Source organism: Poecilia mexicana, unplaced genomic scaffold, assembly GCF_051168715.1.
Source record: "Poecilia mexicana isolate PSO_F unplaced genomic scaffold, ASM5116871v1 scaffold_13, whole genome shotgun sequence".
Taxonomy (NCBI): Eukaryota; Metazoa; Chordata; class Actinopteri; order Cyprinodontiformes; family Poeciliidae; genus Poecilia; species Poecilia mexicana.
The window spans coordinates 3,157,738-3,301,916 of record NW_028263382.1 but is presented as its reverse complement, the minus strand read 5'-3'; the positions used below and the strand labels follow the sequence as shown (position 1 = coordinate 3,301,916).

The following is a 144,179-nucleotide window of genomic DNA, read 5'->3' as shown; positions in this document are numbered from 1 at the left end:
AATGAATGTCTATGACTGTTGTCATGAAGTTTCATTCGGTAAATAATGACACTTTTAATGCAAAGTTGCTCTAAAAGTTGCATTAAAAGTCCATTAAAAGTGTCATCATTTACCGAATGACACTTTATGACAACAGTAATAAACCGAATAATCTTCCAAAAAGTTCATATAAACTTACGGCTCGGCCGATATTGGGGCGACCAATGTCCCACAAAAGAAGACCCACAGCGTCCATGTCCACATCTGGCTCCCAGAAAGACCCATGACTGACTGTGACGACTCTGTCAATCACTACCTCATAAATAGCTGCAGATAACAGAGACTCCACCCATCTTCACTCTCACATCACAACACTCCTACACAACAAACACACTTGCTTTGATCAGAGTTAACACTGAATAAAGGCTTGAGAAGAAGCTTCCTGACTTCTTATCAAAGTCTTTTAGTAACTTTATTGTCTGTAGACTCTGTTGTTCTCTATGCCCTCTAATCCCAACTGCACTGTTTCACTAAAATAACATTTTTTCTTTTATTTTTATAGTGTCTTTGAATGATATGTCTCTTCTTAGGTTCATTGATTGAAGCTGACCTTGAGTGCAAAGAAAGAAGCCTAAAAATAAAATGTGTTAATATTAATATTAACAGTTTAACATAATTTATTCACAAAATTACAGAAAACTTCGATTTTCTTGTTCACAAGTCAAGTATAAGGATTGAGTTATGAAAGCTGTAGATATAATTTTAGCCTTTGAAATGTAAAATCAGAGAGTTGAGCTCAGAGTAAAGGGAGAACCGATCGTCTGCTCGTCTCTGTTTACCGTGGTCAGATTACAAAGGTCACTGCAGCTCAGACTTTGCAGAAAAGTCATGAGACAAAAAACAAGCAATTGGCTGTTTATCAAACCTTATTGAGATGTTCGGAGTGAATATAACATGATGCGTGACAGAAATACTTTCACTAAGCTTTTCAACCTCACTGTATCAAGTCAATCACCAAAATATTTTTGTGACTGAAAGGTCTCTTCACTTAGGCCTCTTAGTGAAGAGGCCTTTCCACCTTGTCCTGAAAAGTGCTTGCTATGTTTCCCTGACAGGCCAACAGGAGTCACTCCAGGACCTGGATGATTGGGGATGTAATGCAGCAGGTCTACAGTCATTCTTTGGTTTTGAACCAAGGCAGGATGATGTCTTCCACAGTTCTAGAAATGTTGGCTGAAGAGCTCAGCTTGGTTGGACAATTGCACCAAAAATTGGTTCTCACTGTCGCAATTGCATAACAGAAAATTTATAATTTTGTTCTCAGCCTCATGTCATCCAACCACCTTGAGGAATTTTCTTACCCCTCTGAATGTGAAACTAATGCGTGATTGTTCTGAACGACTCAACTCATTTTTCAGCCAGAGAGCAGGATGGATCAGCCTGGCCATTGCCTTCCTAAGCAACTCTGCTCAAAAAAAAATTATGGCTTTCAGCACAGCCGGAGTTTTCTCCCCTTGACTTGGATAGTCTTCAGTGGATTTTTTTTAAACCGGATTGATCAGCAAACAGAAGAACAAGTTGTGAATGTTGACTTTCTGCACTGTTGTAGGACTGAAGTCTGTCTGTAGTTTCAGCAATGGCAGCAGAGGAAGTGAACAAATCTGTTCAGTCCGTGTTGGCCACACTTCCAAAAATGTTATTATTAACAGTCGCTTCATTCGGATCAGTACTTCTCCCTCTTTTTAATTGAGGATGGCTGTTTACAATGCAGGCAATTTCTGGTAAGCTTCGTAGCAGGCAAACTTTAGGGATTGGGTAAAATTTAAAACTTCAACACAGTTCACACTTCCGGGAAGCAATCAGTTCTCAACAGCCGAGACGCAAAGTATAGAACAAGGGTCCAAATCTTTGAGGAAGAATGAAGGACCAAAACAATTGCACTTTCTTGGCTCAGTCCTGGTTTGGTGCAGCAGCTGAACGTCTCACTGATGCCTTCTGTTCTTTTTGTTTGTTGTTTTTCAATAACATGGACAATAAAATGAGATGTTGGGCCCAACATAAGAATAAAAGCTGTCATCTAACATCAAAGGTTCAATCCCATTTTCTTAGCAAAAGGCAAGACCATCTGTGCCGAGCTTCACAAAAATATGGATAACAGTTCATAACTTTACATCTACAGCTCAATCAATCACTTTGTTGGAAAACACCCACAAACAGGAACCTGCTGTAACAAGATCTAGTGGGAAGAACCTATAAAAGACACCTAGAATGAACTGTAAGAAAAAGTAGACTTGACAGATTCTTTTGTCTTTTTAAAAAATATTTTACTTCTCATTTGGACTTATTGAGGATTTGAAAGGTGGCTATACTCTTAAACAGGGGTGGTCAATCCTGGTCCTGGAGGGCCGGGGTCCTGCAACTCTTAGACGTCTCCCTGGTCCAACACACTTGAATCCAACAGCTGAATCACCTCCTCAGTGCAGTCAGGTTCTCCAGTCCTGCTAACGACCTCATTATTTGACTCAGGTGTGTTGAAGTTGAGACACATCTAAAAGTTGCAGGAGACCGGCCCTAGAGGCCTGTGGTTGCCCACCCCTGCTCTTAAATATCTAAGTAAAAGGAATAACGCACAGAGACGTAGTTCTTGCTGCTAGGCCATAGACGAGCCGGAGATTTATTACACTACCACAGATACCTCGTTACAGTTTCTTCAGTTCAATACAAAAATCTTCATCATCATTGTCTTGTCACAAAAATCTCCTCGAAGTCTTAATCCCGACCTGTTTTATACTTTTCCATCTTCATCAGTGTGTGTTGGAAAGTTTCAACCAATGGCGTGCTACTGTTGTTTTGCACGCTTTATACTGAGTGTGTATTGGACGACCTTTAAAATATTTTGGACCTCACGAACTCAACATCTGCTCCATTTCAGAATTGCTGAATAGAACAATTTATCTCCAATTGTTGATTTTATCTTGCACAAACAGACATCCTTTCCAGTAAATTCTGGCTCCATTTGCGCTTTGCACGCAAATGGAAGGAAAGAATTCGGTCAGGTTGACCTAGTGCGAAGCCAAAGTCTTCGCCGAGGTGCCAGGGTCTTTTTTCGCCAAACAACTCCCTTAAATAGTATTTCCGCTCTTACAGACTCTTGTTAACCTGTCTGTCACTAGAGGACCCAAATTTGGGTCCTCTCGTGACAGGGGTGTCAAACTCCAGTCCTCAAGGGCCTCTGTCCTGCAACTTTTAGATGTGCCTCTGCTGCACCACACCTGAAAAGAATAATTAGGTCATTAGCAAGGCTCAGGAGAACCGATCTACACAGGGAGGAGGTAATTAAGCCATTTCATTCCACTGTTTTTTACCTGTGGCACATTTAAGCACTGCAGGACAGCAGAGGACTGGAGTTTGACACCCCTGTCATTGTGAATGACAACCTGAGACCAACAGGTTAAAGTCATTTTTTCCCAGACAAAAAGCAGTAGTGTTTATGGCTGTGGTGGAAGAAAGCTGTAATTCAAGGGAGGATGGAAGTGCAGCAGAAAAGATGATGGGCTGCAGAAGCCTGTTCTTTTAAGTCAGAAGCTTGGAAGCAACATGGAGGATAGAGATACTTGAGGACCAGGCTTGGGAGCCACTGTTTTAAAGATCCCATGCTCAAACAACCAACTGGAATGTGTTTAATGTTTTTAATAAAAAAAAAAGAGAGAGAGAGAAGAAAAAATGGACAGGAACTTGAAGGAGACAACAGTAGGAGCTGAGAGATGAGACCAGACTGACAGACTGAAGAAAGAGAGAGAGAAGTCAGAAGTCGGGCAAATAATGTAACAAGGAATGACCAACCATAAGCAAATAAACAACAGCTGAAGAAGAATCTAAATAAAAGCAAGGGAGACAGAAAAAGCAGAACAACCAAAGCCAAACGCAAATAACCAATGATCAAATTTTAAGTTACAAAAAACTCAAATAACCCAAGATCCTGACAGAACATAAAGGAGCATCACGGCGAGGACAAATAGACTTTTCCCTTCTATGTCTTGATTAATTGTCAAAATGCTAAACAGAGTTGCACTAATAACTTCATTCTATGGCTATAATGCTATTCAATGACAAATTTAATCTAATATAGAAACCTTCATGAATTGAGTTTTGATGGATAATCGTTAGCATCCAAACATTTTGTCACTTGCTTCAACTTGAAGTGGAATAAAGCCCTGGACTCCAGAGCAGCGAAGTCATGTTATCTGATTGGAGAACAGGACCTGTTGTACTGCACTGTGTCAAGTGTAAAGGTTGAGAGCGTGGGCTGGTTTTCCCAGCTCGCCCCCTGATACACTAAAGTGCCGAGTTCTGGTAAAGGAACTCAGCACTTCTGCATATCAAGAATTTTTGGATAGAAGGTGGAGGCAATGGCTTATATTGATGGAGGGAGGGGGGCACAGTACAGACTTTTATTTTTAAAATAAATACATAAATAAACGTCTATGTAACCTATCAAATAAAATAAAAATAACCATGTTTATTAATACAAAGATAAAACAGTAATGATGTAAACAGTGACATGTAGAAAATGTTAATTACACTCAGATTAGTTTTAACATGAGCTCATATGTTGCAGAAATCTAAGAATCCAATGTTTCCAATCTCTTCAGTATATTTCTTCAAATGAAATAATAGCAATAGTTCACAATATTACTCAAGAAGAAGCTAAAAAGTAGTGTGAAAAGAAATGCTCCTATAACTACTGGCTGTCGTGAAAACTGGCATAAGGTGGTGAGATCTTTCCAGGTACAAGCAGAAAACGGAGTAAAGGCCTGAGAAATAACAGTAATCTTGCATATTGATTTAATGATGATTAAGGAAGATAAATACAAAATACAAACATATGTAATGGTTGGAATGTCTGTAATGTATACTTAAAATATATGTTCTGTATTTTTGATTTGTAGTAACAATAACAACTTGATTGTCGTATGTTGATTATTGATGATTAGAAATGGTAACAGCTTGAGTTACAGACTAGATAAGTGATGGAGAATCATACTGAGAGTATAAGTTGATAAAATGACAAATTTATTATGTTTTGTGATAGATTACAGAAATGAAATGACTAAAGATTTGAGTTCGTGAGAAATGAAGTAGACTGTGTTGCAATTAGTACACTGAGCTAGGCGGGGGTGCTGGGAAAACTCGAAAAGGGAAGTAAGTTACGAGAAATGGTCTCAATGGCCAGATGGCCAGTAGAAAAAGGGAAGTACCGAAGAGAGTTACTGCAATGAGTCATGAAGAAGATGGTGGTTGGGAAAGGTTGGGGCTTTCCACAGACTCATTGGAATGTTTCAGAAGTCACGTAGACCTCTCCCATACACAACCATGGGCTGAGAGGGTTTAAAAACCAGCAGCCAAGGGAGGAGATTGTTCTTTGTCCGCGGCGCTGAAGGAGAGTCAATAAGAGGACTGCACCCTGGGACCAAGGGGAAGTTGAGACTTCACGCCGCTAATAAGGGACAAGATCCATCTGCCCCCAGCCCTGGTTCCTGATTCGACCAACCCCTCTGCCTCAACCCAACGATCCCTACTCTACTACAGCAGACTTGGAGAAAAGACAAAGGTCACTGATTGACGAAGATTCTGTGCGTTTGAAGGATAACGGACAGTTCTGCTTTGCTTCTACTCTGAAAGAGGACTTTGCTCCGCCAGGACAGAGACTCTGAATATGTGACAGTAAGCTAATGAAACAGACTGAAGAACAGCAGCTCCAGCTCTGATCCTGACTGATCTTTCCTCACTAAATCCTCTGGTTTCTAATGAACTTCTCCTCTAACAGTGGTTTTTCATCACCTCTCTCTCATTAGAAAACAGTGTGAAAACATTAGCTGCTATGCTAACAATCAGCGGTTATTTCGGGCCAATTTAACTATATAGGAAATATTTCTCGGTTGTTTAGAAGGGAATTTCTGGCTGCAAAGTCAAGTAATTCTGATCTTTCATCCTTACCTGTGAAAGGTAATGCCAACAACTATCCAGACTATTTTATAGATAACGAACAGAATATTACTGATTTGAAAAGTGTCGTCAATAATTTCAATAGATTTTTTGTTAATATAGGACCTCAATTAGCAGAAAAAATACCGACTACAAAAACTGCAACTCAGCAATATCAAATTGAGAATAATCCCAGCTCCTTATATCTCAACCCTGTACTAGAAGAAGAAATCATAAACATTGTGAATAACTGTAAAAATAAGACTTCCACTGACTGTGATGATCTGGACATGAAAACTATTAAAATAGTAATTAAAGGAATCTCTAAACCACTAACTTATATTTGCAATTTATCATTTCAAACAGGATCATTTCCCAACAAAATGAAAATAGCTAAGGTCAAACCAATGTATAAAACTGGCAACAAACACCTCTTCACTAACTACAGGCCTGTCTCTCTTCTCCCACAATTTTCTAAAATCCTGGAAAAACTCTTTAAGAAAAGACTGGAACAATTCATAGAAAAACATTCGCTACTTATTAGCAGTCAATATGGATTCAGAGCAAACCGGTCAACATCGCTGGCCGTAACTGACTTAATAGAAGAAATAACCAACGCAACAGATAGTAAGAAACTGGCAGTAGGGATATTTATAGATCTAAAGAAAGCTTTTGATACAATAAATCATGAAATCCTACTTAAAAAATTAGAACGCTATGGAATTAGGGGAGTAGTTTCTGACTGGATGAGGAGTTATTTAAAGAGCCGGAAACAATTTGTGAAATTGGGAGATGTGGAATCTGACTGGCAGGAGACGGTCTGTGGAGTACCACAAGGATCAGTATTGGGACCAGTTTTATTTAATCTTTACATAAATGATATCAGTAAAGTGTCCAATGTATTAAAACTTATCTTATTCGCTGATGACACAAATATTCTAGCCTCTGGCGACAATTTAGAGCATCTTCTCTCAACAGTCACTTCAGAGATTAGTAAGTTAAAGATATGGTTTGACCATAACAAATTATCCCTAAATTTGGACAAGACGAAAATCATGGTCTTTGGGAACTGTTATAAAAATACTGAAATCCAAGTTCAAATAGAGGACGTAACTCTAGAAAGGGTTTTTGCTAATAAGTTCCTCGGTTTAATAATAGATGACAAAATCAGTTGGAAACCTCATATTAAACATTTACAGAGTAAACTCAGTAGAAGTATATCCATATTGGCTAGAGCTAGACGTGTATTGAATGCTAAATCACTTCATATTCTATATAACTCTCTGATTTTACCATATCTATCATATTGCTGTGAAGTGTGGGGAGTTAATTACAAGAGCTCTTTACATCCGGTAACCGTCCTACAGAAACGAGCCATTAGAATCATCCATAATGTCGGTTATTATGAGCATACAAACCCGCTCTTCATAATATCCAGAATTCTCAAATTTGACGAGCTTGTAGAATTTAAAATGGCTCAATTTATGTTCAAAGTATCTAAAAAGTTGTTACCTGAGCACATACAGAGCACGTTTTCTGAAAGAGAAGGGGGGTATAACTTAAGGGGTCACTCAAACTTCAAGATCCGCAATTTTAGAACAACAAGAAAAAGCTTCTGTATTTCAATTACAGGTGTAAAGTTATGGAACAAGTTACATGAAGATTTAAAACAAAGCAATAGTTTAACACAATTCAAAAGAAAGTACAAAGAGGTAATTTTCAATAGATACACATACGGGTGATGGAAAGCAATAAGGTGTGTATTGCAGATAACAACTTGGTGTAAGGGTTTAGAAAGACAAACCAGCATAAAATGGGAAAATGTATAGGTAAATATTAGTAACTGTTACTTCTGACTGCCACTTTGATTTTGATTTTTTTAATGACAGTAGGACTCTAAAGTCTCAAGTGTTTAGGGGTAGGAGTTTATAAGTTCTCACTTCTTCCTACCCCATTTTGAGCATATGTTAACTGAAACAAAAAATCTGTATTTTCTCTTCTTTCTTATGCACTCCTTGTTACTGTGCACTATTTTATTTTTATATTTGTATCATGTTCGAATAAAATTTCATTTCATTTCATTTCATTGAATCCAGTTTGTTTCGTAAAACAGTTGAAACAAGTTCACACAGCACAGGACTGAAGGAGCTCCGATCGCCCTGCTGCCACATAGAAGATGGTGGACGCTGTTACATACGACTCGTATTCATATCTATGGGCAGAACACTGAGAACGCTGACGTTATTGAGCCCTCTACTGCGCATGCGGGGCACTTTCAGATCGTTCACACTGCAGAACACATACAGGTCATTTATTTGGAAGTGTGAACAGTCACAGCAAAAAAATCTGATTTGACAAAAAAGGGAAATGGGTCACTTTGTTGTGATCTGTGCTTTTCTGTGTAGTTATTTTGAGAAGTCCTGTTTCCCTGTGAGTCTCTGTCCTGTCCTCCCCGTTGATTGCTTCCCAGCTGTGTCTCATTCCTTGATTATACCCTCCCTGTGTATTTAAGTTCACCTGCTGTCTTTGCCTCTTGTCGGATCCTCGTCGTGCGTAACCAGTCTGTTTCCCTGTGCCGTCATGTGTTCGTTGTGCTCTCTGTTGTTTTGTCCCGTGGAGTATTATCATTAAATTCATCGTTTTTCATCACATCCTGGTTCTGCCTGCGTCCTCATCCTCACCTCAACCATCAAATCATGACACACTTCAAGCAGTGTGAACGCAGTCAAAGTGCCACGAAGTAAACATCTGGCTTTTACTTTTGCAAAAGTAAAAATCAAAAGGCAGTGCATTAACATTAGCACAAACATTAGCAATGCATTCCCCCCACTAGCAGTCTACTAGTAGCCTTTTGAGCTATTACTTCATTTATTATTATTATTAGCCATGTTTAGCACACTGAACGGAGGAAGTAAATGTAAGACAACATCCGAGTGATACCCCACATGCCACTAATAGCATTTAGGGTAACATTAGCATTTTGTCTAATTTTAGCTTATACACTAATTTTAAACTTACCAAATGGAGGAATAGAGTAAGTCCATGTTACTCAACATGCTTGTGACTTTCCATAAGCTATTAAGTACATTGTAGCTTACTTTAGCTAATTTTTAGCATCAGAATGATGGGTTCCAACCATAGACATAATATAAGAGTAGACCCCGCATTGGCCGCTCCGGCGCAGGAAATATGGCGGCCATCTTGGAGCGGTATACCCTCCTACTTTGCTCAACCAAAACAGCAGAAGATGCCTCAGCACTGAGGGATATTGTTGTTCTGGTCGATGGATTATTGATGTGAGGGCTCCACAGACAACATTTCACAAGTAAGATGGACATATTATTGTGTATATATTGTGATTAGAATATTACTTTACTGTATTTATGTCCACCGGCGAGATACCAGCTAATATTAGCTACAGTGCTTGGTGTAATACGGGTTCAGCCCCGCTATGAAGACTAACTGAGATTCAGTAAATCTAAAAAAATTAATTATTCTCTAACATTGACTTAGATTATCTGACACAAAGGCCTATATTAGAAATGAAACAATATAACACATATTATAAACCTTATATTATGTGTTATAACATTCACCAGCAAACTTTACACAGGTGGTAAAGACTATTATTTATATTCTTTCACTCTGTCAAAAGTAAGATACATCCTAAATCTTCCGTTTTTGTTTTGAAAATTTCCTAAAGACACGATGTGAGGAAGAAGGGAGAAATCTATAAAGAGAGACGGATTCACTGCAGCACGGATGAATCTCACATCGGATTTTGGACTCAAATCTCAGCTGCTGAATCTCTGAAGCTGCAAATCCTCGGCTGGAAAACATATGCATATAAATACATATAAACATGTATCCAATATATATTATTCAGTATTAATCATTATTTGTGTCATTATTAATCATTTTTTGTATAGTTATATAAATATGTATTGATATTACTAAATAATTTATTAAATAAATTATGAACGGCTGTGTGCTTTGTAATATGCTCTTCATACATCGATGTCAGAATATTCCATTCCTATTCTATTATAGCCACTAAGCATATTTAAATATGATGAACTATGTATTAAAAACATAAGTAAAACTCACCTTCGTATCAGTGAATGTATAACGAGGCATACATCTAAAACCTTTCTCCAGCTGACTTGTTGGGGCTTCGGATCGATGTACAAACCTTGGCCAAGCCCTGCAAGCACCTAATGTAAAAGGCCATTTTCAATAGATCGGAAACAATCGATCCGCTTTTCCCCAAACGCGGAAGCTGAGGTGCAAAAAGCCCATTGGTGAGAGCGGTCCATGAGGGTCTATTCCAGTGGTCCCCAAACTTTTTCCTGTGAGGGCCACATAACTTTTCCCTTCTCTGGTGGGGGGCCGGAGATTGTTGAGGGGGGGTGCGTTTCTCGATTGATTTTTACCCAGAAAGCACATGGGCAAAAACCGTGAGTGAAACGGTCACTGGGACTGATTAGTATATATTCCATTGAGGGAATGTAACTATAATATATTAATTTCTCATATGTTAACATTAAGGCTCGTTTTGAAGTATAAGCTGCTACTTACAGGCATTGCGGCGTTCATAACAGACACATGTGTTCATCTGTTCTACCGCTAGCAAACAACAGTACTGATTAAATAACATAAAAGTCAAGCAGTTCCTTAAAAGTCCAACAGATGGCAGCAATGCGCCATACAAAACACCCACAGTTTACAGCAGTGTTGTTCAACCTTTTTGAGCCAAGGTACATTGTTTTAATTGAAAAAATCTCGAGGCACACCACCAACCAAAAATGTAAACAAAGATACTCTGTAGCCGCCTATATTATATATATAGTCATTCTTATCAAAGTGTCTTGAATAGGAATCAAATAAACACAAAGATGTATTTCCCTCCTGTAGTGGCAGATCGACAGTCCTCAACTTAAAAGCTGCATCATATGAGTTTGAAAACATTTTCTCTGTCGTGCCTGCTGCTAGCATGTGGTTGTTCTAAATGAAAATTAACGCCTTCTTCTTTAATTTACAATTTTGACTTCTAATGATTCACTTCCTGCCAGAGAGCCCCCTGGTGGTTGAAGAAAAATACACAGAAAAGCCGCACCGGGCTACAATCTGCATGGTTCAAAATTTAGGAAAAAAGTAGCAGCTTATAGTCTGGAAAATACGGTACCATAGGTGAAATTGCATAATTTCCACGGCACACCTGACGATCACCCACGGCACACTAGTGTGCCGCGGAACAGTGGTTGAAAAACAATGGTTTACAGGACACACTTCCTGCTAAAGAGCCCCCTGGTGGTTGAAGAAAAATCCATATATAAACCGGAAAATACAATAAATGAAAACAAAATCTGAATGCTTTCTGGTATTGTTCAGGGGGCCGAACCAAATGTGGAGGCGGGCCGGATCCGGCCCGCGGGCCGTAGTTTGGGGACCCCTGGTCGATTCCATAGACATCAACAGACCCTTTTCACAGTGACGTCAGACAATGGCCACCATAACTCAAAACTGGGTATCTTTACTTCCGGTGTGATTTTGCCTTGGGAACCAAGCTGAAAAATTCCCGGATTCTCATAATCTTATGGATATAATAAAAGGTAAGTTTAATGATAACAGCATTTAAGTGTTAGATAGCTGTTATTAATCATTGTAAAATCACCATTCTCTAACTGTGTATAAAATAAACAGCCTCCGATCGGAGAGTAAACCACCTAGCAGCAGCTTTAGCCACATTTAGGAAAAAATATACTCTCTGTCAGTGCTGTAACGTTTAGAGGTTCACTTTCTGTATTTTATAAAACAGTGTTTACGTGTTAGATAACCGTTATTAGTGTGAGAAAATGTGTCAATAACAGGAATTAATTTAAAATACTTTGTAGAACGGCACTTTGTGACTTTCGGTCCATTTACTGTCACATATTCCACATTCAATATGGCGGACGCTGTTACGTATCGCAGCAACAGGCCGACCCGCTCCATGAGGGATCTACGCATTTATGTCTGTGGTCTATTCTTATATCATGTCTATGCTTCCCACCGCCTGGCACACTTTGGCAGGCCCGTTTAAATTTCTTCAGAAATTTTCTAGTTTAGATTGCAATATTATTTTCAAACATCTTTTTGTTGCCACTAAGATCACAGTCAAGGTTTTCAAACACACATGTGGTCAAAATCTATTGTGCATATGTTCAAATGTATTTTTAATTCTATGATGTATTTGTAGATATTGGATTGTTTCTGTTCAATTAAGTTTTTTTTCCCGACTATCTCTCAGTGAAAGCCTTACAGTGAGCAAAGTGGTGAAATGGTGCCCTTTAAACAGTGTGGGATGTTTGAGTTTCTTACGCAAACAGGTCCTACCCACTTTACGGGAAACTGAGTCGATTTTGTTCATCAATAAACAAATCAGATGTGCTAATATCCTCCAGAGTGGAAAAAAAAATGCTGTGTATTTTAGGAAAGCATGCCGTTACTGAGAAAAATGAATGAAACAATAATTAGTTAAACTGCATGTCAGAATCAGGGGCACAGGACTGATAAAAATGTTGAGGCATATTTTTTAGACGATCGTAACTTTGATCAAAGCACTTTTCCAGGATTGTGTCAGTGTTGTGTTTTACAGTCATATTCACTTCAGTTAATTATATTCAGCTAGTGTAACATATATTGACTAAATAACGGATGCTCTCAAGCCTTTACCTTTTAATTACTAATGAAAATACATTTAAGATTAGAAAATCACTTCAGACCAATAAAAACATCTTTAATAGAGAAATGAGGCTTAATGGAAAGAATGTTTGATACCTTCTTTATGTTTGACATTTTCAAAAGGTACTTTTAACCTCATCTGGACGCTTGATCTATTTTTTTGAATATGACTGTAAATGTCTTTTTATCCATCTCTAAAAAAAAATTCGTTCTTGTGCGCTCTTTTCCAGCAACAAGTATTTCAACATAAGAAAGTACAAAGGTGTGTGTACAATGAGAGAACCTCAGGTCAGACGATTGGGACAAGTTTTGTTTGACCCTTGTTTCAACACGCATTGTAGTCTGAACTTTTGTTTAGTTAGTGGTGATAAATCAATAGGCAGAAACGGCTGTTAAAACAGTCACTGAACATTTACTCATTGCCCTTTAATTCAGTTAAATCTACACCAGAAGCATTTTATGAAGTTGGTTCATCAATTTCCTGGGTAAGAACAGTATCCATCAAGATATATTTAAAGCTGCAGTATGTAACTTTTGCAAAAACATGTTTTCCGTATTTATTGATTGAAACTGTCACCATGTCGTCACAGCACGGTGAGACAGACAATCTGTGAAAAAATATCAAGCTCCTCCACCTCCTCTCTAAGATACTATAGGATCTCCAAAAAATGCACTGATTGGTGGTTGGTGAAACCAATTACCAGTCAGAGCCAGGAGGCGGGGCTTAGAGCTGTCAACCAACCTCCTGTATACTGTTCAATGTGCTAATGGTGGGAAAGCAACTGACTGTTTCAGGAGAACTGTTTATCCACCGTCATCAGTAGCCATGCAAACTCGCAGAAGCTTTAGTCTATGTTGTGGGAAACCAGCTGCAACTTAGCCAAGAGCAAAAAGGAGGAAGTGGGCATGAGAGACCATTGATACAATGAGGTTGACTGAGCAGTGTATTTCTACAGTTAGTACTGGGAGCACTGGGAGAAAGCAGTGGTGATTATTTTTTCACAGAATACCTGTTTTATTTTATACTGTCACAGCATAATGATAATTTTAACCAATATATAAAAAACCTTCTTTTTTTTTACATAAAAGTTGGAACTTTAAAGACAAGATGGATATCTGTGTAGAGCCTCTCCCATAACAGAGAGGCTGTTATGGGAGGGCGAGTTGAGTCCTGAAAACATCTCCTTTTGTGTTGTGTTTGTGAAATCTGGTCCATTGTCTGCTTTTGTTGCCTGTTCAAGGTATATTTTTCTGGCAGTTTTGTATGAGAATATTTTATAGGTGACAACTGACTACAAAAATCATTGTGGTTTACGTGCCTGGTGTACTGTTTTGCTGTTTTCTGCTGTTTTGATATCCTACCCATATAAAGGTCTTTGCCTGTGAGTGCGTCTGATCTGAGTCAAGTAGTAAATTCATCAGATGTTTTCCCCTAAGGTTAAAAAATGGCAGTCACTGAACACCACAAATAAAACAAGAACGATCTGAAAAATTCACTACCTCAAAGACAGGCCAATCTTCAACCTTCCATTCATCAGAAAAATCTATTTTAAAAAAGCAGTCAACCGTGACTAACCGCTTTGACGTCTTTCAGTCCAGTTTCTTTGGTCACCACAGTACTGAGACTAGACATAATCAAAGGGTTCGGTGATAAACACATAAATACAGAATGTGGAAGGACCACATAATTGGTTCTGTTGGACCTCAGTGCAGCATTTTATACATTTGACTCCAACATAAAGCTGGGTCAGACTTTCTGGTACTTGACCCTTTTAGGTTTTATATGAAGAACAGGGACTTATTTGTAGGTAACTTCTCATCAGAGCGGACAAGTTACATGTGAGGCAGCCTGAGGTTCCAACCTAGGATTCCTGTTTAATATCTGCATGGTCTCTCTAGCTCAGATTATAACAAGAAATAGGAATAGTTGCTTTAACTGTGCTAATGATGCACAGATTTTAAGCGGCTCTATGATGTCACCAGGTGACTCTGAACCCATCCAAGCCCTGAACCGATGTTTAGAACAAATCAATGTGTGGATGTGGTGTAACTTTCTCCACCTGAACTGAAGCAAAACTCAAGTTATTATCTTCCTCTTTGGACCCAAAGAGGAAGGATTTAGAGTCAGTCAGCACACAGCTTCAGCTATTACAGCTGAAAACTGGAGAACTTGATGAAAATCTGGGTGTAGAGATTCATTCTGACCTGATCCAGAGACGGATAAAGACCGTTCTTCAGTCCACCACCTGAAGAACATTTCTAGTTTAAAAGACTAATGTCCCAACGAGATCTAGAGTAACTCATCCATGTGTTTATCTTTAGTTGCATTTATTACTGTGACACTCTTCTCATAGATCTGTTTAAAAAAAACTAAGTAAATCAAAAATTCTCCAGCTCCAGTTAACACTGCTACTGCTGGCGTTCTCATTAAAACCAGGAAGATAGAGCACATCACCCAGCTCCAAAGTCCTTATAGTGGATCAATAACTGATTATTATGTTCTTATTATACAAGCGCTTTGAAATGCTTTGTTGCTGGTGTGAAAATGTATTTGACCCCTCCTTATTTCCTATTTTAAAGCATCTTTATTGCACGTCTGTGTTTCAGAACAGAAAAACTAGTCAAAGACAACACAAGTAAACACAAAATACAGTTTCTAAATGGTGTTTATTACAGAAAAGAACTCATCCATGTATTTATCTTTAGTTGCATTGAGTGCAACTAAAGATAAACAGTGAGATGACAATTAGAATTTTTCTTGTGGCACAAAGTTAAAGCTCCACTGGCATTTCTCTTTTACAATACTATTGGACAGTGACTCTTAATTAACTACTCACTCCTAATCAATGACGATATCACGTTAGATTCTACATGCTTAAAAATAAATTCACTGAGTGCAAGGACACTGCACTTTATTAAAATGTACAAATGTTGTGTGCTTTTCTGCTGCTCAGTGGCAACTATCTTTGAATTTTCCAATGAACACTTTCTAAAAACCCACCAAATGTTTTGAAAATCAGTCCAAGTTTTAACAACCTGCCCAAAGTTTTTTTTTTTACCAGCTAAACTCATTGGAAAAAAGCCTGATGAAACTCCCCTTTCCCCTGAGCAGGGGTTTTGTGTGTATTCAGATATAGACGTGGATGATTCTGAGTCCATTCACAAACTTCAAAACTCAGTTATCTTCAGATTAAATCCAAGCCAAAGGGCCAAATGTGTCAATTTCCTCTGACAACTGTCAAAATGCCTAAACTGACTAAACAATATTTATATTTGCATGAATTAAGTTATATAAGTCTAAATTCATTTGGATTGACGTCAGTGTATTCATGTGATCCTCACTTTTCATGCTGCAAATAGAAGAAAAACAATCTGTTAAAATCTCTACTACTTCCATTTTGTATAAAACAAAATGGCTTTTAGACATTTTTTTATTTCACTGATTGCCCAGTGATATGGTCGATGGAAATGCAGCTAGTGAGAGTGTCTTTACCGCTGAATCTCGTAAATGAAGCAATATGCATGCTGCTATTTTTCCATGAGAGTGAGACAATGTTACCTGCACCACAAGGGTAGTTGTACTCGGTCTCAGCTTGGTCACCTGTCAGAAAGGAAAAATAATAAATTAAAGGAGAATCACATCAGACTAGGCTGTGTAAAGAAATCAGGCTTTACTTGGCTGGTAGTAGTCATAGATCTTGATCACAGCTGGCTTCAGGTTCTGTACTGGGAGCTCCTGTTGGAGCTCTAAGCTGTGGTTGATGGCTACTCCTCTCTGTAGCTGTTGGAAGAAGAACTGATGAGTCCCTGGTTTAGAAATGTGCAGACCGCCACCCTCTGTTACTGCTGGGAACTCCTCTTACCTCCCGAAGATACATCACAACATGATCATCCTTCTGTTCCACACGGTCCACCAGCTGAGCAGCTCTGAGCTGTAATAAAGACACCATCCAGCTAGCTGTTTGTTAACGTTACCATGGCAACGCCTGAGACAAACTTTGACAGTCTGGTAGTAAACATTACCTTCTTCAGTGGCTCTGAGACTGGAGCGAATCCAGTCAGAACTTTGATGTCCACAATCACCATGTTCGTAGTGTTCTCCTTTCCACTGTACCTGATACAGCCAACAAACCACCTTCAGTCTAAAACTGTTTGATTTCTAAAATTAGACACTTTTTGATGGAGGGGTGTCAAACTCGTTTTCGTTTTGGGCCCAATCAAGATCATATATGCTCTTAAAGGGCCGGTTGTGCCAGAATGTATTGATGAAACCTTTTCACAAACTTTAAAATATCAATGAATTCTTAAAATTAAGTAATATTATTGAACATCTTTTCAGTCCTTCTATGATTTTGTGTGTGTTTGTGGTACCAATTTGGAAATATTTGCAATATTTTCACTTAAATGCAACATTTTATTACTCACTGTATAGCTTATGGACTATAATCTGATATCAATTAAAGCTGAGGCAGATGTTTAGTATAAATAGGAAAGTTTTAGACAATTTTTTGAGAAAAATCTGCAATAAACTCCCAATTAGCGCAAAAAAAGTGAGGATTTGTTGATTTTGCATGAATTTCAACAATAATTCTCAAACAACTGGAGAGACTGATTGATATAATTTGGCAGTAAGCATATAAAAACTGCATTGATTTTATTGACAACATAATATGTAAGCACAACATAATATTTATAAAAAGGTATGCGGGGCTGGATTTGGCCCCTGGGCCTGGAGTTTCACACATGTGACTCACAGGGACTGCAGATGAATTTTCAGTCTGGGTTTGTGAGGTGTGTCGCTGCAGTCGGCCTCTGGTTCAACCTTCACTCTCAATGTGGTGGCATCGGTAAAGGTTGGGATGTTGAACTGATGAGAAATCTGAGAAACATAAATATGGTTCTGTTTATTTATTTAAGCAGAAGCACCAGTTACCCTGAAAGCAGCAGCTGATGAGTCAAAAGTGTATTTGTGATTTTACTAATGAAAGTATTCATACATATTTGAAACATCAAAATCAATCATTTACAAACGTGTCCTCTAAAGTTGTGTGAACGTTTCATTTGTAATACCACTTTGCAGGGCCTGGTGAATCTGAGCAGGAAGTGAACAACACCGACCTGAACTGAGACACATCCAGTCCCCTTCACCTCCAGGCTGTACTTTCCTGCCTCGCCCTGCAGCATCTTCTCCTGGTAGAGCAGCTTGTTGTCTGGGGTCACATCAAAGGTCAGCGGACCACTGGGAGACTGAACTGTCACTGTGCTGGAACCTTCAGGACTGAACACCAGACTGGAGTAGAAGGACAGAGCCTGAAGAGCCACCACCGTGTCCTAGAAAGGTTCAACGTAGGAAAATCTAATATAGTCAGTTTACATGATAACTGAAATATCGACAGTAAATTGGCAATAAATAAGACATTTTATTACCACTGTTCAGTTTCATCAGTGTTTCCTCAAAAAGCGAGTTATACTGATTCATAGAGCTTAACACCAAGCTCTATTCTGATCACTAAGGTGATCAGAATCTGAAGCTTTCTCACAATTATTTCCTGACAATCAAATGGTGCCCAGACTTTATTATTGTCTTTTATTAGCAGTCACTCTTAGCCAAACCAAATCTTCTCAGTGATTCTTGGGAATAGGGACAAAACAGGTCCTATGGATAAAGAACAAAATTTGAACAAAATATACACAAAATATAATTTTTTCACTCAACTAACCTGGGTCATGTGAGCACAACAATGTATATTTTCCAGGTATTTGCTGAATATTTTTTTATTTTAAACATTGTAGTCGGTGGATGATGCCTGTAAAATCCCTTGTCCAGGAGCAGAACTCAATACATTATAATAGTTTAAAACAATTAAAGGAATACTAAGATAATATATTATGACAAATAAGTATAAGTAGTCATATAAATAATTAGAAAAGTATCAATAAACTGAATTAAAAATCATTTTTATATATTTTCCAACTCCGTTGAAATTTGTCCTTAGTTTTTGTCAACACCGTCAGAAATGAAAAGAATGTAAAAAAAAATCAGGCATTATTGGGGGGCACCAGAACTTTTGAGGACCCCATGACCACTTCCTTTCTTTTCCTTTGCTAGGAGGGCTAGTTAGCTCTGGTTAGCTTATGTTATTCTTTAGTTTTTCTTCTGTTTTATTCCTAAGTTGCTTGTCACAACCATGATGTGTCATCACCATAACTGACAATTTTCAAAACTGTGATGAAATTTTGTGAAATAAAAGCTTAATTTTAGTATAATGTAAAGATTTCATGGACCTGACGAGCTACAATATGGCCTCCTTCAGAATAACATCATATAAATTGAGGTAGTTTGGCTTTTCGTCAACTCTGTCAGTTTTTGTGACTCTTTCAGTGAAATTGTTGTCAAATCTCACTTAAATGTGCAATTAATTCATTTTAATGTATTTTACATAAATTGCATTACTTCACATGTATCAAGTTTTTCATTTTACTCACTAGTTTGTCACCACCTTCAGTTCTGGGTCAACTCCGTCAGATGGACTTTTTGTTTTAAATAATATTTCTTTTGTTTCTTGAGAAGCATGTGTCTGTAAAATGAGTACAAATATCACTAATAGAGTATTTTAAAAATTATTTAATATTTATTTTTGTCATATGGTGATGACAAAGTTCTGGGTCAGGTCGATTAAAAATGTAATTTTTAAAAATTGTTGCAACTGGGAGTCTGCATCTTTATATTTCCAAAACATTATTTGTCATATTTGCATACATAAGGTTGAGAAATAATAAAAACATTTTTTGGGAAAATTATAACCCATTTTATCCCTATTCTTAAGAATCACTGTACTGTTACACAACACAGATCAAACTAGATATGACCAAAAAGAGTATCAGCTATAAAAACTATTCCCTGTCCAACGTAAGACTATCCAGACAAATAGATCCTGCAGTAGCTTTCAGGGCTTCAGTACCTGAGTGGAGGAGAATCCTCCGTAGTAGTTCTGCTGAGTCGTCAACCACTGAACGATCCCTGAGGCGTACCCCAGGTCTTCAGCAGTGTGGGAAGCAGAGAGTTTGGCCAGCAGCACATAGGAGCTGATCTCCACAGACAGAGAGGCTGATGTTTCTGCTGCTCTCTGAGACCAGTGGATGGAGCTGCCTAAAAAAATAATAAATAAAAAAAACAAAAAATATTCATTCATTCATTCGTTAAAACTGTCACCATCTTGTCAGCTGTAGTAAAGCAGAGAGTAAGAGGAGGAGGGAGAGCGGGGGAAGAGTAGTGCTACACGGAGGGTGATTGACAGTGCTAAAACCCTCCTCCTGCCATGTTATTTTATTTTCAATAAATGTCGGATTTTATTTTTATTTTTTAATTAAAGTTACATACTGCAGCATTAATGAAGTCATGATAATGAACTCTGATGATTTCCACCAGGAACACGACTCACCGTCTTTGATGGCCACTGAGTCGAGGTGCTGCAGGAGGTGAGCTCTGGTCTCCATGTCTCCAGCCAGTGTGAAGACGTACGCCAGCAGAGCTGTGGTGTAGGTGTTGCTGAAATCATTGATGGACTCTTTGAGGCACAACAGGCTCTGTGCCACCACACGATCCTTTGACAGAATGAAGTCGTCATCACTCTGACAGGTACTTTATGCCAGAATGACACTGTTGTACACAGATGTGCTTCAATAATCATCATTGGTGCTGCTGAGGCTGCACTTTAGCTGATGAATTGAATTGTGTGCATTTGACAAAAGCACCAATGGTGAGAAATTGACAACAAAGTGTTCCCAAACACACAGTGTCTGTTTGTCGGCTGTGTGGACACTACAGGGTCAAACTGTTGAGATATTTCATGGTTTGGAAACAAATGGAAACATGTTTGAGTCTTGGCTCACGAGCAATCAAAACATTTACGGAGTAGGAAGAATTTTGCCAAAGTACTAATCAGCAAAATAGTTTTCAAAGTTCAGTTTTATGATATGTTATTTGAATTTACTTACATTCACAGAGATATTCATCTCCAAAAAGGCAGCGGTGATGTAGGCACTAAGAGTCACTTCATCCGACACGCCACCCTGTGGAGATCAATTTACCATCTGTTTCACCTGTGCTTAAAAAATAAGTTTAACCAAATTCAAAGCAAAAATCTTTTACAGCATTTTAGTTATTCTGTTAGTATTTTATTGGACCATGTAGACCAGGAGCTCTTCCAAAGTGTACACATTTGCCTAAGATATTCCCACAAACAACATGTCTTGTCTGTTTCCTGACTTGCTGTAAAAATTCAGTTTTGTGTGTCTAAATGTGATGAAATGAAGGGGACTATGTGGAACATCAAGTCTTGTCACATCTGTTCTCCATAAGCAAAGCACTCGTGTTGATTTTTAGGAGCATTGTATGTAGACCCGTCATGACAACAAATTTTGCTGTATGATAAATTGTCCTACAAATTACTGTGATAAGTGAGAATATTGTTGTTTTGAGACCATTTTCAAGTAATACACTGGAAATGCCGTAATGTAAGAAAACATCATCAAAGATAAATAAACTTTAATTTCTGATGAACATTTAACACTTGAGCTAGAATATATTTTAAATATGGAAAATACATAAACAAAAACAGAAACAACAAATGAAACAGACACTCAGAAAGGCTAGTTGAGACCAAAGATGGAAGACTTTTGTCAGTTTTTGGAAGAAAAAGAGAGAAAAAGGAAAAGTGATGAGTCATGGTCATTCACTTTAATTTCTTATTTAAAGAAGGTCATTTTTTGGTAAAGTTTTTAAGTAAAAACTAAAAGAACACTGACCATTACCATTATTAGGATAAACCTTTTTTAATACAAATATTGAATACATATTATTCAATATTTGAATACTGAATATTGGATATATTCAATATGTTAGCTGAACATTTTAAAATGTTAGCTGACAATCGCTTTAACTTTATCTCACCACCACTGAAGTAGAATTTACTTCTTGATATAAAAAAAAACAAACTTTTTACTGAAAAATTATTTGTCAGGCATTTTTAGAACATAAAATTGTCTGACTATCTACAGTGCATCTAACTGGTCAGATAACTAATGAACTAATCAGAAAGTAGATCAGCTTGCATCAGTTCAAACATTCGGAATGCTGAGGTGAGTAAATCTTCAGCACAGGTGTTGTGTCTGCAAAGCATCAGATGAAGGAAACAGTTCTAATTCTATATAGAACAAACTCTAAATTGACTACTGAGTGAACTTACTTTCATTCTGTTGTTGAAGAGTTTCCCTGATTTTTTGAAACATCCATTTTGCTTTTGTTGATGATTCAACCAAGTCTTGGACTTCTCTATGTTTACCGGATCAATGTAGATGAAAGACTGAGCTTGGAAAAAAGATCTCAGTACAAAAGATGTCAGCCTGAGGAACATCAATATATTTAGCACATAATTGACCAATGACAAGATACTACAATGAGAAACAATTGCAGTTATTTTTTTTTCTTGGCCCAAGGATTGACTTGTGTGATTATTTAAAATGTGACAGCAATGAAAGTTGTCTGTAAAAAAAATTCTTTTTTTTTAACAATATAGAATGTTTCTGTTCCATGAACGGGGCCAGTTCAGTCATATGTATCTTTTGAAGTGGAATCTTTCATCAAAATTTTTAACAAAGAAAATGAGCATAGGCCTGGTGTCTTGAGAAATACTCTAATGATTAGCTAGTCTGTTAATCCACACAGACACAAAGAAATGTAGAGGAATATCCTCACCAGGTATTTCCTGGTCCGCTGCCGAATGTGCTGTATGCCCCGTCATAGTCCTTGTAGTTCAGCTGTCTCTGGTAACCTTAGAAAAAAAGAAGAGCAAAGGTAATTATTAGACACGTTTCTTTGTGTTTGTTTCAACTGCACCATATTCTGGACAGCCACAGACACACAGAAAGGTCAGATTATAACAGTCATTAAAACTGAATGACCCACCACTGGATAGGAAGTTGAAGGCCTTCTCTTTGGTGGCTGGGGTCAGCTGCTGAGTGTTTTTAAGATAATGGAGGATGTAGATGTTGGGGGCCAGAAGAGCCATGTTCTGCTCCCCACATCCATACGGCATCTTCAGCAGACCCTCAAGGTTCTTAAGAGCGCGGCCGAGGATGTCTCCTACATAAAAACACAAGGTTAAATTACACCAAATGTACCATTATCAGCAAAGCAACTTTCATCAGTGTGAATTAGTCAACAGGTATGTGTTTTACATAAAGAACAATTAACACTCTGCTAACGCTGTGGGAGAACAAGCCAACATTAAAAGGCAGTTTGCAGCAGTAGCTGCGTTTCCATTGACCTAAAAATGCATGCATTGTTTTTAGACTGTTCCAGTAAGGTAAGGTAATTTTATTTATGTAGCACATTTTCAGCAACACGGTAATTCAAAGTGGTTTACATGAATTAAAAGGAAATACAAACAAAATAACAAACCAAAGGAAAGAAAAAAGAGGAAAGAAAACTAATCTAATGTTGTTCTAAAGTGTGTAAACTAAGTGCTCCTGTTCAGGGTTGCTAAAATACCCTATTTCTAATCTAATTCCATTGCTAAATAGTGAGTACTCTACAGTTTCTGATAAAATAAGCTAAAGAATGACTGATCTAATTCATTTTCTGGGTTAAAAGTAATATAAACTAAGCAGTGACTGTTCCTGTTAAGTATTTCTGGATTCCAAGTTCATAGTTATTCTAATTCTAATTCCATTTCTGGGCTGTATATTATTGATCTAAATAGTGCGTACTCCACAATTTCTGATATTACTAAAAAACTAAAATAAGGGCCAACGGGTCAGCTGGAGAACACAAAAACTACACGAAACAGCTAAGGAAGGGTAAAACAATCTTAAAGGGACAGTATTATGTATTTCCAGGCACATAACACAATTTAGTCATTATGTTACCTTCAGTTGTTATAAACATCCTGTATATATCAAATATGACAAGAGAAATTGACATTGTAATTGAATGCCTTGGGTCTCTGTCTCTTTAAAAACTCCTGCTCTTTCTGAAACTCTGCCTTCAATGAGTCATCATATCATCGCTCCTCTATTGGCAACATTTTTACCAGCGCTGCACTGAGAGTTTGTTCACACAATGAGCTCAGCAGATGCAGTTCCACCAGGTGGCTGCTGGCTAGTCTGAAGGAGCTGAGTTGGGGAGTCCTGTTGGGGAGCCAGGGGTTAGGGGCATGGTGCTGCTCTGCGAGGAGCAGTTCTGAGGAGGAGCTGCACCTTGAGGGCGGGGCTAAATCCATTCTAGCGTTCTGCACAGCTGAGTGGTTGCCATGGAGATTAAAGGATTTCTCAAACATGCATGAAAGAATCAAAGTAATACTCCAGGTTTGTTTTTGATGCGGAAAAACATTATGACACAATGTAGTGATCAATAAAGTACATTTTTACAAAATACTGCCCCAACAACAATAATGTTGAACCTTAGTTTAGGCTTTTTGGAGGCAGGGTCTGTTTCGGTTGACAGAACATGTTTGACCATTGACCTATCAGTAGAATTTGTAGCATGTGTTTACCCAGGACCGACACTGTGACACGGGCTGATCCATCAATCACATTTTCAGGCAGCTGCACCTCTGTTTCCTCTGTCAATGTTTCTCCTGAGTACAAACAATAAAAAAATAAATTTATAGATATTATGAGGTCATTGGATGCGGGTTCAACAGGAACACACAATTGTTAATGTTGCAAATTAAATGTATTTTCTTGCTTATTCCTACTTTATAAAGTGAATCACACAAGAATAACTTTGAAGTGCTTGCTTGTTGATTTTAAATTGCACATCAGTCTGTTTGGTTTGAAACACACGGACCTGTGGGGCAGAGCAGCCAGTTCTGTGTCTTTATTATCTCAGATCCTTCAGCCTGTGGAGGAAATGAAATCAGACAAAATATTTGATGTCAATTGCTTTGATAAAATGGCGTTGAATTGATTCAAATAATAAAAAAATATCATGCTTCTTTAATGTTTTTTTTTTTACATTCAGAAAACCAACCTCTACTCTGAGAGAGCGTGTCACTGTATCGATGCGTCCTCTTTCTGGAACCTCCACGATCTCGTTCTCACAGGAGGCGTGAGACGGAACAGCTTCGGCAGACACAGTCACATTCACAACGCCTGAGAAACACCAACACACACTTCACCAGGCAGCAGGAGATTCTGTTACTGGCCATTAGTTCCTTCCTCAGCCTCTCAACCTTTAACATTCCCAACAGTGACCGCTCATTCTGATCCTCACCCAAGGCTGTGGGATTCATGGTCCAGCTCAGGGTCTTCCGCTCATTGGCACACAGACAGGAAGTGTACTGATCCCCAGAGAGGGGGCTGAGGGTGTAATCTGAGGAGGGGGCTGCAGACACTTTCATCTGTTGGAGAGATATGCAGCTTAAGGTGTTGACACTGGGCTACACTTAATGAGGACGACATAATTCCATAATTCCCAGATGCAAGCGGTGACTGTGATTGGTTCCCGTTGTGAGAAGCAATGTGTGGCCAAAAGCATGTCAGTACAGAAAAGCAGCTACAGCGGACTACAAAGCTACGCTGAGCCAAAAGAAACAAGTAACAAACTTTCTAGAGATGCAGTGGAGTTGAAAGTTAGAAGTTCCTCAAAAAATAAATACTCAAGTAAAGCAAAGATATTCAAGAAGTGTACTTAAGTAGAGTACTTCAGTCATTGTACTCCTGTACTGTTCACCACTGATCATATTTACTATGTTAATTGGAGATATAATCACTTAGTTGATTTAAAGTTGGCCCTTACCATGATGCATTTGGTCAGGTAGTTGAAGACAGTCGCCTTCAGCTCAAAGTTCTCCCCCCGGATGATGGAGTAGGGCAGGGTGAGCTCCAGGAAGAAAGGCTGGAAGACGGTGAGCTTCTGACGAGGAGCCAAACCAAAACCCTGAGGGGACAAACAGAAAGTCTCCGTCTCCCAGGTGGTGATGGTGTCTGGGACAGACAGGGACATGTCCTTGGTCCCAGAAGGCCTGCATCAACAGATACACAAACACCAAACTCAATACTTTGAGATTTCACAATGTTATCGTCATGTTGACATTATCAGCCAATAAATGCTTTATATTCATGTTTGCCATTGGTCAACACATAAAAAGGTTCTTACATGACCTGACTCTGGACACTTTAGATATTTTAGTAATCTGAAGATCCATATCTGTTCTAGTGGGATGAAGCATGCTGTATTGTAACATAAAATGAGTGAATGTAGAGTAACTCTGTGCCAGGACAGTTTTGATCTACAAAAAGAATGGCTCAAATAGAATCCTAATTGACTTTAAATCAAGATTGCAAATAGTATCAAAGTAGGGAGGTTATATTGACTTTATAACCTTTTCTTAGAGGTTTTATTGGCTCTAGATCAGTAGTTCTTAACCTGGGTTCGGTCGAACCCCAGGGGTTCGGCGGAGCCTCTGCCGCGGAGGTAAAGACACACTGTGTAAAGTCGTGATGACGCCCCGCTTTGCCATGCAGAGGATCACGTTACATTGCTGAGCCAATCAGAGCTGCGGAGGAGCCCTGATTGAAGGAGCTCCACTCTCAGCAGGGATTTGAACTTGTGTCTTTAATTACTTCAGCAAAACTCAGTTTTTACCAAATTCTGTAGCTTTGGTGTACTTCTAAATCTGCTCCTTAGTCGCATCTTTTCGGGCCTGCTACTGCCTCTAGTGGCGTGGGGGTGGTAACACAACTAATATAATTACATTACTAAATCAGAATACCGCAAAGTCTTTATTATTTATTATTAATTTTTCATTCTCTTAAGAATGTAGAGCTAATTAAAGTATATAAACAAGACCTTAAAGTGGTTCCAGTTTCTCTCGAAACTGTTTCTGTTGAAACTGTGGCAGATTTGGGTCGTTCCCCTGAGACCGACTCATTAAACCCCTGGCGTTTGATCGAACCCAGGTTAAGAACTACTGCTCTAGTGGCTTTTATTTGATAGTGAATTGAAGGAAGGTGGGTAATGAGAGAAGGGGGAAGACATGCAGCAAGGTTCACCAGGCCGGGAATCAAACCTTTGATGGCCATGTCAATGCCTAAGGCCTCCATATGCGAGTTGTGCTCAACCCCTGCTCCACCACAGCACACCCTCTGACTGTATAACCTTTAACCATCTGGAGTATATGTATGTGTGGCCTGGCATTTGATAGAGTGTAAGAGCCATTTTTCCAACAAATACTACATTGTGAGGACTGACTGCTCCTTATGGGGCCCAAAGGCCAGGCCTCATACGAAGAAATGGTGTTTTGGGGTGAGGGGTAGGTTTAAAACCCAGTCCTCCACTGTCCTGCAGTTTTTAGATGTGCCACAGGCACAAAACACTGGAATTAAATTGCTTAATTACCTTTTCCTTGTGTAGATCAGTTCTCCAGAGCCTTGCTACTGATGTAGTTATTCTATTCAGGTGGTGCAGCAGAGGCACATCTAAAAGGTGCAGGGCAGTGGCCCTCCAGGACACCTGTGGTTTAGGACTAAGGTGTGAATTTAGTTTAGGTTAGGTTTATGTACTTTTAGAAATAAATAATTCTGTGTTTCCTCTATCTCTTTTAGCTATTTGCATGTCCATGTCCGTATACACACACACACACACACACAGAGCACATGCACACAAAGCTAAGGTCAAAGTAAATGACAAGCTAGGGGTCGCCCTCTTTTGAGGCCAGCAAAAGGAATTAGAAACTATTGTTAGATGCCATTTTGCTCTGTTAGCCAATAAGGGTAGCATGACAATAGACCAGTGCTGTATTTTGGTATTAATAAATGGAATCCATGAATTCAACTCGCTGACTCTTCTTCAACCTCATACATTAAGAATCTAGCTGGAGAAAGGATAATTCTCCAACAGTACATACAGGTAATGGTTAGGTTAAGGTATAGTCAGTGTTGGACTATAGAAATGAATGAAATCCAGGAAATTCAGTGCTCTGTGAAGATAGAAAGACATATTATATATGTTTGCGTTATCTGCCCAGGGATGTCTAAATCAAACCTTGCAGCCGTATATTCTCTGCATGTATGCTTTCAGACAGCAAAATGGCTCCATGTACACAAAATCTTAGACATCACATCAGGACTCCTTCTGGGTATCTTATCTAGGGGTTTTTAGAATAGTCCTTTATTAGTCCCAAAGTAGGAAAATGTATTTATTACAGCAGCACCATAACAAAAGTACACAGAGTTTGGGAAGAAACCACAGGGCATCTCCCAGAAACCCCTGGGGAACAACATCTCCCTTCTGGCACGGCGGACACCTTGAAATTCCACAGAATGAGCTTAAGAGTGTTGTAGGGTAGCATGACTTTTGGGTTTATTATCTAGATGTGTCACTCCTGGTCTTAGATAAGTGGAGGACAGATATGCTTTATTTCAGTTAGGAAATTATTTTATTGTATTCAAAACAGAAACTCACCCAACTTCCACCAGATCCCAAATCCATGTCTCAGGGAAGAATGCGCGAGCGGTCTGTGCTGGAGGAGGGATGGCAAAACCACCTCGTGCACGGGATTTCAGTCCATATCTCCAAGAGGAACCCAGTGGTATCCGTAAAGGTGGCATTATGGAAATACCCTCTTTAGAATACAAAACAAACAAAAAACAGAAAACATTACAATGGCAAAGAAGCTTAATTTAATTAAATATTCATGTGTTACTTGACAAAAAGAAGAAAAACAACCATCTCGCCTGTATGTCTCTGTCTGGAATAGTAGGCATGAAGGACGTTTAATAATCAAATTTGTTGCCATTTTCAGTCCCATGTTCTGTATAATGCAGACAAAAACAAAGTAGTGTCAGTTATATAGCCTTAATTTTTCTGTTTAAAAGGCAGATAATTACAGAATCCTATGAAAATTTGACCCAGACAGATTTGTTCAGTTTTCTGTTCCTTTTTGTCAAACTTAAATGTTTAACATCACCAAAAAGAGTTTCATGTGACAATAACCTGAATAAATTCAAAATGCAGTTTTTAAATGATGATTTATGTTCCTTAAAGAAAAAGGCTGGTCAGTTCAACTTAGTTCATTGACATTAAAAGGAAATAAACAGATCTTTCTCTAAAAAGCTCTTTAAACCACAAACCTGAGAGGTTGGGCCTAAAATAGTTTTCACTGTAAAAACTATTAACTAGATAAAATGTACAAAACATAAGGCAAATTCTTTTTTTTTCATTGTTCAGAGAACAAACTGGCAATTTAGGTACTGCATACATAATAGATTTTGTTTTACTGCAAGCTAAAAAAAAAAAGTTATTTCCATTACAAGTTAAAGCAAATAGATTCAGCAAACCCAAAATAAAATATGTCAGCATCTCAAACAAAAAGTAGCTAATAAATAACTTTTCACTGCAAACTGCAATGAAAACACTTTTTGCGTCACACGCGTCAGCAGCCGGATGTTACTACTGGCAGAAAAGACAAAAAAGACAACAGGAAGTGGTAGGAGGAGGATGGCATGGCATGTTTTTTAGTGACATTGTGTGAACAAACTTATTCACCTGATTTCAGTTGTATTTCTGTTTTAATGGAAACACTGCAATTGTACAAAAAATTGTATTTTTAACATTAGCGAAATTTTGTAAAAGTTTTGCGCACATATTTGCGATGACTTGCATGAATTTAAAATAAATAAATAAAATAGAAATATTTTAAACTGAGATTTAATAGTAAGCCCAGATTTGATAGACAATTTATTTTCTTAATATAATTTCATTTGAAAACTACATTTTGTAAAAATTACTTTAAAAAAAAAAAAAAGCAAAATACAGAAGAAATCTGAAGTGGGGTAAACATTTTATAGCCATTTTGGTGTCATTTTACTAATGTTCAGTACATAAAATAATAATAAAAAATAATACCAGAAAAACTGTGTCGGCATCTTGTCTCTCTTGTCCTTGTGGAGCTCTTCTCTTTGGTCTCACAATCAGACAGTCTGTTGGGTCTTCCACGCTAGATGGTACAGTCAGTACGTTCTTGACTGGGAGCAAGTTAAATATCTGAAAAAGAAAAACATGGTTGAAAACCTGCTGACAAATAGAACTGTGTGTCTTTATATCATGACGTTTTTGTTAAGGATCCAATAACAGTCAGCAAACATTAAGGATCAAAGCAATCAAAATAGAAACTTAAAATGAAACCCAAAAATTCAGCATTGACAGTCAGGGGCGTGGTATAGCAGGGAAAAGTGATGACAATTCTATGGGCCCTGACTGACAGAGGGCCCTCTACAATTTTTTTTTTTTCATAGAAATGAAAACAAAAATTGGGACCCTGTCAATTACAAAATTAATCATATTGTATTTTCAAAGATTGATTTTAGCAGTAAAAATTTAATGTTCCCACTCCCAGATCAAAAAACACACATCCATATTTACCCTGAACCCCCCTATCTGCATTAAATGGTTCGTTCCTGCTTGGAGTCTTCAGAGTGACGCTGTTAGCAGCAGACAGTAGGAAACACAAACTATAGTGGCAGCTACTATGCTGCTAAGAAAAGTTATAAAATCAGGTTTTCAAAAAAAGAGAGAGAGAAAAAGGCAAGAGTGTTAATTTATAACCCAGTTTTTCTCCAAGAGAGGTGAGTAGACTGTGAGATTATCAACTATTTAGCATAATTAGCTTAGCTACAAACTACTGTTTGGCTACAATTCACTAGCATTTAATGAAATAAGGAAAGAAATTACCAACATATTCATATATTGAACTTGTCCTTTGTATGTTTTACTACACTTAACAGGTGAGTCAGTCAGCAGCAGCTCTAACCCACGTCCCTCCTGACCCGTCCTCTCCAGGGTGAAATTAAAGTTGCAGTATGCCACTTTTATGTAAATATTTTTTTCACATATTTGTTAAAACTGTCATTATGTTGTGACAGTATGGTATGAGAGGTAATCTGTGAAAAATTTATTTCCTCTGCCTTCTCCCAGTGCTAGCAACAACCAATCAGTGGCAGGAGAGTTTTAGTGCTGTCAATCACAATCTCATGTGGTGCTGCTCATCCTTCCTCCCCTTCGATTTGTGCCGTGCTGCAGCTAGCATAGCACAGATCTGTGCAGATTCAAACTGTGAATGCTCAGTTTAGTTAGCATAGCTACAAATGACGGCAGATAAACGGTTTCTTGTAATGATAAGTTGTTTCTCCACCACTGGCACATGTAACAGTGAGTGAATGAGGATAATTGACAGTGCAAATTCTTTGTCATGGGGCCCACGATTCCTGGCGGCGCCCCTGTTGACAGTTACTGAGAGTAAGTATCTCAGTAACTTTATATACTGAGATACTAAAAATAAAAACAAGTGATAGACGTACTCGTACCTAAGGTTTGATCTTTTTAGGAGTCAGTTGTTGACACGTTACCTTGTCTGCATCCAGAGTGTGTTCAGTCTCCTTGATGAGGACACTCTGATCGATGGCGCTGATGCCACACAGAGAGTTAGGCAGAGCCGTCAGCTGCAGCTTGATTTCTTCTGCTGGAATGGCTGGAGACGGAGAAAACTCCAGAGAGACCTGGTGCAAACAGAGAACACATCATACTTCTAAACTTAGTGGTATTCCACAGCAATTTACTATGAGTTGTAAAAGTTTTTATTGGAATCTACTTTTTTTTTTTAAACGAAAAGGTTGTCCCCATCTTTCAGGAACATGTCATAGGAAGACTGCACTCATTGGCTTCAATCTACTTCGACAAAACTCTTTCAAGAACACAACCTGGTGCCTTTATTACCTTAGCTTTTTTTTTTTTTTTTAAGTTGCGGCGTCTGATGTTGTTACCCCAAAATATAAAACTACAAAAGATTGCTCTCTGGAACAAACGTATAGAAGATTGATTCCACCAAGTCGTTTTCTTGAACTGACCTTGTTGCTGAAGCATTTCTCGGTTGTGAAGACAGAACTGTGAGCAATCACAGCTTCACTGGGTAGAGCAGCGTACGCCACCACCTGGACTTCTGGAGCCATGTCTGCAGACACCGTCAGGCTGAAGGACACTTCACCATCATTCACTGAAAAGTCAAACCAGTTATCAGAACCTTTGGCCAGCCATACATCACTATGACAAAAATAAAACACTAAAAATGGAATGCTTAAAGCAACTTTAAGCGTACAGTAATAATTAAAATATCTAAACATGTCATTACAAACCTGACTTATCTTGCAAAACAATTTGTTTTTCCCCTTGCATGATGATGGCTCCTCTGGATAAGACCTGCCCAGTTGGAGAGGAAACAGCATAAAGATGCCATACAGTTTTTTGGGTTTTGTTTTTTTTTTTAGAAATTTTGATATGGTACAAAAATGTTTAGTGTGTTTAAAATCACTTAGCGACTTGCTTTAGTGAGAAATGATCTACTATTACAACCATGAGTTGGCATAACTAAAACACCCACTGTTCCTGCATTGCCACCAAGTTCAGCCTAAATTGAATTGACATTGGGTGTAACAAGTTGCTAAAGGTCCAGTATTATGCAAATTGTTTTTGCATGTTTCTGTACTTTCATATTGGCATCTCATGTTTCTAGAAACCGTCCAAACAACAACAAAAATAACCCAAAGAAAAAAATAACCTGCCATTTTCTTGATGAAAAGTAAATGTTCTGCTGGTTTCTGCAAGAGAGCCTGTTTCAAAAACCTCCAAATAGTTATGTCACAAGTTGTTTTACTTAGCAACCCCAAGCCAAGCCCAGTGCCTCACTTGGCATCCCAAGTGGAGCTCCACCCACGTCATTACAAGCTACCACTGCAATGGCTGCTGGAAAAGGAAAACATTTTGCCGTTGGTTGCAATACAGAAAATGCGTCCATGTGCCCATACATTTTCTCCCAGAGCTGCGTGGCTTCATCTAGTCTTTGCTTGCAATGTCCCTGCAATGTTGCCAAAGAAAGTTGCTGTTTGTGGAGATCAGTTTAGAATGGACACTCAGGATTCGCCAAAAGATTTGGACCAAAGGAATGTTATGTTCCTGCTGTTCCTCACAAATATACAGACGATGGCAATGTAAGTTGTGTTTTGTATTGTTGTTAGCCATGAGCCTGATTGGTCATTTAGCACAAGCTAACACTGACAGATAGCCTCTTACGGTTTACTGTCAGAATAGTTTACATGGAGAAGACGTGGTGTTTGTGAAAACGTGCTGGACACTTGGACAATACTGGCATTGTAAGATCTTAATTTTTTTTTTTACATGTTGAGAAAAGTGCTTTTCCTCTAACCTTGCAAATATATATATAAAAAAGATCATAAAAAAATCAGTCTTTGTACTGAATTATTGTGCTGATGTCACATCATGGCATATCGCCCCAAAGCAAAGCAGAATCATCAGGGAATTAATCACAATATAAATGTGCGTCGGATCTGCAGCGATTCATTCAGTGGTTTGTGGCTTGGTGGTCGTTCAGGAGGCTCCACTTATTCTGCTTCTGGCTCAAAGACGTACGGTTGTACCACTGTGCATCTGCCTGCAGCCATTTTCTTGTTTCATGAGGTGTTCATAATGTAAACACTGAGTTGGGAGGGTGTGGCCAGTAGCAGCTCATTTGCATAATCATGACATAGACCTATAATAGCGCATTCCTTCATGCAGAACAGGTAAAATCTCAATATCTGAGAATGATTTGTGTATTAAATGTAATGAACATGTTTTGTATAACCCACAGACATGTCCTGTTGCCTGTTCAAGGAAGCAAAATAGTGAACCTTTAATACTAGAGCTTGTGATTTTTTTATTGATTTCACATGATGATTTAGTACTGTTTTCACTTCAAGTGACTTTATTCCATGATACTTTCATAAAACACAACGATGGCCTGCAGGGAACTTACCAGGTAGATCACAACCACTGTTCCCTGGGCTTCCTTTACTATAGTGTACTTCACAGTGACTTCACTCTCTTGGTCACATGGGAGAGACACGTTCTTCTTTAGTTCCAGAGAGCTGCTTGTTCCGGTGTCAGGAGAAGGAGGTAGTAACTCGGACAAAGTCAGTCCTTCTTTCACAAGGGAAGGAATTTCATCCTCAGATGACTCCACTGCATAACCTAACTAGTTTTTTTAAAGATGAACATAATACAACATGAATACAATCAACATAAACTTTGGCTCCGAAGTGCAACTTCTAGAAAAATCAATGCATCAGTGCTGATTAAGCGACCACTGGGAGATGTGAGGGAGATTTGGCTTACCGCCCAAAGCTTCGCCATCGCAAGTGTTTATTTACAAACTAGTAATAAGTTTTATTCATCGAGATTCTTTAACAGATAAAAATCAAAAGTGCTTCACAAAGAGAGTACCAAAATTCATTCACCCATTGTCCATACTCCCTCATTTTTGCAAAAATGGAAGGAATATAGTTCATATATTCAAGAACAAAATTCTTTGCAGTACTGAAAATTATTAAAGCAACCAGACTCTGGGTTGGACTCTGTGGTAAGGAACTTTGAATTATCTTGTTTCTGAAATAAGCTGATCAAATAAGCTGACCATGCCCTGTTAGGATAGATATGTTAAAGATGTGGTACTTTATACTACTCAGTATTGTTTCTTCTGCCAGTTTTGAACTACAGTACAAAAAAGGCACACAGGCCTGTTAAAATAACAGGGATCCATGATGTCAAGTATTAAGCGTGTGCAGTCTTATACATCCAGGGTATTAGTTCTTTATTTTTTTAATTATTCCACCTCTCCCAGATACAAACTCAAGTTGATGTAACTGTCAATAAATGTCACATTAAAGGATAATAAGGTTCAGAAGTGTTTAATCTTAGTCTCATTGTTAAGCATCATTGTTTGAACTGAGATTTGGAGTCTTTCTATATCCACTGTATGCTAAGTGCAATATCAGGACTGCTTTGCTACGAAACATTAAAAAGAGGACTGCACCGCTTCGCTATCATGTGATGAACTGGAAGGTGGGCAGCTCAACAAGAGGCTAGAGCAGGACATCCTTCATCTCACAGCCATCAAGAGTCAAACAAATGTCTTCCTATCAACAGTTTGAGAGATTATATGTTTTACTTACTGTAAGTTTGATTTCCCCATTAAATGTATCAGTGCTTATTGAGAATGCAGCGACACCATTAGTGTCAGTGGTGAGGTTCTGCAGCAACCATTGACTATGTCTACCCTCCTTAAACAGAAGCAGTTTCATGTGAGGAATGGGTCTGTCATCATAATCAACTGCTTTCACCTGTTGGTATAGAAAATAATAGAAATGTAGCACATTTGATAATACTCATTACGTAAACTGCTTTGGCACATGTTGAAAAACTAAACAGCATTTGTTCCACTTACTTTTCCTTCCACATTCGACCCTTTTTCATACAACTTTGGAGCATCCAAAAAAGACAACTTTCCATAAAACTTTACAAGATTTATCCTCTTTCCCTGAGTACGAGAAATACCTGAGGAGAAAAAGTCCCCCCCATTTACTGACTCCACTTTATAAAGCAATTTAAAATTTAACTATGACATTTTTTTTTAGCAAAAACATATTAAAATGACCTGTCCCCTCCTCTTCCACTGCAGCATTGAGATCCAGAACATTCTTCAGTAAATGTTGATTGTGGTTGAAGACGAGTATATTAAAGTTAAATGTACCGCAGCCCTTCATATCTGTCTGGAAAGTGAACAGAATGTAAGTGAATATGCAGTAAAAGAAAGCAAACAAATATCTCTCATTGTAGATTTGGCACATGTTGTTCTTCCATCTGGGTCTGATGGATTACCAATCAAATAATCAGTTAATGGTTAACTGATTATTTGAAAAACGGCAATCTCTCATCCAACTGGTATCAAAGCAGTTTAAGTGAACACAATAACTCTACATTGTTGTGCTGTATAAGTTGGAAGAGTCTGTTTTTTGTGATTGTGTCCTCACAGGATCATTTTATTTACCACTGTACCTGCTTTGTCTTTGTTTCGCAGGGGGGACTTAGTGAACTTCTATAAAATCGTTCTTCCTGAGGTCGGCACACCTTCAGTGTAATACTTCCTGGGACAGGCTGTCTGTATGTGTACCTTCATTCAAAGTAGAAAAAACTAATTAAAGACTGAAATCTGCTGTTTGTTAAGAAAACCTTGGTAACACTTTATTTGACGGGGTGTGCATAAAACTGATGGCTAAAAATATGACATAACACCCGTCATGAACATGAAGGAGTTTTTATGAACGTCTGACTATGTTGTTATGAAGTGTCATTCAGCAAATAATGACACTTTTAATGCAAAGTTGCTCTCAAAGTTGCATTGAAAGTCCGGTAAAAGTGCCAACTTTGCATTAAAGTATCATTATTTACAGAATAATGTTTAAAGCAACTTCTAGAGCAACTTTGCAATAAAAGTATCAAATAAAGTGTTACGAAAAACCTTTACTCACTGCGCACAAACTTGAGCATCAAATTCTCCTTTCCAGATATTTACTTCCTCCTTCACATGTATCGTTACATCGAATTTGGGTAAAACTAGAAACAATAAAATAACTCATTTCTATCTTGCTTAATTTTCGATACACAAGTATATAACTGACCTATAAAAGCAGGGCTAACTTACCGTATTTCTCCACCTTGAAGCTATGAGATTTCCTGTCTTCACCCGTTTGCACAGTGATCTTGTAGGATCCTTCAGGGGCCTCAGAGTTCAGGGAGTAGGACAGCTGCAATATTCTGTTACTGGATGTTTCATTCAGCCACTGTCCAATCCTGTTGCTCCTAGAATCCTGTTCAGTAAAGCAAATCAGAAACATGCAGTCAAAAGAAGAAATTGTTTCTGCTATGGATAAAATTTTAATGTGCAAAAAAATAAATCAAATTATAATAGATATGATTACTCTGGCACTCTTAAGTTTTAAATCACACTGTAGCACTGTGATTACTCACGATTAATCACTATGCTCAACTTTGTAAACTTGAGAGGTAAATATGCACGTTTTCAAAACATGTATAAAAAACATTTTATTGTCTCTAATCAAACATGTCCTGAAAAAAAAATTGGTGTTTCCATTAAGAAAATTGATTTTCTTAATTTCAATTAGTGCAATTTTATGGTTAATGGAAATGCAGCTTATAAAGCAACCAGACCCACAATTTTAGCTGCAATTAGAGTACAATCCAAAAAAATAAATAAAAAAACATGTTATAAATAATTTGTTTTTGTTTTCATCAAAGAAAGTCTTTGAAAAGCTGTTTAGTACAAATATGTTTAGCTGCCTGTGGCTCAGAAAAATTTAACATTGCTTACTAACTATAAAATATGAATATATGAGTCATTGTGAGATTTCCTCAAATATTTGCGCTTCTTAATTTACATTGTTTCATGTGAAAATTAACTCAGAATGCGATGCTAAAATGAACAAGACATGCAAATAGGATTGCTCATATTTTCTTACCTCCAGTTGAATGACATTGTACTGCAAAAGAAAGGAAAGGTGATTTGACAACAGACGAATTGTTTCTGTTTGTTTTCTTTTGTATTAAACAGCCATTTAATAATTAAGCAAATGTTTAAATAGTCAAATAATTGTGTCAGTGTGTGGAAGATTAAACTTCCAATTTCCAATTAGAAATAAAAGTGTGACAAACCAATCAGATTCCATGGCAGAAGACAAGAAAAGCACCTAAATATGAAATGTCTGTCTGTGTGATCTAATCAGGTATTACTGTGGTTACTTTAGTTGGTTTTTAATTTGCCATTATTTTACAGATGTATATAACAAATAAGAATAGATGTCCTTGTCCGGGGGACCATCAATAATGTAACATGAAGAATATTTAAGATGAATCAGTTTCAATCTGCAACAGGTCAAACATTTTTCATGCAAAGCTTCCATTGTTTTCCTTTTGGGTAAATCCAAGCATAAAGGCTCATATTGTAGAAATCTTACTGAGATCTTGAAATATAATGAGACGCATGGTTCTATGAGATACCACAACATTAAGACAATGGGAAAGAGAATTCAGTCTGACCACATATTTTTCTATTCTCTTATTTTTTTGTACCTATTCAGACTTGGGGGGGGAGCACTGAATTAAAATCCCAAACTTGTTTTAGACTGCTGGTGACTTCTAAAAAGGAAAGGCCTGCTGACCATGGTCTGATGTTGGTCAAAGATCACCAGCTGGTGTGTGGAAGACGTTAGTGAACTGGAGCACATAATACATTCACCACCAGTAAGGAGAACTCACCAACATGCTGGCAGATCTCAGCTTGGAGTCCAGTGACACAACTCTGAAATGCACTGAAGGAAAACTGATGAGTGTTTCGGCTAACACAATCCTAAATGCTCTCATAAGATACAACCCAACATTTTTCTTCCACTCAGAAAACATGCTCACTGCCTCACATGTGGACTCTAATCTCCTGGGTTTCCATCAGAACAACAGTATTAAGATATTCAGAGATCCATGTCTAACAACACGTTCAGGGCTGAAATCCAAACATTATATGAATCTAACCGTATGCAGATGACATTTGACTTCATCTGAGCAAACCTCAGAGTACATAGGAGTTGAAAAGAATTTTATGTTTTCAGATATTTTGTTTTGTACTTTGGATTCTGGAGGTGGAACAATTTTTTTCCCACTAGCTTTTCTGTTTTGGCTTGGTCTTTGTTGAATAAATGACAAGTTGGAATTTGTTGTGCGTGGTTTTGATCACTGAGCACTCCATAATATTACTGCAGAAGAAATCTGACTTTAGAGCACCAATCAGCAGTTTATTGTTACCTGTTTGTCCGGGAAGGTAGATTGGTTTGTCTGTCTGGATGAAGGTTCTTAGTTTATAGGCTTTGATCATGACTTTCCTGGCTTGTTTCGAGGAAAACGTAGCACCTCGCACTTGCACCTCAAACATTTGCACATCTTCATTTTGCACTAAGGGAACCTGTAGCAGAAGAATCTTTAGTAAAATTAAAACCAGACACTTACATACAGATAATAAAAAAACATGGTTTTCTTTCTGTCTGAAGTTAGCTCAGATAAAACTTTTTTTAGGTGAGTTAGAGTTATCAAAGTCATTTTGGTTTGCTAAACTCTAGGAAATGGACCAGAACTCCAGCAAACTATTTTCAGAAGCTTGTGGAAGGAAACCTATTATGTGCTGGGTAAATTAAATTGCAATATTGTATGAATTTCAATTATGCTTTATGGTTTTTTTGTTGTTAAACAATTTTATTGAGGAATCAGACATGAAAATTGAAACATCAACAATACAAATTTGTCCTCTTTTTGACGTCAACATAAAACAAAAAGACAATACAAAAACAAAAGAGAAGTGACATAAATAAACAGGGACCCACCCACCTCCCCTTTCCCTAGGACTTGCATCTTATCACACCGAGAATCAAATCAATCCTCTTCAAATAGAGTTATCAATATATTGTCGAAGGGGTTGTCAAGTTCTATTGAATCACTTTAATTTATTTGCAAATGAGAACTGTATTCTTTCCAGATGAGAGAGCCTTACCAGTTCCTCCAGCCACAATTTAACCGATGGAACCTCTGATTTTTTCCAGAGCATCAACACTAACTTTTTTCCTATGATAAAGGCGTAAGATAATAATTGTTGTTGGTATTTATTAAATTGAGAAAGCTGAACAGAAGCTCCAAGTATAATCAGAAGTGGGTCCAGCCTCAGCTCTGTATGGAGTATATCTGATAAAGTTTTGAGTATGCCGGACCAAAATGGGGTTAATTAGTACACAAAGAGTGATAATGGAGAATTGTGGCCTCTTCAATATGACATTTGTCACACAGTGGGGATGTGTTAGGAAAAAAATTATGTGACTTCACCTTACAGTAATGAAGCATGTGTATGATTTTAAATTGAATAAGACAGTGTCTAGAATTAGCAGAGCACTTGTGAATATTCTCTAGTGCAGCCTTCCAGAATTCGTCACTTATCTCTATTCCCAATTCCTGCTCCCAGCTTGTTCTAAGAGCCGCATGGATGGCGAGGATCTGGATAACAACAAATTGTAAATCTGGGAGATTAGATGCCCTTCCCCACCACCCAACTTAAACAGTTCGTCAAATTCATTAGGTATTATATTCTATAAAGTCCGCATGTGTTTTTAGCATATACCCTGACCTGTAGGTATCTAAAATGATTGTGTTTATGGACACTAAATTTGGCCTGAAGTTGAGAAAAAGAGGCAAAATTAGACCTCACCAACAGGTCACCAATAGTCCTGATGCCTAAATCTTTCCATTGTGTATAACCTGAATCTAAAGTGGAAAGGAAAAATGAGGGGTTCTTTGCTATTAGTAATAAGGTAGATATAGATTCAATACCAAATTGGGATTTTATCTGTTTCCAAATACGTATAGTACTGTGAATGATACAGTTATTGTTATATGCCGAGGTATTTTTACTTGTTGGTGACAAAATAAGAGCAACAATTTTACGAGGGCTGCAGTCTTCCTTTTCCATTGCAACCCACTTGGGTTGTGTAAAATTGTGACCTAGCCAAATTGTAATAATGCAAAGCGCACAAGAGTAATAGCAAAATGAAAAATTTGGGAGGGCCAGTCCACCCTCCAATTTTGCCTTGCAAAGGTGAGCTTTGCTAATTCGGTGCATTTTATAGTCCCATAGAAATGGAACGATTATAGAATCAAGTTTCTTAAAAAATCTCTTAGGTAAAAAGATGGGAATATTTTGAAACAGATAAAGGATCTGAGGGAAAAAAAATTTTTATTGCATTAATTCTTCCCACCAAGGAAATGGGGAGAGATCTCCAAAACTGAATGTTATTTTGTAGTTTTACTATAAGGGGGGGATAAATTAGCTTCATAAAGTGAGTTAAAATACCTAGTAATCTCTATTCCAAGGTAGGTGTACTTATTATTAGCAATTTTAAATGGCATACTTTCCAAGACTGAAGAGTCTTTGAGCTTAATTGGCATCAGTTCACTCTTAGACCAGTTGATCCTAAACCTCGAAAACCTGCCAAACTGGAGCATTGGTATAGTACACGGAAGATTGGTTATGAACAGTAGGATATCATCTGCATATAAGGAAGTTTTATTTATAGTCCCTTTAGGACTATAAATAAAACTTTATAGTCCTATAAAGTTTTAGGACTTTATAGGACTAAAGGATGCAGGGGGTTTGTGCAAGTGGCTCTAGGGCTAAGGCAAAAAGTAAGTGTGACAGCGAGCAGCCTTGTCTGGTGCTCCTATGTAATTGAATTGCAGGAGATAGTGTCTTATTAGTGACGATTCTAGCACAAGGTTTACGTTAAAGGACTTTTAACCATTTTTCAAAATGTTCACCAAGATCATATCTTCTCAGGGTCACAAAAAGGTAGGGCCATTCTATTTGGTCAAAGGCCTTTTCCGCGACGAGGGAAAGAACGGCTAAATCAGAAGTTTCCTCCCTCTGAGAGTAGATCACATTATAAAGATGTTGCAAATTAAAGAAAGAATATCTGTTTGGTATAAAACCAGTCTGATCGGGATGAAATAATTTATCCATTAATAAAGTCAACCTATTAGCTAGAATTGTGGCAAGTATCTTTTGATCATAGGTTAACAGTGATATTGGCCTGTAATTACCTACTTCTTCAGGATCCTTACCCTTTTTTGGTGTTAGTATTATAGTGGCTTCTCTCATAGTAGGAGGTAGGATATTATCTGAGTTTGCTTGGGTGTACAATTTTAACAAATACGGATGTGGGTCTAGTTTCCATGTCCTTTCAGTTTGGTTCAAATTATCTAAATGTTAATCTAGAGAAAGGGGGGCATGGTCTGAAATTGATGTATTGTGATATTTTACTTCACTAATATAGGGCGATAATTTTGCATCCATCATTAAATAATCAATACATGTGTACAAATTGTGAACATTTGAGTGAAATGAATAGTCTCTCCCCTGTGGGTTAAAAATCCTCCAGCTATCGAACAAATTAGAGTTATTTAGGTATTCCTTAAAGAAAATACTAGCTTAAGAGGCCGCTGCTCTACGTGTTGATGAACGGTCTAAGTATGGATCTAATACAAGATTTTACGGTGGCCGCGTTTCTCTTTTTGTTTGCTGCATTTCATTCGGGGGTGTCTTCTTTTTTGTTTGCTGCATTTTATTTGCTTTTTGTTTGCCACATTTAATTTGTGCGCGTCTTTTCTTTTGTTTGCATGTTTTCTCTTTTGCTGCGCATTTGCACCTGTCAGCCACCGTAAGATTTAGGTCCCCTCCAATGATTAGATTAGTCAGGTATTTGGAGAGTCTATGCTGGGGCCTTATATATTAACCAGAGTTATAGGAACAGAGTATAATTCTCCAACTAATATTAAATATCTGCCTTCCTTGTCAGATTTGGTTGGTTTGTGGGTAAAAGGTGTACCTTTCTTGAATAACATTGCCACGCCTCTAGCTCTCACTGCACAAGTAGAATGACAAGCTTGCCCTGTTCATCTGCATCTCACTTTTATGTGCTCATTCTTGTTAAGGTCGGTTTCCTGAAGGAAAATTACACCGCTAGACAATGTCTTTAGGTGTGCTAATATATCACCCCTCTTAACAGGATTATTCAAACCTTTAACATTCATGTGACCAAAGTAACTTGTCCCCCCTTCTTTGTTTGTGTTGTATTAACCTGCATAACTCACATTAGAATGAAAAATAGTATAGAGGTCCTCATAATTGTGAAAGAGATGATTATACGTCATATATAAGTCCCAGCCCACCCCTTCAAGCAAAATGCTTACCGTCTTGCCTATACTAAGAAGAACCTGCAAAGTAAGGTGCGACCCCTCTAAGGAAGTTATAAAGAAAAGGACAAACAGAAGAATAAAGTTAAGAGTAACACTCAAAAAACAACCTACTCAACCAACAGCTTCCCTTACTACTAACTACTAATTAGAAGTTGAAAAGAGCTCTGCAAAAATATAAAATTCAAGCACCGAACTAACACCTGACCAGGTGAAAAGAAATGATCTGAAAAACATGTCAGGTTATATAAGCTGCCTATTTATAAATATCAGCCCATCTCAGATTGTCAACGAAACTTAAGGCAGCTAATTATGTAACCAAAATGAAGATTCTAAACATTATATAAACTTAGCTGGCTAAACATCACAGAACAGTCCAGGCATTGAGTACCACCAGAACCCGGTCACTCCACGCCTGCAGGTGTCCTCCGTGGGGCCGTCTGCATCATCTCCACCGGTGCCAAAGTGGAGCTCCGCGAACCTCTGGGCTTCCTTCGCGTCTGTGAACATTGTTTCTGTTCCTCTGAAAGTCACTCTCAGCTTTTCAGGATATAAAAGTCCATACCAAACTCCAGGCTTGTCCTGAAGAAGTGCTCTGACACCGTTAAATGCAGCTCTGCGTTTTGCGATCTCGGGGGTGAAGTCAGGAAATGCGGATCTTCTGCCCGCGGTCGGCGAGGTCCCTCTGAGTGATGGCCTTCCGGAGGGTCATTGTAACGTCGCGGTAATAATGGGGTCTCACCACCCGCCCGAGGGGGTCCTGTGTCGTCTGGGCGCCTTCGTAGAGCTCTATGAGCGCGATCCACCAGCAGTAAGCCATCCAGAGTCAGCACTTCTTTCAGGAGCTGCGAGACGAATCCGTTCAATTCTGCACCGTTCTCTGCCGCTTCTCTTAATGTAATCCGTATATTTTGTCATCTGGACCTTCCTTCAAGGTCTATGTGTTTTTCTGTTAGCTGATTCGTCTCTGTGTGTAGACGTTTTATCTCCGACTGTTGCGCGGTTACGGCGTCTGCTGTGTTACCGCTCGTTCTAGTTCAGCGATGGATGCGCCATGTTGGTTGTTGGACGTTTTCAGAAGGTGAATGGCATTTTGAGTCTCGGTCTTGAGGGTGAGGAGTTCTCTGATAGTGGCGGACATCTCCTCGATGCGAGTATCTATTGTCTGACAAATTTCGAACTTAGTGACTTGTAGTTCTGTGCGGAGAGTTTATAGCCTCTAGGATGGTAGCATTAGCCATCGAATAGCTACCTTCAGGAGAGTCCTTGTTGGAGGCATACATCCTCAAATTTGCTTTCATCATGTCCTGTTGCAGTTAAATGAAATCTAGACTATTCTTTCTCCCAGCCTATTGTAGAATAACTGTCCAAATGTCAAGCTAGTGCTAAATATTGTGGCGGATACAATATATATTTCACACCAGAATGTATGCTTTTATTGTGAAGGGGAGAAGGTAAGGTGTGAAGACACCAACTGTTGTTATTCATTCGATTTTTGGTTTTGTTGGAAGACATTGACAATTAAACAAGACTCAAATCACTATTTCGTCTTTTTCTGCAGACTTCCACAATACATTATTAAATTTGCATGAGCTCTAGGGAAACGCTGCCTACTTCGCCATTGCTCACTAGCGCCCCCTTATGTTTTTTTTTATGTCTATCCACACTGGGTATACACAAAAAGTACAATGTACTGGCCCTTTAAAAAAGAGGAAAAAGAAGATTGGATTGTTGTGTTTAGCACCAAGGTGATTTTAATTTTTTTTTTTTTAAAGATCTTGTAAAAAATTAAGAAAGATATGTTTCTTGACAGTTTGCTGTGAGGATTCAAGACACTGACACGTTTAAATATAAACAGATGAATAAAAAGTGTTGCTGGGAGCTGACCTGAAACTGAAAGCACTCATTAAATTCTGTGCTGGATGTTTTCTCCAGCAGAGTTATGCTGCTGTGCTGTGACACCAAAGTGACCATCATGAGCAGAGACTCAGTGGGCTGCAGGAGACTGGCACAGAATTTAGTCTCTGCTCCAGACTCAAGAACAGCAGGAATGGCCACCATGTAATGTCTGCAGACAGATTCACACACACAACCGTTGCATTAAGTAATCAGACTTTGATGGAATCTGAAAAATGGCTTAATAATATCAATGCATAATTGTTTAAAAATTCAAGAAGACTCACGGTGTAGCTGATCCTCGGCCCACAGACGTCCCATACAAGAGGATGCACAGAGTCCATTTCCACATCTGGGTCCATGGATGATCCATGGCTGTCAGTGAATGTCCTCAGATTCAGTCTGCAGAGAACAGAGGCCCCCCACTCTCCCTCACCGTGTTTCACCCACTCAGGCTCCACCTACACCCTTTTCTGTGTTTACCCACCACTGAGAGGTCAAACTTCAACAGTGAAATAAATAATCAGAATCATGTCCATACTTCTCCGTGGTCTGGTGTCAGAGTCATGGGTGATTTTACACAACTGCACTATAAACTGTGTAGGTGTAAAATGTTTGACTTTGTCATGCAAACAGACCCTGACCTCTTCACAACAAACAGAGACTTTTCCCCCTTGTGTGTTTATGTAGTAACTCTAATGGATCACAAAAACATGGGAAAAGAAAACACATAAAACACTAACTGGTATTTTTGCTCATTTTCTACTCATATCCTGAAGATTTTGAGACTGTTGCTTGGCAAGTCAAAGCGACACTCCATAAGAAATCTATGGAGCATTCAACTCCTTGAATTTCCTATGCAAGATGAGTGGCAGAGATACGAGTGCATCAAATCTCCTAAAGTGATTGTGGTGAATGTAATCTCCCTGAAATTGTTCAGCATGTTTTTATGGAATGTTCTGCTTATGAATAAAAAATAAGTCATTTCCAAAAAGAAATTACTAAAATGAATATTCAACTTAAAATTGATGACATTTTTAGTAGTGATGCCACTAAAGTAAAATATCAAATTGAGTTTTTTTTAATACAAACTTAATAGAGAGAATTTAGTTGAATTATCAAGTAGGCCTGTCACGATAACAAATTTTGCTGAGCGATTAATTGTCTAAAAAAATATTGTGATAAACGATAATATTGTTTCAAGACCAGTTGACACTGATTTAATGGAAATGACTAATAATGCATGTGATTTCCTGCCATATATATATATATATATATATATATATATATATATATATATATATATATATATATATATATATATATATATATATATATATATATATATATATATATACATACACACACACACTTTATTTTCAAAAGAACACATAACACTGGAACTGATAAACCAAATTAACAAAACAACCAAAAACAAAAATAAAATGGATTCTCGGTCTCCATTAACAAAAAACGTACTTGAATAAAAACTAAACAATATAAAGCCAAAGTGGAAATAAATACGGCATTCAATCAAAAGAGTGCAGATTATGAAGTCTGTATACTATATTGGCCTTCAGTAATCACTAGATTTAAATAGAGAAGATGGGCACATCCTGACGCAATAGTTCACACTACACGATGTTTTGCCCCTATTTTCTTAGTACATTGGCCGATCCAAGATTGTTGCTGGTGATTTCTTAACTGATCATCCTGCAGTGTGGATCGTCGTGGCCGCTCCGATCTAAATCAGGGGTTTTCCCTGATTGGGAGCTGAACGCTGAATGTGACAGGTAGCCAATCAGAAAGCGCGGATTCTCCTCCTGCTTTCTGAGGGGAAATTACGGAGGGGAATCCCAAACAGCTGACACGGCGCAACCCGAAGTCCAGCGGACATTGGAGATGATATGTGGAAACAACATTAATATTTATTCAACATTTCGAGAAAGAATATAGAAATGACAAGGGGAGGAGTTGGAGCCAAATTGCTACCGCAGTTGATAAACCTGGTAGGTTTTCAGCTGTTCTTCATTAACGTGACATAAATAGGTTATAATGATTTTCATTCAGTCAGAACTTAACGCTGACTCTAGCCACATGCATCACAGGTTGATTCTAGTAAAGCATTGATTAATGCCCGATTTTAAAATTAGTTAACTGGACTTGTAGCCATAATTTTGTGCCCAGGTGGCTGGACACCACATGGCATGACGAACCCGTTTGAACCGATATACCTAGGATTTCTGTCGGCCAATGTGTCTCTCAGGTTTTGAAAATGGGCCGACGACTCGGACATTACCTGGACATTACACTAAGGAAATAAGGAAGGGAGGGTCAGTGGAGAGTGAGTCTTTTTTCATTCAGTGTCATCAAGAGGAAGAAAAAAGGCAGGAGGAGAGATAAAGCCGATAATTAAAATGAGGTCGATATGTTTAATTTATCGTGCGCGACAGGCCTATTATCAGGGCCCTGCAGAGACCACTGAAGGGGCAGGTGCTCAACAACAAAAAAGGGCACATCTAACCGCATTCTAGGTTAGAATATTAACAAAGCCCATCAGCTTTCAGAGTTTAATAAACAATGATAAATTACAAAATTGTGAAATATACAATCAAAGCTAACGAACATCTCTATATAGAGCATACAACTATGCATATGTAAGATATTTTATTAATAATTTCTTCCTGCAGGTCTACTTTGTTATAGGAAAGTATTGCAATATTCAAACCCGCAATTTAACAAGATCTGTAAATCAGAGCGAGACCACCAGACATATTTTGTCTTTACAGAATAACACTATTAAAAATATAAATAAGGGCACAATGCGACCTTTTAGTGTACTGTAATATATAAAAAAGAGCTGCCTGTTTGCTACACTTGCAGTGGAGATGAAGAAAGCAGAGCTGCATCAAACTTTAATGTGGAACTGCAGAAAAAAGAAAAAAACAAAAGCAAAAATTGAATTGTTAATGCATGTCACCATGAGAAAAGCCTACTGAGTTTTGCTTAAACTTTTTTTTTTAATTTTAAATCACACATTTTTGACTCATGAAGTTAACTTTCTTTTTTGCAAAACAAACTTATTTGCGCTTGTCATAAATCTTTTCTTGCTATTCTAAGTTTTTGTTTGTGACTCAAAGTTTTGCTTGTGATTCTCACATGATATCGTGGGCAGAGCCCAAAATCGCAACAAAAGATGTATGATGTGTGCAAATAAAAGTTTATGTTTGGTAAAAATGAGTTATTTAATTTAAAAAAGTCTTTTAAAATAAATCATTACAATTCCAAAAGTTTTGATTACAATTTTATTTACTTAACTGAGGTTAGTTTTTTTTTTTTTCATTGAATAATTGGGGAAAAAATTTAACTTCATACTCTGCGAACCAGACCCTAAACTTAAAGTCTGGGTTGAGTTTTTTCCCCTTCATTAATGACATACATTTTATCTATCATGGTAATTCAGGGTGAGTTATTTTTAATTCTAAATGAATATCCTTGTTGGACTTTTATTTAAGTGTTATTCTCTTTCAAGACATGTTTACCTAAAGCTAGAATAAATGCAATGTACATTATGCAGCAAAGGAAATTAGAAGATCCGACATTTATCCATTATGGAAATGATAAGTTTTGGACGGGCGATGTGCTTCGTACACAGGAAAGAAGCTTTTCAGTTATCTAGCTTTGTTAGCAAAGTCGTTAGCTAGCAGCTAGCTAATAGCATTACAGCAGCCTAATGTCTGTATGATAAAAATACTGAATGATAGATCAGAACAGTTTCTCCTCACCTGGCTGTCTCCTCCCCTCAGTAGTTCTTCAGAGTAAACCAGACTAGAGGCCTGTCAGTGTCTGTTGTATTTCATTACCTCTCTGCTTAAACCGCTGAAGCAGAAACGAGACTTCAACGTTTTCCGTCATCTGACAAGTAGCAGGTCTACTCCACTTTATTCACCAAAAATGTTTTTTTTAATTCACCAAAAACTGATCTGTAGTCTGGAACGTTCACTATGCTGAGCTCCAGTTAGCCGCCTTATCTCACTGCACGAGACGCAACTGGGTCATGCGTCACGGGCAAAAGGTCAAAGGTAACAAGGTGACCGGAAGGCTTATTATGTTGTACAAAAAAGAAACAAAAAAGCAAATAATTTTAGTACATGTTTTTATGTGTCAGAAGAGGGCTTAGGAAATAATAATACCAAAAAAATAAAAAAAATAAATTGACCAAAAGGGCACTTTGGAGGCAAGGAGCAAAAAGGGCAGGTGTTCAAGCACCCCCAGACCCCCTCTGCACGTGCCTGCCTATTATCAAGTTGATTTCACATGATTAGTTATTCTGTTTATCTCCTCTCCACACTCCAGTTCAGCAGCTGGTGGCAATGTCACAGCTGGTTTGCTAAATACCATGAAACATAACAAAAAGAGGAAAAAGAAGTTGTCAGTGTGTGAGTATGATTTGACATGATTTCAATAAAACTTAAAGCTTTATTTTCGATACTACAATTGTTTAATCTGCAAAAACATGTGGGTGACTATTTCACTTAACTGTTGAATTATTTGTATTTGCACTGACTCCAGGTGTGCTTTTATGAGGGGTTTTTGTGTGTGCGTGTGTGTGTGTGTGTGTGTGTGTGTGTGTGTGTGGTTTCGCCCTCCCCGCTGTCCCACCGTGACATCACCATCCTTGTTTAAATGTCTGTTAGAGGTTAGGTAGTTAAAGCCTTTCTTCTACCTACCTACATTTCCCAGAATGCAGTGAATTTTTTGATTCTGAGTTCAATGAAGTTATTGAATATTTTATATGATGTATTATGATATTGATCATGTGTTTATCAACATATACAGCATTACTGGTTTATTCTCCAGGCCTATTTAGGGTGGAAATCATGTGACATGAAAAACTCAGATAAAGATGCAATAAATCTTTTTTTTTAAGGTTTCACATACTTTCTTCCAACTGAAAATAATCTCTTTTAAATTTTATATAGAAATAACATAAATCTCAGTCATACTAAATATAAATAAATGATCAAGTCAGCTAATTAAATTTACTGCCAATGGATCAATAACATTAGCAAGAACATTTGAGAGAGAGAGTATTCAGCAGTGGAGAGTCGGGGTGAGCCACAGAACTGATCTGGTCTGTCTGGAATCAATGCTGCATTAGAGTTTATAACATGTTCTCATTAGTGAGGGAACCACTGATAACAAAAATGAAGCGTAAACAACATATTACTACATTATGAGAGAATGTGGAATATGAACTCTTCCTAAGGCTCTGAAACCAATAATTCAAATCTATTTTACTGGAGCAGTTGGTTTACATTTTGAGGAGGAAGTTTAGTCGCATCGATATGTTGATTAGTACAAAAAAATCTTGTCAGTTTTCCAATCAGACACAAGCCTGTACTTATAGCTTGGATGCTAGCGTCTGGATGCTAAATGAGATGTTCAAAACTGTTGAAGAAGGGAAAAAAATAAATAATCTGTTACCATTTGATGCTGGATTATCATTACTAATTATTAATTTCCCTTGATCGTAATTGTAGATTTCTGTCTAAAGTGCTACATTGCAGTTTACTCTTGCAGCACAGATAAAACTGTCATCTCCACACTCACCATGATCAGACCAGAGGAGCAGGCGAAGCTTAAAGCTGTGCTGTGAATTCAACACTTTACATCATGCTAATTGGTTTCAGCCTCACCTTTAGGCTGTGGAGGTTATGCCCTCCCAGGGGGTCTTCACTTCCCTTCCACACAAACAGGATGTGCACCGATTACCAGAGAGCTGTGTGAGAGAGTCATCTGCAGAGGGAGCTGGAATCAGATTTTGAACATATTATTTTTCTTCTTTGGAAATGAGGATGAGAGCTTTTATAAATCTAGTCTCAGGTTCTATAATTTAGTCTAGACTTTACCATTCTAACACAATTCATGAACTTGCTTTTGGTCTAAAAACATTCTGTTGTACGCTGACTTTCTGTTTACACTAATTGTCCTGCTGGAAGGTGTTGTGATCCGTGTTTTTCTGTGTAGTTATTTTGAGGTTTTCTGTGTTTAGTCCTGTTTCCTTGTTGATTCTTCCCAGCTGTGTCTAGTTCCCTGATTACCCTCTGGCCTACCTGTTGTCTTTGTCCTTGTTGGATCCTTGTCGTGTGTCGCAAGTCAGATTGCCGTCGTTGAGTTTATGCTCAGTCATCTCAGTAGAACTGTGTAGTCCTGAGTGTCTGTTCGTTAGTCTTCACAGTAGAACTGGCTGAAGTCCTGTGTTGGTGTCAGCTCTCGTTTTCAGTCGTTGCTACCAGTGTTAGCTTTGCTACCTTCCACTGTGCTGCCTGCTTCTTTGGACTGTCTGAGCTGAGATATCTTCATTAAATCATTGTTTTCATCCATAACCTGGGCCGTCAGCGTTCTGCCTCACCACCACACCACCATTTCATGACAGAAAGTTGGCCTCTTCCTTAGTTTCAAGCCTTTTGTAAACTTCAGCAGGTTCCATCTTCCCGTCAGCACGCAAATATAACATTTTTAAACAATTTTGGCTTAATTATTGCTCTGAATAGATTATGTTTTTCAGCAAATGGCTTTTGCATACCCCAGCTATTTCAATAATTGAAAATCATTTGATTAATTGTGATTAATCAAGTTATGATATATCAACTACGTTGACATAGGAAAACCAAAATAAATAGAGGTACAGATTTTAATGAAGGGTAACTTACATTATTGCTTTAGAATTATTTTTTCTTTCTCAGCAGCTAAACTTTGAATGGTTTGTGTTGCAAATTGAAAAGTTGCAAAACCAAAACTCTCAAATATACGTCTTACATTTGAAATCTCCAAATGCACTCAGATGCAGACAGTATGTGATGTACAGTACAGCACTCAGAGTCATTTTTATTCCACAGACCTCCCATCTGGCTCCAATCCAGCTGTTTATCTCATCATGTCCAGCCCCACCCTTTACACTGATTCTTGTATTTCCTCCATAGCTGTAACCCTCAGGACAAAAAAAGAAGAAAAGGAACCATGGTAAGACTGAAAATCGGCTACATTTCTCATTTGTACTCGATCAATACCACGGGCGCTCCATGACACCTGTTGCTCCACAGTGAGAAGTGTTGTACAAAACTAATTGTTTTTACAGATTCCCCAGTTGGGATGCAGGAAAGGTGCATGTTTTCTCTTATCCAGTGCTTTCATAGGTTTTCACAGGCTTCTAAAACTGTTCTTGAAGTGTGTCTGAGTATTTTCTGTGCTTTACCAGGTTACACTGTGAATGAGACCCAAATATTTGTATATTAGAAAAGCATGGAGCATCTTTCTAAATGTCTTAGATATGTCAATATGCCATCTATTTGGGTTTCTGTCTGTGACATCACTGGGCTTGTTGTCGTTCTGTCAAATGTTACAGATCAGGCGAATGGTCAACTCTCTGTTTCTGCTTTTCCTCCTCATCGGTAAGTCTGCTTCGGTCACACTAAAACAAACAGGAACTATCAGTTATGTGCTTGAATTCTGTCTTTATATGTTTTTTTTATTTCAAAATGCTTGTCCGCTAGGCTAAAAATCACAGGAGCCTCAGTTTCTTCTTTTGGGAATCATGACAATTCTAATAAGATTTTTATGGCTGCTGTTGTTGTGTATACCCAACTCATCATTCACCACAACCAGCTCTAATCAGTTTATCCCCAGATTTGATTATATCTATGTTAGTCCGTGGCTCTATTCCAGTGTTTCTCAAATTCTGGTCTGCAGGGACCATTACCCTGTGTATTTTAGATGTGCTCTCTGTTCGAGAACACCTGATCCAAATGACTGCATGACCTCCTCTGTAGCTGTCAAGTGCTGCACGAGGCTGTTAATTACCCTCTTGTTCAAGTCCGACGTGTGGCAGAAGAGAAACGGCTAAAACATGTGACAGTTGCTCCTGAGGACCAGAAATGAGAAACACTGATCTGTTCCCTGTGTTCATGGTTACTTTTCTGCTTAGTTTTCTGGTTGGTTATAATGCATTTTATCTGATGTGATTAAATTAAACATGGCATATGATACGGTATATCATATGCCGTACACTAATGGCAATACAAAGTTAAAAAAAAAAATCGACTTATTTATAAAACTAATCAATTAAATGGATAAAAACATCATGGATGTTGTGGGAAACATCCATGATTTTGTGCTTTTCAATAAGGAAAAAAGATAAATAAAAAAATAAAATAAAAATAATTCTCTTTTAATAAGAGAAATATCCATGTGCAACTTAAAGGAAGAAAAAAGATAAATGTACCAAGTACGACAAAAGCTCTTACCCTGTTCTTTATGTATGTACACACCTGAAATAACAATTTGTGATAAAATGTCAGCATTCAGACAACTTCAGTAAAGATCTGTCAGCATCTTTGCCGTTTTGTTCATTCTCCTTGTAAAACTTCTTCAAATCTTTCAGATGTGGAGAATCGTTTTGATTTTTTCAGGTGAGCTAACAGACTTCCTTTCAGTTTGTTTTTGGTCAGCTCATAGGGGTCCAAACCTTTTAAATTTAAAGCATTTATAGGCTACAAAAATATGATTTTTTTTCTGTTAAAATAAAAGCACCCACCCTCCCCCCCAAATAATATTTATATCATCATACTCTGGGCTGGTTGGATTTTTCTTCTGTCAGTCTAACAAAACAAATACTCAGGTTTCTGATAATCAAAATGATTTATTTTGGCTCACAGAAACCTTCTCTCTAAATTATATATTTATATCTAATCATGCTTTCCTTTCTAAAATTCATTATTTTTTAGTTGCTACTTAAGTATGTGAGCATACTTATTTATGTCATCAGGACAAACAGCTCGTAGTGATCTGTTTTTCGTGATATAAAGCACTTTGACCTGCCTTGTGGCTGAAATATGCTACACAAACAAACTTGATTGATTGATTTAAAGCTCAAGAGCACTGATGAAAGTCACTAATGACATTCTCTTGGTCTCAGATAATGGACTTGTGTTTGTTCTTGTCTTGCTCGATCTAAGTGCTGCTTTTTGCACAGCTGACCACAATATTCTCTGAGAAAGGCTTGAGAACAGCACCAGGCCTGTTTAAGTCCAGTCCTTCCAACAGATTCCACTTTGTTCATGTCAACAATAAATCTGCACACTCCAGGGTTACATGTGGAGTACCACAGGGCTCTGTGACTGGAACAATTCTCTTGGCTATAAATGTTTCCTGTTGGTATAATTATTGAACAGCATATGATAAATTTCCATTGATATGCTGATATCTAATCATAAAAACAGATTAACTCATTCAGTTAAGCAGACTGACAGGCGTGTTTTGACAATATAACTAAGTTTTCTCTTTCTTTAATTTACACAAAAAGAAATTACCTCTGAACAAGAGACAAATAAACTGCTTAGTTCAGGACTATTCACCTACAGAATACTGCCAAAATTAGAAAATATCCTGTTTGGAAGGGATGCTGAAAAACTAGTTCATGCGTTTGATTTGTCAAGGCTGGACTGCTGTAATTCTTTATAATCAGGAAAATGAAGCTAAAAGCCTTCAGCTGATCCAAAATCCTGCAGCAGGAGTTCTGATAAAACTTGCAAACAGAGCTCATATTTCCCCAATCTTAGCTTCCATTCACTGGTTTCCTGTTATAATCAGAATATAATTATTTTTTATCAAAAGGTATTCATTGGCTCCATTATTCTCTTTTGAAGACCGGTGTCTTTTAAAAATGTCTCGACGAGCTTTCATATCAATCACTGTTTTATTAAAGCAAAGATGTTAAGAGAGTGAAAGGGGCAGTATTCTGTAAAATGGACTTTTTTTTTTAGCTTTGCATCATGTCATACTGTTATCCCCTCATCAAAACATACATGGAGTCTTGCCTTGATGCTTTCATGCATGTTTCAGGAATCCTGTAATCTCCCATGGCAACCATTCAGCCATGCAAAACACACATAATACCGCCCCTTTACCCACTACCAATAGGATTTTGACTGCTCATGGTCTCTTATCTGAACCCAATTTCAACAAAAAACAACTTTCCCTATAACTTGTGGTCTAAAAATGCTTTTGACAAAGCAATTAGGAGTGAGCATGTTGTGAATCTAGCTCTATTGGCTGAAATTGGTTGATATTTCTGACATCATGGCAACTAACTGTCTGACTCTAGCCTCAGTCTCTTCCCAAAAGCAAGGGGATTTTGGCATCTTCTCTGTCTGCCTCATGAACAACACCTTAAGGTTTGAATACGTTATTGACACTTAATGACATTTAATTATAAATATTCTCAAATGATTCATATTTTTTTAATTATTCTTTTGAAGGTTGAAGTGTTACTATCCTAAATGCGAGGGATCTCCATCCTTCAGCTGTGATTTCTACTCAAACGGGTCTCACCTGGGAAAGTTAAATGACAGTTCATGCCAGGAGTTCACCCACACGCCGCTCCCAACCACTGCCATGAACTACACCTGCATACTGAAGAGAAAGAAGAGAACGGAAAATAAAACAGTGCTGATAGACTGCAATGCAACGGAAATGAAATGTTAGTATTTGACATTAATTCCATCTCATAGTTCTGCATAAAATGATGAGCTTTTTAAGCAAATATAACACCGGGTTACAAACAACATTTTTGGAACTTGACGATGTTTTTTCAACTGAATTAGGACTATTTTTCACCACTGAATCCAAAAATGACATCCATTTTTCTCAATCAGGTCAGGTTTTTATTCTAATTTGATTTAGAAAAATCTGGTCTTCTGACTAAATTGATGACATTTTTGTGACATCATCAGTTCATTTCTGTTAATATTTCTCATCCAAAAAGGTTTAAGGAGAAAAATTTTTGTTATCAAAACAAAGTGGATCAATTAAATGTTACAAACTTGGATTTCTGTAAATTGAATAATAATCAAATACATGTGACTTGAACATTACGTCTTCATTGTGTAAAATTCTCCGTCTCTTTTCTGTCCTGATGGAATCTCTCCTCCTGCTCATCACTCATTGATCCAGATGTGAGAACAAGTCATGCATTTTGATGCTCATGTTGCTCCATAGTTCAGAAAGTTTACCTGATGGAGCAAAACCAATTTGACTTTTGGATTCAGCTCATCATAACTGTGCAGCTGAAAAACCTTAGACAACTTTCTGGCTGTTGATCAGTGTTGTGAATCAACAAAGTAAAATGCCATGTTTTCTTGCTTAGCCTTGGTGAGGATGACTTGCATTAAAGCTGCAGTATGTAACTTTTTTGAAGCTATATTATTTTCATATATGTGGAAAATATAGCAGGAAGTGAATCATTGGAAGTCATAACTGGAAATAAAAGAAGAAAGCGTCCATTAAAATGGAATTAGGTTTTAATAGGGAATTGAAATTTGAGAATGTTGTTGATCAGTTAAATAGCATTGAGGGGAAAAAGAAGATTTTTAGTTTGTTTTAAATAATACTGGGATCATTATGAGAATTTGAGGTATAGATATTAGGATCCTGGAGATGGCAGTAGTGCAACAATAATGGATGCAAGCTGCTGTTGAAATCTAAAGTAGAAGAAGAAGAAGAAGAAGAAGAAGAAGAAGACATCTATTTTTATTTAGCTCATGCTAGTAGCAGACACGAAGGATCAGCACTTTTACTGTTACAGTTACCGTTCAGAAACTACCCAGTGACGTGCGGTCAGGGAGGCAGGTGAGGCAGAGCCTCACCTGTCATCATGGAAAAATAATATAAAATCATTTATATTGCTATTTTCACCCTGTGATTTGTACTATAAAGTATCTATTTTTTACTTAGATTAACCAATTCTGATTATTTTTGTCTTCAAAATCGCTGGATTTTCGCATTTTCCCATTCAGATGCTCAGAAGCGAAGCCGGTGAGGCAGCAGGAAGCTGAGCCTCACCTGGGATTGCGCAATCTCTCGCTAATTGCACTGGCTGCCATTCTATGGAAGCATATTCATCCTGTTTGTACGCCGGCCATGAAATGGCTAAAAAACATTTAATATATGGACTGATTTTCCATAATCTCGCTTATGTATATAATGTACAGTGTTTTTTTTTTTTTGTCACCAACTGTGTGTGTATCGTGTTTTGTGTGCGGAGGAGCGATCAGAAACGGCAGAGAACAGACTCGAGGTGAGGCAGGCAGTTCGCTTAGGGTTAGAGACCCTAAGTCTCAGTGAACAGTGATGGTTCCTCTTTTGTCCACATGGTTGTACAGTGCAGTCATCTGTAATTTGTAACCTCTGTAGAACTGATCAGACGTACATAACCTGGGTCTTCTTTACTTTCTGTCTCTCCCCTCAGACAAACTGAAGATCTGTTCTGGAACCCCAGGCCCGCAGCTCTACCAGACTCCGACCTTCCTGTGGCTGCTGATAGTTCTGCCTCTGTGGGGAGTCCTTGAGACAGACAAACATATGACATGAAGGACAGACTATGGCAGATTTTATGTATTTTTCTTCACCTGCTTTCAATTTGGCTGTGTTCTTTATATTCCTTATCTTCATATGTTATCATACTGGGGAAAGATTTAACTTCTTCTGGGTGTGGCAGTGGCGCAGAAGTGAAGCATGTGATCCATGTACAGACCCAGAGGCCTCAGTCCTCTATGTGGCTGTCACAGGTTGGGACGAGCTGTTGACCTTTGCTGAATGTCTTCCCTCTCTCTCTCTCTTTCACAACCTACTTTCCTGTCCACTCACTAGAGCCAGAAAATCCCTTAAAGAGGCAGTATTATGTATTTTCCAGGCACATAGTGAGATTATATAGCACAGTCAAGGAACTATGTTACCTTCAGTTATAAAATAAATTAATCAAATATGACTTAAAAGAAATTTTGCTTCCTAATTTAACGCCTTGAAATCGGAACTGTCTCTTTAAAAGCTCCTGCTCTTTCTGAAACAGATCAGAGTTGATGGATCTAAATACAGAGGAATTTAAGGAGAAAATGCATTAGAACCTGGACAAACTAGAGACTAGTGTAGTTCATCTTGCCATATGATGACAACCCTCAACCAGAGCTACAATGGAACAGCTTAGTTGAGTATTCATAAGTTATAATGCCCTAGTCAAAGGCCAGACCTAATTTCAGCAGAAAATATGTGGCCAGAATTTAAATGCACTCCAACCTGACTGTGCCTGAAATAGCAGAGTGCTAAAAACTTATTGCTGTTAAAAAAACAGTTAGTTCTACAAAGTAGTAATAGCTTTATGGAAAGAGTCAGCAGAGGTTATCTGCACCACACTTGCACTATCCATCTTTTTCCCTCCAGTTCAAAATGAACCATTTTGTGTTTGGCCATAAAATCCCAATATTTTCTTTCTTTTCTAACCTTCCCGTATAAACATTTGTGTCTCAACTTTCCAATGAAAAACTTTTTAAATCAATAAAAGCACAAAACATAACTTGACAAAATACCCGTATGTGTCCCTGTAGTTCAATAGATTGAAACATTTATACCTTTGTTTTTAGGCAGATAAATTAGGAATGCATCATGTTCTGAATAAATTAATTTTAGAGCTGTCCAGGTGAATTTGCTGACATCCATGTTGATTTTGACAATGTTGGCAACCATTTTCCTGCTGAAACCTAGACTAGTAAAGTTAATCCTGCAGAACTAAACCTATAGTGGCATGTTCTCATAACTTCAAAACTGATTGTTCAGTCATTGTTAAATTATACAATGATGTCACTTGGCAAGACAAATGAAAAGGAGGAAGAGAAGACAGAGCAGGTGTCTGGGCTAGCGATGATGTCCAGACCTGCACTCTACAGAATGAAATTTTGATGTTGCTGGTTATATGCAACTGTTTTTGTCATGTTGGGAGCCAAGTGTGTGACTCACATACAGAACACATTCAGGAGACTGAGGGGAGGGGAAAAAAGTTTATTTTGAACAGATGATAATCTGAATAAATGTGTGTTTCTTGTCCTGAGGCTGGTGGACTGGGTTTATTGAAGCATTGGAAGCAGGTAAAAAGAGTTGTCAGCTTGAAATTTATGTTTACTGAGAATCCACGGGTGGGCCAGAACACTGCAGTCAGTGGGGCTTGGTACCTTTGTGGGTAGAGCACGAAGTGGTCCAGGCTCATATGATCGATGGAGCAGCGTGATCACTGGGAGCAGACAGCAGAGGCTTGCGTAGGAGGGCAGACAGGTAATGGCACGGTTAGTGGAAGAAGGAGCGGTTCATCGGCAGCAGTGGTTGGAGAGACCAGACAATCTTCTTGAGGAACTTGCAGTCGTGAATAGGCCTGTCCCGATAAACGATAAATCAATTAATCGCAAGATAAATTAAACCTATCGACTTCATTTTAATTATCGGCTTTATCTCTCTTCCTGCCTTTTTTCTTCCTCTTGATGACACTGAATGAAAAAAGACTCACTCTCCACTGACCCTCCCTTCCTTATTTCCTTAGTGTAATGTCCAGCTCACACTACACCAGCTGTCGGCCCATTTTCAAAACCTGAGAGACACATTGGCCGACAGAAATCCTAGGTATATCGGTTCAAACGGGTTCGTCATGCCATGTGGTGTCCAGCCACCTGGGCACAAAATTATGGCTACAAGTCCAGTTAACTAATTTTAAAATCGGGCATTAATCAATGCTTTACTAGAATCAACCTGTGATGCATGTGGCTAGAGTCAGCGTTAAGTTCTGACTGAATGAAAATCATTATAACCTATTTATGTCACGTTAATGAAGAACAGCTGAAAACCTACCAGGTTTATCAACTGCGGTAGCAATTTGGCTCCAACTCCTCCCCTTGTCATTTCTATATTCTTTCTCAAAATGTTGAATAAATATTAATGTTGTTTCCACATATCATCTCCAATGTCCGCTGGACTTCGGGTTGCGCCGTGTCAGCTGTTTGGGATTCCCCTCCGTAATTTCCCCTCAGAAAGCAGGAGGAGAATCCGCGCTTTCTGATTGGCTACCTGTCACATTCAGCGTTCAGCTCCCAATCAGGGAAAACCCCTGATTTAGATCGGAGCGGCCACGACGATCCACACTGCAGGATGATCAGTTAAGAAATCACCAGCAACAATCTTGGATCGGCCAATGTACTAAGAAAATAGGGACAAAACATCGTGTAGTGTGAACTATTGCGTCAGGATGTGCCCATCTTCTCTATTTAAATCTAGTGATTACTGAAGGCCAATATAGTATACAGACTTCATAATCTGCACTCTTTTGATTGAATGCAGTATTTATTTCCACTTTGGCTTTATATTGTTTAGTTTTTATTCAACTAAGTTTTTTGTTAATGGAGACTGAGAATCCATTTTATTTTTGTTTTTGGTTGTTTTGTTTATTTAGTTTATCAGTTCCAGTGTTATGTGTTCTTTTGAAAATAAAGTGTATCTATCTATGGCAGGAAATCACATGCATTATTAGTCATTTTCATTAAATCTGTGTCAAAAGGTCTTGAAACAATATTATCGTTTATCGCAATAATTTTTTAGACAATTAATCGCTCAGCAAAATTTGTTATCATGACAGGTCTAGTTGTGAAGATGAAGGACTCAGGCAGCACAATGGGTAAAATCCAAGGCGCCATGAGGGGAAAACCGCGACGAGATCAACAGGTAAATGCAACTTGAAACAATCTGGGAAACCACAGAGCCTAATCTCAGAGAGGCACAGAGTACCATAAAAAGGAAACACTCAGGCGATGAAGTGCTGGCAACTCACTCTTCTTATATTCCAAGTTGATGAAGCAGATTCCTTGCAAGTCCATGGAATCCAAACACCTGGACCGCCCTCCAGGTGAACAATCTCCTGGCTCTATCTGGTGGTAGACTATGAGAAGACAGCAGACAGAAAAGAACTCCCCACAAAGGCCAAAACCCCAGTTCCCAAGTGTTTTATGCTCAAATTACTCTTTAAAACTAAGTTTTTATGCAGAGCATAAGCGAGTTTCATTGTATTTACATAACAACAAGATATGTTCAAACAGAATCTCAGAATCTCGGTTCTCCTGGAAAGAATGGCAATACATTAAAAAAAATATTTTAAAATATAGTGCAGTAAGTCTGCTCTTAGAAGTACATGTTGTTCAAACCATTCCTCCAATAATTGTAAATGAATAAATGTGACTAATTATCGCTCACATGTAGCGACATATATTATAAAGCTTTCCTTCATAAACGAAATTTCCTACTGTGATGACCGCGCTGGTTTAGCTCAGTGGTTACTTCGTTCAACTCTTCTAAGCAGAAATGTTGTCCCTCCCCTAACCGGGATCAAACCACGGGCGCTGTCCAGCGTTTTGAACTTCTTTATTCCAGCCGATATGTTTCGAAACTGTAACAAAATCATAAATGTTTCTTTTAATAAATGCACTTATTAAGTTGTTTATTTTAACTGCCTCAAATATTTGCTGTAGAAGTAAAACCAGCTTGTCCGTGGAGGGTTCAATGTCAATTTCTTCTAGTGGTAAACAGGGCTAGAATGTGGGAACAACTGTTGGAAGCATCTATATTGATATTTTTACTAGCATTTTCTTGTGTTGTAGGCTTATTCAGTAATGTAAATAGCAATTTTGGCGAAAAGTTACCAAAATAAGTTTCTTTATATCTGAGCTCAACAGTGACTCCTCTCGGCTTTGACGATTTTATTTAACATGCGTCATGTTAGCTGTTATTACCTTGAACTTCCGCCGAATGTCTTCACACTTTTCCATTTTACTATTACAAATATATCTTTTCATAATGTATAATAGCTTTTATCATGTTAAACGAGGGGCTAAACAACTTCAAAATTATTTTAAAACAATTTCTGACTATTTCATGTCTCGAAACACCAATCAGAAACCGACCATTGTGCTTTATTTTGATAAGCAAAAATCTACTTTTTATCACCGGACATAAAATTTTGGAAATTTTTCACCCAAAAAAGTATCAGAACGCAACTGCCATTTACTGGCGGGATTCTTATGCATTGATGTACCTCCTTTCGATGAGTTAGATGACACCAGATGTCATCCCGTATTTATTAAATTAATCTGGAACTTTCTTGTCGCGCATGCGTGCCTCCAATGACGGAACTGTGTTGACAAATTTCGCAGGAGGGTCTACGGCAGCGTAAGTACGCCTTGTGCAGTCTGTCTTACAATCGCCACATTTAGCAACGTCTTCATAATTTAGACCAAATGTTGTTTATTGTGGTTAGCAATGCCGCCCAGCAAAGCAAAGGAAAGCTAACGTTCTTTCTGAAACATCTGGAAAAAAAATCCTCTGGGCCGAGTAGTTAAGTGTGAACTGTGTCTCGGTTCTCCTCGGTGAAACCTTTTACTTCCTGTGAAACGTCCAAATTAAAACTTTAGCTTAGTCACATCGAACAAAACTTTGTGAAGTCAATAAAATAAATAAACGAAGCAGCTCGCTTATTCTGATACGTAGCACAAACTAAAACCCATTTATTTTAATATCTTATATTCGTCGCATCTCTGACGCATCCGCATTTATAATCTAGCATTAAATGTAATTCCTTGCTTTATTTTGAAAGCCCAGTCGTTGTGTTTCCGTCATCTCCCATGGAAACGGTCGCTGCGGCTCGCCTATCGTTTCCAGCCATAGCTAACGCTAACAGTCGTTTCAGGTTCAGTCTCCCGGAGATGAGCCATTTATCCTGGTCATCAGTGTTCCAAGTTTTAAAGGAAGTTCCTCTATGGTTTTGTTAATCGTCATTTGATCACTACAGCCTGGCTGTCGGAGCGAGTGAGACGGTCTGCCCGTCCAAAACCCTCGGCTGAAATGAAGAGGTGAGTGGGATGGTAGTCCATTCGTGCTGTTTTGTACCACATAACAATAACAAAAGAAGTGAACAGTCTAACATTTTAAATATAGTTTTACTTAATATAGCCACAAAATAACCTTCGTTCTTGTGTTTTTGGGGCGTGCAGCCAACAGAAGAGCCCGGAGCCCGAGGGGAGTGTCACTGTTAACGAGGAAGGTAAATTCAGACTTTCTGAGACACCTTCACTTTTTATAGAAATAATAACATTAATGTATGTATAGTGGTTGTTAGATCAATTGGCTTTAATGTGAGGGGATACATTAGACATGTACTTGTGTTTTGATTAGTCAACATGTACTGTTTGCTGCTTTGTGCTATATTCCAATTGTCATCAGAACATTTCCCTTTAGTCTTTCTAGACTATTCATGACCAAAACAACTGGCAGTGACAAATGTGGAATAGCGTTTTTTCCCTATAAAGGTACTAAATCCATATTCATTATAAGTAGTTTATTACCTTTAAAAAAGGAATTCTCACAGTATTTTCTACTGCCCTGATGCAAAAATACAGCTCCAGGGCAGTACTGAAGAAAAAACATGTCTTCATACAGACATGTTTTTTTTTGTTGTTGTTGCTGATAGAAATTACACTGATTCAGTTTTATAGTGACATATGAAGTTCTCTAAAATCCTACTTAAAACCTAACTGTTGGATTCAGATGTGAGTTGCCAGTGTAGAGCTTACTCAAGAACAGCAGCAGGCAGGTTTCTGTGTTTCAACACACACAAACAGACAGTGAGAAGGGGACTTATGCAGTGACAGGACAGACAGAAAGTCTGCAGGATGTATGTGGACTGAACGATGTGGAGTGAGCTACAAAACAGTGTTACCAGCAGAGGAGAGTAAAGAGCACAACAAAAATTCTGTACAAAGCCAGCGAGAATGGAAAAAAGGGTTCCTTTGCTCCAAGAACAACATTCTTACTGTGAAATAAGAATGTTACTTCTTACTTTTGCTCAGTAATATATCTCACAAGAACGAAGGTGCAGATCCCCCAGGTAGTCTTCATATGTCTCTGCCACTGCAGCACCTCTACTTCATGTTTCACGAACACAAGAAAAGAATATGTGTCAACAACAAACTACAAGATCTCCCAAACCAGGGCTTAAAAAACAGAATGATGGCATTTTGTTCTTGCATCCCTGAGAGAAAATAGAGAGAGAACCCATTTTTCTGTTCTCGAGGGTGTATGCACAATTATGCACAATTATTTGGAAATGATTATTTTGCCAACTACAGTGCTCTCACACAGTGTTCGTCCACCTCAAACATGAATACTTAAGAAAGTATACTTAGGACAATATGGATACTGTGCAGAATTATTACGCAACAGAATGAAAACACATTTTCTCATCTTTCTTCTTTTTCCTCCGTCGTCTTAACCCTTTAATTGGTGGGATGTTTAGGCTCTGTAGCTACAGCAGAAGATCCAGCCGCCATCGCTGCCATCCAGTCTGCCGCCACCTTCACAGACCCACAGATCAAGTATCAAGTCTTCAAGACAGAAGGAGCTGGTGGGCAGGTACGATGGAGTCGGGAATATCTGTTGGAAAGTAACACCTTTCACATAATACTTACTCACTTATATTTGCAGGCCATTTCATGACCTCACCTGACATGTTGGATAAGTGTGGCTGATGTGTGTAGCTGGACATTCATAATGTGAAGCGGTAGTAAAGAGAGCGTGGGCTCTGACGGCTCCCCGTTGGGTTGCAGGTGACCTACAGGGTGATCCAGGTGTCAGATGGCCAGCTGGAGGCCCAGACAGACGGAGCCGCGGCTGTCAGTCTGGTCGCTGGTTTCCCAGCAACCACGCAGACTGTCACACAGGTGGGAATAGCGCCCTCTGGCTGTAGAGCAATATCAGCAGCACATTGAGCAATAAATTAACACCCTAAAATATACACTAGCTGTAAAAACTAAACAAATTCAGGTGTAAATTTTTTGCATCTTCACTGGTATTAAGATGCGCGTCGTCCATTCAGTGACCGCTGGTCTTTAATATGTGGTTTTAGGCAGTCATCTCTCAGCCAGAAGGGCTGGAAGGAGATGGCAGCGCTGAGGCCCAGTACGCCTATTACCCGGCCACGATTGCAGAAGCCACTGCTGGCACCATGGTAACTACAGTGCAAGCTACTGACACTCTGCTGGGCCAGACCACCCCAGCAGGTAAGCTGTGCACAATTAAAGTGGCAGTATTATGTAAAATCAACTTTTTTGAGCTGTACATCGTGTTATAATGTTGTTCCCTCATCAAAAACATACCTGAAGTGTTGCTTTGATTCTTTCATGCATGTTTGAGAAATCCTTTAATCTCCCATTCAGCCTTGCTAAACGCCTGGGTGGATCTAGCTCCGCCTTCAAGATGCAACTCTTCCTCAGAGCTGCAGTTTCCAAGCAGCTCTGAGAGGGAGCAGCCCTCCCCTGTAAACCCCCACTCTGCTCCTTCAGACTAGCCAGCAGCAATTGGCAAACACCTGAGAACACACCTGAGTTCATTATAGGAGCTACTTCTCAGCGCAAAGCTGGGAAAAACGTTGTATAGAGGTTAATAGAGGAGCCATGTTGAGACGACTTTGAGAAGGCAGAGTTTCATGAGGAAGAGTTTTTAAAGAGACAGGCCCAATTTTAAGGCCTTAAATTACAATGTCAACTTCTTTAAAGTCATATTTGATTTTTATAACAACTGAATATAACTGAATATTGATTGTGCTGTAAAATGGCACTATGTTCCTGGAAAACACATGATACTGCCTCCTTAAACACTGAGTCCAAAGCTGTGGAAAGAGGAGGACGAAAAATTAGCAGTAGCATAAGAGATGTCGCTTTCTGCAGTTGACTGTAAGGTTTTATTTCAAAGGTCAGCTTTATGTGATGATGTCACCCCAAGAAGTTTTAACCGGATCCAGTCAGAGGACGATAGCACCGCGCACCCAGCCATACGTAGCGTGAGTACATCCAGACTCATCAGAATGCTGTTTGGTTCAAATCAGCAAGCCTCAGTTCATAAATGTCTTCTCTACTCCCCAAAATAAAGCATCTAAATCTATTTATTGTTTGCGTAGAAAGCAGGAAGCTCCTCGGGGCTCCAGGGATGAAAAACGGCGAGCGCAGCACAACGAAGGTTGGCATGCATGCTTAACGCGCTCTGATTTTGTTGGGTTTTCATCTAGTTGTTGGTCAGAGATGCAGCTCTTTAGTGGCTATTATTTCTTTAATTCCAGTTTTTGCAAACCTCTGTCCTGCAGATGCTAACTTCAGCTGATTCCAAGTTCACTTTAAGAACAATAAGAACAGAGTTTTCTCTATCTTTCCAGCTGTGACAAGCAGTGAAATACTCATATTAGGCTCTGAGGCATTCATTGTAAAACAGGGTTTTACTAACAGTTTGATATTATCAGCTCTATTTTCTGCCGGGTATTTTTTAAAACAGCTTTCTAAGAAATCTCCGTTTTCAAAAATAATATTCCAACAGTCGAGCGGAGGCGCAGGGACAAGATCAACAACTGGATTGTTCAGCTGTCAAAGACCATCCCAGAGTGTAACATCGACTACACCAAGACAGGCCAGGTAACTTTTGACCCTGGGCAAAACTGACCAACTACCGTTTGGTCTGCCTCGACCTTTTACATCATTTCTGGGCGTTTTTCCAGAGTAAAGGGGGGATCCTGTCAAAAGCCTGCGATTACATCAAAGAGCTGAGACAAAGCAACATGAAGCTGGGAGAAGATATCAGCGTTCTGGAACGACTGCGGGTCGACAACCAACTACTAAGACAGGAAGTACGTCGGCGTGCGGTGTGTGTAACATTAACAGGTGTCTTCTAATCATGCCGTTTGGACGCGATTCAACAGCATGATTAGGAGAAAAAAAATGTGAATGTATAGAAAGGGTTGTTATGTTCAGATTGGAAGGCAATTTAAATCCAGTACTTTATTGTGTTGTGGACAGACATCCCGTCTTTGGCAAGATGGAAAAGTGGTTCTTAGGAAGTTTGTGTGCAATTATGGAAGTCTCCAAACTATGACGATGTGTTAGGGCCATTGTAGACGGCAAAAATATGGAGTAGATTTCTGAGAAAACAACCTCAGAATTTCAGTTTTTTTCTCAGAAATGTACTCCTCCCTTTTTCTTTTTTCTTTTTTTTTTATCTACAATGCCCCTAATACGCCGTCGTACAAAACATTCCTGAAAAACTTTGATCAGTATTTGATTCTGACTGCATTACTTTGAACTCTGGCGAACTCTTGTGGCCAATCACAACTACATGCAGTCCAAATAGAATAGAAATAACTTTTTCTGTAGGGAAATTCAGCAACAAAGTGACACGTAAGTTGAAACAAGTAGATTTATGCAAAAAATACAAAAATCGAAGCAATAAGGGTGGAATTTAGAGTGTAGAAAAATACTGTAGAGTTACTGAAAAATAACATACTGAATAAAAAAAACTGAAAAAAGGTACATGTATTATTTGTGCATAAAAAAACATCAACTAACAAGAGGGATGTAAACACGTATTCCTTCTGACTCCCACCACCTGCACCAGGTCAAGAGGTCATCCTAAGATGGAACTTATCCCTTCTGCTTACGTCATTAAAGTTTTTTACCTCAAATTCTAGCTTATAGTCAGCGTGTTTCTAATACTATCTTAAGGAATTAGATAATTTATTCGTGTGTTTTCATAGGTGGAAAACTGGGAATCCAAGAATCAGATCCTGAGGAACCTTTTGCGACAGCATGGCATTGTTGGGTCATCGAGCTCGGACCCTCAGTGAGCCTGTTGCCAGTGAAGTATTTGAAGATGGATACAAATGGGCCAAAAGAGTACTTGAAATGCTTATAAAATATGTATCTTGTCATTGAGCATGCACAATATGGGTTAATTATTAGAATATTGTTTTGAATATTCACATCCACCCTTTGTGAAATTTTCCAGATTTTTTTAAGCTCTTAACAATTATGTAATTTACCTAGGAATTATAACATTATTTTTTAACTTAATGGACCTGCAGCGTGTTTTTTTTTTTTTTTTTTATCAGATTCAGGAAAGCTCTTCTTGATGCCTTTTACTATGAGCATGTATGAACGATCATTCAACTCCAGTACAGGAAGCTCTTATGCTTAAACTCTGTTGTACTTAGTATAAACGCACTCATTTTAATGTCTCTAGACATTACATTCTTGTGTTGATGTATTTTATCATTGTCACTTTAAGCAGTCTATACCAAGTTTATCATCCAGATTAAAGTCTGGGTTTGCTTTTGTTTCTCTGCTTGTTGGGGACTGTGGTTACATTGCAACAATGTAACCACTAAGTAAAGAATGAAATGGGTTTGGAAGTCAAACATTGGATGATAACTGTCTGTCTTTATAATAAAAATGTAAATAGTAAAATGCTGTTTGTTTTTTTAAATTTATCTATGAATTTGTTAGCTTGAGTTGTAAACGGTGGTGTTTTAATTTGAAGGGTCCACCTGGAAGTATACTCTCTCTGTAAGGTTAGAGTTTTGGCGATCCTCGGTGGAATCTGCATTTTTAAAGCCTCACCAGAACGACCCGACCTGCATCCATGATCTGCATCCTGCTAGTAGCCGGCCACGGCACTGTCCTACAGACACAGATTAAGGTAAACTACCTCTGTGGTTTGTTGCAGAATAAGCAGTGCAAAGTTCACGTCCTTCACGAAAGTGCGAGCACTCTGCGAAGAACCGCGTTACAGAAAGTGGCGTTTAAACATCACCTACCGCCCTGGCTCCTATCGGTGTCTATTGATTCCTTCTTTTTGATACTTTCACGTTCGTACCCTCACAGCGGGACGTTCGGCTCTAAGTGATTTGGGAGTTGTGTAAGTTCTGGGAAGTGAAGCCATGTCCAGCGTCCCCTCTCTGCACTGCGCGGTTCTGCAGATCTCCGTAACAATGTAACGGGTGCAGGTCTTTTAAAAGTCGTAGTTCCGTTCGAGGAACAGCGTTTGTTACCTTTTCATTGTGCCGAATTTATGAGCTCAACCTCCCATTGAAATTAATATCAAGAACAATGTGACAGAAGTGTTGCTTTACCATAGTAAATGGGACAAACATAAAATGGGCCAGCTGAGTTAGGGGATTTGGCACGGAGATGGGGCAGCACTTCTGAGTACTTGTGCGAATTTAAACCAAGCTCCTCTGTGGCTTATGGAGAAAATCACACCGTAGGCAGTCAAAAGTGTTATTTATTCCCTTTATTATTCCTCTTTTGCACGTTGCCTGGGTTTTCTGTGTCAAACCTAAACCACTCAACTTTGATTGGCTTCTTGAAAAGTCTAAATTCTAACCACTGCTGGAGGCTGACCCATCAACCGGTCCAATAAGATAGTCAATCACAACATCACGAGTAGATAAATAATAAAAAGAAGATAAAATAATTTTTGGGGGGTAAAATATAAATAAATAAATAAATAATAATAATAATAATAATAACGAGACAATTATGAAATTGGCAGAAAATACCAAAAACTAATAATATAAATAACATACTAATTTCATCTGCAGCGATTTTCTTCTCCCCTGTTCCTTTTCTCTTTAATTGGTGTTGAAGGTCGGGGAGAATAAATGTGTTTTCAGTCTGGATTTAAACTGATCTACTAACTGAGAAAGCTTAACAGACTGGTTCCACAGAGAAGGCTCTGTCCTCTCTAGTCTTTAACCTGGCTTTAGGAACAGCCAGTAAAAGCTGGTCAGTTGACCTCAGGGCTCTGGATGGAGTATAGGGCTGCAAGAGTAGGACTCATTGAGTTTAGGCACTTAAAAACAATCAATAAACCTTATATTTTACCCCAAAAACAACAGGGAGCCAGTGAAGGGTGCATAAAACAGGGGTAATAGAGTCACGTCTGTTTGTTTGGTCAGCAAGACGGTCTGCAGCATGTTCTCCAGTTGCTCCAGGGAGTTCTGGTCCAACCCTAAATACAAAGAATTACAATAATCTAAACGCAGTGTATTTACACAAAATCACAAATGGGTGCATATTAGACACCCCTGTTCTAGTTTTTGAGCCTACAACTATTTTGGAATTTAAATGTTGATTCAAAAATGTTTTTAATTTCCTATGTCACTATTTTCTGATTGAACCAAAGCAATGGGAACCAGAACAAATAAAGAGTATTTGATGCCTGAATGGATTTATTCAAAAATAAAACCACAGTGAAGCAAAACCTGGACCATGAATGAGCTGGAAAGAAGACGAGATTGAGAGTAAAGCTTTGGGGAATCTTTGTTTCTTTGCCCAGAATGACGACACAGGTTTATACAGCCATCTGACCGGTGTACCCAAGGCTTTGCTTCCTGGGACTGGAGGGAAGAAGATTCTTGACTTCTGGTGGGAAACTGTCAACGTGTAAGTTTGACCGGCACCAAACATGAATTGTTCTAACACTATCAGATGTGGAATGTCCCAGTTAAGAGTTCAGAACCTTCTGTTGTCACCTGTTGCTTCTTTCTAGGCGGCAGCTCTTCACGGAGGTCTACCTGGTCACCAACGCAGACAAGTGAGTCGCAGAACCAAGCTGCTGTTGATCTGGACTTACTGCCTGAGTTTGCTGCTGCAAATCCTTTACCTCTCCTTTGATCAGGTACAAGCACTACGAGCGCTGGGCCACAGCTAACGACTTCCCAGTGGAGAACATAGTGAACGATGGCAGCACGACCCTGAAGGACCAGCTTGGGGCCGTGGCTGACCTGGAGCTCGTCATAAGGAGTCGCAAGCTGGATGATGACGTTGTTGTGGTACGAGGCAGACAGAATGTCGGTCATTCGGGTAGCACGGCGATGAACATTCAGCCTTTTCTTTCTCTGTGTTTGAGCAGATTGCTGGAGACATGCTGTGTGCTGATCAGAACTTTGATATCGCTCAAGTTATCCGCTTCTTCAGGTCCAAGGTGAGCTTCTATGAAGTGACTGGATATAAGAATTATTATGCTCTGCCTCAAATGAGCAGCTGCTCTCAAACCTGACAAGTTTAAACTAATGCTGCGTTCCAGTTACCGGGGAAGTCGGAACTCAGAGCTGGGTTTGACGTCAGTTCAACAGCGTTTAAGTTAAGAAGTCAGAATTGTCAAGTTGATTCTGACTATAATAGATTAATTTTGTAACTGTCCTCTTTCTTCTGGGATTTGGAGGGACATGAAGGACAAGATTAAATATAATATACCATCAGTTATCAGCTATGAAATAAAACGGTTCTGAAAGTTGTTGGAAAGTAATATTATGTTGTTTAGATCATTTTTACGTTACATAAGTCGAATCTGTTTAGCTATATTGTGTCTTTCTGTGAACATGTTGGTGTACAGATAAAAAAAATACTAGTATATATAACAAATGGGGGTTATTCTGAGACTTAAGTGTGTGACATAAGCTGTACCTTTGTATTAAAGGATCTAAAACTGTTTATTACAGGAATAAGTATATTGTCTAGAATGACAATGAAAATAACATGCACACAATGATTATTTTGAAGAAAGATCATATCTGGTGCTGTTTGGAAATGTTTAATAAATGTTTAAACAGAACAGATTCCAGGAGGATTAGTGAAGAACAGATTTGTTTCTGCCTCATCACTCCTACCTGCTCTATACTTTTTACAGGAAAATCAGCATCTGTTACACTGACACCAGTCCTGATGTGTGTAACACATGCTACAGTCACAATCTGTTCTGTGGAGATGTTGGCATCAGGGCTGCTGGCCCAAGCCTCCATGGAGACAAAGCAAAATTTTATTTTGGGGCCCTCTATATCTGCTATTAACGTGGATTGCTGCAAATCAACAGACGACTAGATCATTCGAACAACTGCTATAAACTCATTGCATCTCTGAATAGTGCTGTTTATGTTATGTCTTATATGCATATCATCTAGTGGTGGCAAAATCAACAAAAAAACTAGTATGCTCTGGACTTAAGATGGAGTACATGAACACATATTCATGATATGCTTTGATTTAAACTAATTTATCTTTGGTGAATTCCAGTACCGAAAAATTTATTTTATACCAGATGAGCCTCTCTCACCTGAGAATGTGAACCTGTACTGGGCTGATTCTGTGCCTTCAAATAATTTTAACAATGCTCCTGTAGAAGATTCATAACTTATAACTTATAAGTCTGAAACAGGAACAGGTCTGAAAAAACAGTCTGTGTGCTACATTCAAGAGACCGATTAATTTGATGCATCAAAGAGTGATGTCATCACTGCTGATGTCATTGTTACCATAAGAACTGAACATTCTAATGGTGCATTCACACCAAACACGTTTTGAGCGTCGGGTGAGTCTGGTTTATATTCAAAGTCTATGTGGAGTGTTGGATGCGCTAGATGTGTCAAACACTCCAAAAGGTTCAAGTTGCACCGTGCTAGACACTCGAAGCGCGCCGCAATGGCCTCCACATAGATTTTGAATGCAAACCAGATGCACCTGATGCTCGAAACGTGTTTGGTGTGAACGCACCAATACATGTCCAGTGTCACATTAGGTCCATCATATTAGGACCAAAGCCCAGTCCTAATATGATGGACTTTGGGTCAGGGTTAATGTTTAGAGGTAAGGTGCAAATTAAGTTTTAGTTAATGTTAGGGTTAGGAATAGACTAGTATTGGTTAGGGTTAGGGAAAATGTGTGGGTTAGGCAAAATCGCAACCACTAAAATTTTTATACAAGTGGCATACTGCAGCTTTAATTTCACTTAGGAGAGGGCAGGTCAGGAGGGACATGGGTAAGAGCTGCTGCTGACTTACTCATCTGTTAAGTGGTAAAAGGTACAAGGGACAAGTTAAATATATGAATATGTTGATAATTTTTTCCTTAATTCATTAAATGCTAGTGAAATGGAGGTAATCAGTAGTCTGTAGCTAAGCTAACTATGCTAAATGGTTGTTAATCTTACACAGTCTACCCACTTCTCGGAGAAAAACTGAGCTATAAATTGAGACTCTTGCCTTTTTCTCTCTATTTTATTTTATTTTTTTGCAAACTTGACTTTATTACTTTTCTTAGCAGCATAGTAACTGCCACAGTTGTTCATGTTTTCCACTATCTGCAGTGGAACAGCATCATGGTGAAGCGCTCCAAGCAGGAACAACCATTTCATGCAGGGGAAGCGGGGGTTCAGGGCATTTATGGATGTGTATTTTTTGATCTGGGAGAGGGAACATTAAATTTTTACTGCTAAAAACAATCTTTGAAAATACAATATGATTAATTTTGTAATTGACAGGGTCCCAATTTTTTTTTCAATTTCTATGAACAATAAATAAATAAATTAAATGTGGAGGGCACCCTGTTGGTCAGGGTCCCCAGAACTGTCATCACTATTCCCCCCTATACTTTGCCCGGGGTGATGACATCACTGCTGATGTCATTGACACAATTGGAACTGAACATTATGACCTCAGATATTGGTGCTGAGCAGGCAATTAAAAACTACAGTGATGGTGAAATATTGAGTTACTACAGAAGGCTGATCTGACATTTAGAAATATAGAAATGGCACCTTGACGGAATACTTAATACAGACAATATGGCAGATCAGCAAAAGAAGTAAGTACCAAATGACTCATGAAACTTGATACCTCTTAACTGACAATTACAATGGACTGTTGAAATGAGAGCATCACATACCCTACATAATAAAAGCCTTCATATTTTTTCACAAGTAATTGCTGTTTCGGGCATTATATGACAGGTTTAACCCAACCACTATTACACATGGGATTATTGTGCCCCTTTAAAATGAAGTTTACTGAAAATTTCAAAATAAAAGCCTCAATATTGCTCTCAAGTTAATGCACTGTCTTAGGCAGTGCACTAATATTAGTCTTTTCCATAAAATAAAAATCTCCCAGGCTGGTGCACTGCCTTGCGCAATATTCCTCCACTAGAGTGAGAAACGGAGTGGATTTCTGACCCCAAAACAGTTTTTAACTCGCCCTCACGCCCACAAATATCGCTCTGTTGGTATGAAAGTCGGTCATGATGACACCATCTCTCTCTCTCATTGCTGCTATATTACCGTGAATGAGGTACAGATATGAATTGCAGTACTATCAAAGATGAGGAATAGCCCTCTCGCACCCTTCAAACAGTTTTCGAATACGTCTCACGGTTCCTGAATGGGAAGGAGTTGTTCGGACTGCTTTTTCAGAGAAACTGACTGGGTGTCTCACAAAGATTGAATTCTTTCTCCACCTTTCTGTCTCACACACATGACAGTTGGCTGAGGGCAGAGCTGCGCTTTAGAACTACAATGATGGCTGAAGGTTAGAACTACATTAATGGCGGAACAATCAGTTACTAGAGAGGAGGGCTGGCAGTTTAGAACTACAATGATGGTGGAACTCTGAGTTACTACAGAAGGAGGCTGAGCAGAATGTTAGAACTACAGACATGGCAGAATGTTTTGGGCATTATTTATAACTGATTTAATCCAACCACTGTTAGTGAGAGGATTAGTGTAAGAGCCAAAAATGTCAGTTTGTAACATTGTTTATTATTGTGTATGTTGTTTGCATATTTAGATATTTTGTTAATAAGATTCCATTTCATTATGTTTTTGCAGAAAAGCGCCATCTAATGGACGTAATTGAAATTTTGTGAAAAGTGCTGTGTGTGTGTGCACTTTAGTTTACGAAAGGAAGTTGAATGTGGCGCATTCAACTGAGCTCTACACAGTTTTTGACTGTTGGGTTACTTTACATGTGGAATGCTGTGCAAGATTAAAGAATCATCTGTAACATCTGCTCAAAGAAAAGTAAAGTTCGTCAGACTTTGTATGGATGTTTTAAGTACTTCTTTAATTCACTGAAAGATGCACAAAGGCATATTGTGGGACAGAAACGCGTCAACTGAGAGCTAAGCTAATGAAGGTCAACGAAAGAAAACGGAAGCTTGTTAAACAATATAGTGGCTTACACTGAACCGTTTAAGCAGTCACTACAATTAGTGTAGACATTTAAAAATAAAGTTTACTGGAAATTTCAAAATAAAAGCCTAAATACTCCTCCTAAATATTCCGCCTTAGGCGGTGCTATTAGTCGGTGCACTACCCGCCTTTACTATCCTGCCGTTAATATCTTTGTCTCTCAGGTTAGTGCACTGCCTTGATGTGCAAGGCAGTGAATTACCATTAGCACAAACTTTAGCACAAATATTAGCACAAGCATTAGCATTTCACTGTCCCCCATTAGCATTAGCCTTTTCCCTAAAAAAAAAAAAAAGCTTTTAGCTATTTTTCTTATTTATTAGCCATGCTTAGTACACTGAATGGAGTATTGCCCCACATGCTACTGACAGCTTTTAGGCTAATGTTAGCAATTTGGCTCATTTTAACCTGTACACTAATTTCAACATCCTGAATGGCATAAGCCCGTCTTACTCAACATGCTTGTGACTCTCCACATGCTATTGAGTACATTGCAGCTTACTTTAGCATTGATGCTAATTTGTAACATCAGAACACTGGGTTCCAACCGACGGGCACACTTTGGCAGGCCCCGTTTAAATTTCTTCAGAAATTTTCTAGTTTTAAGCTTTACTTTTCATAATTAGCAAGCACCACTTTTAATTTGTTCAGTTTATAGTTGAAGTAGCTACACGGAAATGATTTTAGACGCACTTATACATCTGTGTCTGGTAAAATGTTTTTCTCCACATCTTATACTGTTGATGCGGGGAACAAGCGGCCATATTGAAACACAAAGTTGATCATAACTAGGGATGTCGGAGTCGCTCCCGCTGCAACCTCATCTTGTTTAATGTTAAACTGAAAACACAAAAAAGGAAAACGTAAAGAACGTGAATGAGTTCATTGGAAAACACCAAGTACACCCTTGCACATTCATTAGTATGGTAAATAGTTCGATACTTATTTGATTTATGAATCATCAGCAAGCTTAGCCTCTTCTTTAAAACATAGTTGTTGCTCTGCAGCAGATAGGTGTGTGTTGAAACAAGGCCATTGTGGTGAAAATCATCAGCAATGACCCTTTAGAAGCAGTTGTTGCTGTGCATCAGTCTCAGAAGTTCCAAATAGTCCATAATTCCACTGAGAGTTTATTCACGACTCAGCCAAACATATTTTAGACAAGTGTCAGTCTTCCCATTAGTTGATGTTCCAACAAATTGACCCCAAGGTTGGATCGTGCAATGCCAAGAGAAATCACAAAAAACCCAAGTGTTCCATCTCAGCCTGGACAGTTAAACAACCGGACAAGTTGAAAAAGACTAACAGGTGTGGCTTGTTTATAAAGGTTGTTTTATGGTGTTTTTTTTCTCTGAAGAATATGGCAGCATTACCTATGAAGTTGCTTTTTAAAGGACCACAAGACTTTTGCAAACGCATCCGTTGGACACAAGAGACCAGTGTGGGGACGTTTGACCATAGTGCAAAACCAAACCCAACATCTCAGCACAAGCTCCACAAACCAGTTGTGGTGGAGGGTAGTGATGTGGGTTTGGCAGTCAAAGGTCCTCCATTTTGGAGCAGTTGTTTATGTTCTGTTTGATTGTTGGTTTTTATTCATTCTCTTGTGTGTGTTTCAGCCTGGAGAGCTGATCATCTACTATGAGCTGGAGGAAGGTGAGCGGAGCAGCTCCAGGGGGATTGTGGAGGTCTGTCCAAAGACCCACAGGTGAGGATTGTTCTATGGACCTCAGCTTCCAGCTTCTTCCTGTTTTTAACCCATTCGGCTTCTGAACCAGGATAACTCGCTTCTTGGAGAAACCCGAGGAAGGACGGACAGTGTCCCGACTGGCCAGCGTGGTGTTCTACTGCGTCCGCAGAGACACGCTGTCCTACATGTCCGACTTTCTCAGCCTGCAGACTCGAACCACGGAGCGGACCTTTGGACTATTCTGGGTTCGTAGGTGATGTTCATTTGGTTGGTTTGTAGTTTTATTATGACTTCCTATTTTCACAGCATAAAAAGTTAAGTTCACTTCCTGTTGCACCACTTAGAACAAAACACCAACGTCTAAGTTCATTTATTCAATGTAAAAGGAACCACATGCTAAGAAATAATTAATTTAACAAAACACGAGTACCACAGTTGCTGCCATCCTGCTGTTAACATATTGAGCAAACCATTGTTTGCTCAATATGCAAACAATGGTTTGCATATTGAGCAAACCATTGCTCAATATGGTTTGAGCAATGGTTCAAACCATATTCTATCATGCTATCATGCTTCTATCATGCTTCTATCATGATAGAAGCATGATAGAAGCATGCTTCTATCATGCTTCATGATAGAAGCATGATAGAATGCTTCTATCATTAGAAGCATTCTAATGATAGAATGCTTCTATCATTATAGAATGATAGAAGCATTCTATCTTCTATAATAGTTGCTAGAAATTTTTTTTAACTCTATAGGGATATGTTTTTGGTTATTTAAAATATCCCTTTATTTAAGTAGACATGAAAAAACAAACATCACAAACAGGAAATAAAAACTTTTCTTCTGCATAAGCTATAAAAGAGGTTTAAACCAAGTGTTGCAGGACTCTTCCTGTTCTAACCAGGTCAACTCTTTAACTCTCAGTTCCTATAACTCGAATCTTATCAAGAACTGTTGGAGCTGCTTTTGTATTCAAACAGACCAAAAAGCTGTCCACACACACAGCAGCAGAAAGGGAAGTCATGTCCTCTGTGCGTGTGACTGCGTATGTATGTGTGCGTGTGTGTGCCTGTGCCTGCGTGTGTGTGTGTGCATGTGTGTGTGTTACCACATCTTCTCTGCACTGGTCACACGCCGGCTGCTGTGGGAAGAAACTTCTAGAGAAGTGTCACTTCAACCTGAGCCGCACTGTTTTCTGACTTCAGCTGTTTGTCGTGAAGTTAGGAAGAAGTGTTGACATGCTGTCCTGTCCCGCCTTTGTTCCCAGGAGTGGCTCATCAATGAGAAGCAGCTGGACGTGTTTGGAATGAAGCTTCCTACCGGCTTCCAGCTCATTGGACAAGTGGTTTGTATCTGTTCCTGGGATCTGAAACAGGTTTAACGTTGCGTCTCCCCACCTAACCCTCAGAACTGGAAAGCTCAAACTGCTGCATCCTAGGTGCACAAAGAAGCATAATCCCAGATCCTTCCTCTGAGCAGCTGTTAGACTTTATAACCATCACTTCTCCCAACAAACTTAAATTCAAAAACTTAAGGAAAAATTCTTGTAAATAGTCTGTTGCTTTTTTCTATGTAGAAATATACACATTTTGTATATCAATACATTTGTTTTGACTGAAGTATGCTTTAATATTATAATCTGTAAAAAAAAAAAATTGAGCTCCTTTGCTTATGTCACTTGCAAAAATACGCCACTTCCAGTCAGAAACAACCAATCAGAGCCTGGAGGAAGGTCTTAGCGCTGTCAATCACTCTTGTGTATGCGTTGCAAATGTTCCAGGAAGACTGTTTATCCGCCGTCATCGATGGCAAATCTAACTAGCCTGAGCATTTGAGCGTTCACCACAGGCTGGTGAACTAGCTGTAGCATAGCAACAAGCAAAGAAGAGGGTGCGAGCAGCGCTTACAAGAGAAAGATTGACGGCGCTTAAACCCTCCTCCTGGCTCTGATTGGTTGTTTCTGACTTGTATTTCTGCAGGTGGCAGTAGGAACAGAGAGGAGGCAGAGGAGCTTGATTTTTCTTTTTTATTCTTTTTTTCACGTTATCTGCCTTATATTAATCTGTGACGACATAGTGACAGTTTTAACAGATATGTTAATAAAACTATTTTTATAAATGCTACCTCAGTAATAGTAATTGATTTTTCTTTCTGTGCTAATGAACTCTGGGAAGATATCTAAGTAACGCTTAAACATTAAGAATTCAGTTATGATAAAGTTCCCAAAGCATCTGAGAAACTTCTTTATTTTGATAGGGCTTGTCAGACTACACAAAGTGGCTGACTCACTACTCCACCAAGAAACAGGACAACCCCGCTCAACCAATCACATGCCGCTCATATGCCAGGTAGGACAGCCAGGTGTGAAACGTCACTCTTTTCTTAGAATGTTAAAACTCATCAAGATGAAGTTCTTAATACAGATTTCCTCATCTTGAATCACAGGGTTGGATTAATGGGAAATCCCTCAGATGGTTTCAATGGGAAAACCATCGCCATGACCATCTCTAACTTTTGGGCTGAGGTTACTCTGGTGGAGAGTCAGATTCTGGTAACACGCCGTTTTCCATAGACCACCTTCACTGGCGGCACGTTGAATTGAAATGCTAACTCTTTGTGGTTTCCAGGCTTTAGTCCCTCACCCACTGAATGATCCCACAGAGTTTGGCAGTCTGCAGGATCTGTTCTGCATCAGCAGGAGGGAGGGGTGAGGGACCCTAGATATGGGCCAAGCTACAGGATGGCGTTGATCCCGTTCATACAAACAGTTCTGCTTCTGTTGTGAATTTTGCAGGTACCTGGGAGGTCTGCGGCTGCTGCAGGCTACGTGTAAGAAGTTCTACCAGTTCTGCTCCAAACGAGGGTGAGGCTGTTAGCTCCCTTATTCTGGTGGCGTTGTAAAGTTTGTCTAGTCTGGATTGCTTCAAATTCTGTTCGTTTTATATGTCTGTGTACTTATTTTCACTACATTCACCATTATTGGCACTTCCATGGAAGGACAAATATCTGATTTATTTAATTTCCCTTTGGAATCAATAAAATATTTTAAATTTAGTTTTGTTTTGAATTTCAAGTAGTAAAAAGTCCATTTTTAAACATAGTTGAAATAAGAATCACACTTCACTTTGGATTAAACTATTTCTGTGTCACCGATTAATTCACAAATAATTAAAATCAACAGCTCAGAACGTTTCTTTCCATTTATCAATTTTTATTATTAATGTTTTCTCACGTAACCATTTCATAATTTTCTTGTTTTTTTAATTTACATAAAGTATAAATAAACAAAATGATCAGCACTACATTTAACAAGAAAACTCAGCTCTGCATCCATCATGCTTTTTCTTAAGCTAGCAGCCAAGCTAAGCTAACTGCTAAGCTTTGCTGTGCTAACCTGTCCCAGACTGTTGTTGCTATACAGCATCTGCTGTTAAAGCATAAAACAGCTTGTCAAATTCATAAAATAATGTAATCCAACCAAAGCACAGAAACTTCATATTTGTTTTACAGAGTTCTGAAAACGACATAAAACATGTTTGCTGCTCAGACCTCCTGGAAGAAAATTCTCAAAATTACTGATAACATTTTCCTCTTATTCATTGAACTTCTTTTTTAGCATTGCTACACTCAGTTCTTATTTGACTTTCTTTTGCTGCAGCATTGCTTTAACGAAGCAGAACTTCACCCTGAAGTATGACACCAACATTCCTCGGCAAGTGGTGAGGATCGGTACAGACAGACGGAACAACTGGTGCTTCACTGCATGATTAGCACCGGTTATGTAGCAACATGTTCAGTTGTTCTGATGAAACCCTTTCTCTTTCTGTTTAGGGCCTAGCTGGAAGCAGGTATATAGTTTGTTTCCCACATATTCCTATTTAATCATTTTCATTCTGAGCAGAATAAATACTTTCTACTATCATTCTACCATCTCAGTGCCATAGTTTCAGCTACTCTGAAGTGTCTCATGGAGTTCTACAACATCACTGACGATGTAAGAGCATAAAACCACGACCGCTCTTATCCTGCTTATCAGATGGATTAGAGCAGACTGCTGAGTTTTACTCTACTTTCTTTTTTTGTTGTTTTGAAGGATCTTCCCAAACCGATCCGAGCCAACTTCATCCTGAGTGTGGAGACCGATGAGCTGTTCATCACGGCTGGCCTGCAGGACAGAGTGGTGCAGGTCAGTGAACCCCCGGTGAAATTTTTGAAATCAGTTATTTACAAGAGAAGGATTAGGGAATTTTCGACAGTAATGGTGAAAAGAATGTAAACCCTCTGTCAATTCTGATATTGATCTGATAAAATTTTCCTAAATATATTTTAACTCAAGTGAAAAAAACCCACCACACCAATATCATCTTGTCATTATTTATTAAGCCCACAGATGAAGCCAAAATGGAGAATCATACATGTGTACAAAATATATAAAAATCTAAAACTTTAGGTTTTTATGTAGATGAATAGGCTGATCTTGACTTCAAACAGAAGATACTCAGTGATCTGCTGCGGACAGCGTTCAGGAAGTGAAGTGGTCAACAGTAAACTGGGAGCAGGCTTCTGTTTTCTCCAGATTCTCCATTTCATTTACTCCTGAAGATGGATCTCAAATCTGGGAATAACATTGCTTCCAAGTTTTTCTATATTCCAATAGCAGCTTGGGAAAAGCAATAGGATTCACTAATTATGTGGCCAGGCTAACAGTTAACAAGACTAGCTAATAACAATGTGTTTCTCTGGATATTAGATGCATTCAAACACTAAAGAAACATCTTGTGTGGATTTTATGCCAAAGTGTGTGTTTTTTAATAATCCAAATGGTTGCGGATATAGCTCGAACTTTATCTACCTGGAATTCCAATTTTTTTTTTTTTCCTGCTTATTTTTCCAATTTTGAACTTAGAAGCTGTGCTCAGTGCAGCTAAGCTACTTCTTTTCATCAAAGCAGCAGTACCACTTATTTAAAATGTTTTTGTTTCATACGAACTGAAAGGTACTGCCGTTTCTAAGTGTCTGCCAGTATGGTAGTTGTTATATAATGAAGTGGGACTTGTTCTAAGAGGTTTGAGAACCTGTTTGGAACAACACTGACAGGAAACATGGTCCCTCTGTCCTTGCAGGTGTATGAAGGTTTGGTCTACATGGATTTCAGCAAGAAGCTCATGGATGAGCAAGGCTACGGTACTAATGTCAATAAGTAAACAGATGAAATGTGGTAGTTTCATAAAACGGTTTTAGACACAGAATATAACTTTGAATATAATTTACTTTTAACTACTGCATTATGTAATGTATCCTTATGTCATGTTGTAAGAGTTGCTGTTGCCGTTGCTGTTTGGCTCGTTGTCAGGTGGATCTTGAAGGAACAAGGTGCTGCAGTGGATAATTCTTCCTGTGGGGTTTGTCCTCTCTCAGGGAACTACGCTTCTATGGACATGAGTGACCTTCCACGGTTCTGGCTGGCCTACCTGAGTGACCCCAGCGACTCTGGACGTATCCATAGCAACATCCGGCAGCGTTGGCTCAGCGGTGCGTCTTCCAGTCCAACAGCTTGTGTGTGGTTGTTTGGAGTAGGAGGGGAATGACTCTCGTCTCTTAAGGCGCTTTTTGAATACTGATTTATAAAAGACCAGTAAAGTTTGGCATGCTTGTATTTCCTACAGAAAGTAAGCTGCCAAACTGAATGTTTTTTTTTAACCATTCCTTGACTTTATTGTTTTAAGTTCAAACAATACTACTTTGAGAACCTTTAAACTGAAAACCCCTTTGCTGCTCTTCTTGAACTGCTTTCATATTGGTTGTCTACCTGCAGGGGAACCAGTGGTTGTCGAGGCCATGAAGACCTTTGCTGAGCTCACAGACCAGGCGAGGTAGGTCCTCACCAAAAAATCCTAAGTATTGGAAGAAGTGTTTGCCACTCAAAATCTAAAGATTATTATTTTCTGTCCTGTAAATAACTTATGATATGGTATAGGGCATTACATTATTTCTTTATGAAATCAAAATTTTTAAGCTCCGATTGGGGGAAGAAGTTTCAGCTAGGATGTCACATAAAGTTACAGTAATGACTCAGACTGGTGCCTCACTATACTTTATCTTAAACTCCAATCTGGTACTGATATTAGAAATGATGAATGATAGCTGCAGTAATAAGCTGCTGATTTGCATTTTTTTGGTATATTGAATCACATAAGTCACACACCATGAATTCAGCTGTACTGTACTCTTGCTCTCGATGAAGGCGAACGCTTCTTTCCTCTGCTTCCTCCCTGCCCATGCCTGCCCTGGTTTCTCTGTTTTTGTCCCGTCTTTTTCTATATTTTTGGAGCCTTTCTTTGCACATCCTCCAAATCTACAAATTATGGATCTGGTCAACTGATCTCTCAGGAGAGCCCTCTTGTCCTGCGGGGACACAACCGGCAGGATTCACCCTGGATTTATTCATAACAGGATTTCTGTTGTTTGGAGCTTGTGGATTCCTGGCTTGTCGACAAATTTGTGACTGACTTGGCCAAACTAGTGAACACTCAGACTGTTGGTGTGGACAGAGACGAGGACTCTAAAACTCACCAACAGGATGGAATCCATCTTGGAGAAGTTGCTAGTTTCGGTTCAGTGGAACGACCAAACTAATTTGGATGATTGGGAACTGAGATGTATCGGAGAGACTTTTGGGAAGATTGAAATTTATAATCTTGCCGACCTAAGACATTCTGTTTCTGAATTGGCTTTCCCCATGTGGCCTTGGAAGGGCTGCATATTTCTAATCTCCTTAAAGATATGTAAACACAACGCTCTTCCCTCCTCACCCCCTCCTGTATCCATGGAGTTGCGAAGCTGAACGCTCCTAAGGACATCATGTCTTGATTACAACATCTTTATCGGACTTTGCCAGGGGCTCACTAACGTGGTTTCATGGCTCTTTGACGTCATCGCCTTCACTCGTGTCTTTGTTTTGCCAATTGTTTTGTCTGAATGTTGCCATTTGCCCTAATGTGTCCTTTCCTCTTTTTTGTTTTAGGTGAAGTACCCCCTATTTAACCCAGAAAAGGATTATTTTAGTTTATTAGTAATATCAGAAATTGTGGAGTACGCACTATTTAGGTCAATATTATACAGCCCAGAAATAGAATCAGAATCAGAATTAGAATTAGAATAACTACGAACTTGGAATCCAGAAATACTTAACAGGAACAGTCACTGCTTAGTTTATATTACTTTTAACCCAGAAAAGGATTTAGAACGAACTTAGAATTGTGGAGTACTCACTTTAACCCAGAAAAGAAATTAGATCAGTCATTCTTTAGCCTATTTTTATCAGAAACTGTAGAGTACTCACTATTTAGAAATGGAATTAGGTACTTAGCAACCCTGAACAGGAGCACTTAGTTTACACACTTTAGAACAACATTAGATTAGTTTTCTTTCCTCTTTTTTCTTTCCTTTGGTTTGTTATTTTGTTTGTATTTCCCTTTAATTCATGTAAAGCACTTTGAATTACCGTGTTGCTGAAAATGTGCTACATAAATACAATTACCTTACCTTACTGGAACAACACATAATTAAGATTAAGTTTCCAATATACTTTCTTGGAATCACATGATATCAATGAGTTGACATGACACATTGGTAAACGATCAGCAAGACGATAATAATGTCAAATGTTTACTTTTTAACAATGGATCAGAAAAAAATTGTTTAGAAATTCTGTTTAGATTTTTGAATTTGGTAAATTTTCTTTGGATAATTTTTGAGTGCTGTGTGGGTAAGAACGCTAACCTAATTTCAAACAACATATTTTTAGTAATTTGGTCCAGGGTGTCTTCAGGTAACTTTATACAGCTTCTTTTTGACTATTTGGGACAGAATATTTAAGGTGTTTTAAACGCTGTGCTTCAAATAACATGGAACTGAATATTTAAGGTAAAATGGGGCAGAGTTTTTATGGTTATTAATAACAGTGTATTCTAGGCTTTAAGGAATGGTGTGGTTTAAGTAAAGTGGGACTAAATTTTAAGGTAAGTTAGCATAGCATGTTTCAGATCATTTGAACATCTCACTTAAGGTAATTTGGGACAGAATATTTATGATAATTCAGCATATTTTAGTTTTTTGGGAACAGGGTGTTTCTATTAAAGTGGGGCTGAGTATGTGAAGTAATTCAGGAGTATTTATGGTAATTCTTGACAGTATATTTTAGTTTTTTTAAAAACAAAATTAATGTAGGACTGAATATTTCACAGTGAAGAAAAGTCATCCTCATTGTGATAATAACTACATCCGATCATGTTTATGCACATGACGTATGACAAACATGTAGAGAGAAATGTGTTGTTCCTGGATTCTGTTGGTGATGGTATGTTAGCAGTTTGCTCAGTGAGAAGCAATAAACAAATCTCACTTGTTTTCTGACTTTTAGCTTCAGCGTGGATAAGTCGGGTCTGAGCTCATTTATAGATCCAAACTCAGACCTGAGGACTTTTTTTTGTTGATGTTTTTCTTTCATCAGGTCAGCGATTAAAGAGAGAGACTGGACTCGTCTGGCCCAACTGATGGACCAGAACTTTGAGCTGCGCAGGTAACCCGGGTTCTCTGGCCTCCTATACAGTGTTTGTCACATCTGCAGGAGACTCTTAGCATGCTGTTACTATGCAAAGATGCAATAGGCAGCGTTCTTTATAAGAAACTGATTCTATTGGGATTTTATGTGCTTGACCAACATAAAGTAGCTCATATCTGTAAAATGGGAGAAAAACAATATTCACATTTTTGCTACAATAAACATATGAATATGTGTGCTTTTGTATTCACCCAGTTTAATACTCCTAAATAAAATCAAATTCTACCATTTCTATTTGGAGCTAATGGGAAGAGTCCACCTGTGTGATGTAAAGTGTGTGTAACTGCAGCTGGTGTGTGAGGACCTGAGGTTCACCAGAGAACTGAAGCAAACAGGATTATGAAGCAACAAACTTTAAACGTAGCCATGGAGTTCAGTTTAATCCGTCTCCTGAAAACGGAAAGTCAATATTTGTAAAACTGATATTGAAGTATAACTTCACAAGATGCTCAATATTCCTCATTTTTTTAAATTATTTTCATATAGGAATGATCATGAAATTGTTACTTCATTCTATTAGTATTAAAACTATCATGGTGTTACTACTTTTTTCTTGTATTATTACGACTTTATTCATGTAGTATGACATTATTCTCTTATTATTATGGCTTACTATCATATTACTTTTTTCTCTCAATATTATGACTTTATCTTTGTAATTTAATTTCTTTTTTCTTAGCCTGGCTCTTGTACTAATCCGTTGTAGTGTTATTTCATTATGATAGATGATCTTCTACATCATATCAAAGTGAATATTTGTTACTTTCTAATATTTGTTGTTTTCTAAATAAATGCTTAGATTCTACAGCTGCCTGATCTGATAGTAATGTGGTTTCCAGGTCTATCTACACTGATGACTGTCTGGGTCCTGGGAACCTCAGGATGGTTCAGCTGGCGAGGCAGGTGGGTGTTAGGAGGTGAAAACTGAACTCCCTCAAGAGCACCCACCGTACATTTATTAATGAACACTTTGTCTGATCTGACAGTTTGGCTCAGCAGTGAAGCTCCCCGGCAGTGGGGGGGCCGTGGTGGGCCTGTGTCTGGACCAGGTCAGGCTGGTAAGGCTGTTCTCCTTTACTCTGAGGACTGAAGCTCATTTTTTAATTGTTGAACAGAAAATGGTTCAAGTTGACGAAGGCAACAAATAATTCACACAAGGACCAAATCCTCCCATCCATTGTCTATACCCACTTATCCTACATGGAAAGAACCCTCAGCTAAAGGAGGGACGTCCATTTCTCCACAATTACAGCTGAGGATGATTGAACTGTTTGACTTTGTCACATTGTAGCAATATTAAAAAGCTTTTAGATGTGCCTCAGCTGCACCACCTGAATAGATTAATTAGGTCATTAGCAGGCCTCTACACAAGAAGGAGGTAATTAACCATTTCATTCCAGTGTTTTGTACCTGTGGCACATCTAAAAACTGCAGGATAGTGGCCCTTGAGGACTGGAGTTTCACACCCCTGCAATAGTGTTAGCTCTGTAGCCCAGCTAGTTGCTTACAGAAGCTAGAAAAGTAAAATGATGTTGTTTGCCATGAAGCTAATTATTGTTAAGTAATTTTAAAAGCCGTCTTCACTGTGGGTGCGACTTTAGTACTGCTAGTTAATAATCACCATTTTCGTCAATTTGGTAAAAACTCAGGCGATGATGTGTCATGAAGGAAGGACGGGCGAGATATCAGTAAGAGACGTCTAGACGTCTGGTTCCTCCAGTTTCAAAATGCCTGAAGGTTCTGAGGTCATCTGGTCAAAGAGTTATATTAGAAACATGAGAATGTCCAGACGCCACGCTGTCCAGGAACTGGAGGGAGACGTGTCCCAGAGATGAGCATGTTAAGAGTATGAAAAGAGCAGAACAACAGCAAAAGATCTTGTGAAGATGCTGCTGATGCTGGTAACAGACTGGTTATCCACAGTGAAGTGTCCTGCACAAACATGGGCTGAAGGGCCGCTCAGACAGGAAGAAGTCATTGCTCCTAAAGTGGCATAAAAAACACAGATTGCACTTTGCAAAAGCACTCAGGGACAGAAACCGTAACTTATGGAGACGTGCCAAATTGAAGTGGCCTAAATGGCCATCATCACATTTGGAGGAGAAATGGAGAAGCTTACAGCCTGAGGACGGGGCTGGCAGCGTCATTTTGTGTAAGTGTTTTATTGCAGGAGGAAGTCATAAAGAAAGAACATCTTGTGGTAACATGGAAGCAAAATCTCAATAAATTAAGAAGGAAGTTAAAATTTGGGCACAAATGAATTTTCCAAATGCACGATGACCCTGACATAGGAAGTCAAAGGTTGAAAGCCATGTGCAAGCAATTGAGCATACAAACCTGACTCAGGTACAGCCGCTCTGTCAGGAGGAATGTGCTGAAATACCAGCTAACTATTATCTGAAGCTTCTAAAGGAAAAACAAACCAAAACATTTGACCCAGTTCTTATAATTTATTAGTAAATTCTACCAAATACTTGGGAACGTATGAAAAGTTTTTATTAAATTCTCTTATTCTTCTGATTTATATGACCTAAAACAGGAACAGGTATAGTCTGATTTAATATCAGACAGAGAGAGGTTTAATGTCTGTGTCAACCTTGCATCCCATTGTGATATTCAAATGTGATTCATCAAACCCAACAACGAATGCAACGTTTAAAGACCCTGTCATAGTCTGGAAGAGAAACACTGACAATTATGACTCCTTGATATATTTTATATCCGTAAAACAACAACACAGCCTTGTGTGATGGGCTGTGTGTCCTGGGTTCTATGTTGATGTGTGAGGCCACTGCGCCTCTGTGTCTGATGCAGTCTCTTTTTTTGCCACTAGGTGGAGATGAGGCAGGCTTTCCAGGAGGCAGGCTGCGTCTTCTGTGTCATCTCACCGTACATCCCATCTGCCAGCTCCGTTGGAGGCCTTCACTAACCTGACCCAGCTCACTGCTGATCAGTACAAGAAATGTTCCACTGCACAACACCATTTAGCAGAGTAGCAGTCCCGTTGTTAGGCCCAGCACACTCTGGTTGGCCGTATTGTAACAATGAGCAGCAGATCATGATCCACGCTTGGAAATGAATTAAACTAATAGTTAATGAGGCTCCCAGTGTCTCTGCATCTAGAATAAAAAACAAGTTGCACAGCTAGGGGGGGGAAATTAGGTGGAGTTGGTGAAATTATCAGCAGCAACAATGTAAAATTATGTAATTATTTTCTATAATGTGAGATATATTTTTAGAAGTTATAATTTTATACTGAAATTAAAAATACATAATACCATGCTGTGTTTTCTTGTGTCCTTTCTAAAGATGGCTGGATGTAGCTGCAATCTTTCTCTTGGTTCTGTTGTACCAGTGTAGTTTTGTGTGTCCACTCCGCCGGATTCTATAGGCTCGGTTATCGGATCTCATTCGCAGTTTCCTCCAGTGGGCGGAGAAGCAGCCGCACAGCGCTGCTCGCAGCTCCGCTCCCCTCAGTGCTTCCCGCTGCCTCAGCTCTCCAGCTCATGCGGACCAGCTGCCGAGGCTCATGGACTAACCGCGGGTCTGACCGTGAGCTGTAACGGACTCGGGGTAGGACTGCTTGACGCCGGTGGAGGACTGGACTATGGCGGCCAAGGAGGACCTGTACAGCAAAATTCTCCCCCGGAGGCTTCGCCAGAGCCGACCGGGCTCGATGAAATCCAGCTCCAACCTGGACGTGCTGTTGTCCATGGGTTTCTCCAGACACAGGGCGTAAGTAGCAGGACCCGAACAACGTATGGCTCTTGTGTGTGTGTGTGTGTGTGTGTGTGTGTGTGTGTGTGTGTGTGTGTGTGTGTGTGTGTGTGTGTGTGTGTGTGTGTGTGTGTGTGTGTAAAGGCAAAGGGGGGGACGGTGCAGCTGGGGACACGGCCGCTGGGAGAGCTCTATCGCTGGGAGGAGTGGCGGACCGGTCAGACGCGGCATCTCTCCGGTTAGCTGCTCATCCTTAAATAGTGCTCGACACAACACTAGAGTGGAACAGAGGAGGGAAATAAATAATTATACTCATAAAAATGTTTGCAAAAATTAAAAAGACCGAAAAAAGTGTCGGAATTAGTCAGTTGTCTATGGTTATAAGAGATGTAAATGTTAGCTTCATATTTTACCAAGAAATTTTCTCATGCTTTTTGAGCAGCAAGAATTACTGTTTTATATCTAAGTGTTAAAATTTAATTGTAAATACTTATTTCTAAACCCATGTGGGACGTCAGGACCCTTGTGTTAGTTACTGACATGTTAAAGAGCAGCTGTCATGCCGGTTAGTCAGGAGGCATGAAGTCATGACTCCCTGCCTGAATGTGAGGCTTCCAGGGCGGGTTTAGAGGATGTTCAGCTTCTTTTTATTGATAAAAGTTACAAATAAATGATAGTTGTGTACTTTCTTCTCTAAACGGTTCCATATAACACCATTTCTAGAAATGTCTGCATCCATATATATAAAAAAGTTAGAATAATTAGTTGATTAGTTATAATTATATTAGAGGTAGGTTGAGACAATGATTTTAATTGCATATTTTTTGACTTCATGAAAATATAATAAATTAGAACAGCTCAATGCAAGGTATTTTATAAGCTTTCAAAAATGCAGTATGCAAATGTCCTGCTGTCCTGGAGACTCTTAAAAATCCCAGCCTATAGTATGTGCAACATATCCATTTAATGCCCTGACAGTATGATGACAAGTAAAGTGTAGCAGTATAAAGAAAAGGCTGCTAACTTATTAAAATAAGAAGCAAACAGATATCCTTGCATTTGTGAACATTTTCACAATCAGTCATTTCAGAATCGGCTTTATTGGCTAACATTGCGAGCACAATCAAGGAATTTGACTAGACACTCAGCATACAGACATTAAGTATAAATATATGAACTTTAGAAGTAAAGCAAAAATATCGCCATGTTAGAATCACATTGCACCAATTAGAAACTACTTAGAAATGACTTTTTTTTGTTCAAATATACTCCTCATTATATTTTATTTCTTCATTAATACATTCTACAAGAGAACGTTAAAGATAGCAAAAAGATATCTATATAAAATAATATCACTTCATCAATGAATTAGTTGCAATGAAAACCTGATTAATTTCATGGCTGTGTATATTTTCTTTGGGGCCACATGGCTCTAAAGGTTTAAGAAATTGTTTAATTTTCTCTCATAGCATGCCTAGTTATATGTTCATCCAGTTTAATCAAAGAAAGGTATGTTTGTTCCTTATTCCAGTCACCCTGACTGTGGTACCGGCCTCTTCTGGGTGAACGATTTAAATCTAAAGCCGAAGTTAGAGATTGTGTCAGAGGTTAAGAGAGATGATCTATGGTGCCGAGGAAATGAGTAGGACTTTACCTACACTAAAACTTATGTTGGGGTTTACATACACAGTTAGTGATGCCTGTTTGTTTCTGAGTGTCTTTGGTGTTGTGCAAGATCCTTATTACCAAGAATTAGTTCCAAGTTTAGTGGAGTTTACTGACGTTCATAGTTTTGCTTACGTTCTCACATTTTATTTTAGTAAAATTCTGATTCTGTTTAACAAGAAAATCAGCTAAGAAAAAAAACCAATATATAAACATGAAATTATCAGTTATTGCTTCAGCTATGCTTACCTGTAGGACGGTCTAAGAGGAGAATTGGAGGTGTCGAAGTGCTTTGAGCTCTCTGTTGTAGGTGGGAGACGTATATACGGTGACAGGACAGCACATTCCTGTTAAAATGTCAGGTTTCTCATAGAAATGAGAATTTGATTAAACCTTTCATTTTCTTACTTCCACTGTGATTTTAGGTGAAAAACCACCACATTTATAGTAGAAAAAACAACATAAAAAGTCACTGATTTATACATAGGAACACCCTTAAATTAATACTTTAGTAAAGCACCTATTTCCTTTTTTTTCTCTTTTTGTGGTACTAGTGACCCTAATTGACAGTAATCAGACAGAAAATGGATGCAGAACAACATCCAACACCCTTAAACCTCCTAGAACATTGTTGGATAGAAACAAACTGAATGTTTGGGCCATAAGTCCAAATGGTATGTCTGCACATGACTGAAAAAAACCTCTATACCCAGGTTGAAACTCTGGTGGTCCCATCATGTTGGGAGGTTAATTTTCTTCAAATGAAACTAGAATTTTTGTGAAGATGAATTCAGTTTAAGCTAGTTTGAAATGTCAGTTCTGGTCCAAAAACCTTTTGGATGTTTGCTAGGATGGTGAAACTGGAGAGAGATTCTGTGTCTCTTGCAATGATAATTACGCTGAATGTGGCATTTGAAAAAGTTGGCGTACTTTAACATGTATGCATAGCAGGCTGAACCGAGCGCAGGACACACGGCAGTCACCTCGCTCTCGCCTTGGAGGGAAAATGCTGTTTCTCTTTCTCAGCTGACAGCAGTTTAATGACACAGGACGTTCTGAGCTCCGTTTGTGTTTGTCATGTAAAAACAGCAGTCAGTCGCAAATTCCTTTAATTAGGTTAGAGCTCCTTGTGAACGTACCATTAAATGCATTTGTGCCTAACACTGACAGCTATGTACATTAAGGGAGGAATAATTTGCAAAATCAATCCATTTTTGGTTCAGTTCTTTATTCTTCTGTATTATGGATATCATACAGTGATGTAGAATCTGAGGAAAAGAAGATAGTTTGGCATCAGGCCCGTCACTGTGACTGTTCCAAACAGCAGCAGTTCTGTTTTCAGCTGTATATTCTAGTTTGTCACCTCAACATGAGGCAACACAGCCCACGCATTTTAACTTTTAAAGTCAGCACGAAAAGCTCCGTTGTGGCAAGCATGACATGTGAAATGTACGCAAAAATTGAACATCTAAAATGAACTTGGCTATCCCGAACAGAACGAAAATGTAATTCTGAAGAGCGTGCATGATTAACTCCTTTATTCTTGAAGATGTGCTTGAGGAAGGACTGATGCAGCCTGAGATGAGGAGGTGAGATTATGTGGTTAGAGGAGCAAATGTGAAAAAGAGCTGAGCTGAACAATACGGTATGCTTCTCTGAGAGGATTTGCTTCATGCTAAATAGGATGCAACAAAACAGGCTAAAGTTTTTCTGGGCTGCATAATAGTGTAAAAAACATCATAAAGAGATAAAAACACAATTAGTGCAACAATATCAAATTCATATTCTCAACAGCAGTTCAGTACTTTCACATCTTAAAGCTGAAGCAGCCTCTTGGTTCTGTTTTTGATCTTGCTGTACTGTTTACCTGACGGCAGCAGAATCAGCAGAATGTTTTCAGTTGTCATGCCAATTGTGAGCAAACTTTTGAAATGCCGTAACAAAGATAAAACAAAAATGTGAATAAGACGTGTTTCCTAGTTTGTAATTTCATCAGATGTTGGAGCTCGGGATGGCTGCAGTAAACAGGAAGTAGAAGTTGCAAACTAGCATGGAGGACAAATCTCATAAAACTGGACAGACTCCCCACTGTGCAAGCTGAAGATTTGGACTTTCTCTGAGTTCTGTGCTACTATCAACTTTTTCTAATGTGATACTTCAGAATGTGCATAATAAACTGTTGATGATCCAACATCTGTTCCTGATCCTGGACACTCCAATAAACCCTTCAGCTCTTCCTCACTATCCTCTGCAGGGCCCACTTGATTGCTGATTTATAATCATAGTGTAACTTGAATATATTGTAAAAAATCTTTCATAAGATTATCTGACAAAGTAAATAAATAAACGCCCCTTGTTCCCATCAGATCACAGCTGTAGAAAATCAGTAATGAAAGCTTGTACTTATCCTCCATATCTGCAGACTTCCCTTTTTTCCATTCATTCGGCCATCATTGGGAGTCTTCTGACCTCTCACAGTCAGACATATGCTCCACATTGTGTGTGGTTTGCTGAATGGACACAGAAGATGATGGCAGGCCCCCAGGCAGGTCTGCAGTGGCCCTATGCAGACTCCCTGAGGGAAGCCACAACCTCTTTTATCATCACTACAGGCTCTGACATGACGTCTGGCCTCCCTTTACGACCTGAGCTCCCCGACCCACTAACTATCCTGAGCATTTTCAGCTCCTTCTTTTGTTGCTATAAAATTCTCAAACATCTCCCTGTTACCAGGAGACTACTTTTGGTCTGGAGAACAAGAACATTTTGAATTGGTTGAGGTTGGAAACTTATCCTTACTTCTGCTTGCTATTACTTTTTTAGCTTACGAATTAATAAAAATTAGAAGAACTCCGCCTGTTGAAATTTTGTTTGCAATTTTTATAAAGCATTGACTTATAGACACCAATAAAATAAACCCAAAAATAAAATTCTGGTGCTGTTAGCAGTCCCCAATTGTTTGCAACAGGAACAGAAGCGATGTGTTTGAGCGAGAGAGCAGTTGCTGTAAAACAAAACAAAGATTGACTGATTATGGTGATTAGCACCTTATATTAGCAATCGTACTCTTAGCATGACTAAAACAACAGCCTCCATTTGTATTCCTGGAGTATGTAGATTCTTACCTTGAATGTGAGACTTTCCAAAAGGTTGGCACCATTTTCAAATCCCTAACTTCTCGTTACAGAGGCTGAAACTTAAAATGAGTGGTAGCACCTCGCAACGTCAGACTGGTGCTAAATGCTGTTCTACCCATTCAGTTTACCAGTGTTTCAGGAACCCCTGATCATTCATGGAACTTCTTTTCAAAAAATTTTCTTTAGAAATGTGGACGTTAACAATAGCGCCGGAGACATCTTTGCTGCTGCAACATGTTTAGCATTGAGATGCCATTTAGCTGATAGGCTTCAAGTTTAGTACAACTTGAAGAAAAGCATAGTTTTTACCAGCATCCCTTCAGATTGTTTTTTTAAGCTAAAATTTGCCCCAAGTAGGAAAAAGACGAGCTGCTTTGTCATCCATCACTGCTGATTGCAGATATCAGCTGTGCATCAGTACAGGTGTACCAGAAACTGTATATAAATACTTAACTGATCCTAAATTTGAGTGTTCTTCATTCGGTTTTTACATTCAACAGTGTAGTTGCTAGCAAAACCCAATGGCTATTATTATTCATGATGCATTCACTGACCAGAAAAAGGATCAGATGTTTCTGTGTCCAGCTGATCATCAGCCCGGACTAACTGAAAAACTAATTCCGGTACGCAGCCAATTTCCTACTGCATTTCTAAAACTGAATTGTTACGACTAACAACACATAGATGGAAACTGGAGAAGAAGTGTATCATCCTGGAACCAGGAAGCGGTCGTGAGTCGCCTGCACACGCTCGTGAAGATAAATCACTTGAAAACAGAATTGATTTTTTTTTTCACATCAGTCCTCTTCCCAGAGAGCAAAGGCTTCCAGGAAGTCACAAGGTGCTTCTCGTTTACGTGGTAAATGTCAGCCACGTGCATGTCGGCCAACTCTTAATGTAATGATCAATTATACATGAAGCAGAGTCATGCTTGTTGTTTTAGGAGCTCTGTAAATGTCTGACTGGATGAGGGGACAAACGATTTGTTTAGGATTGATGGTCTTTGCATGAATCCTCGTGGTGCTGCGATGTGACAAACTGTTCACATCTCTGATGTGAACAGTTTTTGTTGGATGATTAAGACGTGTTTTGTGCATGTAAAATGTTCTTAAGAGTGTTGTATTTTATAAGTCTCTGCCTTTTGGGGTTTTGCAAAGGAGCAGCAGCAGCATAGATTTTTTTAAAACAGCAATACATTTGAGCAGACGGGAAGAAATTCAAGAAGATGAAATGTATGTTTTGAGTGTTGCTGAAACCAAGATACTGACTATAGAACCAGTTATTCTAAAGCATTTGTTAATACAATATAGGGTGTTTTCACACCTGATAGTAGAGTCGTCTTGGTTTGATTGGGAACCAAAATTGCAATATTTGTTACAGCTGGTGCGATTTGCTTTCACAGTGCACTGTGCCAAATGAACCAAACGTTTTGAAAAACCTGTTCCCCCTCCTCACCTGTGGTGGCGCTGCACCAGGAACCACTGAAGGAAACGAAAAAGACACTGAGTGCAACTTCCTTCGTCAGGAAATGTAAACAAAGCCAGCTATATTTTCATCTGATCTCCTTTTCATTCCACTTCTGACCATAAACCATTTCTCTCGCTATCGCCAGACTTGCATATTTGTTTTGGTTGTATTTACCCAGAATGCCGTGTGCTATAGTCCATTTTCTGCTTTTGAAGTATTCTCTGGTCTGCTGGGCATTCACATACGCATTCAAACCACACCAGAGTTCACTTCAGTCGAACCGAGACCGAGATTTGTGGGCGGGCCAGAGTTTGTTTTTTTGTTCTGCATCAGAATTCGGTGACACATTCACACCTCCACAAACCAACCGGACTTTCTACACAAACACACTACAGGTGGATTAAAGCAGACTAAATACCTACAAAAAACGTCTGTAAGTATTTACTTTAAAGCAAATTCTTGCACATTTCACATATTATATTTGTGAATATAATATGTGAAAGAAGTGCATTATAAGAAATGCATATGGATCATTCTTAAAATGTAGATCTATAAATAAGCAACATTTATTTATGATATTAATGGAACAACTTCTTACTATAAAATGATCTATTTGCCTAGGCAATGCTATAATTGTCATAACTAACAATAGTTGTCATAATTGTGTTAAAACGATTTGTAGTTCAGTAGACTATTATCTATTGGACTCACATGGACTTTAACGTGTTTATATTATCAATGCGCCCCCTGGTGGATTCATCACAGACAAAAGAATAATACACATCTTTTATGAGATTAACTCAAGGTGTTATTGGACTGGATAAGACTGTGTCCCATGTGTTCATTGGGAAACATTCATTTATTTCTCCATCTTCCCTCGTGTTTAATTACTATTCACAGGTATATAAATGTAATAGTTGTTTTTTTTCTAAGAAAATAGTGAAACAAAATGTGAATCAACCATTATTTGTGTCTTTTGTATTGTATAACATTTTTACATTTACAATGAAATACAAGAAGAAAAAAAAATCTTTTAGCATGTGCGCCAATGAGCCGACGCTACCAAGAAAATCCAGAAACGGACATTTATTCCGCAAATTATCTGGAGTTATGTGGCACGAATAAGTCAATCTGCGAATACTGAACAGTGACTAGGTGGTGGTCCACTGTGTTTTAATGCTTTTTATGACTGACATCCATTAACTTTTTGTATTCGAACATTAAAACATTAAAACAGATACAGTGCTGTCGCTAACAAAGGGCCAACCTGGACCTTTTAGGACAACTTCTTGAAAAAAAAACTTTTCTATCTTAAATCAACATGCATCTGTTGCCTGCTAATGTTCTGATGAATAGACTGTCACTTCCTTTGTAGATTATGTTGAATTTATTTTTATACCAGCTGCTGTCCAAACTGACACGCAGAAAGACTAATCTCCTGATCTGGATCTGAACACAGTGGAAGGTCATAAACGCCGATATTTAACTGCAAACTTTGTCTCCTGTGACACAGCTGGGAGACAAACACATCGCTCAGCTCTTAGGCTCCATATATTTTCTGATTTGAAGGAGGAAAAGGAAAATGTTCAGAATGCTAACTCCGTTTCTTCTGTATGAGCCGCATATAGCATGGGAACTCTGAAGCGGTGTGGAGTTGCTATCTCATGAATTATTGAATCATTTCCTTTTTTTTTTTTTAGCTGGGTGCCTTTGAAGTGCAGATGATTGTGAGCCTTTTGCTACGTTGGCAGCATTCAGAAGATGGTTTCAGCTTAATGGGAACACTTTTACAAGATTTTAAGAATCTAATTTATTTTTATTCATGCATTTGATGTATCATCATCATACGGCTGCATCGTACAAGGTTAGATAAATGTCACTAACCTCCTTCCTGAAATAGGAGAGGACGATCGCTGCCATCATTTATTGGTGCACTTCAGCATGGGGATGGTATTGTAGTCCATTTGAAGCTCTGTCCGGAAACAGACAGCACTATCAGATTATAGGCTCATTGTCTCTACTCAAATGTCTCACTGAGGAAATGAAAGGTAGTCCCACTGCTGACTGAGGAGGCCAGTCTGCATCTCATGCTAACGGTGGTGGAGCAGCAAGAAAGAATCTACATGCAAACTTGCTGAAAGTTTTGACTTATTTGACCAATTTAGAAAAGATGTTTCATTCTCCCATGAGCAAGGACGCTCACATCGGCTTCCAGTCTGTAACAAAGCAAAAATTCCTCACTGCAGCCGATTTGAAAGCTCATTGTTGGCTGTGAAACACTGAGTGATGAGAATATAAGGTCTGAAGTTCACCTGGGTGTTTTATGCTCAAAGAATTAAAGTCTAGTTAATGCGACCATATAATTGCGCAAACTGGATTTACAAAAAATGGAAATATGCCGGTTTAGAAAAAAAACTCAAGTTTTTCAATAAAAAGTTTTTGTGCTGGGATTAGGTTTTTTTTAATTATCTGTATCAAAATTTGCATATTTTGCAAGACTGCAGTGCTAACACTTTAGTCACAATGACTTCTGCCATTTATTTTCATACACTCAGAAGATTAGAAGTTTTGTTCAGGTTAATGTTTCATGGTGTTTGTGACTTTTTTTCTCACTTTGAGGGAAAGCAAACAGCGCTGAGTTCCCAGAAAACAAGAGCAGCTGCTGACATTGAACTAGTTTCTGCTATTTCATCAGTTCACTGATATCAGCTGTAGGTCAGAGGTAAACACGTTTAACAAATTTTAACCATTTAGGCTTAAATTTCTGTTAACAGAAAAAGGAAACTCATTCATGTGTCACCTTGGCTTCATGACACTCCTGTTTGTCATCATAACCATTTTTGCATTGCTTTGGCGTGGAGGTATTATGGTTGCGCCTTTTATCTTTTCAAAATTTCCTGTTTTGTAGTGTCTTTGCCAAAGCACTAAAATCCCCTGTCCAAAAGAGGATAGAGACATTGGAGAAGCAGGAAGATACATTTATTGTATGTTTTTTCAACCATTATAAAATAAAAAAGTGTTTGCCTACAGTAACATTAAAAAAAGGTAAAATATTATTTGAAAATTGTTTCCACAAAAATTGATGTTTTCAAACTTTTATTTCTCTTCATTTGCACACCGCTAACGAAAACCCAACATTTAAGATAAAGATATTGCATCATATCAATAATAAAAATTTCCTACAGAAGCGTGGGCTTATTGAAAAGTAGTTTTGATACTTGCTTTAAAGTTACTTTCAAAATTTACTTTTAACCTGACAAATAAGCCTCAACAGAAAATATAATCTAGTGTATCATTGTTTGCTTTGAGTGACAAAATCAACATTTTCACTAAGACATAACTTCAAATTGAGCGTATTCAGATATTCTTTTTGAAGAGCGTCCCTAAAACATTTGAAGGAAAATGCAGTTTGGGAAAATCGTTACAATTCTTTTTTTACACTCTACTGTCTTTCTTTGGCAAAGCAGCCAGACGTTTTCCTTGCCACTAATTTACTAAAATAAGGAAGACTGTAGATATTAGTTTCTGTGGCAGTTCCATTAATACTGTGTGTATTGGCAGATGTTAACATGCGTGAACTATTAAAACAGAAGTTATACGTGTTGTAACCCTTGTGTGTGTGAGGACTGAGTGATACGGGTGTGGCGTCGGTTGGACCCATTTGTAAACACAAGGGTTAAAGGGGGTCTCCACTTAAATATTGATGGATTTTAGCCATCGTCCTTTGCATAGGTACATTTCTGATTTGTAGAGAAGGTTGTGTTGGCAATGTGAGTATAGAGACACACTGATTTGCGTATCTCGTGTTTTTGTTTGTCTGCTTCTCCTCAATTCGAGTGCCTCACATCTTGTGACGGGAGATCTGATTCATTCAAATTATGAGACACAAACACCTGAACAGAAATGAATCATCATTTCTTTTCATGTAGGCGGGTAATTAGGGCTGCTTACTCTTTTGGAATACCTTGAATAAAACAGATTTTTATCATTTTTTTGGATTTTGAAGAAGGTTTCAGGTAGCCCTGGTATTAAACCCCTCCTGAATGTATTTACTTACTTCCACCGTTGCTTAAATGAATTCCTGTCTCAGCATTTGCATGATCTTCAGTTTGATTCATCAGGTCCAGGCCTGCTGGGATTCCCCCTCTGAATGAGACATATTGAATAGGTGAATAAAGTCGTCAGTGGGTGGACTACCCTGAGGTTCTCCCCAGACAGTCGGACAGAAAGTTTCACACTCGGCCCTGGGTTTCCCTCCAGCTGACTGGTGACAAATAGCACAACCCCCATTGTTGTATCTAAAACTAAACCACTGGCTGATCAGAGCTCTTAGACAACAGCAGAATCTCACAATGTGTCATATCAAACCTCATGTGTGTGAATGAGTCATTGTGAACCTGACTAATCAAGGTTATACAGATATATTCTCTGGTTACAGTTAGAAATTATCTTTTTACTTTTGCTAAAACTCTTTCCATGTTCTAAGAGTTCCTCTGTATGAATTAATGAAGCTGTAATTCTACTAAATGGTATGTTACACAAGATCATACACAAGGAAGAATTGATGCTGGTGTTGTGTAAGAAGAAAGACAAATCATATGTAATTGTGGTAGTTTTGCGAGAAATTGCAAAGCCAATATAGATAACCTGCATTTCTTGACTTTAGCTTTCTTTTCTAATGTCTGTCGGTGAGCTATAGCATCTCAACTTTTAAAGATGTACCCCAGCTGTGTTTGTCACTGCTACAATCCACAAAGCAGGACAAAAAATATTCAGATAGGAGAGCATTAATACAATCAAACACATTCAAAATATCCTACCAAAAATTGCTTGCAAGCAGACCTTTTAGGTTGGTATATAATGACAGTCATACAATCTGGTCATGCTGGATAAGGGTTCCTCTCTTAAACGTCAGACATCGCTACATGATGAGCAGAGCTACATGTTGAGCAGAGCTACATGATGAGCAGAGCTACATGATGAGCAGAGCTACATGATGAGCAGAGCTACATGTTGAGCAGAGCTACATGATGAGCAGAGCTACATGATGAGCAGAGCTACATGATGAGCAGAGCTACATGTTGAGCAGAGCTACATGATGAGCAGAGCTACATGATGAGCAGAGCTACATGTTGAGCAGAGCTACATGTTGAGCAGAGCTACATGATGAGCAGAGCTACATGTTGAGCAGAGCTACATGATGAGCAGAGCTACATGATGAGCAGAGCTACATCTGAAGCATCTGAAGAAATGTCACAGGAGGTTGAGTCTGCATACTTCTGGTGTACAGGTTTAATTTACTTGTACACTCCGTGGATTATATTCACATTCACATCAGTTTTTTACAGAGAGCGTTTAAAGCAAAACAAACTGTACTGTGTCACTACCATGTCTGTGTAGTTTGAAGGATATACTTGGAAAAACATAGGGAGTGGTGAAGCTGGAAATTAAATTATTCATTTTCACAGGGTAAGAGTTGGAGCCATCCAGCTTTTGTATAAAAATCAATATGGACCTTCACAACATCATATTTCAGACCGCGCCTTGCTGCCTCCGCCTGGATACGGGCTCTCGGTGCGATCCCGGCACATTTTAAAAATTCATAAACCAATGCAGCTGCCTGCTCGGGCAGAGAGAAGACTCCTTCTGCATTACAACTCTTCAACCTCTAAAGGTAGATTTGACTCACTGAAAAGTTTTAAGAAAAGGAAAATTAGAGACTTTTGGAAAGTTCTCCTGACACCCACTCTGACTGACGCAGTCATATCACATTCCTGCTAAGCAACGTTCTTTGTGCTCCCTGTGGTACGTGTCATTTTCATCTGACAGGTTTGTAAGCTTCATCACCAGGTTTTCTCAAACTTGGAAAGAAACAATTAGCAGTAGTTTCACTACAGCATGTCCTCCATGTTTATCTGCCAAGGTTAGCACAGAGTCTGGCATGTTATACATGTGCAGGGAAATTAATTTAGGCTAAAATTAAATGTAGTTGCTGATCAAGAAGAGTAACAGTATGAAAACAAATGTAAAAAAGATTAACAATATATTTAATAAAAGTTTTTTTTAGACTTCAGTCTAAAAGTGATGTTTGAATCATATTGCATTTTGAGCAATAAAGTCTTATTTAAAAAAAGGAACTGAATTATTTTATTATCAGCATTTTTTCTTTCATATATATACTTTTATACAACAGAACAGGACAATTTTATGTGATTACTTGATTAGTCATAAGGGTGATTGATTACTTGGTGACTAAAGTCATGTTTTAGAACAGCCCTGTCGCCGGGTATTGGCACACAAAACTAATCTGTGAGCCCAGTTGCTGTTTATGTTTTGCATTTTGTAAAGGAGGGGCCCACAGGACGGGGCCTGGGGAAGTAAAGTAGATTTGATGTGGCATTTAATCTCATCCCTAATTTGGTGCAGACTAAGTGTGTGTCTGTGTGTGCATTTATTCACACGTTTTCTGTCTGTAGGTGGCGGTGCATTAATCCGCTAGCACTTCTCCTCCCCCTCCCCTTCCTCTCTTTGCACCCTCTGTGCACGTGCTCATGTGTCGTCCTCAGTCAGGGGCTTCTCCATGTCTGTGTGTACAGGGTGTGTGTTCAGCGACAGCCGGGCCATCTGTCCCAGTGCTAACTTTGCCAAAGCCACAGTGACTGGAGCGGCTCCAGCAGCCGCCGTCCTCCACCTCCCACCGTCTGCCCCTTGCATTGGTTTCAGTGAGACACGGCAGGAAGCGGCTGCTCCGTCCCAGACCCGCTTCCTCTCCCCTCCCCCCCACAGAGCTCCAGTAATCCTGCCAGATGACTGCATTGAAGTGAGCGCTGGTGAAAACTGATTCGATGAGACATTTAATTGCGTCCCTGGTTGAATGTGCTCATTACCTTATTGGTGTTACCGGCCACAGGTAGTTGGTGTGAGTTGCACACACTGCTGAGCTGATGCAACCAAGACGTTGATGGGAGATAAAAAGTCACTCCTGCATTTTTATTTCTGTTGACCCAGTGAAGTCATCAGGAATTGCAGCATATCATGCTATTGAAGAAGCAGATATGGATATGATGATCTTATCGGGATGCAGCCACATGAAATTTTGAGCAGACATCAATATCTGATAAGCAGCTGATATGGCTGATCACCAGTATTTACCAATATTTTATCTATTAAATATATTTCACCTCTCGACACCTTGAAAAAAAATTACCACAACACTGACTTCACTACTGCTCCCCGGTTTCAGTTAAACTCCCCACAATCCTTTGCTGCATCTCTATCACTGTCACATGACCAACCCTGCTGAAACAAACAGCAGCAAGATGGAAATAAGTATCAGTTGATAAATTCAGTTTGATTTGTCAGACTTATAGAATATGCTTAAAAGAATCACGAGTGCCAGCCGATATGTTGTTACTGCTGACATATCATAAATCCATAGTTATTCACTTGTTTTGGTACATAGAAATTTAGGCCAGAAGGAAGCTTTACCGTGTTTAAACTTTCATTTTCAGTAGCAAATAAGCAGAGAGACAGATGTCCACTTAAACGTTCTACAGAAATTTGATTTAAATATGCTAATTTTCTCTTAAAAGCTACGTTTAAGCTCACTGCAAAACTGGTCAAAACCCAAAGATCAGATTTTTATTCTTTTATGTAGGCGCCATTTCTGAGGAAGACACAAAACTAGTTAGTCTTCATATCAGTGAAGTCTGAGGAAGTGCAGAAATATAAACATGTTTTGAAAAGCAAAGTCCATTTTTTGGAACAAGCCAAGATGTTTAGCTGCTAACAGGAAAGCTGATTGGTTCTGTCTACTGAGGAAGAGTTAATATATGCTATATGTCATTTATGAAATGAACTGTAAATCATTTTGTCTTGGTTTTAAAATAGTAAAGGTTTTGTACACCGACTGCTCCTTCGCACAAGTTGTGTCTTCACCTCTTCTGATACGAACAAGATTTGTTCACACAGCAGGAACTGTAAATGCAGCTTTTTCATGGCATTCTGAACGGCGGCCCGATTCTGATCTTTTCACCCCACAGATTTGTGCCACTTCCATATATGGTACTAAATTGAATATGTACTGCAAAAACAGCTAACTAAAGAAAAATACAGACATAGCTGAAAATACAAGAACCAAAAAACAAAACTCAGACAAAAGGTAATCATAAAATTCATGACATTATGAAACTAAACACCACTTTTAGTTCTTCTGGGAACAAATCAAACCTGTTTTTTTTTTTCCTTTAATGAAGAACAGAAATTCATCCCTTGTTGTTAAATATTTCTTGTTATAAGGTAATTGTGAACAGATAGGAAACTCTTGTGGCTTCAGAACTTGTGGTTTTGGTTTCATTTCATGTTAACTCAACAACAAAGCAACATTGTAATAGATCATTAGAGGAATGAGCTAAACAGTCAAAGTAAAGCCGTATGCAGCTGTCCTTCTTCACTAGCTGATCCTCTGCATCACATCTGGCCCAAATCAGGTTCTGATCCTTAACATCAGATGCCTCTGCATCAAGTGTTGTATTTTACATAAGTTATGTGCATTTTGTTCCATGGATGCTGTTCAGCTTGTTAGACCTATTGTTATTCCCTATGCACATTTACTCAACTATGATTAATCCACGTGTTCACATGTGTCACCAGACAAGAGAACATGCGAAGCACTTCAACTGATGAGTCTAGGCTTCAGTCTAGTGCAGTGATGTGTCAGTGTGGATTTATTTCAACAGGACATTAAAAGCAGCTGAAGTTGACCAAAGTGCTTCACTATTTATTCACATAAAACTAAGTTTGCACTCACACTTCACTGTGTCAAACAATCCAAATTAATGGAAAAACCTGTTCACCTCCTCGCCTGTGGTGCTTCTGTATCAGAGTTGGATTGAGCATTCATACCTCCCCGAAACGGACCGGACTGTAGTTTGATTAAAGCGAACTGAACAAGACTGCTGTGAATGCGCCTTAAAACAAGAGAGACAACAAACAAATAAAGTTAATGAGATACCACCTAGAACTATTAGAAATAACAGAGTCTCATATTCCGCTTTCATCATATGCCAAGGACAAAAGATGGGTTTTCACTTCAGCATAGATTTAAAAAATTAAACACTTAGCAGTCTGGATATGAATGGATAAACTATTCTGGAATAAATAGATCCAGATTAGTTCATGTTCAGAGACAGCTTCATGGAATCTCATGGCCTTCTTCAACATCAGAGTCTGACGTCAAAGAATCAAAAGGTCCTATAAAGTCACTCCTAAACTTTAAGGGAAGATTTCCCAAAAAGAGTTGAGGCAGTCTGGAGTGAGCCGACGTCATTTTAGACCCGGAAGACTGAGAAGAGGATTTTAGTCAAATACAAATGACTAACATCATTTGAACGACACACCAGTCAATGCTTCTGGTAATTTTATGTAGTTTTTCTTTTAAGTAGTGGTCAGTTAATCTAAACTAAAACTAGTTGAAATCAAGTTTTTACAGAGATCAAAGTCACTATGTAGATCCATGTCTTGATTCTAACTCAAAAACTCAAATGCAGGACGATTGCTTATCCATTCTGGTCTCTAACTTGCAGTTCATCTGGAAGTAAATGCAGTAGTCATGTGTTAGATGAGTAAATTGTATTGCCTTAAACTATTGACGCCTGCTAAAGCTCTGCAGTCAGACCAATCAAGACTGCAAGTAAAAGCCTATAAATTCAAGCATCTCCCTGAGGATACCATCTACCCAGAACCTTCTCCTCTTAGAGCTGCTTTACTAAAGTACAGAAGTTACAACATCTACTCAGAGACTAGATCTGAACTTCAGTTCAACTAAGGTCCCAGTGTATATAAGGGTTTCGTCTTTCCGGAGACTCCCTGGGACAATGTACAGTAACACAGGAAAAAGAAGATCAGTTCTATTATTGTGAGTGCGGAAGTTAGCGTCCCCATCCGCCGCACACAGCACAATGCTGGCTCGCTATAGCAACAAAGACTCAGAGGACAAACACACACTTCACCAAAAGAGCTGATGAAACTGCCTGAGAGTGACCGCAGATCCCCTGAACACTCTGAAGGCACAGCAAACACACACACACACACACACACACACACACACACACACACACACACACACACCCCCCCCCACACACACCCCCCCCCCCACACACACACACACACACACACCCCACACACACACACACACACACACACACACACCACTCACTCCCTGCTGTAGTTCACACAGCAACTTTTTATACAGATTTGTATCCCGACGTTCCCCTTCTGACAACCTTGAGGAATCTTATCAAGTAGCCTCCTAAGATTCAAGGAGGCTACTAGAATCTTAGGAGGCTGTGTTTTCCTTGGTTCACAAAACCAAGGAAATAACAAGAACTGAATTTGAGAAAACATTTTTGTTAACTGAAACAGTGGTGGGAAGTACGAAGTACAAGTACTTCGTACTGTACTTAAGTACAGTTTTCGTGTATCTGTACTTTACTTAAGTAGATTTAATAATGGATACTTTCTACTTTTACTCCACTACATTTTACAGTAAGTATCTGTACTTTCTACTTCACTACATTTCTACAAAACTGTCGCGTTACTCGTTACATCCAAGTCTCATTGCTCTTTTTTTCTGTTAAAATGTGAAGTTCAGGGTCTTAAGGTGGCGCCGTAAAATCCAAGCAATAACGTGACTTAGTGTCTGTTGTCACCCATCGCCTCCACCTTTACTCGCACGCGGAGCTCCAGACATGCGCAGTGGTGGATATCCGTCTAATCGTCAGTAATATAATAGCGCTGCATAAACCATAAGATATGGTGACATGTAAAACCAGCAGCGCTTCGCTTTCACAGACGTTGGGACTTCGTCCAACTTTTAGCGTCACTTCGAAGGAAAGCTTAAAGAAAGGTAAGATCTGTGGACGTGATGAAAAAAGTTGTCACTCATGCCATTGTGTGTTGACTGAGGTGTCGCCTATATGGGACAACGCTGTGACCAAAGTGTAATATAGTAATATGACATTCAGGAACGATCTGATTCTTCTGGACGGATCTTTACTAAGTCCTAAGGACTGAAGCCTCACTGAGAGCCGTTCTTTGTTCTTGTGTGCACTGCAGTAGCTAACACATACGCACGTTTATTTAATCACCGAATAAGTAAAAGTTGAACGAACACAGAGCATGCTCATTGATTGATTTCGTCTCCTGTCATGGTGGCAAACATGGCAGTGGGAGGGAGGATGAGAACAGTCACGGTGCTCCTTCTGCTTGTTGCGCTGTTGGACAGTGTTCATAGTTGAACGTTATTTACCGTTAATTGCGATGTTTCAGTTGTGGTTTCTGACATGGGCAATATGGGCAACCGCCCAGGGTGTTATTTTACTAGGGATGGCAGGAGACCTCTGAGGATTGTAGCACAGCGATGAAAGCAAAACAGAATGAAAGGAGTTTTAATTGATACTGGTTAAATAAATTTCAGCTCTAAGTATTTAACATCTAGGTGTTTTTATGGGAATGTGGATCTTTCAGATCAATCTGAGAACCAATTTTGATAAGTGCACTTAATTTTATTGTGTCGCGTAGCGCAGGGCGCTGGTCTTGGTCTCGGGTTCGGTGGTCTGGACTACAACTCTGCTACGTGGCTCCTTGGTTGCATGTTCTCCCTCACCCACCTTCTTTCCATCCCCTCTCAGTTGGATTTCTTTCTAAATAAATGTCACTAATGAAGTTCATGCTATGTTAGGACAGGAGACGAGATGTTTCCATCCCTGAAATTATGATTCATAGAATCACATATCTAAGTATAAACTGTTACAGAGAATAAACACAATAAGAAAATGTTTAATCTGTGGCATTGTCTATTAAAATGGCACATTTATGATGTATTACAATTAAATACGATCAGTTCACTTAATGATATTAGCGATTAGGTAATGTATTCAGCAAGTACTTTTACTTTTAATACTTAAGTATTTTTAAAAGCCAGTACTTTTTTACTTTTACTTAAGTAAAATGTTAATGTGGTACTTTGACTTTTACTTAAGTACAGTTTTTGAGTAGTTTCTCCACCACTGAACTGAAGTAAATAAAAATGCTAATTAATGGGGGAAAAATCTATAACTCACCGGCAAATTACAGTACTCCATCCTCCTGCTGGCAGCACTTATGCTAGTCTGCAAAATGGCAACTGCAAAAGTTGTTAGAAAGCAGCAGAGTCAGTTGGTTGTTTAACTGAATGCATTTTGTGAAAACGGTCGCTTATGTTTAATATTCTTTACCCAATCAGTATATATGTAATCACAATACAATACTTTGACCTGTCTGAATTCTGCACCTAAAAATTAACCACAATATGAAAAAACTATTATAACAAATAAAAACTAAACAATATTTAACTAATAATATCCAATAAAACCTAGCAAACACGCTAAAAACTAACTATAGCTCACTGAATTAGAGAACCAAATAGAGCAACGAAATACAACTAAACTATAATGATAAATCAAAACTTTTCCAACTCTGCTAAGATTACCTTCAGACATATTCCTGCCCTGTGTGGCGTGTTAAGAGTGATCGGGTCCACTCTGAAGGATGTCAGGACCTCTCTGGTCGAAAGTCAGGAATATTCAGCATGTTTGATTGATTTGGCCTGAATCCCGATGTCGCAGCATCGTGTTCCTCGAGAACAAACAATAACGCGGACTGCTGAATGTGACACATGGCCAGTCAGAAAGCGAGGTCTCATCCATCATGGTGGATGGCGTCCAGTGGACGTTGGAGACGTCTTTTTCTCTGTTAAACACAGTTCACAAACTCTTGCTGTTGCTTCTTCCCAGTCAGTTTTTGTTTACACTGAACTCACGTTTCATCTTTCCATCTGACGTCTGAATATTGGGGAGCACAATCGATTTGTGTGTAGTGTGTTGCTCCAGACAATGTTTGACCAAACATGTTGGATCTAAGATTTACTGTTTTGTTTGTGATCTCTCGGGTTTTGAAAATCAGAAGACAATTTTAAGATCTTTCCATGTGAAGCAGACTTAATCTGAATGCAAAAATACTGATAAAGAGGCACATATTAAAGCCGTATCTGCATCTCCTAGTCCTGATGTCCACTTGACCTCAAAGTATGTGATGTAATTTTCTCATTTTCTTCTCATCATGCTCCGCCACTCTGCCAGAGGTCATTTTAGTTGATTTTAGAATCTATTTTGGAACGTTTGGAGACTTTCCAGGAACACTGCACTGCAAAAACACAAAATGTTACCAAGTATTTTTGGTCTAATCTCTAGTGTCAGTGTCTTAGTACCCTTGAAATAAGACTAAACTAACTTTTAAGCAAGAATATAGGAACTTGTTTTAAGTGAAGAATTTCTTCATATTGATAAAAACTAGTACTAGTTTTGCTGGCAGATTATTTCACTTATGGGAAAAATGTCTTTAATAAAATAATCTGCTAGTGGAAGCAGTACTTTTTCATCAATATTAAGGAATTCTTGACTTAAAACAAGCTCTTATATTCTTGCTGAAAAGTTACTTGTAAGTTAGTTTTTAATAATTTCAAGCATACTAAGGTATTTATGCTAGAAACTACAGCAATATTACTTTGTAAACTTTAGTGTTTTTGCAATGTGGGCTGGATTCGCTGGAGGATCCAGGATTTGATGCATGGTATTGTCTCCAGAATGAGATAGAAAGCTTTAAAATTCTTCAATTATGAGATATTCTCAATTCAGAGTTTTCTAAACCAAGCATTGTCTGGAAAACATTCTGAACGCCACACATCATTCCACAGCCTCTTGTGTCTGAATTACAGTATATCAAAGTGAAGGCTCATGCTAAGCCATGTTCTCTTCCAAAAGTCTTTCAACTATTATTATTCCTTGGGTTCATTATCTGCCCTGCTCTGTGGAGACTGTTGTGACCCGCTTAGGAATCTGTGCCTGCTCACATGAGCATACGCCCGCTTTCCGCTTTCCTCTATGCACAGGTCTCTGCTCTGTGAGCGTGGGTTGTCATGTGTATGGATCTCTTTGCAAGTGTGTGTGTGTGCATGTGTGTGTGTGTGAGATCTGTAAACAGGAAGTGTGAGGATGCATGCAGCGAGGGGACACAGAGAAATGGGATTTCCCACAGTGACAGAACTGCTCAGCTGAATGAGGCTCACCGTGTGTGTGTGTGTGTGTGTGTGTGTGTGTGTGTGTGTGTGTGTGTGTGTGTGTGTGTGTGTGTGTGTTGCGTTTGACGCGGGTGGGCTGCTGTGTGGTGTGTGTAAATTCTGGACAGCTGATTAGCAGCTGAGCACCAGTGCTGTGTATCATTTCCCAGATAACATCGTGTCCGATCTGACGTCCCCAAGAGTGGAGCAGAATGCCGAGCTCTGCGCAGGTCATGAGGCAGGGCAGCTGCTGGGGTTGGAGGTCAGGGGTCAGGGGCCGGGGGTCATTTCTACATGTGTTGGAAACAGACGAACAAACTGTAGTTGTCAGACTATAAAGGGAGGGGCTCAGACATCCCACACAGAGGAGACAACTGCCTGTAGCTTTATCATCAACTATGAACTGGTTTACTTCCTCTGTAGACTCAACTTAAAGCTGGAGGTTCACAGGTGTCCATGATGGATGGCTTAGTTTGATGTGCCAAGCTTTTATTTTAATCTGAAAGAAAATTAAAGTTTACAGATGTGTAGAAAAGCCTGATAATCATGTGGATTTCACATGTGAATGCCTTTGTATTTGCAGATGCACTGATCTGTGATTGGTGGCTAAATCCTGATCTCCTGTACAGTTTTGTTGGTATGCTGGTGCATATTTTACCTAATTTTGATTAAAAAAAATCTTTCTTACCCTCAACTAACCCTAAATATGTTACTTAGGGTTCTATCTTTATGTCTTGGTGTGAATTTTATAAGTTTTCTCATTTGTGGCCTCCTTAGGTTACCTAGGCAGCTGAATTCTCATATTTCTTTGAAACAGGACATCTTTACCTCACTGGGGTGTAAAACCACCTACTCAGACTCGCCACCCCTCCCACCTGGTGGCGAGTCAGGAGCTGGAATAGAGAGTGTTGCCGTGGAGACCGTTGATCGATACTGTTACCCAGCTTTACAAATGTGTGATTTATTTGCAACATGGACACAGAGTGGAATGGATCTCCCCTGCTCTGACTGCTGGTGACGGTACGCTGCAGGACGGACAGCAGAGCTTGAGAACCCTGACAGACTAATGGCTGCTCTTGCTGCCCACTCAGGACAGAGCTGCACTGCAGCTGAGCTAAAGAGCAGTGTCACCAGAAAAGTCTCCAGCAACGCAGAGAGAAAGTCAGTAAAGTTGTCAGTTGTTTTTTTTTTTTATTATTATTAATAGTCGCTAAATATGACAAGAAAGTTTATAAATTAACAACAGTCTCAGTTTGTCCGAACCACAGCTCCTCTTACCTTTGGACATGCTTCTGTGTGTTTTGGCTCCGCCTACTTTGGTGTAATTTTTCAAAATTTGTCAGGTTATGTTTTCACAGGAAGGTTTGCTTCATTTTAAATCGGAATTCTTTGCCGATGTTTTTTTAGATCTCCACAGAGTTCAAAATGATTGTTTCTAGCCTGTGCTAAAGAGTTATTAATTAGGAGCAGAGGTAACGTCACACTGTGTGTGTTTGTATGTGTGAAAGCAGTCGCTGTAAAAGCAAGGTTTGACATATTTATAACAAAGACAGAATTATTTGGGATTCACATTGTAATCTTTTTTTCAGTTGTATATTAGTGGCTAGTAGCAATATTACTATGTCATATCAATATCGGCCAATGTATTTGTGTCAGTGCGTCCAAAGTTTACTGTAAGGAAATGTCGGTCAGGTCAGTCAGTGGAAGTGAAGTGTTTTAAAACTCAGATACTAAAAATAATACAGTATACAGCTTAAATGAATGTCATGTTTGAATGGAGGACCCAAAAGTAGGCATGCAGGAAGAGCAAAGTCTTTAATAAGAAATAAAAAGAAAGCCTACACTCAGAGCACTGCTGGAAGACACAAACAAGCAAAAATGGAATCATGAAAGCACAAAATGGCAACACTTGATGACAAAATGGTGGAAAGACTTCACCATGGTGACCCATAGCTGTAGCGCTAAAGCAGGGTATGTTCACAGTTTGGGAAAGGATTGGATTTTCGAGTTCCTGAGCAGGTGATCCACTGTCAGGGCCGATCAAGCTGCAATCATCCAATTCTGTTTACAAATGGTAATCTTTTCTACAAAAGCACACATCGTATTTCCTCTGGTAGATTTATCTGACAAATGAAGGTTTGAAACATAAAATTTGATTCTAATTAGACTCTAATATTCAAGCAGCAGCTGCTGAAACCATGCAGACGAGCGTTGCATGGAGGCCCATGGCCTAGTTCAAGGCTGACCCGTCAGTCTGCTTGATTCAGTTCATAACTTTCAGCACATGTAACGTTTTGTCTGCGCTGCTCTTTCATCGGAACAATCAGCGAGGAAAGTTCCACTGCATGAATGAATCTATGTTTTTAGAAGAATATTCATTAGTTGTTACATCAAGTTAATTTGCTCCAACAAATGTTTGAATATGCATCAAGGAAAGTTTTAATGTTTCTTGTTAAAGAGAATTTAAAGCTATCTGGACATTTTCCACAAGTATATTGGCTCATCTGATTTACAAATTGGTAAAAATTAGCGGTATGTTTTGAGTTTTCAGCTTGCCCATGTGGAAAATAAATGACTAAAGAGATTATTGTAAATGTTATAAAGTGGGCCCAGGTTTTCTGATCCTGACAGCAGTGAGATCATTTTCTCACTAAAAGTGACTCATTTTACTCCATGATCATAACAAATCCCCACTGCATTGTGGTTTTATACTGAATATTCAAAAGCTTTAACAATTCATTCTAGATATAATAGTTATTTATTCAAGTACCATTTTCAAGTAGGAAGATGCTCAGAGTGCCTTAAAATCTGATTTATTTGTTACACTTTCTGCACATGAAGTAGCAAAAAAAGATTCACAATTCTCTTGTATAATTGAGTAATAATAAGGTAAGTCATAATGTAAACAGATTTTCTTAAGTAGAGCTGAAGGCAGCCAATGAACTGGACCGGTTCCTTTAAATGGCAGCTGTTTGTCCCCTCTGAGCATGCTCAGATGATTACTACTGTCTACTGGGGAATCGACCTCCTTCTGCAGCAGATCTGTTAAAACGATACACGTGACTCACCTGAAACGTCTCCGTTTCACCACCGTCTTTATTAGAGGCACAGAAAGACAAAGTAGTTCCAGCAACTTTCAGGCTGCTAGTAGATGTAGGATCCTCAAAAAAAATCCAACATTTTGATTTAAAATAATGTAATAAATAAATACATCTAACAAAGGAAAAATAAACTAAACCTGAATATTTAGACTGGATTTTTAACTGATTTCTAACCATCTGGATTGTCAGTAGGAGCAGAGAAAGGTTAACACTGTACACAACGTCAATAGCGTAGCTTCACATTTTAGCTAATGAAAGAAAAACTTTATTTTTCTTCTCAGTCACTTCAAATCAGATTGAACTAAATGTGTTTCTTTAAGGAGGAAAGTAGGCTACAAAGTGAATACAACCAAAGTTACAGAACAATGGTAACTTTGGTTAAACCGGGATGTTCTGCCCACCAGTTGACGTTTATTGACATGCTAACAGGATGTCGGTTGGTTAGGGAGAAAAAGTGATTTCAAATAAATAAAACACAATTACATTAACATCTTATTATTATTTCTACTCACTTCATTTTATAACAAATGAATTGAATCACTCATGCCTTGAAGGGAATGTGTTCCCTTTACTCACGACCAAAGCATGTCTCTTCATATCTTTCTTCAGCTGTTGAATCTTTATGAGATTTTTAACTTTCTGCGTTACGAGTCTTACTGGGAACACAAGCGAATGGATTCACACAAATCTACAAGAGCATCACAATAAAGTCGACACACATAAACACCAATAGAGTCACAATAACATGACTGTAGAATTTACATCGTTAGAATACCATCTAGGATCGGGACTTAAAATGTTGATTTTATTAACTAATTACATAGACTTTAACATGTTAAATATTCATTTTTTATTTAATACAAAGGTCCCAACCTGGAACCACTGTATTGTGTTTTCGGTCCACCTAGAAATTTGACGCACAAGCTAACACCAGCTAACAACGTAGCAATAAAACCGCTTCTCTCGGCCCACAGAGGGGTTCAGTTTTACCTAAAAAGCAGCTGATGGGACGCTGGAAAAGATTATTGTTGTATTTAAGTTGTGCTAAAAGACGTTAGTCTATCAGTGAAGCTATTCAAACCTAAAGTAGCATCTCAGTGCTAAACATGGCCACAGTCTACATTTCTAAAGAGGTTCCATGAATGATCAGGAGTTCCTGAAACACTGGGAAGCTGAAAGGATAAATAGCACTTTTTATGACCCAAATAACAGATTTAAAAACAATAAATATCTTTGTTGTTGAGCTCATATGTGTATTTATTCAACAATTTAGGTGCAAAAAGCCTTTTTGAATTGAAAATGTTGCTTCTTTGGTCAGTATAAGGTTTTTGATGAAAATGTGTTGAGATTAAATGATGAGGTAATCGTAGAAAATTTCAAATCAATTAAAAAATTTCCCACCACTACTATCATCATAAAAGAAAAATAAACTCAGGAGGAAACACAAAAAGGTTAGAACAAAAGTACATCATCATGATGTAATATAATATACAATGGGAGTTATTGTTCAAACGCTGGAGGCCTTGTTATATTTGATGACTGCAGCCTCAAAACAAAGATGCTTTCTGTGTAGTTTTGTGTTGTTGGAAACATGTCAAGCGTTTGATCTCTAGATAAATATTTCACATAGATAAAGCCCAGTGAAAGGTCGTTTTTTTTGTTTTTGAATTTGCATGAAACTCGCTGAAGACATTAATCTTGGTTCCCACTTCCTTTGGTTTCTGTTTTACATCCTTTTATAAATGCTGTATAATTATGTACATGTAGCTTAATGTACATAAAGCTGTGTTACAACATGCTTAGCGCTGAATTTGAACATGCAGCGTCGTATGATGCACAGGCCTGAGCAGGGCTGCGTGGGCGCGCTGCCGCGTCTCTTTCTCTTCCTGTCTCTGTCAGGCTCAGAGGATCTCTATGGTTGGAAAACTTACTTTCACATCTGTGGGCGACAATCAGCGTGTGGCTTTCTCACAGTAAATCCATTTTGAGATAAAAAGGCAACAATATTAAAAGCCTGATCGAGCTGAAGCAGACGCTGCAGGACGAACAGAGAACGTGTTGGACCTGCGAAAACTTTACATGCACTTTTTCCTTTTAATGAAAAAAAATTATGCAGAGCAGTTCTGGTTAAAATCTTTTCATTTTCCAGTTTACTCATTGCTGAGAAGGAACATTTTGATCAAGGGACATCTTCTCACACAGCTCTTTTTATTCCTTCAGTTTAGTCAGCCCACGCGGTTCTGTGAGCGCCGAACATGGAGAGACGGACGGCTCTCCTCCGGACGGTGAAACAGCTGTGGACAGATCAGGGTGCCATGGGAACACAGGGAGGGGCGACCACTGGAGAGGGACAACTTCACTCAGCCAGACTAGCTGTGTAACACATGAAGCCGCAGCTTGATTATTCTGACGATTAATCGTTTAAAACATTGCGGTGTTCTGCTCATTCTTCATTTAACTACTTACATTTATTTTATGCAATATTGAGAGTAAAAAATGCAAAAAACAATAATTTAGTTTATTTCTTGAATCAAAAAATAAAAAGTTGATTTCCTGAAATGTGATAATAGCATTGCTTTACTGAACACTGGATCTTTTGTAACAAAGGAGGCATCTGCAGCTAAAAAATACTTCTAACATCAACGTGTGAAAAGCTCGAACCTTTTTGGTTGACATAGCATCAGTAAGACTGAGCTGATGATTATTTTTTGGATTAACCAATTAATAATTGTGTAGCAAAATTTTCTAAAAGGGAGATTTTTTTTTTTCTTGACAGAACTCAACTTAAGCAGCTTTGCCTTAATATCTGCTGAGGCAGCGGTTCTGTCAGTCAATTGTATTTTTTAGAGTCTGTATTGTAAAATTACAGATTAATCAATTACTTTGCCAGTTGGCAATAATTTCAATAATTGATTAATCACAATTAATTGTTTCAGCCTTAGCTGATTACGGTTTCAAACCCAGCTAAAAATCAGCCAGTTCTGGTCACCAACACATTTCTCCATGAATCTCTAAAGCAAGAATATCCTCAGTTTTAATATTAGAGTTGAAGCAACACGTGTTGGAGAGTCACAGACAATACATACCATCTATGGAAGGTGGAACAATTTCAGTCAGACTTCATGTTTGAAAAATTATGAGAATTTAAATATGTATGAAGCAAAACAGTAATATTGAGGCGCCGTTTTTCTTTGGGACAACATTTAGAGTCAACACATAATTTCAGAAATAGTTAAAGTGGTGGGGTTATGTATTATAAAGGAACATACCACCTTTTTCTAACACAACCAAGTAAACATGTTACCTTAAATTGTTATGAAAATGGTTTATATATCAAAATTAACAAAATAAATTGTTTTTTGTTGGTTTTTTTAAAGCTGGATTGCAACAGTCTCTGTTGTTCTGAGCGCTTCACTGGCAGAGCAGACTTATTCCTAAAAGATATATTTATAGAAGATAATGCATTTAAACCGGACCAATCACACCGCTGGCGCCTCCTGTCACTCAAACTGGACACAGGCTGAGCTCAGGGTCGCAACTACATATTATTCAGGTGGATGCGAACATATAAATCGGCGACCCCCCACCGAGGAAAGTACGTGAAGGTGAAGGAGCACACGCTACATTTCTCAGGTGGATGCGTACACAACTTTCACTCGCTTTCGCGCTCTCCTGTCTAAGGCACCACGCTGATTTTATATTATTTTATTTTTATTTTTAGTATTATTTTTCCGGTTACACGATGCATCAAACCGTATCAAATGCTTTGTCCACTTAGTCAGACAGAGTTAATGCGCGTGGCGGTGCGGAGATCCGAGAAACTCGACCAACCAGAATAGTTTCTGTGATTCTTATTAAAAACTCAACAGACACGAAATGAAAGAGCTGCTAAAGCCACATTAGCAGCATTGAATTAAATCTCCTGTTTGTTGCGCATCTCTGCGTAGTGCAGCAGATTTAACTCATCATGCAGGGCCGGTCCAAGGCTGCATGAGGCCTGGAGCAGAATCTGAATTAGGGGCCCCTTTTGTTGCTAAAAACATCAGCACATCTAACAGCTTCTGTGTTAGATTTAGTGAAATATGGGAGAAGGGAGTAGTTTAATTGGAAAACTACTCTTCATTTATAATGCATTGATAAGTTATATAAATGTGATTATATAAGTTATAATTGCATTTTACTCATTTGTATTTGTGAACAAACAGCTCAAACTCAAAGACTAAACTCACAGCATCAGATTGAAGCTAAGGTAACAAAACAATCTAACTATGATTATTGTTCTTTGAACTTTTACAAAGTAAACTTGCCAGCTCCTTAAAATCTTACATTTAAATGTTAAACAATTTAAAATCTTATAATTTATGTATGCTGAAACTGAATCAAATTTAGCAGCATTGGTCATTTCAATAAACAAATGTTACTTTCATGTATCTGTGGTCTTTGTTAAAATATTAGCATTTATGGGGCCCCTGAAGTCCTGGGGGACCTGATGGAGCTGCTGACTTAATTTGCATTAAACAAAAGTGCAAATAATTGATATTCATTTTAATTGTATATTTTGATTGTTTTTAAGACTTGTTGTGGGTTTCAGTAGTGTTTCACTGGTGATGTTTTACCGTAACATATAATTACCCAGTAATATTTTTACATTTCCTGTCAACTTAACATCTTTTAATACAAAAACACGGTGGACCGCCTCAGCACCCTGAGGGAAACCCTGGAAACCCTTAGTAGATTTTATTGTAAAATAAAAAAGGTGTTTTCTGGGGACTCATCTACATGTGCGCCATGCATAGCTGGAGTCCAGAAGCTGGGCATAAACACTCCTTTAATAATTCCTATGGATTTCTTCATGTAACATTATGCATCAGCAGGTGGAAGCTGGCGTCTAAAACATCTCCCTCGGGTTCCTTCATGTTTGCGACTTGCCATGCAACTGCGACAGAAATGTCTGTCTGGTTTTGTGGCTTCAGCTTGCCACCTTGGTGTGGCTGGAGCTCCTCAGGCCACAAACTTCTGCTCTACAGAGCTGAGATGAAAAGTGTCAAAGGCTGAGTGAGAGCACCGAGTTGCACTATCATGGCTACGTCGAGGCACTTCCTCGTTCCCAGCAGGCCGAGCTGATGGCTGGCCTGCTTTGATCAAACATCAGGCCTGGCTTCCTAACAACTACTTTCTACTTTCTCTTCAGGTTTGATTTTGTCTTTGCTTCAAACTGAGTGAGGTCTGCTTGGTCCCTGTAAAGCTGCGCAGTGTGTTTACACAGGAACCTCCTTGAGCCTTCACTAAACTTATAATTGACATGCGTGACTCATCTCAGGGCTCGCCTTGTGAAACTGCAAACCACAGCTGTGGAAACCCTGTCAGGCAGCTCGAGAAAAGGGAAGTGGATGTTGTCTCAGAAAATGTACAATTCATGCAAGTCTCATTCTTTTGTATCTCTCTGAAACTGAGGAAAGTCCTGGTATAAAGAAAGCACACCACCTTTATAGGTGACCTATTATGTTTCCTTACGTAAGTCGTAATAGGTCTATTGGCTACACAAAACATGATCATTGCATTTTTTGCATGAAATCATTCTTAGATAATATTTTCTATTGCTTTAGTCAGAGGAATCTATTTCTGATCTTTTTAGGTCTTGTCCGCATGTTGCCAGATATCTGAGGATACATTTTTATGCATTTTGGTCTTTCAACCACACAAAACACGGTTTAATAAAAATGATTACTTTTAAAAACTCAGACCAAAGTGGGGATTTGAGAAAATGCCACGTTGGTGTTTGTGTGCGCACATGGGAAATGCAGATTTAGGGCCCCACACATACTTGCTTTGACACGATTTCGATAACTTTATATTATAATACGGTATTTAAAAGTAGGTCTACCTATATATCTGTCCACACAAATGAACCTCTTGGCACCATGTTTAATTTGTGGTTGTTTTGAAGCATTGTGCTACACTACTGCCCCCTATGGGTTTGGCATGTTTACTCTCACGGACGTATTTGGGTTCATGTGGATGAACATTTTTCCTGTGCAGAACTACAATTAGTAAAAAATAAACAACAAAAAAATAGGCTGTCTTTTGAAAGGTACTCCACTGACTTTGACTTCAAAACCCTGAAGTAGTCATAGTGCACTTTGAACGAGTTCATGGTTTACACTGTGATAACGGTCGTATGAGAAACACGGACAGCTGAAGGGAAAATCTGTCATCATCTCATTTCAGTCTTCTGCTGTGAAACGCTGCATACTGCTCTGGCATGAATCACTCTGCCTAGTATACCCCCTAACCCCACCTCTGCCTCCACACACACACACACACACACACACACACACACACACACACACACACACACACAGTCAGGCATAGACTCAGCCTCCAAACTTCCACAGACCTCAAATGGATTAAATATTTGTGGAATGCACCGAAGCTGGCTCGGTCCAAGAATCTCCTCAACCCCAAAGAGCCGGAGGACATGCCACCAGTGACCTGTTCCTTAAGTCCTGAACTAGTCCTGAGTTCAGCTCACTTGCATCAGATGTTCACCCCTTGGCTGAGGCAACCTAGCAGCACCAGGATGAACTAGTTCGTGTTCGTTTTGAGCTCAAAGCTTTGGCCGACCTCATGATTTAGTAATGAGGCTCTTTTATCAGACTGGATTCATCGTTAAAGGCATTTTCATGCATCCGTGTGTTGCATCTTCTTATGACTGCTGTATATATTTGAACATTTGTTTCGGTAGAAATGGACGATATGGTGAAAAGATATAATTTTATATATATATTTTTATCTTCAGTGCCTTTACCATTTTATGGTGACTGTTTCTTTAACAGTTCACAGGCGTGGATGTCAAAGTTTACTGAGCTTTTTAAAATTTCTCATTTTTATTTCTTTTTCCTTGTTTCTTCTTTTCCTGTTTTTGTTTTTTACTTCAAGATTTTTCTCTTTCTTTTCCTCTTTTTTGTCTTTTTAACAAACCTCATGTCTGGTGGTGCTGGCCCTGCTGCAGGAGCTTCCCTCCATCCGTCCGTCTGGGTTCAGAGCACTAAATGCTTTACATCATATTAGTGTGAAAATGCTTGAGCCAAACTGCTAACCCAACATGACACCAACACTGAAGTAAACTGGAAACGGAGCCAGAAGCAGTCACCCACTTCTCAAGTATTTTAGCTTCATTTCTTGTGTTTATAGAACCATCTGAAAATACTTTGTTTTGAAAGGGAAGACGTGTAAAATTCTGTATCTGTTTATTTCTATTTCTATTTTTCATGTGTTGCACTTTGCACAATAAAAATAGCTCACATCCTGCAACTCTTTTTTCAATTTCATACTGACTCGAGTCATTTGTGATGCTTTGTTTAAAGCCTTGTTTAAAGCCTTGTACTCCTGACAGTAAAATAAGCTACAAGCATCATGTAATGCCCAGGCATTGAATAAAATAAAATAATAAATAAACAATGAAACCCCCAAAATCTTTCAAATAAAAATACATTACATTTTTTTGTCATACCACCCAGCACTAATTTCAACACAGGTCTTTCCACTGCTGGAAGAATAGAAAAAAAAGTTTAAAATCCAGACTAAAATGTTTTTGACAAAGACTAATTTAATGTTGTTTTCTCTTAGCATGCCAAACTTAATGCTTTATTATTGTAATCTATATTGTAATTGAACAAACATAAGTGACTAAATCTCTGCCCATGAAAAACCTGTTATATTTCAGAGAAAAGTCAGATAAGGGATTAAAGAGACGTGTGTAACACACAAACACTGCAGACATCCTGACAGCGCCTCTTTTTGTATAAAAACCAAAGTTCCATATATCCATGCTCAGCCCATATATAGGTCTAATGTTTTTACTGGTTTACTGATAAATAGATGTAGCTCTATTAGATAAAAAGCTATTCTCTGAAAGACGTTCAGGTTTCATGCAGCATTTACTTTCTGGATGATTTGTCCACAGAATGTCCTGTTTTCATGCGACTCGAGTCGTTTTCTCATGTCTGTCTAACTGACGCTCCTACAGCTGCCAGACTTTATCCACGTAGCCGGCGTCCTGATGTAGAACCAAATGTTTTCCGCTCTCCAGCTCCCCTCTTTGCGCTTTGACTCATCCATGCGTTGCGCAGAAGACCTGGAGTTATTTACATGTTCCTGACATATTCGAACCCGAGGCCAATCTCACGCAAAAGAGCGTTTATAATTCACTGGACGGTTGTACGCGTTTTCTTTTCCTGGAAACACAAACACAGTACCCCCTTCCAGAAATAAATGTGGTGAATTTTTCTGTTTTTCTTGCATCAAAGTGTTTGTGTATTTCAAGAAGCACGTTGAGGCTTAGGGTCACAGTCGGCAGTATCACAGAAATAACAAGTATGAGGAAACTTCAGCAGAATGTCTTTGACCTGCAGGTGGGAGGGGGTTTTCACAGGACATCTTGTCTCCTTATGGTTTTGTTTACCTACAGTGATGATTGTTTGTTTGTTTGTTTCATTTTGTTCATTCAGTTCTTTTTGTGTTTTTTTAATCTTCGCCTGATCATCCTCATCATCATGTAGAAAAAGATTTTTTTAAGGTTTTATTGGCTCTAGTGGCCTTTACTTGATAGTGAATAGACAGGAAGTGTGTAATGAGAAAAGGGGAAGACATGCAGCAAAGGTCACCAGGCTGGAATCGAACCTGCGACAGCCACGTCGAGGACTAAGGCCTCCACATGTGGGTTGTGCTTTAACCCCTGTAGAACCATCCTGTAGAAAAAGTTGTTTTTTAATCAACTTGTGTGATTGATCAAACATAAGAGCTGAACTGAGTCACCTGACTGCTCTGACCTTTAAATGTCACTAAATGTTCCAGACCGTTCTGGTACGCATGTAAATGATTTGAGTTGACAATTCTCTTCATTTAATAACTGATTGTTATGTTTTATGGTAGACACACGCCATAAAAGATATATATATATATATATTATATCTTTGTCTGCATAACTCCAGGTCTTCACTTTATCTGTTTAATGAAATTCTAATCAGTGCACCAGATTATAAGTTTGTGGACAGTAAATGAAACTAAACACTAAACTAAACAGATTTCTGTACTACATCACAGAAATCTGTACTGTTATATTTACAGCACATATATATTTATTTCTGTTAAATATATAACAGAAATCTGAAATATATAACAGATTCCTGTGATATAGTCCAACACAAAGTAGTAAAGAATTTTAAAATGGAAGGAAAAGGATGCATTGTTTCCCAAACCTTTTACAAATAAAAATCTTAAAATTTGTGAAATGCAATACATGTTCCATATAGGAGATAACAGGCTAATATTAAGCCTGTTGCAATAATCAATTAATCATATGACAAAATAAAATGAGTTCAATAACTTCCAAACTTCATAATCCATTATATTTATAGTTTTGGCTGTAAGTAGTTTTTATTTCGGTTTTATTTATAGTTTTTGGTTGTTGTGTTTCATGTTGGAGGTTTAAAATATCTTCCAGCTCCAGCATTGAGTGTTCTTCACAAAATGAAAGTTTATTGGGCAGACTCGCATTATTGTGCCACAATCAATATATTACTTGAAAATGGTATCAAAACAACAATATTATCATTTATCGCAATAATTACTGTGATAACAGAAACATTTGTTATCGTGACAGACCTACCTAATATTCACTAAAAGAGAGTTTGTGTTTTTTGGATGAACTAACAGAGTTTTGAAATGAACATGTCATATCTCAGGGTTTTTAGCCCTGCACGTTTTTGTCAAAAAGTAATTGACCACAGGTAATATATTAACCACTCATAATATCTCAACAGAACCCCACATTTAGAAAAAAACAACCCAAACCACCATTTAAAACAGACTTTAAATTTTATTTATTTATTTGCAAAGTGCCTTTATTCACTGATGCACATCTTGTGAACTGGTGCTATATGAATAAACTGAATTTAAATTTGAGTAAGTTGTTCTGTGAATGTTTAGCAGAGTAAATGGTTAAAGGAAGAGTGGTTAGCATGACCCTGCAGCCCGTTTAAAAGAAGAGAAGTGCTTGTAGCTGTGAGTCTACACAAGAAAACGACTTATAAAGTTTCCAGATATTTCTGTATTCTTCTCATAAAATGCATGTTAAATTTGGAACATGTTCTATCAATCAAGTTTCAATTAGTCAAGTTTATTTGTATAGCACATTTCAGCAACAAGGCAGTTCAAAGTGATTTACAACATAGAGCATCTAAATCTATATTTATATCCAACTAGTATTCTTCTGCATACTGCGGTGTGCATAACTTTACGTCATGATGCACATAAAAACAGGTTTCATCCAATTCTCTTGAAGAAGTGAGAATCTGTCGGCCTCAGATGTTGCCTGACTAAATGACCAGCGCGTCACTGGGTCCACTTCTGCTTTTCAGTTCTATTTCAGAGCCTTTGGTCAAATATTACATCTTTATTGACTCAGGTGACAGGTAGCAAGGCGTAAATCTTTCTGTTCCTGTGCTGACTGTGTGATTGACTGTCTTGTCAAAGTGGTTAAAGATGCCTGAAGCGACCTTCCCCTCTGGGACATCAGCTGCGTCACGACGGCAGAGCTGCTGCTGCTGCTGCTGCTGCTGCTGCTGCTGCTGCTGCTGCTGCTGCTGCTGCTGCTGCTGCTGCTGCTGCTGCTGTGAGCTCGCAGGCTGTGGTCAGAACGGCTGTTTGCTGAGGTCACGCATATGAAGCTGCAACAAACGACTTCTGTTTCCTTTCCCTGGTGTGTGAGGTAGAATTATTTCAAACGTCCACTGTAGGAGCAGTGTTATAAAGAAATGGTAAAAATGAACTTCTTTGTCTTCTGACCTTAATAGACAACCAGAGCAGAAGTTTGAGTTGAATCAGTAGGAAACAGGAAAGTTCTAACTCACGTTTTTTACATGCAGAGATTACGTCAGAAATATTCCTTTTCTTCTGATGGCTGTAGCGCCAGGATAGAAACAACCCACCATGGTAGCCTGCTTTCCTACTCAATTCTGCTTGATTCTCAGCTCCATTCAGTTCCATGTCTCGGATTTCTCCCACTGAACTTGATTTCTTCAATGGAATTTCTACGGGACCAATCAGTGAACACGAGGAGATGTTGTGATAACATCGATTTTTTGCTCTGTTGTAGAGCTGTAGTCTGCCTGTAGTTTTAGCAACGGCAGCAGAGGAAGCGAACGAAGCCGTTCAGTCTGTTTTGGCCACGCCTCTAAATACTGAATTAACACTAACAGTCGCCTCTGTAGGATGAATCTGCAGCTAAAAATACTTCTAACATCGACAAGTGAAAAGTTCAGTTCTTTCTGCTTGACTTCACATCAACAAGGTGTACTGATCTGTTGGTTAATTGTTTTGATTAATCAATTATTAATTTGATGTCAAAAGGTTTTGTAATAGATTTTCTTTACAGAATTTGAGCTGGGTGAAGTTGATGAAATCTAGGTAGAACAGATTCATCTTAAATTAAAAACGTTTATATTTTTTGTTGTTTTGGCTTAATTACTGCTCTGAACATGAGGATTTTTTTCAATAACTGGCCTCTCTTTGAGTCTGTATACTCCAGTTAACGATTAATTGATGAGTAAATTAGTCTACAATTGTTTCAGTAATCATGTCATCATGATTAATGCGATTAATCAGTTCAGCCCTATATTTAGACATTATTCAGACATCTTTACAACAAACATGTCTAAAATCAGTCATTTTAAGTTTACTGAACTTAAAATTTCAGCAAATTTTATGAGAAAATTTACTGAAAGTCTAATTTTACAACTTGTATTTTTATAACAGCTGACAAACAAGGGAGTCACAGCATATTTTTATTTATTTATTTATTTTTAATACTTTCAAGAAGTCACTAATTAAATGTGTGAAGTCCAAAGGAGTTTAACGTCTTTGGGTTTTCATCAGAGAATGTTTCCATCTATTCTCAAAGACGTGAAGCAAGAAACCTTTAACCAGCTGTGCCATTGATCAGAAGCACACACCTCCGCTCCCCGCGCCGCTGCCCCCCTGAGGCCGACGCCGCCCTGCCATGTCGGCCTCGTCCCCCCAGCTTGGCTTAATGAGATGCTGATGAATCAGTTCTGCTGCTCCTCCTCATCCTCATCAGCCAGACCTGAGGCGGATGAGTAAACCACTCCTCGGTCAGCTCTACTTCATTCACGCCTGTTTTATACATCTGGTGATGCATCACCAGTTCCACGGCGGTGGGGGAGGGACGGGACGTGAAACATGAAATATTGACACAGACAGCAGAAACTGAGCATGTTCTTTGTGTTTGTTCATCCTTCCTATCAGTCGGCGCTACGCCTCGCCCTCTGCTACTCTCAGGGTCTTACGAGGAACCGACACTTCCTCTGACTCGTGATCCAGATTCTTCTGCCCACACTCTGGCTTTCTCAATTCCTCCCGTGACATAAACGCTCTCTTACTCAGCGATGCGTGCCGGCCTTTCAGTACACAGGGGGCAGTGGAAACGGTGATCTCCTTTCTTAATAGTTTTATCTTAATGTGGGCAGGTTTAGCTGGAAATTAAATCAAAGACATTCAGAGATGTATCACTGAGTGGAAGAAAAACTGATGAAACCACTGATTCAGTGGACCTCATGCAAATGTTTGTATGACACGGTAATGCATAGGAAGTAGGGCTGACACAATTATTCAGATCAATCGTGATGAATCGATTATTGAAATAATTGTGAACTAATTTAGTCATTGAGTAACTGCCACCTTAAGGCTTGAAAATGGCTTTTACAGACATAAATATTTTTTTGTGTGTTCTACCCCAAACTCCTCGTGGCGGTTTTAGCTTCACCTGGTTCAGATTCTGTAAAAAGAAAATCTATAAAGAACCTTTTGCTGTCCAGTTATTAATCCATAGTTCTTATGTGAAGTCACACTTCTGGGAACTATGCAGCTGACAGCCATCTTGGTAGGTGTCTGTAACCAATTGTCATGATGGTGGCAATGGAGTTGCTATGGCAACAATAAACAAGCCACATTCTCTGTGTCGATCCTGACAGCAGCGATTTTGTTGATAAATCTTTCTCTTGCACATTGATTAAGAGAATATCCACAGTGCATCTTTACGTTGCACTGTGCTTGTCTACCAAGATGGCGGTTTTTATGCATTTTTAAAATAGTAAAAAAAAATAGGTTTAAGTAGTTAAAGGAAAAATCAGTAGAATGTGGAATTTTTTTATACAATTAGTTGACTGTCTGAATAAGCGACAGAATAATTAATTACTGAAATATTTTTTAGGTGCAGCCCTGGAGCGATGTTGAGCCTAAATGTGCATTTTGGGGTCCACATCAATAAAGAATAAAATAAAACACGTTCAGTAACGGTGTGGAGTCAGCAGTGTCACAGCTGGGTTTACCACTGGAGCAGTCATCACATTTAAATCAAGCACAACGGGAGCAGAAATGACTTTAAGACCACTAGAAGTGTCCATCACAGACAATGGGAGGTTTTGTCAAAACGTAGAGCAGCTCTGCCCTCCTTCTTGCTTCAAGACGAGAAAAACATCAAAGTTTTACCATGAGAAGAAGACAGAGTTGGATTTTAGTATTATTTTCCATATCTAGTTGGAAAAAATATTTAGAAACAAACTGAAAGGAATCTTCTAAAGTTAGCATGTGTGATGATGACAGTAAATGGACTAGCTAACACAAACTTCTGGGTTTTATACTTTATTATTAGCAGGGTAGGCTTGATACATATGCTTTAAAACAACCTAGTGTTAATGCTTGAGAAGAATTTAAGATTTAGTCAAATTTACAAACTAGAATTTCAGCTCTGATCTTACATGTGATCTAAAATTTATGAATACCTGAAATAGCTTTCAACCCTCACCCATTTGCTATATTAGAGCTAGATTACATTAGTAATATAGTAGCTATAAAATCCATAGCCAGCAACAGCAGGGTTAACTGTGATGTTTTCTGGGGGGATTAAATACAGTCCTTAAAAATAAACCAGTGTTAAAACTGGCATCTTCAGACAGTAAACCGAGTGAATTTAATCATATTGGAACAGACAGGAGAAATAATGGTTAATATATAAATATGCATTAGGCTGCATCTATTGCAGTTTTCTGGCCAACCACTGATTACTGATCTTTAAAAAGCCTGACCTTCCGATTCCAATTTTGATATCAACAATTTTTGTATGAAATGTCACTAAATATAGCAAGAAAGCTGCTGAGTTGGCTGAGTGAGGTTACTGCTACCAGCTACTGTTGACAGTCATGTGCAGACATGACCTGGTGGGCCAGTCTGTCCGTCAAACTTCTCTCACAGGAGAGCACAAGAGGACAGTGGTTGATTTTTAGACCTTTGCTGAGGAAGATCAGATTGGTGGATAAGATCGACTTCACATGTAAGAATCTGACAATCACTCATCTTCCAATATTAAGGAAATCGGCACCAATAAATCTGTATTGTTCAGCTGGACTAATGAGTAAAAACGTCTCTTTGGGCTGTGAAGGTGGCAGACCCCTGGGCACCACACACAATCCCAAAAAACTGAAAGTGGTGGTTCCGAAGTGAGCTTAAAATGTGAATGCAGATGTTTGAAACGAGGCGTTACAGCAGACATTGTTGAATATTCTGAGTCAAACAGTAGCTGGATTTCCATTTGTTTCACCTCAACCAGGCAGGCAGGAAAGGCTGAATAATTCACCAGCCTGCCTTTTTCCCCTCACGCCATTGGTACCCGACTCCCACAGCATCCCGCTCAGTGAACGGCTTTGAACCCTCCCCAGCTTGTTTCTCTTTCTTGGATCTATTTCCAAGGTCACACTTTCCTCCCTGACGCCAGTCCTCAGCGCTTCTCTTTTTAATTCTCCATCTGTTCCCAGAAGCTCCTCAGAAGCTCAGCAGCACTGAGACGTTTCGCAGCTGATCTCCCTCTCTGCTTCCCCACCGCCTGCCTCTGAAACCTGTTGTGGTCACGCTGTTTATCCGTGATCTCTGCTGTGTTCTCTTCCAGCCTGAAGTCTCTGGTGTCAACTGGAGGTCGGAGTGTACAGGCAGCATGTGACTGGTGAGTTTAAACACGTGTTTACATTTATCCATCCTTAACTAAACCACTAAATGTGCACACAGCACAAAACACATACTCATCACAAGTCAAGGTGTGGGAAAGCTGTGTGTTGTGGCGCCCTCTGGTGTTGTTTTGTGCTGTATTACATCTGAATATTTCAATAATGAATGTTGAAATAAAAAATTGAAGATATCGATTCATTCCAACATTTACCATCAGCTTAAACTGAATGAACTCAGAGGGAAAATACATCTCTCAGTTATTAATGATAAGCTAATCTACAAAGCTGCATTAGTTCTGCACAAATGACTGTCAGTTGTGATTTTAACTCTATGATGTCAACAAAACATGTCAGGCTTGCAGAAGAGTGAAAGTAGAAAACGTGTGGATGAAGACGCTCTGGTCGGATGAGACCAAACATTCCCCCACAGTGAAACTTAGACTTGGCAGCATCATGCTGTGGAGATGCTTTTCTTTAGCATGAATGGGGAAACTGGGAGGATGTGGGGGCTGGATGGTGCTCAGACAAAACCTGCTGGAGGCTCAAAAAGACTTGAAACTGGGGTGGGGGGTGTGCCCTTTGTAACCCATTTCTGATTTGATACAATTCAGCTTCAATTTCTCTTGATCTTGACATGATGAAACTCAGCAATTCTCAGTGAACTGTTGCCAGGCAGGTTTTGCTTAAAAAGTGATGTGTCACAGATGATTTCTCAAACTGTGCTGATAAAACTGAAGAATTCTGTAAGGCAGTAATGTTTATTATAATCTCATCATATCTTTGTTAGGAAAAACTGTTGACAACTACATATCATATTCCATTTTTTCACATTCATGCACTAGTTTGCCAACATACATTAGAGCAGAAATCTGTCCCCACCAGGCTGTTCTCCCACGTGGACGACCCGTTCCTGGACGACCCGCTGCCCAGGGAGTTCGTTCTCTACCTGCGACCCAGCGGGCCGCTCCAGAACCAGCTCTCACACTTCTGGCAGCAGAGCCGGGTCACCTGCGGCAAAAACAAGGCCCACAATATTTTCCCACACATCACTCTCTGTCAGTTCTTCATGGTGAGCTGAAACTACCGGACCACGTCTCAGCCGTGTTCAGTCCGTCCCACCACAGGACCTGGCTTCTGACTCCTCTCTTCCTCCCAGTGTGCCGACCCCAAAGTGGAAGCCCTGTGTGAGGCCCTGCAGACCACCGTGCAGCAGTGGAGGGGCCGCTTCCCCCGCCCGCTGCCTCTGGAGCTCTACACGTCGTCCAACTTCATCGGGCTGTTTGTGGAGGAGCAGGTGGCCGACGTCCTCAGGCAATTCGCAGCCGACTTCGCCACAGAGGCCGTCAGGAAGACAGGTAGGGTTCTGCAGAGGGATTGTGGCGCACAGTGGTGTCACTACGCCTGTTTTAAGGGGGATGATGTCCCACATAAAATATTCTCAACTACATAAACAACCAGTCAGAGCCAGGAGGTGGGGCTTACCGTTGCCAGTCATGCTTGTGTACACATTCCTCAGACCCTCCCCCTTCCTCTCTGCTCAGCTGCAGCTAATTCACCACTAGCAATGAATGCTAATGCTAGGTAACATTAGCATTCATGGCTAATGCTACATAGCTCATAATGCTAATGCTAAGTAGCATTAGCATTCATGAAACAATTTGGTGGTGTTTTGTTAGTATGTTTTTTTGTTTTTGTGTTTTGTTTTTGTACAAATTCAATGCAATGCTGAGAATTTTTTTTTTTTAAATCACAAAGTATAATTTTTAGCTGTCAGTTACCCTTTACTTCATATCACAATAGTTTGGGAGATCTGGGTAAAATATGAGTACGACTTCTGTTTCTGTTGCTGTTTGAGAAATGTCATACTTTCCCTCCCCGTCTCCTGGGGACTGAGCCCCCTCATCCTCAAAACCTAGTGATGCCCCTGGTGGGCAAACACACGGTTTGATGGTAGGTAACTTGTAATGTATGCTGGGATTTGTCTGGACCAGAGGCTGACAGTACACAGCAGAATGACCACCAATCCCCTGTCTCCTCCAGAGGTCAAAGTGGAGCCTCACAAGAAGCAGCTCCACCTGACGCTGGCCTACAACTTCCCCAGTGACCACCTGTCCTCACTGGAGAAGCTGGCCAAGGGCATCGAGGTGAAGCTGGGCTGTGATTGGCTGGCTGTCCTGTTCTCCCGGGACATTCGTTTTGCTAACCATGAGGTAGCTCACACTCTGAGAAAAACAACAACAAAAAAACATGCTTCCCATGTAGGACTGGGCGATATGGCTTACAGATAAAATCTAAGATTTTTTTAAACCAAATCCTGCTTTGAATTAATTGTTTTCTTCAGTTTATTCTCTAAAAAAATGACAAAAAATATTTTCAAAAATGGCTTTTATTTCATTCATCCCTTCTGGGAGCTGTATCAGGGTCACGCTTAGAGAATTTTTGTTTAATTATGAGGATACAGTCTTAATGTTAACAGAATAAAGATGCAATTTTACCAGAAGAAAAATGTCTGAAAATTGAAAAAAAGTTGTAATGAGAAAAAAAGATCAGGATCTGACAGGAGCAGCTCAGTTCTCGGACATTTGTTTCAATGTCTGAGAATTTAATTACATGTAATAATTAAATTATTATAGGTAATAATTTAATGCTGATGTTTTAAATGATGAAGTATTTCCACTAAGTATTATCTGTAAAATGTATACCAAAGTATTTTATTTTTTTGTTATTTTTGTGTTGGATTTCTCATAAAATACTACTTTATTCTCCTAATATTTGGACTTTATTCTGGTCACAATAAAACTTTATTCTTGTAGTATTTCAACTTTACTGGTGCGCACCAGTATTCTTTTATTGCTGTGACTTTATTCTCCTTATTAAAAGTAAAACAATCTTAGCCTGGCTCTAATCTTCTGCTGTATTAGTTGGGCTTTGACTTTAATTCAGAGACCAAATAAATAAAAGCTGTAAAACAGGATGGAAGTCGTCGGGTGTGCAGACATCGCTCTGAACTATGGAAACTAAAGGAGTTCATTGGTGGAAAACAAATCCATATTTCCATAAACTAAATCTTCAAATCGATTTATCGCCCAGCCCTAATTCCATGTCACACGTAATGTTCAAATCCTGATCACCTCACAGTCTTAGTTTTGTGACCGTCACGCCTCTGGATGTGCCTGCAGACGCTGAGGGTCATGTACCCCTACATGCCCCAGAACGACGATGAACTGGAGCTGGTTCCTGGGGATTTTATCTTCACGTCTTCCATGGACCAGACCAGCACCAGCGAGGGCTGGGTCCACGGAACCTCGCTGGCCACCGGCCTGTCTGGACTTCTGCCTGAGAACTACGTGAGCCTGGCCGACGAGTCTGACACCTGGGTGTTTCACGGGTGAGGAGCATCTCCTGCTGACCGGGACGACATAAACCAGTCAGACAGATGAAAAAGCATGAGGGAACACCGGCTGCAGTTCTTTGCAGGAGCACTGATTACCCAATTTAAAAAAAACTTGATGGCCGATACCATATTTGTTTTCCTGAAAAATCCAAAGTAACAAAGTCCACACTGCGCCTTGTAAGCCAGCTGATTCAGTTTCAATTTAGGAGCAGAATTGAAATTAAATTGAAATTAAATTTCAATTCTTCAGATTCAAAGCAGTACTGACTGCTGGAGGTCTTTCCTGCCAACAGTCATCAGAGTCTTCAGTAACTCTTTGAAGAATCTAAGTTAATGAGTTACAACAACATTTAATTTCCCTTTGGGATCAATAAAGTATTTTTGAATTTTGAATTGAATTGAATTTTAATTGCCTGTGCACAGCAGCAACTCAGGGCCTGACAAAACTTAAAACTTCAGGATCCTGACTCGGCCTCCCAGATGTAGAGGTTTGGATTCTGAGTTGTAGAATAAACAATTTTAGTTAGTTTTGTGTTCAGCTTCTCCATCACATCAAAATCGAGAGGCGCATCGATTGCAGTCTTCAGGCTGAATACTGATCTTACCTGACCTGCTGATTCTGATTTTGGCCGATACCGACTTTATTTCTGTCTAAACAGGAGCTAAATATAGGAACAAAACTGCTAAGTTGGCAACAGCAGGTGGTTATTGTTGCCTGCAGATGTGACCTGGTGGACAGGTCAGATTTGGTCAGAACTTGTTTTGACCGCAACACTTTATGTGGCTTTTGATAAAGTAGAATACATTATGCATTGGAAAACTATCAAATATTTTTTGAGTTATTTAGAAGATAATCTCATAATCATATGTAGCTCCATATTACATTTGGATATTTGGATCAAAATTCTAGGTGCAGAATTGTAATGTATTGTCAGAGCAGAGGAACAAAGTACAAATTATATATATTCTTATAAAATATGCATTTTTATGAGTATGGCCAGGACAGTCACCACTGTTATTTGTCAACCCCTCCTGGGGGCTTTTGGTTCAAAAATCATGCAACTGATTTCTCAGCAGGAATCAGTCAGCTGTCCGTCTTCCTTCTCTTCCCAGCTCCCATTCCTTCTTCAGCTGTGGACCCAGTGATAAAGCTGGTAAAGAGAAAGGAATGTTTGACGGCCTGCTGGACGGCCGACGTCCCGACAGCACCAGTCCTGGAGACACGCCTGCTCTCAGTGTGATCTGCCACCCTATGCAGGTAGTGGTGGTTATTGATTTTGATAAAAAGCTACTAATCCCACAGAGAGACTACTTCACTTATAACAAGATAGTTTTCTCATAAGTGAAATAATCTCCCAGTGGAACTAGTATTGTTTTAGTTTTTTTGTTTTGTTTGTTTTTTTTAACCAATATTTAGGAATTATTGACTCAAAATGACAGACTGGCGACTTGTCCAGGTGACTCCGCCTCTCGCCCGGAACATTAGCTGGAGAGGCACCAGCACCTCCTGACCCCACTAAGGGACAGGGTGTAAGAAAATGGATGGATGGATGGATGGATGGATGGATGGATGGATGGATGGATGGATGGATGGATGGATGGATGGATGGATGGATGGATGGATGGATGGATGGATGGATGGATGGATGGATGGATGGATGGATGGATGGATGGATGGATGACTCAAAACAAACTTCTATATCTTCATGAAAAGATAGTTTGGTCTTATTGTTAGTGTACTACCATATTTGCACTAGAAATGAGAACAAAAATACTTGGAAAGATTTAGTGTCTTTTCTGTGGTTCATGAAATGAGAAGCTTCTCGTTACGTTGAATGAAAACCACCCAGCATTAATTCTCCAACAGGAGGCTCATACCTGCTTGTGCAGTGAAATCCAGTTTGTGACGTCTGTTTTTTGACCAGCCGGTGTGTTTTGTATAACTCTCAGTTCAAGGCGTTTCTGCTACTGTGCCTCTACCTTACTCCATCATTTCTGGGCCTGTTTCACCGCAGCAGGTCCTGCGGTTCAGTGGCGGCCACACTCGGCAGCCCAAACGGACGGTGTTCGTGTGCCGGCACGGTGAGAGGATGGACGTGGTGTTTGGGAAACACTGGCTCACTCTCTGCTCGGACAGCAAAGGTGAAACTTTGAACTCTGCCAGGTCTGACTTTACACCAGAGGTGAAGCCTAAACGCATGTTGTCGCTCTGCAGGTAGATACGTACGCTCCAACCTCAACATGCCTCCCAGCCTGCCGCTGTGGGGAGGACAGAGAGACTACGACATGGACGCCCCCATCACTGTGTTTGGGTCCACTCAGGCCCGATTAGTGGGTACGTCAGTGAAAGAGTGGTCAGCAATGTGGCTTTTTGAAACATATCCATGGTAACCGTGTGCTGCCTTCCCAGGCGAGGCCCTGTTGGAGAGCAACACAATGATAGACTTTGTGTACTGCTCTCCATCACTACGATGTGTTCAGACTGCACAGAACATTTTGAAAGGTGAGCCGGTTCTGTTCGGGTGTCGGTTCCGACAGCCCTCCTGTTCTCCCTGACCGCCGGGTGTTTGTGTGAACAGGCCTGCAGCAGGACGGGAAGCTGAAGGTGCGGGTGGAGCCGGGTCTTTTCGAGTGGACAAAGTGGGTGTCAGGGAACTCCATGCCAGCGTGGATCCCCCCCACTGATCTGGCTGCTGCCAACTTCAGTGTAGACACAGCTTACAGGTGAGAGAGATGTCCGTTTCCATGACAACACTTCGTATTTAACTGTTCGGATGGAACGCATGGTTCCAAGCGGATGGAGCCGTTTGGAACCATCCGTTCCAAACGGAGGAGGTGAATAGACAGACGGGTCCAGTCCTGGTCTCCCACAGAGACACGGTGACGGAGGCGGAGGCTCCAGTCAAGTCGATGTTGCTTTTCAAAAATAGGATTTCAGACTCGACTCAGACTCCTGGTTCAACACTCGAGGTTTTGTAGCAGACTTTAGGAGTCGGTTTGTGCTCTACAGAATCGAGCTAACTTCACCCTGTTTAGTCGGCTGTTATCGAACTCTAGTAGATTTTTTTTTTTTTTGGGGGGGGGGGGGGGTTTCTGGTTGGTTTGGGGAAGTGTGAATGTGGAATCAAACTCTGAAGCAGAACAAAAGAGTGAACTTTGGTCCACCTACAAACCTAGGTATTGGTTCTGTTGAAGTGAACTCTGGTTTTAATGTACAGTGTATATGTGAACTCCAAGCAGATTGGAAACGTCTCCAGAGGCAGAAAGTGGACTACAGTTCAGGGCATTCTGGGTAAACACAACAAAACAAACATGCCAGTCGAGCACTAGGGGTAGAAATGGCCAGTTCCCCTCCACCAACTCAAACCCTCATTTCATTTTAAAGACACACACTCCCATTTATTTCTGCTAAACACACCATTTTGTTCCCATGTATGAAAACTTTGGCAAAATAGTTTCATTTTGTTCTGTTTTTTGGTGGGGACTCTTTGAGAGGCTTGTGTTGTTTTTTTTTTTGTTTTTTTTGTGGTATTTCTGTGAACTATGGAAATATCGCTGCTCAATTATCTGATGTAATTTAGTTTAGTTGTTATTTTAAAGCTTTGTGTTCTGCTCTTTTTGTTTGTTCTGGTTCTGATTCCCATTTGCACCAGCTGACTCTTGTAACACACACCAGTTCAAACAAACCTCCTGCTGCCTGTTGTTTACTGGAGCTGAAGCCCTCCATTGTTTTCTCACAGCACATGATGAGGAACATTTAGAAAGTCGCCATAAAATGTTGGTTGTTGAAGCAGACACAAAATGTCCATCGGGTCGATCTGGTCTCTTCTGAAAGTTGCCTGACGTCATTCTGCCTGACTCTGCACAGGCCTCTGATCCCGGCCAGCAAGCTGACTGTGTCCGAGTCCTATGAGAACTACATGAGCCGCAGCTACCAAGTCACCAAAGACATCCTGTCAGACTGCAAAAACACAGGTAGCCCGAACTCCTCCGCTGTCGTCGTTGTTGGTGCTCATATGTCGGTGCTGCGCTGACGCATCGTGTTTGGGTTTCTGCTCTGAGTAGGAAACAACGTGCTGATCGTAGCCCACGCGTCTTCCCTGGAGGCCTGCACACGGCAGCTGCAGGGCCGCAGCCCCCAGAACGCCAAGGACTTCATCCAAGTCGTACGAAAGGTCCGTCTGCTCCACGCCGTTTTAGCTTCCACAGCACTCTTTCCTCCTCTGCTACAGCTCCTCTGGACAGCTGTGTATGATGACACAGTGCTTTTCAAAGGGAAGAAGATGAGAGACAAACGTGGAATCCAATAAATTCTTAAATTATACATCTTTTTTCAATCATTATAAAATATAAGTTAAAATAACTTAAATAGATGGAAGATGGATCAAGCCTATATCACCCCACAGAGGAGAAATGAGTCAAACTTCTAGTTAACCAGCAGCCATGCTGGTTAACTAGAAGTTAACCAGCTGTTTTTTACCTAAACAGAGTTTTTCCCTAATCTGATTAGGCAAAAAAAGAGAAAAAAAACTAACCATATGCCATCACATTTTCATCTTTGCTGAAAATGTGATGGCATTAATATGAAAATATTATATATTTTCCTATCAAAAGAGGGGATTGCGACAGAAAAGCTTATCTGGTAATATATTCAATCTGATGTTGAATATATTACCAGATAAAATTGAATATCTGATATATTCAACATCAGAATATATTGAAGATCTTATATTTGGCATGTCAGATACTCAACGAAATGAAGTTGGCAAAAACATCTGATTTTATTTTTTACCAACTAAAATCGTGATAATTTAGAAATGTTTGAAATCTTAGGATCTACTCTTTCTACAGAATACACAGAGATGGATCATTTTACTCCATAATCATTTTCTTTGTTTTAAAATGATGAAATCCTGGTTGACAGCCAACGTCTCATCTCCTAATATAGATAGTGACCTACTGGCATGCTGGGAGAAATATTTTAAATATTGTTCCTATATCTTCATATAAGAAAGTTTCCAAAGACAAAAAGATTTAGGGGAACCTGAAGTTGGCCACAATCTGATCTGTGCGTCTCCGCTTAGTTGCAGTTATAAAAGCTGTGGTGGAAATAACGCTAGAAACCTGGATGTGCTGTGTTCCCAGATAGCACAGAGTGATTGAAACAACATTGAAACAACATTGAAAGTGGTCGGTTACTTGTATGTTGAATCAACATTAGGGTTTCAACCATAACTGACATTATATCAATGTTGATTCAACCATCATCTGAATGTGGATCTACATGCAGATTTGGGTTGTTTTTATATTGAATGAAAGCTAAGGATTTATGTACATTTTTAGGTCTGATAGGTCTACATCATAACATGCTACTAAAAGTTTCTTCACTGGTGTTAAACACACTATATTATTGGCACATGGTGGGTAAACTGTGTACAAAAGGTTAAAAATGACAACATGGGTTTGATATAACATTTTATTTAAGAGGGACAGATCTTTAAACATATTTGATTCCTTTTTGACTGTCAAACAGTCTGTTGTCCACAGAAGAACAGAGTCCATGAGGTCAAGCTTTGTACTGTATGAACCAGGGAAACAGTACAAGTTGCAGTAACCCCAGTTTGACTCTGGTTGGCGTCACTTTGATTCCTTGCGATGTCTTCCTCTCATTCTAGCGCGTAATGAAGCCACTTCTTTACGGTTCCACTGCAGTCCTCAAGAGTCAGCTTTCGGTCAAACTGCAGAGCAACGGCTGAAAAACACAAAAATAAAAGTGAGGAGGGTGCCGGTTAGAAAGATGATAAACATTTGAAAAGTTCTGAAACACAATGAAAGATTAAACAGTGTACTGGTTACAGGTCTGAGAACAAATACAAACCATATAGTTCCCCATGTACACTCACTGTTAAATTAATATTCATCTTAATCTTTCATTAGTATTTATCTTAATGTTTACATATACAACTACATTTACCCATCAAGCTGCAGTATAGTGTAGGATTTATGATATTGATATTAAATCAATATTTAAAATAAAGGCTGTTTATCAGAAAACCTAACAATAAAACTCAGGGAGGATCAGGTTTATTTAACACACCAGAGACAAATAAATAGAACAAAAGGTGATTTATAGTGTAGTTGGAAAAATTATCTATAATTTATGCAGAATAAACTTCCATCAAATAGCTGGTTCAATCTTCCATCAACTACAAATATTTCTAAATAAGTTGATTAAATTCCTTAAAAAGTGTCTATATACTAATAAAGATCCCACACAAGTAACAATAGTCCAGTTCAATTTAACCAGTTACCAATCCAAGAATCAACAGACTGAATCAGTCATTAGCAGGTTTAGTTCAGTGTTTCACCTGCCTTACATGTTAAGTGTTTCCCTTCTGCCTCACCTGGATTGAATCTGTGGATGATTAACAACCTTCTGCACTTCTTGATGGCTGCAGACGGTCATGTAATCATCCAACTCAGCTGTTCTGGTACAGAGGCTCATTTAAGCACGTCCCTAAGCATATCATAATAAAAAGTTAAAAACAAGTGATTACTATCACAACAATTTAAAGCCCACCTGGAGCAGCCAGCCTTACACTTCCTTGTCCACCACATGCTCTCCCAGACCAAACAATAGGCCCCGCCCTATTTTAAAAACTCAAATCCCACAAAATCTCGCAGGATTTCATACTTAGGCCTGGAGTGGTGGGTAGGATGAAAATAATACAAAAGGAGACATGACCTCAATTATTAAGAATATATGTTTTGCCCCAAAATAACCAGGATTACTATTGGCACAAAACAATGCCCTTATTTTTCAATAAACACATTTAAGATCAAAGTAATATTGAAAAACTTACCATAAAAGTGCTCAGCGGAGAATTCAATTCAGAAGCCGGATGCAAACAAGCCAGCAGCAAAGTGGCTGTTTGGTTGGGACAAACCACAAGTGTAAAAACGGGGAGGTGGACTGTACAACTCCTAGTAGAGACTTGTAGATGTTTTTGTGTCAACACATTATGCAGTCAGTAATATTTACAGACAAGTAAGAAAATGTACAGAAAGGAATCACAACCCACTGTTCTCAACATGTAGTGCTTAATTTGAAACATGATTAACCCCCACTTAGTAATAAAATGTTCTGACCCAGACCTCAAGGAGGGGGGAGGGAAGAAGGGATGACAGGGGGTAAAGAGGGGAAGGTTGGGAGGAGCGGCTGGGTGGGGGGAGGTTTGGGAGGGAGTAGGGGGAGATGAGGAGGTGATGAGGGATGCAACAAACTGCCCAGATTGCACACAATTGTAAATCAATGTTGAATTATAGTCAGAAGGGTTGATTTTTGGTTGAGGTCAACAACTGATGGTTGATCAACCATCAAACAACCACCAGCTCTAGCCAAGTAACCAATGTTGAAACTGTGTCATTGAATCAATGTTGTTTTGTGGTTGAAATCTAATGAATGAAATGCTGATGTCTGATCAACGTCTGATCAACGTCTGATCAATGTTGAATCAATCTCAGCTGTTTTGCCACACCCCTTCCCCTCCTCTTCTCCTCATCAGAGCTCTGGGTCAAAGCATTTTATTAGTGAGTGGGGGTTATCACATTTTAAATTAACCTCTGTAAAGGATAGTGGGTGATGATTCATTTCTGTACATTTTCTTACTTTTTCATAAAAAGTCCTACTGACCGTTTGTGTGTGATATATTGACACAAAAACATCTACAACTTACTACAAGGAGTGGAGCGGTCCACCCCTGCTATTTACATGAGTGGGATGTCCCAAACACACAGCCACTTCGCTGTTGGCTTGTTGGCAAAAGATGTTAATTCAATGTTGAATTGCCATCATGTGCAATCTGGGTACAGAACGGAATCACAACTCAATGTTGTCACACATAGTGCTTAAGTTAAAACGTGATTAACCCTCACCTAAAATTAAAGTTGTTTCACCCAGAGCCCAAGGAGGAGAGGATGAGAGTGGAAGGGGGGGCAAGGTTAATTGAGGGGTAGATGGGGCCAGGTGAGGGGTGGGCGATGGGGGGGAAGGGTTGTGTGTCTTTGGCAGGTGGAGGGAAGGGGGTTGGGTGTTTGAATGGCAGGTGGTGGAGGGGTGCGAATAACAGCTTACATTGATTGAACATTTAGATTACGAGTTCTTCCCCAAACCTTGTCCTCAATCAAACTGACCTGCGTGTTTTCAGTTCAGAAAACCCTTGTTAATCAGATGTCAATTAATATCATGTGTGCTGAATTAGGGAAATTCCTAAAACTTACAGGGCCTGGAGGACCAGTGCTGAAACACACTGGATTCGATGTTGGCATTTCAATCAATGGATATCGACAATAAATCAACATTGATTCAATGACACAGTTTCAACTGTTAGAGCTGGATGGTTGTTTGATGGTTGATCCACCGTCAGTTTTCGACTTCAACCAAAAATCAACCATTCTGACTATAATTCAACGTTGATTTAACATCGTGTGCTATCTGGGTTTGATCCTCAGATCCCGTACCTGGGCTTCTGTGCCTGTGAGGAGCATGGAGAGACGGGAATGTGGCAGTTAGTGGACCCTCCTATCCTGCCTCTGACTCACGGACCGAACCACTCCTTCGACTGGAAGGAGACTCTTCTGCAAGAATGATGCCTGCCTGCTCCGAGTTGGTCACAGTGCTCTCCCTGTGCCCCATCCACCTCCACCCCCCCACCAACAACCAACCAACCCAACAAAATAACTGGAGCTCTTATCTTCTCAGCCTGTCAGTGGCTGCTGATTGAGCCAGCAGAGTAAAGATGAGCAGTCCTAGCAGTGGATTGGGAAACATTCACACTCTGCTGGCGTTATGCAGCGACTCAGGACACTGACAGGCTCAGGCGGTCTGACAGGGTCAGTGGGTTTCTGCTGCTCTGTGTGGAATCTCATGTCAGCACCGCCTTTGGAATTTGGTCAGATCAACATTGCAAACTCTTTCATGTCATACTTCCCATGTTGATTTATGCTAAAGCATGTTAGCAGGCTAATATGCTAGCTTAGAACTTAAAGCTTGAACTTCAACTTCCTAGTATGCAGTTGGAGGCTTTTTATTTTTCCTCGCTCTCTGTTAGTCATACCACCCCAATATTTTTACCAGCCTGAGGTCTGGCCACCCCATGAGAACGGACGCCACTGGACGTATGCATCAACAAAAGGACCATTGTTTCTCTGTGTTTGTGTGTGTGTGTGTGTGTGTGTGTGTGTGTGTGTGTGTGTGTGTGTGTGTGTGTGTGTGTGTGTGTGTTGAAATGCACTTTTTTCTTATTTTATTTCCAGTCTCGGCAGCTGAGGCTCATCATGGTGGGTCTGGTTGCTCGTGGCGTCAGGTCAGATCTCTGCAAATTGAGAAAGTTTCTCCTGTTGCATAATTAACTTTCTTGTCTTAATGAAACTAAATCAAACAACAGAGTGGAAGTGTCACAACAATTCTAAAAAATGTGTCACCCATGTTGATTTTTATGCTTGTTTTGGTTACTTTGTTTTTCAATTCTGCAAACATTTGATTAGATTTTTTTTATGTATGCCAAAAAAACATAAAGAGACTGGAATCCTCTTGATGGTGTAAACAGCAGTGCTCTCCCAAACTGTTGCTACTGATTGTTTTTGCGGCCTTCTCCAACCCGTTCAGTGTATTTGATATATAACACACACAGAGCTTCGACAGCACATGTTGCACTTAGTGACAATCATCCAGTAGCATCTTGATTCTGGCCCAGCAGTGATTGTTGTCCAAAGGGTTGGAGTAGCTGTAATCATATACTCAGAAAGGTCTTCCAGTTTTATCTCTATTTATTTGTAAGCCTCTTTTTTAGATAAAAAATAATGTGTACAAAGAAAAAAAATAATTTTTAGCTGCATGAAAGAACTTCAGGAGTGTCTCAGGTGTTGCATTTAGCAGGTATTTGCAGCTTTATGTTAACTGACTACTGTTGTGCCTCTGAGAGTTCCTGCCTTGTCTCCGTATGTTCTTCATTTCTCGGCTGCAAAAGCCGGAGACACAACGAGGATGTTTGCGTAGCCACGTTGTGCTATTAGTTCACAACAAATTATCATTTTAATTTTTTTTTTTTTTTTTTTTTTTTTACAAAACATTCAGGCTGAAACTTGAATGTATTTTTTGTTCCGATGTTAGAGTTTGGTTTGAGTAGACTCTGAGTCTGGAGCCGTTTCTGGGTTATCCTCAGATCATGACGGGAGGCTGATCGTGACAGAATGTAGGAGGACATCAATCAGAGGAGCCGTCGACTGGAAGGAGGTTCAACATGATCATGGAGATGCTGGTCTTCTTTTCTGACCGTTTCAAAAGTAAAAGCAAAGAGTCACAGTTGAGCCCCGGGAAGCCGATCAGCGAAGCAACATTGGAAAATAAACTGTTTAAGTAAAAACATCTCAGGTCTGTTTCCTGTTAAAATGACAGCACTTTCTATTAGTTTAAATAACACATTTCAATAAATTCCAAATGTAATTAGCATACTAAACTGATTATCCTAAATTAATCCAGTCTTGTAGTCTGTATAAGCATATAATTTATTTTATTCCTAAATTGTTATTACTGTTCTTTAACCTTTTATAACATAGGGAGCTAAAACGCCGCCTTTCACTTTTTCAGGGTTTTTTTTTTTCATCAACTCCAGACAAAAGAGGAATATTTCATTTTAGGGATTTAAAATAAACTCTTAAGTCAGTTCTTTCTAAGTCTTGCTAGGATCCAAGTTCCTAAAAGACTTCACACTCTGCCAAAAACATGGTTTTCATCAGAAAATACCATGAAGGGGTCAGAGGTCTTACTTTTGATCTTCAGTTAGAATCTGAAATTCAGGAACTTCAGGGATACTCAATCTTGCCACATAAAATAAGAAAAGCTTTAGAAATATGTCTTTGACATAAACAAATTAACTACCAACATCTCGTGTATGAATTATATGAACATATACATGAGTATGAACCTATATTAATGACCCCCAGACCATCTTGGGATGACAGATACATTTCCAAAACTTAAGCCTGGTTCCCCCTCATATTATTTCTGTCAAAGTTAGAGAATCTTCTTAGGTGCAGACAGAGAATCAGCATAATGTACCATGAGATTTTGCAACGTTATTGTTTGGTCATTGTTGTGACATTTGAGTAGCACTTCCTCAAATATGTTAAAAAAATGTTAGAATTGCCTGACTGAGCTGGAGATCATAATGTGTATGCTACAGTATCGGAGGCAATCTGATCTGTGTCATTTAAATGTGATGGATCAGGGAGGTTAAAACATAGCAACTGGTCAGTGATATTGCATCGGTAAAGATGAAACTGAGAGAGAGCAGGACCTGTACCCTGGCCATTAATAGAACCAAAATGAAATATTTTTCCTTTTAGAACCATCAACAAATCAATGAAGGACTACAAATGACACCAGGGTGATGACAATTATGGTTTTTCTCAAACTGGATCCATGGACCACTTTGCTGTTCTTTATGTGGAACCTGATCATAACTGCAGAGGCTGGTTACTGCTGATGTTTTTACCTCCACAAAAAAGGATTCTTTACACTTTTCAAAGCTGATCTTGATAAAACCACAACTTCGAAATTACAATGTTTCCATCAAATAAGAAATGCAATTAAAATTATACGTAGTCTGCTCATGCAATGTCTTTAAAAAACATACAGCACCATGGTCCTCCTGCTACTTCCTGTCATCTTCTTTTCAATTCGTGCCAGTGGCAACATCACTGTTGTGGTTTGTGTGACTCATGCGATGCAAAAAAAGTGTTTCCATTGCAGTAAACCGATTTGGATATGGCCAAAAAAAACCACCTCATCCTAGCGCAAAAGAATTTTTTTTTTTAAATTAGGCATGTTTCCATTAAGCTGATTTATTTTTGAAATGTTGAATTTCCCAATTATATGGTCAATGAAAATTACTGAGTTATAGTTTGCTTACCTGCGATGCGATATAACTGTGATTTTGTAGAAATGTGAATAGATTGACAGAGAGGACTAAGACTAAGAGCTGGTTAGGTTTTTAAGGTTTTTTCTTATTTTAGCCGTTTTCCCTGACTAAATAATGGAGACATGTTTGTTGGATGGAAAGAGGAACATTCATCTATCCCAGGAGAAGAAAAAGAAAAAGAGAGCCATGTGAAGGAGACTTAGTGGAAGAAGCCACCAAGCCTCCTTGGTGGCTTGGTGGTGGTATGTTAAAAAAAAGCCATGTTTTTTTTTTTAACATATTTTTTCTGTATTTCTTATTTATTGTCTGAACATATCAAATGTGTACAGCATATAAATTAAAGTTCCACCATTTCAAGCCAAAATATATACATGTTAGTATGTAATTTAAAATGAAGCGTGTGTATGTGTGCAGTTTATGAGTTTGTTTGTCCACTTTTGCAAACATGCAGGTATCAAAGAGAAATTGCTTCTTTTTTAAAAAAGCTTCCATATTTTCATATGCAGAGACGTCTGGGGAAAGGAAGTAAGGCCAGCATATGATTTTTTTTGTGACGATCTCCATTTGGTTTTTAAATTGTACTTTTTATTCAGATGCTATGAAAACAAGCAACATTCTTTCCTCGGCAATAACTTTTAAAAGAGAAGGCTATCCATTGTTCACTTGTGATTTTCATCTAACAGTAATTTAACAGTCGGATAGCTTTGTCTTTCTGTCTAGTCTGGATATTTCTGCTCTTGCTTCTGTTACAATTATAAATGTATTCACATCCAACTTTTAAATAAAACAGAACATCATTCTTTGGATACTGAAAAACACAGACTTGCTTCCTGATTTCAAAATAAGCGGTGTTTATAGCCATTAAACACATTTGTGGTTAATGTGACAAAATGTTAAAAAGCTCACGGAAAAATAACAATGCACTTTACTGAATGGTAGCTTTTATTTTTCCACATCAGATAGGCTACAGTTTCAAAGGTAAGTAGAAATCCAAGCCAATAAAATAAAATGCCTTCAACTGTCACTGAACTGATAACTGATGTTTTTATTTAAAATGAATGTGGACGGCAACAGACGGGAGGATTTCTGCAGGCTGAGAGGGAGGAGGTAGGTCCACACATCTGCAGGAAGAATTGTTTTAATTATTCAAAAGGTCAAATTAAATGTCTAGAGTTAGTTAAAAGAAGAAAAAGAATGTAATTGTAACAAGTAAACAAAACACAAAATAATTACAAAGATATTTTTAGTTATAGTTTTAAAAAATATAGCTACTTTGGTTAAAAAATAAATAACCACTAACAGATAGCTTTATTATAAATTATGTCAATGGAAAGTTAATTGAACAGATAAACTGAATTTCTCCACAGACAGTTTAACTATTAGGTAATATATGTTTAGGGAAATTATGGAAAGCTACACTACCTCTCAGCTGTTACTGTTATTATTCATGCCTTGCTAGGCTAACTATCTGCTGACATATGCTCTTAGAGTAACTGATGAAACTTTTAAGTGAAGCTTTGAGTAAGAAAATTTGAAACCAGAATATTTCTGTGTCACAGAAAAACAGACTTGTATGGAAGCTTTTAACTGCCAGAAATAGAAAATGAATACAGGAGCAGTAACTCTTTAAGACATGACAGTTTCTAATTATAACAATCCATCCATCCATCCATCCATCCATCCATCCATCCATCCATCCATCCATCCATCCATCCATCCATCCATCCATCCATCCATCCATCCATCCATCCATCCATCCATCCATCCATCCATCCATCCATCCATCCATCCTCTTCCGCTTCATCTGGGGTCGGGTGGAGGGGCCACAGCTTCAGAAGGGAGGCCCAGACTTCCCTCCCCAGCCACTTCTTCCAGCACAACATCCCATGAGGCGTTGCCAACATAAGTTTTATTTTTTTATTATGATACAAAATACTGCACCTATGCTTTTTCCAATCTCTGGCACTCATGTCTATGGAAAATAAACACCAAGGCACAGTTTAGCCTGAAAATATTGAAACTCCCAGCAGATTTAGTTTAGATGGATTAATAATAAGATTCTTCTAAAATCGTTTTC

At 39.0% G+C, this 144,179-nt stretch overlaps 6 protein-coding genes and 1 long non-coding RNA gene across 9 annotated transcripts in view; 4 read left to right on the top strand and 3 right to left on the bottom strand.

Moving 5' to 3' along the window:
• Positions 1-295, bottom strand: part of LOC106911831 (alpha-2-macroglobulin-like) — a 21,488-nt gene extending 21,193 nt beyond the window's left edge. Inside the window, exon 1 of the mRNA XM_088011475.1 lies at positions 179-295. Within this exon, the coding sequence (XP_087867601.1) occupies positions 179-264 (86 nt within the window). The 5' untranslated portion in view covers positions 265-295. The remainder of the gene's footprint in view (positions 1-178) is intronic.
• Positions 296-15,335: 15,040 nt separating this feature from the next.
• LOC106910508 (alpha-2-macroglobulin-like) lies at positions 15,336-44,839 on the bottom strand. The gene is made up of 36 exons (XM_088011474.1): positions 44,620-44,839; positions 44,324-44,504; positions 38,453-38,609; positions 37,913-37,965; positions 37,117-37,137; positions 36,282-36,447; positions 36,109-36,193; positions 35,636-35,750; positions 35,235-35,349; positions 35,025-35,134; positions 34,753-34,920; positions 33,558-33,776; positions 31,882-31,945; positions 31,597-31,742; positions 31,099-31,248; positions 29,600-29,737; positions 28,421-28,505; positions 28,157-28,316; positions 25,490-25,715; positions 24,965-25,091; positions 24,722-24,843; positions 24,539-24,590; positions 24,243-24,326; positions 22,655-22,831; positions 22,445-22,520; positions 21,936-22,092; positions 20,686-20,760; positions 20,130-20,292; positions 19,650-19,837; positions 17,806-18,018; positions 17,442-17,566; positions 16,711-16,801; positions 16,551-16,619; positions 16,363-16,468; positions 16,247-16,288; positions 15,336-16,037 (listed from the first exon to the last, which is right to left on the bottom strand). Exons 1-36 carry the CDS (start codon positions 44,703-44,705, stop codon positions 16,033-16,035), a joined length of 4,317 nt encoding a protein of 1,438 aa, XP_087867600.1. The 5' UTR covers positions 44,706-44,839; the 3' UTR covers positions 15,336-16,032.
• Positions 44,840-51,311: 6,472 nt separating this feature from the next.
• On the top strand, positions 51,312-58,267 carry LOC148155667 (uncharacterized). The gene is made up of 5 exons (XM_088011472.1): positions 51,312-51,358; positions 51,741-51,786; positions 54,498-54,567; positions 54,652-54,872; positions 56,640-58,267. The coding sequence occupies exons 1-5, from the start codon at positions 51,356-51,358 to the stop codon at positions 56,759-56,761; spliced, it is 462 nt and encodes a 153-aa protein (XP_087867598.1). The 5' UTR covers positions 51,312-51,355; the 3' UTR covers positions 56,762-58,267.
• A 2,966-nt stretch (positions 58,268-61,233) lies between these two features.
• Positions 61,234-67,533, top strand: usf1 (upstream transcription factor 1). Of its 3 annotated transcripts, XM_088011471.1 has the most exons (12): positions 61,234-61,423; positions 62,043-62,103; positions 62,245-62,294; positions 62,489-62,559; positions 63,546-63,661; positions 63,856-63,969; positions 64,155-64,308; positions 65,000-65,087; positions 65,205-65,263; positions 65,615-65,709; positions 65,793-65,936; positions 66,825-67,533. In XM_088011471.1, exons 4-12 carry the CDS (start codon positions 62,505-62,507, stop codon positions 66,912-66,914), a joined length of 915 nt encoding a protein of 304 aa, XP_087867597.1. In that variant the 5' UTR covers positions 61,234-61,423; positions 62,043-62,103; positions 62,245-62,294; positions 62,489-62,504; the 3' UTR covers positions 66,915-67,533. The 3 variants fall into 3 exon arrangements, with proteins under 3 accessions (XP_087867597.1, XP_087867596.1, XP_014826936.1); XM_088011470.1 differs by lacking the exon at positions 62,489-62,559 and having other exon boundaries at positions 61,235-61,423; XM_014971450.2 differs by lacking the exon at positions 62,489-62,559 and having other exon boundaries at positions 61,237-61,423; positions 65,793-65,921.
• Positions 67,534-67,603: 70 nt separating this feature from the next.
• Positions 67,604-87,688, top strand: gkup (glucuronokinase with putative uridyl pyrophosphorylase). The gene is made up of 23 exons (XM_014971446.2): positions 67,604-67,765; positions 69,407-69,513; positions 69,620-69,664; positions 69,749-69,902; positions 69,983-70,054; positions 75,709-75,797; positions 75,868-76,024; positions 77,053-77,130; positions 78,042-78,133; positions 78,231-78,336; positions 78,413-78,492; positions 78,580-78,648; positions 79,444-79,504; positions 79,617-79,633; positions 79,722-79,779; positions 79,879-79,971; positions 80,909-80,969; positions 81,204-81,317; positions 81,601-81,658; positions 84,298-84,366; positions 85,248-85,311; positions 85,395-85,466; positions 87,242-87,688. Exons 1-23 carry the CDS (start codon positions 67,709-67,711, stop codon positions 87,335-87,337), a joined length of 1,869 nt encoding a protein of 622 aa, XP_014826932.1. The 5' UTR covers positions 67,604-67,708; the 3' UTR covers positions 87,338-87,688.
• Positions 87,689-87,723: 35 nt separating this feature from the next.
• On the top strand, positions 87,724-142,918 carry LOC106906249 (ubiquitin-associated and SH3 domain-containing protein B-like). Its single transcript, XM_088011469.1, has 14 exons — positions 87,724-88,143; positions 126,673-126,726; positions 127,610-127,796; positions 127,884-128,082; positions 128,768-128,937; positions 129,907-130,115; positions 131,235-131,379; positions 132,137-132,263; positions 132,337-132,456; positions 132,532-132,624; positions 132,701-132,845; positions 133,990-134,096; positions 134,187-134,296; positions 138,633-142,918. The coding sequence occupies exons 1-14, from the start codon at positions 88,016-88,018 to the stop codon at positions 138,768-138,770; spliced, it is 1,932 nt and encodes a 643-aa protein (XP_087867595.1). The 5' UTR covers positions 87,724-88,015; the 3' UTR covers positions 138,771-142,918.
• Positions 135,584-136,907, bottom strand: LOC148155666 (uncharacterized). The gene is made up of 2 exons (XR_015765004.1): positions 136,526-136,907; positions 135,584-135,873 (listed from the first exon to the last, which is right to left on the bottom strand). It is a non-coding gene; the product is annotated as an uncharacterized LOC148155666 (long non-coding RNA).
• Positions 142,919-144,179: the final 1,261 nt, after the last annotated feature.

Excerpts from the sequence above, each read along its gene's own strand:
- gkup (XM_014971446.2), top strand. The coding sequence starts at position 67,709 with ATGATCTGCATCCTGCTAGTAGCCGGCCACGGCACTGTCCTACAGACA. Across the intron at positions 76,025-77,052 it reads GGACCTTTGGACTATTCTGG|GAGTGGCTCATCAATGAGAA; the intron begins GTTCGTAGGTGA and ends CTTTGTTCCCAG. Across the intron at positions 81,659-84,297 it reads GAGCTCACAGACCAGGCGAG|GTCAGCGATTAAAGAGAGAG; the intron begins GTAGGTCCTCAC and ends TTCTTTCATCAG.
- LOC148155667 (XM_088011472.1), top strand. Across the intron at positions 51,787-54,497 it reads TCTGCTTTTCCTCCTCATCG|CCTCAGTCTCTTCCCAAAAG; the intron begins GTAAGTCTGCTT and ends GTCTGACTCTAG. Across the intron at positions 54,873-56,639 it reads CAATGCAACGGAAATGAAAT|ACAAACTGAAGATCTGTTCT; the intron begins GTTAGTATTTGA and ends CTCTCCCCTCAG.
- usf1 (XM_088011470.1), top strand. Across the intron at positions 63,662-63,855 it reads CAGAAGGAGCTGGTGGGCAG|GTGACCTACAGGGTGATCCA; the intron begins GTACGATGGAGT and ends GTTGGGTTGCAG. Across the intron at positions 64,309-64,999 it reads GGGCCAGACCACCCCAGCAG|GTCAGCTTTATGTGATGATG; the intron begins GTAAGCTGTGCA and ends TTTATTTCAAAG.
- LOC106910508 (XM_088011474.1), bottom strand. The coding sequence starts at position 44,705 with ATGGATCATCCATGGACCCAGATGTGGAAATGGACTCTGTGCATCCTC. Across the intron at positions 25,092-25,489 it reads ACCTGACCAAATGCATCATG|ATGAAAGTGTCTGCAGCCCC; the intron begins GTAAGGGCCAAC and ends TCTCTCCAACAG. Across the intron at positions 18,019-19,649 it reads GAGGATTCTCCTCCACTCAG|GACACGGTGGTGGCTCTTCA; the intron begins GTACTGAAGCCC and ends GAACCTTTCTAG.
- LOC106906249 (XM_088011469.1), top strand. The coding sequence starts at position 88,016 with ATGGCGGCCAAGGAGGACCTGTACAGCAAAATTCTCCCCCGGAGGCTT. Across the intron at positions 132,846-133,989 it reads AGTGTAGACACAGCTTACAG|GCCTCTGATCCCGGCCAGCA; the intron begins GTGAGAGAGATG and ends GACTCTGCACAG. Across the intron at positions 134,097-134,186 it reads GTCAGACTGCAAAAACACAG|GAAACAACGTGCTGATCGTA; the intron begins GTAGCCCGAACT and ends TGCTCTGAGTAG.